This window comes from Strongylocentrotus purpuratus, unplaced genomic scaffold, assembly GCF_000002235.5.
Source record: "Strongylocentrotus purpuratus isolate Spur 01 unplaced genomic scaffold, Spur_5.0 spur5_scaffold_21, whole genome shotgun sequence".
Classification (NCBI taxonomy): domain Eukaryota; kingdom Metazoa; phylum Echinodermata; class Echinoidea; order Camarodonta; family Strongylocentrotidae; genus Strongylocentrotus; species Strongylocentrotus purpuratus.
In genome coordinates, this window is record NW_022145607.1 from 10,739,627 (window position 1) to 10,869,211 (window position 129,585).

General features: G+C 37.6%; 4 protein-coding genes across 6 annotated transcripts; 3 read left to right on the plus strand and 1 right to left on the minus strand.

Moving 5' to 3' along the window:
* Positions 1–3,945: 3,945 nt before the first annotated feature.
* Positions 3,946–14,429, plus strand: LOC581071 (PAX3- and PAX7-binding protein 1). 2 transcript variants are annotated; one of them, XM_030994921.1, is made up of 13 exons: positions 3,946–4,058; positions 4,667–4,805; positions 5,962–6,221; positions 6,515–6,704; positions 7,806–8,032; positions 8,684–8,799; positions 9,372–9,719; positions 10,611–10,729; positions 11,289–11,365; positions 11,639–11,705; positions 12,173–12,319; positions 12,879–13,030; positions 13,796–14,429. In XM_030994921.1, the coding sequence occupies exons 2-13, from the start codon at positions 4,728–4,730 to the stop codon at positions 13,908–13,910; spliced, it is 1,896 nt and encodes a 631-aa protein (XP_030850781.1). In that variant the 5' UTR covers positions 3,946–4,058; positions 4,667–4,727; the 3' UTR covers positions 13,911–14,429. The 2 variants fall into 2 exon arrangements, with proteins under 2 accessions (XP_030850781.1, XP_030850782.1); XM_030994922.1 differs by having other exon boundaries at positions 4,667–4,769.
* A 4,905-nt stretch (positions 14,430–19,334) lies between these two features.
* On the minus strand, positions 19,335–30,079 carry LOC586295 (histone deacetylase 8). Its single transcript, XM_786082.5, has 11 exons — positions 29,996–30,079; positions 28,225–29,237; positions 27,359–27,548; positions 26,720–26,861; positions 25,259–25,371; positions 24,239–24,316; positions 23,015–23,123; positions 21,828–22,000; positions 21,279–21,373; positions 20,772–20,877; positions 19,335–20,378 (listed from the first exon to the last, which is right to left on the minus strand). The coding sequence occupies exons 2-11, from the start codon at positions 29,158–29,160 to the stop codon at positions 20,356–20,358; spliced, it is 1,965 nt and encodes a 654-aa protein (XP_791175.3). The 5' UTR covers positions 29,161–29,237; positions 29,996–30,079; the 3' UTR covers positions 19,335–20,355.
* LOC575088 (CTP synthase 1) lies at positions 24,227–50,370 on the plus strand. 2 transcript variants are annotated; one of them, XM_030994924.1, is made up of 15 exons: positions 24,227–24,337; positions 35,440–35,745; positions 36,439–36,609; positions 37,242–37,342; positions 37,897–38,094; positions 39,157–39,237; positions 40,354–40,505; positions 41,562–41,697; positions 42,200–42,288; positions 43,283–43,377; positions 44,416–44,522; positions 45,240–45,336; positions 46,020–46,075; positions 46,905–47,001; positions 47,827–50,370. In XM_030994924.1, exons 2-15 carry the CDS (start codon positions 35,580–35,582, stop codon positions 48,066–48,068), a joined length of 1,788 nt encoding a protein of 595 aa, XP_030850784.1. In that variant the 5' UTR covers positions 24,227–24,337; positions 35,440–35,579; the 3' UTR covers positions 48,069–50,370. The 2 variants fall into 2 exon arrangements, with proteins under 2 accessions (XP_030850784.1, XP_030850783.1); XM_030994923.1 differs by lacking the exon at positions 24,227–24,337 and adding an exon at positions 32,415–32,549.
* Positions 50,371–52,844: 2,474 nt separating this feature from the next.
* Positions 52,845–100,841, plus strand: LOC575158 (trissin receptor). Its single transcript, XM_775575.4, has 3 exons — positions 52,845–53,348; positions 56,280–56,454; positions 98,710–100,841. Exons 1-3 carry the CDS (start codon positions 53,160–53,162, stop codon positions 99,498–99,500), a joined length of 1,155 nt encoding a protein of 384 aa, XP_780668.3. The 5' UTR covers positions 52,845–53,159; the 3' UTR covers positions 99,501–100,841.
* The last annotated feature ends 28,744 nt before the right edge of the window (positions 100,842–129,585 follow it).

The following is a 129,585-nucleotide window of genomic DNA, read 5'->3' on the forward strand; positions in this document are numbered from 1 at the left end:
ATGCAGCGATGGATAACCACAAATTTACAACTTATTGGGATGACAACACTAATTAGTTAGTCCGTGCATGCAGCTCCCTATCATTCATTATTTCGGTTTCCATTCCTTCTTTTTTTTTTCTTTATATACTTTCTTTTCTTTTAGTTTCTTTACTTTTCTTTCCTTTTCTTTCTTTCTTTAATTTCATTCTTTCTTTTTTTGAAAAGAACAATTATCAGCGGCCTCGTACATTTCTTCCGTTTAGTGAATCATGATTCAGTCGCGAAGTAAAAGATGCATGATACAAAGCGTACTCAATGTAATTTAGCAGATAATTCAAAAGATGATTGATTAATTATAGATAAATAAAACATGCTCTCTTAACACTGTACAATATACCCTCGGCTCGAGAATCCGCGATACGCTTCTGCAACCCCCGGTCGTTAAGCATTTTCAATGACTAATACACAGGAGGAAACGTTCTTTTCGAAGGGGTAACAGGATATTTATGAATCACCTCCATCATTGGTATTTTCTATATGAATGGCAGGCCCGTACAAACTAGGGGTGGGAGGGGGGGGGGGGGGGGGGGGTAGCGCGAACCCCCCCCCCCCACTTAAAACAAAAATATTATTATTATTATTATTATTTTGGAGGGGGCGCGAGGGGGGGGGGGGGCGTTGATTTAAAAAAAAAAGTTCTACAACCCCCCCCCCGTTTATTCGCCGCTAAATATTCTTTGCTCCCTCGCAATGCCCATTCTCACCTTCAGGCTCAAAGTTGCAACCTAAGAACCCCCACTTAAAAAAGCTTGTACGGGCTTCATGTATCGACCGACTTCTTTCCAACTTTAAGGTAACATTACGACTAATTGTTTTTTATTATTAGATCGTTCCGATCCTGGTGGTGGTGTAAGCACAATCTCATAATTATGGAATGAATAAGACTTTCGATATTAATATATTTGTTATTCAATAAGATAAACTACGAATGCGAGCGAGCGTAGCGAGTAAGTTTGGATGAAATCAGTTGAGAAAACCTTCCCTCAGTCGCTCTCAATTAGGTTCACACATTTGAGTGGCTATGCAAAATCTGCAGTTTTGGGGAGATGAGGGGTGATAACAATATTTTGTTATAGCACGCATTGTAATTATGTCTTATTTGTTCAAAATACATCAATAACATTTGGAAATGTAAATCCAGGTCCCATTGGTCACTACTAGTATTCGTTCATTCATAACCGGAGACGAGGTTGGTTTATCTATGATATTCGCTGCTACCTCCAAGGATTGTCTTCCCATTTCTCGTACTATACATTTAACGGTGCCGAACGATGCAGCGATGGTTGCCTTCAGCGAATTTACATACAAATAACGTGCGACATACGCTATGCAGTTTTTGTACACAAAATCGACTGCTTCTACATTTTCCGGCATGTCGGAATGAGTTAACGAGACCAATGACTTCGATTTCCTTATCTATCTGCCTTTAAAAGCATCAAGATGATGAAAAAGAAACGTAATATTCGTCAGAGGGGCAGGTCTAGTGACAGTGATGAGGAAAAATTAAACCAGTGAGTACCAAAGGAGATCAAATCCCGTTTTTGGAGACCGATTACCACACACAAATCAAACAGCTCGAGAAGGAAAAAACTACGAAGAAAAAAGAAAAGTCAGAGAAGAAGAAACAGGGGTCCAGTCTGCTAACGTTTGCTTATGATGAAGACGATGGTGAAGGTAAGAGCTGCATTACAACTTTGTGGATGTACCTTAAACTAACATTGACAAGAATTTGAGATGTAAATTTTAGTGAACTTGAACAAGTTGAAGTTGAACGGCTCCAGTTGAACATGTTGAAAATGAAAAATTGTTTCTTAGACTTTTGATTTGACTTTGTCTTTGGCATGAATGATGTCAAGGTGTTTGGTTTTCAGTTGATAATCAATCATGTCAGTAAAGCTAGAAAAGAAAATTTGGCTTTATTGTGGTAGCCTAGGCCAAGTAGATAGTGGTACGCATACGGCCCTACGGGCGCTGAATAAGGATCATCTTCGTAAACGCGGACAGATGCGTTCGCAAAAATAAGGATTGTTTTTTTTTTCTGTGACCGAAAACTCTATTAGTACGTAGACTCTATTAACATTGCCATTGAACTTAAGTTGCGCTCAAGCTAGGTAGGCCCTCTCTCACTTAAATTCAAAGCCACTTGAGCGGATCGGCCAATGGGAGCTTGAAAACGCATGCCATGGTACAGTGTGCAAAGTTCTACGTGAGCAGCAGCAAACAAACTTTGCGTGGGCAAAAGAGTCAATGCGCCTTGCGACTTATTTTACAACAGAGCCATCTCGCATTGGTGACTCTAGCCAGCCTGAGAGTGGAGTGGGTGAGTAAGACTAAGTAAGAGGAAACAATGTGTGGGATGAAATTAGCACTACTTTGCGGAGCGCCATATAGTTTCCTCTTTCACGATAATGTCACAAATTTCAATTTAGTCTAATGATTGTTTAATTTCTCTTTTAGGTGCAGAAGTTTTTCAAATCAAGAAGTCAAGTCACAGCCGGAAGCAGGCAAGGAAAGTACGAGAAAGGCAGAAACAATTGAGAGACCAAGGGGACAGGCCTGCAGGGAGCCCAGGTAAGACTTAGAGATTTAGAAAGAAAGCATTATTGAATTCTTTAGTCTTTTCAATTTTACCAAATTGTAAATTCTTATTATTCAAGAGCAAGTGATCAGATTTGCTGAGATATTTAAGGATACTAAATTGATTAGATTAATTAGCATTTCAAGTCGGTCAAGTATTATATCTAAGAAATCAGGGGTTAATAGTGTAAAAAATTACTACAATACATCTCTAGAGCTTTCATTTGTGAAATAGAATTGAAAAAATAAGTTCAAATTACTGATTGTTGCTGTAGTACAACTTTAGAACTTAAGAACTTTGTGTACTAAAATGTGAATAGCACTTTGCTCATTTATTCCTGAAAAAAAAAAATCCTTGCTGATGCATAATTACAGTTTAACATGTTTTAGTGGCCACATGTCTATTGTGATCATGCACTTTGTCCCTCTCTAGAAATAAATGTGTTGTAGAACCTTTCTATAAAGGCCACTTTTTTCTGTTTTTCTTTGGCGGCCTTTTAATAGACAGGTTTGACTGAATGTTACTTCTATTTCTTTACAGATATCGTAGCACATAAGAATGGGGGAGGACTTGGCAGTGATCCCATCATCAAACAAGAGAAGGATGACATCCCCAGGACCATCAAGAAGGAGGAGAGGGAAGAGAAGAGGGATGTGGTGTTGAATGGTATGGATGCAGAAGCAGCAGCTCTAGCCCAGGAAGACCTGGAGGAGATCAGCAAGAAGACAGAGTTTGTAGGTTTTATGCCAGGTTAGTCCCCGGAGTGAAGTGAACCACCTTCTAAATCAGTACATTTCTGATTCTGCATTGCAACTTCACTTTTTTGAAAGGTTGTTTGGTGCGTGAAGCTGGAAAGATGAAGTGATTAGAATTTGGAGTTGTTAATCTATTGCCAAAGGTCACGCATGTCAGTTTACATGATACTTTTTTTGGTTCCGTTGTATGTTTATGAGACAGAATTCTCGCATTTTGTATTTGATGCCTGATGCATCTTTACAAATTCAGAGTCATTTTAATACAGATGAGATGTCAGCATTAGCAAAACTTTGAAAGGTTTTAATCGACTGAGTATACACATGAAGAATGTAGTAGGAGGCATGATGAAGGTCACGTCACATTCATCCAGATTTGGAATGACATGCAGCATATACTAGCCTGCAGTTAATGTAACGTTCAACCTCATTTATACATTCCCCCTTCCACAGGCGTCATACCCAATGCCAATCTGATACATGCGGCCCGCAAGCGGAGACAAGCGGCCCGCGAGAGAGTTGACTTCATTCCTGTGGACGACACCCAGCGTTTCCAGTCGGAGAAGTCCCGTCTGGTTCGTGATGATGATAATGATAATGATGGTAGTGATAGTGATGAGGGTAGAATGGTGTTCAGTGTGAAACATCAGACCAGTCGTCAAAGAGTCCAGGAAGCATTGAACGCAGGTCCGTACATCTCATTAATTAACCTATTCTTGATATCTTTTAAATTAATCCTTTAAATCCAACACGTTCCTCGTATAACATGCTTCTCAATGTGATTCTTTTTTTAATGGCTCGTAGTAAGAAAAAGGATTAAGGGTAAGGTTCTGTTTCATGGCAACTTTCTTCAACTCTTTTTTGGTCATGTCATTCTTTTGCAAGTTACAGTAACTAAGTTGGTGACCCTCAATTCACTCTGTCAACATTTGCTCCCAGCTTTTTATTTTGTCAAAGATATCGGGTGAGGGCTGCGATTAGGCTTTATGTTCGATTTAGGGCCAGGGGTTTAGAGTCGGGTTTAGTGTTGGGTTGAGGGTTTGAAGTTAGAAATTTGATTGACTTTAGAGCATAAAGTTGCCTGATCATGGATCATAGAACTGCCTTGATGACTCAAGAACATGTTTAGAAATGTAAAAATGGAGTCCTAACATGATTCATATTCCATTACAATAAATCCTACATTGACTTGTTGAAAAGCAGTCTTCAATGCTGGATGGAAGTTTCACCATTAATGTAAATTGATTTCACTTGAATATACCAATAATACTTTGACCTGGTTTCCATGGTTACAGGAGGACTTAGCCCAGAGGTCAAGAGCGGGGAACATGAGGATCACAACGAGGAGCTGGAGAGATGGGAGCAGGAGCAGATCAAAAGGGTACCAGCGTACCACAGGTGATGACACAGTACCAATTGTATGTCCAACAAACGGTAGGTGTCCCCATGGCAACACCTCACATGCATGCAAATCACAGAATATGACGTTGGTGTAAGAGAAAGAGAGTCAAACATTGAAATCAAATTGTGCCCTTTGGTAAGGTATTAATCCTCATTACTAGGTCCCTCGGAGAGGACCTAAAGCCGTCGGCCGTCTGGTTGCTTACTTACAAGCATTTATGCTTTCTTAGCAGTCAGGTAAAATAACCACCACCACCATTCAAATTGACCTTATTTAAAGAGTAATGGTAGCGTACCTCTAGTGATGACACAGTACCAAAATGTTTGTCAAACAAATGGTAGGTGTCCCCATGGCAACATCTGGCATCCATTCGGTGACACAACACTTGTCACCCCCTTTTTTTGTGCGTGTGTTTTAAACACGTACAGTGTACCTGCAAGTGGATTGAACTGGTTTGCTGAACCCCAGAAGATGGTAGGGAAATTAGAAACCATCAAATAGAAGTGTGAGGGCCAAATATGGAACACATGCTGGCTCTCATGCTTTGTGTCTTGAATGGTAATGAAGTTATGATTCTAAACAACAGTGGCGGATCCAGGGGGGGGGGGCCCGGGGGAAAAAAATCATGTAAAAACACGTGATTTTTTCCTTTTTTGGGGGGTTTTGGCCCCCCCCCCCCCCCCCCCGGCGCTCAAGAAGGGGGGGGGGGGGTGCCAATTTTTAAATTTTTGAGGAGCAAAATAAAAAAAAATGTTCTCACTCCCCCCCCCCCCCCCCCCCCCCCCCCCCCCCCCCCCCCCCCCCCCACCCACTGAGCGACTTTTCGGCGCGAGTTGGAAATTTTTCGGGAGCAACAAAAAAAAAATAATAATAGTGCTCACTACCCCAACCCCCCCTCCCCCCCACTGACCGACTTTTCGGCCAGCGCAATTTTCAAATTTTCTGCTAAACGACCAGATGGTTATATCATTATAAGATAAGGAATTAATTTCTGATACTGGTATAATAATAGTTTACAGCCTGTAACGGATAAGAGAGGTAGTGGATGTAAAAAAGGTCATAATTTTATTGAATCTGTTTAGAAATGAATTTGTGAATACTAGGAAGTTTGGTATATTAGGTAGTATTGTTTCAATGTATAAGAATCCAACCTTCATTGTGTTAACTGCTCTCTGATCTTACCTTCAGATGCAGCCAAGCGGTCCCAGCACCGGCACCTCGACCCCTGACCCGACTAGCTACTATCCCCAGCAGCAGTATGCTTACTATCCTGCAGAGAGCACGGCCTACCCTGCCGTTGACCAGAGCCTGGTGTATGGCTCGGCCTACGCTACAGGGGTGGAGTCGCCCCAAGAGCAGCCCATGGGCGGGGTCCCCAATGCCCTGTCTCTACCCACGAAGCTACCAGAGATCAATGTAGAGGGAGTGTTGAAGAGGCTGAAGCAAAGGTGAGTTGGGGTTAGGCTTTTTAGGAATCCGCACTTAGTTATTGCTGTTTTGTGGTTATTTGAATGATATTGTGAAAAACGAGGTGTCCCGTTTAAATTCGTAAAGTCATGCCACACTGAGCTAAAGAGTACATTGGATTCTAAAAAACAAATTAAATTCACTTGCTTATATTTGTATTGCAGATGCCTTTTGTTTTAATTCAGAGAGACAGAAATGGTCTCATTTACATTTACAAGATGTCACACAATATTTGGAGATGTCATTAAACTAATGTTTTCATGTTGTCATCTAGACTTGAATCTATACAAGAGATCCACAACGCCCATCTGCGGGAGAGCGACAACAACTCTGAGAGGCTGCAGGACGCTGCCCTCAGCTCCACCAACCTCCGGGACACCCAGGGAGACGTCTCCAGCGAGTACAACTTCTTCCAAGAGATGAGGGGGTATGTCAGAGACCTTGTAGAATGTCTGGATGAAAAGGTGCGTCTTATGTAACAAGGGTGCATCTTCTTACCCCTCTGTTACCTGGAATTTATTCGTAAATTTTTGTGGCTTATTCCTTCAAGCTAAATTTGTATCCTATAAATACATGCATATGTTCATTGTTAAGTACATGCCTTTTTGTGTGTGTGTCATTGATGTTTTAACAGTTTATGATTCACACAATGTGTGTTAGAGTATTGTGTTCTCTAATGTCATTTTTATTTCTCTGTGTGTGTATTGTACTTTGTTTCTAACCATTGACTATTATTTTGTACTTGTATTTGTATATAATATTGTTGTTTTTAATTTTCAGGTAGTGCCTGTTTATACATCTATTTCCTTTTTAAAAAACCTTCCTAATTGAACTTTCAGTTTACCTTTAATCAACATGTTGCATATATCCCTTGTGTTGAGATCTGTTTCTTGCCTGCAAATATTATATTGCTCCCATGTTAATCCTAGCACATACAATTTACCATTTGCAATATGTAATCTACTGAACCACTAATATCAGGTATCTCTGGGCATGCTTGATCAAGTTATCACATTTTCTTTTATTTACTTTGATAGATTGATTGATTTTTATTATAATAATTATTATTGTTATTAATATTATATTATTAATATTATTATTATTTTTTATTTATTTTATTTTTTGTTTTTATTTATTTATTTATTTATTTATTTTTATTTTTATTTTTAATTTTTTTAAATTTTATTTATTTATTTATTTATTTATTTATTTATTTATTTATTTATTATTATTATTATTTTTTTTTTTTTTGGGGGGGGGGTATTAAAACAGGTTAAGGACTGTGTTTTTCCTCATTTGATGTTTGTCAGTTTTTCCAGACTAGTTTTTTACATCTTATTCTTAGATGGTTAGGGGTATGGTTAGTTGGTTACTGCAAATTATGTCAGGATAATTGAAAGAAAAAGTGTTGTGTATTGGCTATATAACAGCAAAATGTACCGGTAGTTCTTTGTTATTATATACAATACTGTTCAAAGTATTTCATAATTAATACAGAATGATTTAAATTTAGTGAATTCAGCTTCCTGGTACTCAACTATTTTCTCTCTCATTGAACCCACCAGCTCCCTCTCATCAACGGTCTTGAGACGGCCGCGCTGACCATCTCCAAGAATCGAGCCAATCAGCTTCTTGAGAGACGGCAGCAGGACATCAAGGACCAGTCCGTAGAGTTCATGGGGATGTCCCACAAGGCAGCAGCAGGGTCAAACATGAATAGGAGCGAGAAGAAGGCAGCGAGGGTTGACGAGGAGGCGAGGCAAAGGAGAGGCGCTGAGAGGGAAGCAAGGAGGTAAGAAAGCCCAGGGATGGATTGTGGTTAAGTAGGTTATTGACTTCATTCTCAATCCTGGCCCCATTTCACAAAACTTGTCATCATTGACAAATGACAGTTTTTGTTATAAGCTAGTGAAATCCCTACTTCTGATTGGGTATCAGTAGATTTGTCACTTATTTTTGTTATTAGTCATTGAAAAAGGCTTTGTGAAATGGGTCCTAGGTTTACTCCTGTTAGATCCTGGTCTACGTCTTTGAGTGAAGCCGGGATATAATTCAGCATGGCCATTTAAAGCTCTGTCATAATACATGTATTTGCCTCATTTAAGGAGGATTTATAAAAGCCCCATAATTTTATAAAATACTTCCACTCGTATGCTTCTAACAGTCTTATGGCAGATTTTAGTCTAAGGATTAACGCCTTACCTAAGGCCACTAGTGCATTTACCTGCTCTTGAACCCTGAACCTCCCATCTATGAGCTACAGCTCATCCATTGAGCCATCTATATACTATATAGTAAGTACCATATCATTTGATATGTAGATTTTCATGTGAGAATATTAAATATTGCAAATGGGTTATTGAAATGAACTCCATTTGTGGACCTTTGGTAAAACAAAAATTATGACATTATTTTATCTATTCATCGATTCCTATCTGTTCAGAGCGAGGAGAAGAAGAGCCAGGAAGACAGAGAACCAATTTCAAGAACACAATCATGGTACTTCCAGCGATGATGAAGTCACAGACAGTATGCTGGTCAAGTTCAAGACAGAAAAAGGTACCTTCAGAACAGTAGTTATCATTAGACAAACTCATGTGTACTTCTACAGTAATTTTCTCTGCTAACACCACTTGGGCAGGCAGGACTAACTGTCACACTCCCTGACTGGTATATCAGAAACTTTGTCAATTCGTGAATTATTGATAAAGGCTTTTTATTTATTTAGATACTTTTACAAATCAATCCTTAAATTATGCAAACCTCGTCCACTTGCGAAATATGCAAAGCTTCTGGTGTTATTGCCTACAACAGTTCTCTGATGCTGTTTGATTTACACATTATGAAGGGTGCACATACAATCCATGAGTTGTGTCAATGTGAAAAAAGGTTTTTAACATACTCCTGTCTCGTACATATCTGAGGGGCATTGAATCTTTAATAGTGACAACATTAATTACAAATAACAATTAGTACCGGTAACCCTAAAATATCAAATTTAGAGCAAAACAGTTGAATATTGGTAAAGAGATGAAACTGATTCCCATGCTATATGTACAATAGAAATGAAAGTTCATTAAAATGTAGACGATTTACATAACATTTATTACTTGATAATTTGTATCATCCAGAATGCATCGTAACCGAGCAAGCCAAAGTATTCGAGGATGTTGAGGAAGAGTTCTGTTCGCTGCCAGCCATCGTAAATAGATTCCAACGCTGGAAGTTCTCCCAAGGGGATTCCTACTCCGATGCCTACATCGGTCTGTGTTTACCCAAACTGTGTGAGCCGTTCGTCCGTCTTGAGCTTCTCTGCTGGAACCCTCTTGAGGCCAATTCTAAGGACATGGAGTCATTCCCGTGGTACGATACGCTCATGTTCTATGGCTTCAGGAATGAAGACGACTACGACCGGGAAGACGATGACATCAAGCTCATCCCTCGCATCATCGAGAAGATTGTCTTACCAAAACTTTCAGGTATGTCGACTGTGATCTTTCTCAAAGTGGTGAAAGGTTGGGGGGATTTTCCCCCATGCCTATCATTTTTGCAGTTTTGCTAAACCCTTGGCAACAATTCTTGGCAACCCATAGCTTTCCCTACAGTTATAATCAAAAATTGCATCACAAAAACAGTCAAACCTGCTGTACCAACCATTATGCGGAAAGACTGCTTCTCTAGAAGGACCTCAATTACATTATTTGTCTCCCCAGGCCATGTTTCATAAAACTTGTTATCAATGACAAGTCAATATAACTGTTCTAAGCTACTGAAATCGTGGCATTTGATTGGCTGAGAGCAAATTTGGCATAGAAATTAAGCAGTGTTATTGATAACAAGTTGTATGAAACAGGGCTTTGAAATAGCATTACTCTCTGAACCGTGTAGGAAAGGGACCTGTTCGTAAAAAGCACCTGTCTATAAAGACAGCTTTTCTTCTCTTATCCTTACTGCTTTATCTGTATAGTAATTATTATAATTATTTTTTATTTGCCAATTTCATACAAATCACACATGCAATAGACATAAAATGAAAACGTAATTATAACAAATTAAAAGAACACAATGAATACTTATTCATTCACAAGGTTGATCCCCCTAGCTACCTGGAAGAGAAAAAGCAATTCAAGATTACTATGACCAGCAGGTCTTCCCTCCTGACTGGGGGGGGGGGGGGGCATTCTTGGGAGCTCTAAATTCATTGTGCCTGCAACATAAAAACATTGAAGTAATTTGCACATAGAACAGTATATTGTTATTATTTTTTGTCATTGGCATGGCAAGTACAAAGCAGAACATTTGGCAGTATTGTTACCATTCTGATTACCGTACTATCATTATCAGCATTTTGACCGTTTGTTTTGACACAGATCTAGTAGAGGAAGTATGGGACCCTATGTCTACATTACAAACCCATCGTCTCATAGACACCTTACATCAACTGGCTCAGGACTATCCTACAATCTCTGCTGATAACAAGAACACACAGGTTGGTGAAGCGCTGCTATTGAAAATAATATGTGTTAAGAAATTAACTTTAATGAGTGAGTGTCGATCTTGTTTGTTGTTGTAGCTGAGGCATTATGTTTTTGGGTTGTCCGTCCGTAGGTCCAGTTCTCGTGATAGCGTTATCTCAAGAACCTATTGATGGATTCCCGCCAAACTTAAGTCATGTATGTACCTTGCAGAGCCAATGAGCTGAATAGATTTTGGGGTCAAATGTCAAAGGTCACAGGGCTCATTATGCATGCAAAAATAGCTTGTGATCGCGTTATCTCAAGAACCGATTGATGGATCACTGCCAAACTTGGGTCATATATGTATCTTGCAGAGCCAATGGACTGATTAGATTTTCAGGTTACAAGGTCAAAAAGTCACAGGGCTCATTATGTATGCAATTAATTTCTTGCTGAAGGACATAAGTGCCGTGTTGACCTTTGCATTTCCAGTCCAGTGCTTTGCATTTCTAGTCAAGTGCTTATAGTATGTGATCGACTATGAAGCCACTTCGATGATAATTACATTACAATTTTTCCCCCCTCATTCAGCTCCTTCTCAAGTCTGTTGTGATGAGAATACGAAGGACCCTAGACGATGACGTCTACATGCCTCTCTTTCCTGCAGAGTAAGTCTTTTCCTAGACATTTTCAAGGACTTTGATAATGGCTGGCAATTGGCCTATAAATAATTGTTCATTTTTGTATGTTCTATCTTACTTTTGATCCTTTATTTATAATGCAGATGCTTTTATGTGATCTCTTTTTTGTTTCTTTGTTTGTTGTTTCACAAGTGCGTCTTGAGCATTTGATGTTAAGTAAATTTGCGCCTTACAAATCTCATATATTATTATTATTAACATTTAATGAACCTTTTCTGTATTCCCTTTCATCTGTTGCAGAATGTTAGACAACAAGGCTTCTGGTGCTAATGGCTTTCTGCAGAGACAGTTTTGGTCATGTTTGAAGGTAAGCAAACATGGCGATGGCGTAGTATTGAGTAATTCTAAAAAGGGCTGAATTTGAATATTCAACTTGGCAGATTGATCATGGGGAATACTTCCTAGATACTAAATTGTTTTGAAGGGAAGCATGCAAAACAGAAGAGTAGTGAAAGCTTTATTTAGGTAGTAAATGAGATATGTTTAAGTTTGGAAAGTTCTAACAATCATCAAACATATTTCTTTTGTGCATATACATGTAAATGCATGAATTAAGACATCATCTCATTCAGTTGAGTTATGTCGCATTTAATGCAACATTTTCTGTTCCTTTAAGTTTTGAAATTGTAAATCTGATGTATTTACAGCAATTAAAATGTATAAACATGTAGATCATAGATGGTCAGCATAATGATCATACTTGCCAAATACTTGTCTATTCTAGGTAATAACATACAAAGTTACAAACCTGCACATTCTTTTGTTTGTTTATAGTTGCTAGGTAACCTGTTGTCATGGCATGGCCTGGTCAACAAGGAACAGCTGTTAGAGCTAGCTATAGATGGTCTTCTTAATCGCTACCTCCTTCTCTCACTCAATAACTCTGATGTGGATGAATCGAGTATAGCCAAGTGCGATAGAGTAAGTATAAACAAACACTACTACTTGTAGATCAGTAGTGCATCCTTGAATTGGCAACTCTCAAGAGTGCAGTTGTTGGAGGAGGAAGTAGCTTTCAAAGATTTGCAAAGTTAAATGGCTTTGTACAGAATTTGAGAAGAATATTGTTGAGATTAATGCACAGGACTGACTTGAATATCCAGTTGCTTTGTTGTTTTCAAATCTTATTTTATTGCACATACTTATTATCATGTGTTTTCAACTTCTCAAACTATTATAATGAAAACCTTTCTCTAAGAGTTAGCAGATGTATACATTTAAAAATATGAAAAATGCAACTGTGCCTATAGTTGGAAAGTAGTATTATTCTCTCAGGGGGTCTCTTTAAAATATTGTTTTCATTTTGTAAGATAAGGTCGTTCAAAACTGCTTTGATTGCATCTATTCCTGGAAACTGATTTGTGAAAACATGTTCCGGGAGCGCCAGGAGTGTCAAGTCTGACAGACATGAGCACTATACAAGAACTCACTATTATTATTATTATTATTATTGTATCTGCTTATTTTCATGATAATGTAGATTGTATCCAGCCTCCCTGTGGCCTGGTTTGAGGAGCTAGAAGGTGACAGCACTCTCAGACAACTAGAACCCCTCTGTAAATATCTCAAGTATGCTGCGGGTCACATACAGAGCCAAGCCAAAGAATCAGATGCAGATAGGAAGAAGAGCAGGTAGGGATGGATAGATAGATGGATATGTGAAGTGGTGGATGAAAGATGGGTGGGTGGTGTTTGTACAGTCAAACCTGCTTTAGTGACCACCTGTCTACAAAGACCACCTGTCCACAAAGACCACATTTGTTGTTTCCCATGAAAATGATTTCTCATTGAAACATTTACTGTAGGCACCCGTCTACAAAGACCATCTGCCTATCAAGACCACTTTTCTTGTCTCCCTTAAGTGGTCTTTATAGACAGGTTTCACTGTGTATGGACAATTTGTTGTTTTGAATATAGCAGTCATCACATCATCTGTTAGAGCCAGAAAGGCATTTAAAAGTGTCTCTGAACAGGCCGTACCGATTTGTGAAATATTATTCCTGTGTTTTATTGGAATCTTCTTGCATTTAAATGAATGTTGATTTCAAAACTAAATAAATGATTCAGACACATAGGCCCGAATTCACAAAGGAGGTTTGTCGACAAACCTCGCGACATGTCGACAAACCTCCTTTTGTTTCGACAAACCTCCTTTTGTTATTTACAAACAGGTTTGTAAAAAACGTCTCAAAACGCGTCATATGACGTACATAAACCTTAGTTTGTCAACAAACCTTCTTTGTGAATTCGGGCCATAAAGGGGTGCTATGTGCTTTTCATACAAAGAATTCAGATAAAAAGTTAATAGATCAGACTTACTTGATTAGTGACATTATTCTCTCTTCTTTAATTTATTTTCTTGATATCTCTTTAATTTTTTTTTTTTTTAAATTTCAGGCTACTTGTGAAGCTTATCATCAAGCAGTTAGTCAACATGAAAGCCATTGACCATGCTCTCAAACTCACCGATGACATCAGTCTCAAAGATATGAAACAGATTGTGACCAGCTGACCGTCTCAAGGATATTCCTCTCGGACACAGCATGATATAAACTATGCCGTGGAAGGTGTCTCGGCATTGAAGATATCAAAGTGATAGTGACTGGTATCAAAGCGATAGTGACTGGTAGACGAGTATGATCATCACCTTACAGTTCTTGAGATCATCCACAATTCTAGCTGCTATCTTTGACCAAGGATCAGTGACCATCAGCCTCAGAGGCATCAAAGAGATAATGACCAGCTAGTGCTGACCATAACCTTGGAGAGAGTGTCTCAACATGTATCACCATCTTAGCTTTAATGCTTGACTGATAACGATAAGCAGCTTCATCGGTGATAACACGATAAAGAGCCGTCAGCCGTTTGCTGCCGTCGTTGTATGACCTGGTGAAGCTCTAGTGACATAAGACCTATGTGAATGCGTCTCATTTATCACATGGTGCTTGCTTGGAAGGTTCGCTGATATCTATAGCTACTAACAGGCAATGACTGATCCTAATCCTAATCTTATTTTTGCTAACTTGAAGAAGGAGATTTTCCTTGTCTGTAAATTTTAAATTACAGAAGTGACCCACCTAGATTACGGCTTTCCAAATTTTTAACACCGGTCTTTTCATTGGAAATGGATCAAACAAATTACCCCACCCCTTTTTCTTTGTTTTAATTCCTTATCTGGACTAATTAGCTATTGCAATGTTGGTCAGGCTATTGGCTGTGGATCATCTTCCAGAGTATAACATAAACAATGTAATTGACATCGGTTGAAAGGGCATTGATGAGAAAGTTTACTACATTAGGTTTACTACATTTACGCACTGATTGTCACCGTAGACAACTATTGGCCTTATTTGATCCCATCAACCAATCCCAAGAGATATTTGTTATTTTGAATTTTGAATTTTGAAATGTAACTTATTTTGGCAAACTAATCAGTATTACATGTAGGAATAAGCTCCAATCAACTTTGTGAAGGTTCTGATTAATGTACCATGTTGGTGTCATAGGTGCATATGTATGTTGACTTTGTATTCACACTTGATTTTATGATCTTGTACAGCTCCAATCGACAAGATGGATTGTTAGTTAACACATCACTGCATTCATAATTTCTTTACACAGAGTATATTAATCTTCCTCCATGCTTGGGTTACATGTTGTAAAGTATGAAAATCAGTTCATGTATGCACAGTCTCTTTCCAAAAATCCATGATGCTTGATATTTATCGCATAATTTGCTGGTCCTTGCAAAGTCACAAATGAATTGTATTGCAGATTCAAGTTTAGTTGATTGTAAACTTTGATGTTAAAGGTACTATGTCCCATTTGCAGGCCCCCCAAAAATGAAAAGGTGAAATTCCAAGACCAACAACATTTGAAAGATTTTACTAATTTAGAACTTCCCTCAAGGCGAAAGGGCTTGAAAATTACTTTTTGTTGGAAAATAATGACCATTCGTTGTCGAATCGACTTCAGTGATTGCAATCACCTAAGTAATATTCTGATTTTCAGACCCTTTTACTGAATGGTCGTACATTTTGAGCTGCACAAAGATTCAATGAATTTAATTAAATCCATTACAAGTAGTGGGTCATTGATGTAGACAAATGCTCATGTATCTGTTACAGCTCATTTTATGTATGTTATTACGAAAGAATAAGGATGTCAGTCAGTCAGTCACTCAATAGTGTCTGACAATGACGTTTAGAAGGTAGACAGGTTTCCTTGCATAATTTGAATAATAGGACACTGCTAATGTTTAAATTTCACAAAAAGGACATACATAACATATTCATGATTCCTGCAAAGCTCTACAGAATTGATGCTGGCTGCAAAAGGGACGTAGTACCTTTAAAAGGACTATAATCAAAGAGTTATTTGTATTTCATAACATAGTACAGTTGTATTGACAAGGAAATTATACCACATGGGCATTAATATATTTTGAACAGCAAGTACTGGTAGAGGTGTTGTGGTCCTACATACAAGTCTTTGTACTGTTTGAATCCCTGCCGCAGCACTAATAATAAATAAATGACATGTGCAAAACATTTTTTGTAGAGAATGTATGGTGGCTGAGTAATGAGCATAGAAAGATAAGGAAATCTAGGTAAGAAGTCACTGTGTGCTTAACATGTGCAAACGGGAGTTGTGGTTTCTATTGAAGCTAATGCCCAGTAAGTTTTTGTGCATTTGTTTTTATTGCACTGGTTCAAACAACCAATCTACTGCAGGATAAACAATCATAGAATAAATCATTCTCTCAAAATATGATTCCCATGCCAGAGCTCAAGATTAGCTTTAAGAGCAGCAGCCCCCCCCCCCCCCCCCGCAACATCACCTCATGTCATTCATTTAGTAGTAATCGAGGGGTCAGTGACACAAAGACGTAACTCTATTTTGAGAAAGAGTGGTTTATTTGTCACTGAGCACTTGGGCCTTAAGGAGTTAAGTCTATGTTTCACTAGCCATGGACTTCAATGGGGTGTTGGGTGGAGTTAAGTCTCTGTGTTTCCTGGAAAGCCCACATTTTCTGAACATTTTGATATCAAATACTCATTTGGGCAAAATATGGAGTTACATCTTTGTGTCACTTAACCCTTATAATGTGGCTTTATATTTTGCTAGTGTGTAGGCATTTACATGTAACATGTGAACAAGACCATGGTATTAAATTTCTCTGGCTGTATACAAAAAAAATGCTGTTATGATTCAAATGAAATATAAGTTCAGACACAATGACATGTCACATGATCATCACACTGTTTATAAAACATTGTTAAAACATTCTTCCCTTTAGCATACACGACAAAATGAAATCCAGAACATGCGCAAATAGTTTAATAAAACTGTGAGATCAATGTTTATTACACGTTACTGTAAACATGAATATGTACATACTGTTTTGTCCATATTGATGACAATAAAATCATGAATATTTGGTAACGATACTGCATTCTTCTTGTCATTTTAATGTCTCTTGGCTTTACACATGAGCTGAACATACATAAGAGTTGATCTTAAAGCAAAGGTACATGTACCCTAAATAACTTTTGAAAATACATGTATATCAAAATATTATGTTAATAGATTATGGGTAGATGTATTATATGGAGGGCAATAATAGTATGGAATTCATTCACTTGCCTTTTAAATATCAATGATTTCATAGTTGTTTGTGCAGCAGTATGAATAGAATTCTCACTATTCTTAGTGACAATGAACATGAATTTTCCCCATCGATTCATTTTCCTGTTCTTTTTTTAAAATATTTTGTTCTTACATTCTAAACAAAACAAACTTCTGCTGTGATAATGTAAGTGTTAAAAAGTACATTTAATCATTATGTACACCATTGAAAGTAAAAATATTTGTCAAATGGACTACTAACTGCGCATTGTATCCTGCATGACATATCACATATGAGAAGTTTCTTCTCATAAATAGGCCTATATTCATTCTTATGCTTAAAATGTATTCTTTGAATGGAGGACCAGATTCCTTTTGTCATGAATATACATGTATGTAAAACTGGTAATGTTTATAAAATATTAATAAAGTTAGGTAAATTAGGAACACTACTTGAAACTAATTTCAACCTTCAAAATACTCTCCAGCACTCCATAGCTCTGATGAAAATCGGTTAAAGTCAAATTCATCTGGATAAGCTAAAAAAGATATTTTTTAGAAAGTTATTACATAACCAATATTACATAACAAAGGCAAGCCTACAGCAGAATATGTAGTATAGAGATTATAAGGATAAGTAAGAATACACACATGACATAGTTTAAGGACATTCACCCCCTTCCCTTCTGATCATTGCTTTTCAATGTTCCACAAAAGTTCAATTCAGTTCCTAAATATTTAGATATTGAAGAAAAGCTATTGATTTGAATACAACATACACAGAATCTTGTTATAGTATGTGCAAAAGTTTGATAAAACATAAATAGACAAAATACTGGCATAAAACATAGTCATATCATTTTCTCTCCAATAATGATTCAATTTCATAAAATTCAAAGAAACTTGGTGTTACACGTAATTATTAACTATCAATACTTGCCTTGAGAAATAAGAAAGTACGGTGCAAAATTGGGAGTTTAGGCATGGTATACAGACTTGACATTGAAACAAGTTGTACGCTAACCCAAATTTAAAAAATGGTTTGCTACAAATGGGCCATTTAGTAAAACATATATTTGCAATCTCTTCATCTTTGCAATGTTGCCTGTCACAAGTTATTCCATTTCAATACCCTGAATGCAAACAGCAAATATACGGTTTGTTGCCGTAACAACAGCAACAACTAATGTCATTCAACAACAATGGTGTGTTGGTCATGAATCTGACCAGTGAAACACTTATCACTGATTTCTTACTGCTTTGATCTTTCCAATGATAGGGTTACTCATGTAAAGTAACAATAATTATATTCAGAATGACATTGAATAAAATAACAATGTCACAAGCCATATATAGTTAAAGTAGATATTCACTGATTTTAAAAACTAACTTTATTTTCATTATTGCAAAGTTGAAACTTTGATTCGACAAGGTTATCAAAATTCAATGCTTGGAAACATTCGAAGTAATGATTATTATAAATTACAAAACGCTTAAATACAGCCCCGGCAAAGCACCTGAAGAGCTCTCCGAACGCTGCTGAGATGTGTGAGATCACAGTATGGACATGATTTGCACAAGCAGACGATGTCCCATGACATCTCACACATTTTCAGTGCCTGTGTTTTCATCTTCTCTTGAGTTCTTTCTCTTACTTCACTACCGTCAGGCTAAATTTATAATCTATTGCCTCACTCTAAACCCCGCGCATGGTTTTATTTTGATGACAAATGCAGCGATACAAAAATAAAGGAATCTGTCGCTTGTAAACAAAATAAGACGCCATTGTATATTCAGCTGCACACACCGGACTATGTTCGGCGTTTCAAGAGGGAACAAATGCCGTCCTTAATATCATTCCGGGGCTTTTCAATTTGAAAGTCTGGTTTCTTTGATTGTTAATTAACCCCTATCCTGTGTATTTACAACCAAAAGATTTTAGTTATCAGAATCGGGTCATATCCCCTTTTGAATGGTTTGGCATGCCATTACATTTATATACACTAAACTCATTATAATTTGAGAAATAATAGCTTTGCAATTATGTTCATTCTCTATGGGATGTCGTCTGCTTGGGCAGTGTTGGTCCATATAGTGACGTCATTAAAACATCGTTATTTTTCCGGCGAATCTCTCGTATATCCCAGCTGTTATGGACGTGGTTGTATTTGTATTTTTTATAAATCACCCGATATGTAGTTGACATAAAACTTGTCCGATGGCCATCTGTTAGCTTACCAGTTTCTAGTGATACATTAGTTGACATATTTGTGATCTTCTTTGAATTTCACCTTTAAAAGGGAAAACAAGAAAATCACAATTTGAAAAAATGAGAGATATTGAATTTAAAAAATCATTTCATCATAGATGACGGCGATATTGCATTTATAAACCGTTAGGAGAGTAAAACTTCACTTTACTTTAAAAATTTAATATCTGTTTTTCCATTTCATTGAACAACCACAGGCCTATAAACAAGTTTTAAAAAGTGAACTAGTGCTAACACTCCTTATAATTCCTTTTTGGGTGCTGTATCATAAAATAAATTGCACAGGAACAGACTAAAATAATATCTCCCCTCGCTCATGGTAAGCAAGTGACATGATTCCATTCTCTAACCGAGTTTCATCTATTCAGCTTCCGTGAGAAAGTGGTAAATTCATCTTAAATCACACCTACACCGTTTTCATTCATAAATCTTACTTGTATAAATAAATGACGTACTAGAATGCCCTTACAACAAAATACTCGCCAAAAGACACTCGTCAAAGTCACAGGTGCTGTGGCGAGTTTTAAAAACTCGCCTTCTTGCCTTCTCGTCTAAAACAAGGTGCCTTGGCGACTTAAACAAGTAGCCTTCTCGCTCCACGTTTAAGCTTTCGTATATTACCCTTGTAACCACTATACCCTTATCAGGGAGGATTCACACTTCATGTTTCTCTCACTAAAGTCCCATAATGCTTAGTGCTAGCAACCCAAGGTGAGGGTAAATGCCCAGGTACAGGTAGCACCGAAGGATCTGGGCCCCATTTCACAGAACTTGTCATCAGTGACAAAATACAGTTTTTTTGTTATAAGCTAGTGAAATCCTAGCTTCTGGTTGGTTATCAGCAGTTTTGTCACTGATTTTTGTCATTTGTCATTGACAAATGGCTTTGTGAAACGGGTCCCTCCACCTCTGCTCATCCAAGATACCAATCTTCCATTGACTACTAGTTATCTATCCATCCATCGATCCATACATATACATCTGAATTATGTCCATACTGACCGTCTCATAGCACATCACTGCCGCTTAGTCTTTGGTTCTTTGGTATACAATCCTGCAATCATCTCACATTCTCTAAATTCTCTGCAAAAACAAACAAAAGAAAGCAAGATTTGACTTCAATTATCCATTACAGTAAGGGAGCAGGCAAAAAACTATAATTCAAATCTGAATTTAAAAAAAAAATAATTCTTTGAAGCGATGACCGCGAGTCTTTGTATCTTCTGCACTCTCTTACTTTCATTCCCTTTATATTCATGATAAATCATTATTTTCTCATTTGAAATTCCCTATTCTCCCACATCTCTAAAACTTACACTCATAATATGTCTGTATGTCCCTCTCTCTGTCTCTTTCTCTTATTTCTTTTTACTCTCCATATTATCTCTCATTTCTCTGTCTGTCTGTCCATATCTCTGTATCTCTGTCTCTCTCTCTTACAACTATTCCCTAGGTTTCACAGTATAGTAGACTTACTCGTGATAGCCTTAGCAACTGTCTCCATGTATTCCACTGTGTTGTAGTTTGTGTAGTGGGCAGGGCACACTTCAAGCTGATAACCTGGTCCATACTCCAAGAAAAACTATGTAACAAAACAAACATACAAATTAATAAAGAAACATACAAACACAAACATAAGGATCTACCGGGCATGCAGAACAACCATTTATAACAAGAAAATGCATCTAGCTGAATAAGCCAATAGTCATCTTTCACCGTTTGGAATCTACCTAGCAAGATAACATACGAGTCTTCAAAAAGATGCATGCAAAGATCCCAGATAGGGGAAAAATAAAAGGTGATGTGTTCTTTTCTATAGTTTCAGGTACCACTTCATGTTGCTTAGCTATCAAATGCACTATAAAAGAACACAAATTCAATATATCTCATCAATGATTGCAATAATAAAGTAGTTTCACATAATAAAGTGCCTCTGTGGATGGGAACTGGGTGGGGGGGGGGGGGGATATTGTTGGGACCTACCTCATGGTCCGGGATCTCTGATGGTAGCTTCTGTCCTAGGACTAGACCTGTTAGGTAGGACCAGCACCTGGCTGTGTTGGCCATGTTATACCCTCCTACATCCACACAGAAATCAGACATAGAAGGGACAAGGGAAAAAAAGAAGTAAAATTATGTATGGGATGTGTTTCATTTTAATAATCCATTTACTTGATTAAACATTCATGATAACTTCAAAGGTAAGGATCTCAATACACAGAATACACTTACTGTAGGGTACATAAATATATATACTTAAACAGCTTAGCCCAGATTTTATCAACCAGCACTATAACCTAAATTGAGTGACCAAGTATAATGGACTTTAAAGGAATCTCTTTTGGGTACATCTGCACATGGTTGATACTAGTTGATATCATACTGAAGCTATCTAAATTAAAAGACTTCCAATAAATTTGTTTTAAATTGCCCAGCGCAATATATTTTGGACCTCATAAACATAGTTTTCAAAAAAAAAAATGCACACTCTATCAACTAATCAAGAGCCCTGAAAGTTGATTGTTGACTCACCCCCACCCAACAGGAGAGTTGGTAGCTTCCATGACAGAACCCTGGACACACACTGCCCCACCCCCAGAGGGGTGAGGTTAAAGGACTGCATGGGGTCAGACGAGAGGGTATCAGCACCACACTGGACCACTACTACGCTGGGTTGGAACTTGACACGCACTTGCTCTATCACCCTACAAAAAAAACAATTGTACAAAAGCAACCAAGAGTTGAGCATGAAATCTTCATGTAGAAACTTGTGAGGACAAAGCAAATCACAATAAATATTTTTAAAACTTGAATATCTCCCTAAATTTAGATTTCATTATTCTATTCCTGATAATAAATAAGCAATTAAATATTGTATAAACTACCAAAATATGCAGAGGGAAAAAAAATCCTCCTTCTAAAGTACATTCAAAATAATTCATGGATAAGATTCCTTGGGATAGCAACCACTCTGTCTGATGCTAGTAACATTAAGACCTGTGTGATGGCAAATAATTGTGTCAGTGAAAGACTACATAGAAGCTGTCCAGTAGTATGATATCTGGGTCTACTCTGAGTTATAAAGATTTATGATTGACTCAAATAGATAAAATAGACATCCATTGCAACCCTATATAAATAGGAAAAAGGACATTATAAATATTTGATCAACTTAAGAACTTTTGATTGGTCAATCGCATCTATGGATAAGACCCTTGATATAACACATGCATTCATAAACAAACGACACAAGACCATGACCAGGGACCTGTAATAATAATAATATTCAGCTTTTATATAGCGCAAATCACAATAAGTCTCTAAGCGCTTCCAAACTTGGATATTATTACCCCGGCTTTAGCTGTGCTGCCATTATAGCGCTCTAGCATTTCAAGGAATAAATTCCTACCAGGTACCCATTTACTTCACCTGGGTGGAGTGTGCCAAATGTAGATCAATATCTTGCCAAAGGACATTAGTGCGGCGGCGGGACTCGAACCGCGGACCTTGTGATCAACAGTCCGGCGACGTATCCACTCGACCACAACACCTCTACACCTCTGTTTCACTAAGCCTTTTTTTTTTTCCAATGACAAATGACAAAGATAAGTGACAAATCTGCTGATAACCAATCAGAAGCAAGGATTTCAGTAGCTTACAACAAAAACTGTCATTTGTCACTGATGACAAGTTTTATGAAATGGGTCCCAGATGGTTACCTGGTGAAGAGGTCCGAGTACTGTTCATCTTTGATCCCATCTTTGAGAGGGACGCTGATGGTGTAGAACTTTCCTCTTCCTCCTCCTACTCTATTCAGACTACCAGTACCTGCAAACAAGGATGCATACATGTACTTTAATCTCTTCTCAAACGAGGTAGAAGTAGTTAAGAACAGGCTTAAACTGACTATGGATGGACTTCGACTGCTTGGAAATGGCAAATTTACCCAATCTGAACTTGAGATGAAATGACTGTGGACGGGGTACAGAAGAGATATTGAGGACTGTTTATGAACGTACTAGGATTGTATTATAGACATTATTTACACGTTCTACCCCGACCACAACCTGTTTTACGATTTTCTGGGGTGGTTCCAGAATGTAGTGAGAACTAGTTTGGTGTGATGGGGGCTTTACCAAGACAACCTGGTGCTGATAGTTTCTTGAAATATCCCATGTCATACAAATTAGCCCTTGTATGTAGCCATCAAGTTCAGTGCAAACATGTATACAAATGTCATGAGTCAATTTCTTACGTATGATAAATATAGACCTGAGTCCACTATGAATATTTTCATTCTGGAAATTAGCACTACTTTGAGTACAGTTGAAAAAAAGAGGTAAAAACCTAAAAATCGATCTGTACACTAATAATAATTCAGACCAATTGCAGTTTTCAAATCTTATTTTTTATTTGTTTAAAGGCAGTGCCATTGAATGTCAAGAGTTAATAAATTAACAAAATGTTGACAGCATTAAATTTGACATCTCCGATCCAGACGGTCTCATTGTATCCAGTCTGTTGACTGGGCAAACATATGTTCATAACATGTTTATCCAATGTCCATGGGATGAACATGTTACTCTCGTTGTATGCAATACCAGCACTTCCTGTCATTGTTTCAATCTTTATTGAATGGATAGCTGAATTCAACCACTTTACCAGACAAGAACATACATGTATGCATCAATCTGACTTGAACTCTTGACCTCTAGGTGATTGTCTGTGCACTTACCGGTAAAGTGTTTCCATTGATCAAGTTGCTAATTATTTCAACCACTGGAGAGCATTTCTGTATTTGCATCTGGGTATCGGTAACATACTTTTACAGCAGGACTCACCCTGGACTTACAATGAGCGTAGTACTCGGCAGGTTAATTTAAGTGTGATATTTGCTGATGAACAAGGTACTATTATGACACAAGATTAATCACATGACTTACCTGGAAAGAAACCTGGAGAGAATTTGTGGAGAGAGACAGTCATCACTTTGGGAGTGAAGATGAAGGCATCATCCACAGCTGTGTAGAGAAACCAAGAGAGTGAGTATGAGTTACATAATAAGAATTCCAGGAGTTACCACAAGAATTGCATCCTAGTTTCATATCTGCCAACCTTACACAGCAAATATGAGGAATCTCTCAATTCAAAATTAGGAATAGTTTAGTTTTAGAAAAATGGGAATCTTGGGTCAAAATTTTAGTTTGAAAGCAAAAAAAAAGAGGAATCATTCCTCCAAAAAACAAGAATGGTTGGCAGCTGTGCAGTTTTAATACTCACACTGGACTCTGTGGATATTCCTCATAAATGCATGTACAAATCTTCACTCTCGCCCACACAAAATCCTGGGATGTCATCCAATCATGCATTACAATGGCATATCACAGACCATGGGGCATATGATGATGAATATCTCTGCAATGGCATATCTTCTAAAGTACCTTATGGTAATGTATGAGAGTGAAGTCAACTTCTGTATCTATAAATCAACAGCATTGGACATTATCATTAATTGTGTTTGGGAGGGGGGGGGGGATACCCAAATGGAGTGAAAGTCCCTGTGAAAATCCAAGATAATCTGACTTTAAACAACTTGCATTGATATCACGGACTGAATAGATAACAAATACAGAAGTTTTCAGAAAAGCAAGAGCAAAACCATCACTCATCAACAAAGTAAGAAAGGGGCAACAAATACAAAACACAAGAAGATTGCTGGAAAGAGAAGCAGGGGGAGCAACCCCTAATATTTCTACATAGCCTGTACACATGGGCAACCAAAAATTAAATGAGCAATACCAGCTTTTGAAAAATAGCAGATCTTAGACAAAAATGGAGGGCCGTGACTGCCGACATCTGTAACAGACCAGGCACTTGATAATGATGATGATGAACTGCCTCTAGATGCCTCCAGATTGCTATTTTTGTAACTGAAAGACAAACTGTGAGTGAATGAATCTTACCATCGCCATGATGGAGATCCAGATCAACATAGAGAACCCGGTTGAAATGCTCCTTGAGTTTTAAGATGGCAAGAACAATGTCATTTACATAGCAGAATCCAGCAGCTTCATCCCTGACGAAATAAAATGAAAAATGGTAGGTCCAAATGAGTTTCAATTGGGACAAATCAATATTAGGTACATGAGGAAGTATCACGTATGTCAGGAAAGATGAAGAGCAAAGAGACAAAGGGAAAGGCAAGAGGAGAGAGAGAAAGAAAGAAAGAGAAGGGAAGAAAGAGAAGGAGAAAGAGAGAGAGAGAAAGAGAAAGAGAAAGAGAGAGAAAGAGAGAGAGAGAGCGAGAGAGAGAGAGAGAGAGAGAGAGAAGACAGAGAGGGAGGAGGGTGAGACAATGCTGTATAAGAAATAGAAATATTGCCTAAAAAGGTGCATGAATAAGAGGCGAGTACAGAAACATATGATAAATCTTACTGAAAATGCCTACCGTATTTGCCGGCGATAAGGCCGCAGCGCCGCATAGGCCGCACCCCAACTTTGACATTTCAAAGAGGGGGGAAAAAAAAAAAAAAAAAAAAAAAAAAAAAGGAAAAAAAACCATCGGACAAAACAAAACAAAATAATCATAATTTTCTCGTAAAACTCTATTTTATTTTTACAAACTGATACCAAATTCATCAATATTCTTATAATTTACCGGAATTTTAGCTCAAAAAGTGATCGCGGGCAGATTTGGTGTCCGATATATACCCCTACCACAATGTACGGTGTAATGCGAAACTGCATGAAATGGAAAACAAAATGGCGACTTCAGATGGATGCTTCGCGGCAGCTCCGTTAAATGGTCCCTTCCTTTACTTTTGCAATGCATTGGCACGAACTTAGATCAAGATCTATCAGCAAATGTTGGTTTAGCAATTTATTTTTGTATTCATGTCAATAATGCAAGATAAAGTTGTCGGTAAGATGTGTTGAAATGTCCTGTACCATAGTGGTATAGTTATTGTACCGTTCGTAGTTCCATACATGTATGTGCAAATTCGGGCTGGTTTTGACTTGATTTTTTTTTTTTTTTAAACTTTTTTGCCTTAAAGGCCGCACCCCGACTTTTTGATATTTTCTCTTCCAAAAATACTGCGGCCTTTACGCCGGCAAATACGGTATTTATACAAGCAATAAGGAGAAAAGTGTGCACATTGAGCAGAACATCTACTGTGTCTATGGATACTGTCTCTACAGTGTTGTCTAGTGCAAGTCCAAGGTTTGTTGTCCTATATGTTACAGACCACATCTACAATTTCAGTGTTACCTATTAGCTGTATCAAACTCAAAGCCATACTAGAGTTTAAATCAGACACGACATCAAAAACATCATAGTTTTAAATCAATTTATGTATTATCATATAATACGATCCAATAACGCTTAGTATCGTATGAGGCATACCTCGGGCATGTTTTCTTACCTCCTTGCATGGTGCCAGCCCCCGTTCCAATTGATTGCAATCCTACATTTCTGTTGAATAAGAGCTTTGGCACAGCTGAGAGAGGCACCTGCCACCAGTCTCACAAAGTCATACACCAGCGGCAGGCTGGGGCAGTCATAACCTAGTAGAAAAATAACAAAACTAGTGTGATATAAATGAAGACATTAAATCTTATCTTTTTTTCATGAATATACAAGTGATTTTTCTAGAAACACATATATTTGTGACTGTTTTCCCCCCCAAAATACTATTTTTTACATTGTTTCATTATAAACACTTTAATATGTAAAACACCTGACCAGATTAAATTAGAGCCTTAGAATTTAATCAAATCTACACATGAAGACATGTAGAAGGATACTGGCAACTCATTTAGAAGTTCCATATCATTATTTTTCAATCAAAATTAGTAATTTTCAAATTTTTTGACAAAGCTCAAACCCAAATACAGATTTACAGTGTATATTGTTTTCAGAGACTTTACATTTTCTTATTAAAATGTAGCATGAAAAGACAGATATTATTGTTTTCAATTTGCAGAACAACAGGTGATCAATTTAGCCCTCAGCAAAATATCTTTCTAGCAAGGTTTAAGCTGAAGAGAGAAATGCAACATACCTAATCCAAACTGTTGTTTGAGTTCCTCATCTTTCTCCGAGTCCTCCTCTAAGTTAACCCTCTCTAAGAACTCAATGTACTCTTGAGAGTGGAAGGTTAGAAGCTCGTCTTTCGTGGCGAACTCAGGAGAGACCGGGGTCACGTGATCCAGAAGGTCATAGGCTTCGATCAAGGTGTGCACCATACTGGCCTGGAGAGCACAAAAATCATAAGAAAAAGTAAACAAAAACAGATCATCTATTGAAAGCCAGAAGGGTGTTAGCGCTGATATGACTTTATGCCCCTCTGGCTCTCATCAGAGGAGACATAGTCGACACTACAGAGAGCTTAGTGTATGTAGAGGCATGAAAAAGCAAAGTAATTTATCAAAGCATCAAATCTGTCCAATTAATAATCACTTCTCATCTACCTTGGATCTATCTACGTTTAGGCAGGTAGCCATGTACATGTACCAGTAATTGAAAATTGGTTCTTGGTGTTTTCCTCCCCCTGGGAAAAAGAGTTGTTAGTCACCTAGATGTATTCCAATTTTTTGAAGTATTTGTTGAACATACAACTGCCTACATGTATATTGTATGCTAATCTTCCCAATATGGTCATTCATTTCCTGTGTAAACTTATTTTGTGGTAACAACTGCACTACTTTAGCCAAGTTTATAACAAATTTCTTTGCATTTTTGTGACTATATTTCACTATGACATGTGATTACAAAAGTTTGGATATTTGTAAACCTCATGAGATAGCCTTCTCACAACCACCAAAAAGGGTCCTGAAGATGGAGGAGTGTGAAATTGAAGCCATACAAGATATAACCAATGTATCCCATAGGTACCCTGTATCACCTTTAAAGATATAGAGGACTTACCCTTTTGGGTATCTTTGGCACCTGGTCACACAGCTGCAGGAGTTTCTGATTGAATACATAATAAATTTCATTATTCTCTGTTTGTTCAGGGGAGTCTTTGGATCCAACAACAGAGTCTTGTCTCACCGACAGTCCGCTGGGACCACTGCCCATGTACTTTGCTTTGGCTTTGGTGGGCTGGTTGGACTCGAGGGTCTTTGACACGGTGGGGTTCAGCGGCTTGAGAGGGGAAAGAGCCGCCCGCTTCCTAGAGGGAGGAGGTGGGACAGCTTCGTCCTCTTCCTCACTGTTACAGTCATAGATGCTGATTTCTGGAGGGACATTCTCTGAAGGTCTTGCTGGCTGAAGCCTTGGAGCATTCTCTGTAGGTTGACCTGACTGTGGTCTTAAAACATTCTCAGAGGGTCGAACTGCCTGCGGCCTTTGTACATTCTCTGAAGGTCTTGCAAGTTGTAGCCTAGGAGCATTCTCTGAAGATCTTGCAACTTGGAGCCGAGTAGAATTCTCTGAAGGTCTTGCAACTAGGAGCCGAGTAGTATTCTCTGAAGGTCTCGCTGACTGGAGCCGAGGAGTATTCTCTGAAGGTCTCGCTGGCTGGAGTCGAGGGGTATTCTCTGAAGTTCTTGCAACTTGGAGTCTAGGAGTATTCTCTGAAGATCTTGCAACTTGGTGCCGAGTCTGAGTATTCTCTGAAGGTCTTGCTGGTTGGAGTCGAGGGGTATTCTCTGAAGATCTTGCGACTTGGAGCCGAGGCGTATTCTCTGAAGATCTTGCTGGCTGTAGCCTTAGGAAATTCTCATAAGGTTGGGCTGGATGAAGCCTTTGTAAATTCCCAGAGGGTCGTGCTGGCTGCAGTCTTGGTGCAGACCCGGTAATGTTATCTTGGGCTCTTGTGTCAAGACTGTTCTCAGAATCTGATGGATCTTCATCATTCATTTTCTTAGCAGGCAGCAGCTCATAAACATCAAGAACGATACAGGAGACTGCTGCTATATGCTATCAACATCAAGAATCTGAAAAAAGTAAATCATAAAAATATCTCAAAACTACAAGGGGTTGGATAATTACCCTTTCACTATCTGTCTTGATGGTACAGCCAAAACTTTTGGCCTTAGGGCTAGGCTTTGGCAAATGCTGATTATAATTTCCTTTTACAATTTCTCTACTTCAAAATTTCCCTTGTATAACCCTGTATAATCAACAATATATTCCCTCAATTTCAATTTGAGAAGACCCCGCAATAGTTTAATTTATCCGGTATTTTGCTTTCTTCTTTTCATTCAAAGTTTACCCCTGTAATTTGTTATTTTGATTTCATTCAATATTTTTTTTTAATGCAAATAATTCTTCAAAATACAATTCTGTTCATCATAACAGTTAATCATAACTTAATTCAATTAACTTATATGCATATAAAATTGTATAGATCTAGATCTAGATCTACATCATATCATTATCAATCATTCCATAAACAATAACACACAGTGCTCTGTCTACAAATACGTTAGCGTGGATGTGTCTGGAAAGGACATTTTGCTGACCAAATCATACAGATACAGATACAGATAAACGCACACAGACACAATTTCCCACATGTGGGACTGTTAACACTTTCAGTTGAAAAAATCGAGGTGTCTAATTACGGTAGATAAATCTTCATAAATCATCATAATTTATCACTTAATTCAAGAAATCATGATTACTTGTACTGCGTACTCATTGAAAATCACAATGCCTCATAAATGAAAGTAATATCGATCTTTACACTTACATTGTTACTGTTACAGACAATCTGCAGACAATATCATTGTTTAGAATCAGAATCATGCAGAGATCATATGTGTAAAGCTATAGCTAGCTAGCTGCCCATTCAGATTATCACGATCGATTTGCTGAGAAAAGTAATGTTTCAAGTAATTATGTTATCTCTTGCGTAAAAATGTGTTTTAATTTCCTAAAAATAGTTTTATGGTAAATAAACGTTAAAAGTTCTTAACAGATATTATATACACTATACATATTTTATTCGAACTAATGATCAAACTGGCAACTCTTTGTTCCCATATAAATTTGGCTGTTAATCATGTTTTGAGTTATATTATATTTGTAATATAATTATCTTCACATTAATCCCCGACTTCATTTATCCCCATCTTTTTTTCTCTCCATATATATATATATATGCAACCCTATAGCTATTATAGCTCTAGCTCTTATTTATTCAATTCGGACAATGGATCCACATCGGTCGGTCGGTCGGAAATCTTTTTCTTCTTTTTTTCCTTCCTCTTTGGGCTGATATTTCTCAGTTTTGAATGATTTAGTATTTTTTTCTTTCTAAAAAACGGTTTAAAAAAAACAAACTTTTTTTTAAAAAGCCTACCGTAGATTTCAAGATTTTGGGGTCGGTCGCAAGGGGCAATACAACTCCTTCTTTGTTTAGGCCTTATTTTGATCATTTTCGATTCACTGCATCCCTGCCTTAAAGGTACTATGTCCCTTTTGCAGCCAACCTCAAATGCTGTAGAACTTTGCAGGAATAATGAATATGTCATGTATGTCCTATCTCTGAAATTTAAACGTTAGCAGTGTCCTCATATTCAAATTATGCAAGGAAAACCGTTTACTTGCTAAATTTCAGACACTATATTGAGTGACTGACTGGCTTTTTTTCTTCTTTGGTAATAACATACATGAAAAGAGTTGTAAAGGGTACATGAGTATTTGTCTACATCAATAACCCACTTCTTGTGATGGCCACTAATTAAACTGATTGAATCTTTGTGCAGTATAAAACGTATGACCATTTGGTACAATTGTCTGAAAATCAAGACTATTACTTTTGGGCTCTATAGCCCTAAAGTCGACAACTAATAGTCATTATTTTCCCACTTGAAGACATTTTCAAGCCCCACCCTTTTTAGGGAAGTTCTAAATTAGTATTATCTTTCAAATGCAGTTGGAATTTAACTTTTTCATTTTTTTGGCCTGCAAATGGGACATAGTCCCTTTAAAGGACTAACCAGCAAACTGTAACTTTAGTCATTCAAATTTGAGAGTTCAAAAGAAAGCTTCTTTTTCCTAGCCCTTAAATTTGACTTCTTCAACTTTTTTTAAATAGTTTTAAAAAAACGCATTACCCCCAAAAAGAGAGAATAAGGTACAACAAGAAAATACTCCATGAATGAAAAAAAAGAAGAAATGTGACAAAGAAGTATATGCGCCCTCATATAATAGTGACTCGAAAGAATATATAGTTTACTGTAAATCTAATTGTCACTGCAAGAGTATCAGGAAAAGTAAACATCCGAGGCCTAATATTGCCTTGGGAGCATTGTAAAAAAAGTATAACTGAGTATATCTAAAATTTGGGAAATACCTTTCAAATCATTCCCCCTATCCTTTTGTATTCAAATGTCCCTTTTTATATCATATGTCTGTATACTTGTTATTTCTCTCACTATGTTAGCTTTCTTATCTAATTTTGTTGTTCCTCAATGTTTGTTATATTACATGTATTTGTTTTTATGTTATTAGCTAATTGCATATCTCTCTTTGTATTACCGGTATACATATCATCAGTCTTTACTTGTGTGTATTAATATTTAATTTAATGTCTAATATTATAATTATGAAGTGTTACAAGTTTTTACCCAGTCTCAGTTAGGTTGACGTGAGTATATCTTTCCTTCTGTTTGTTATATTACATGTATTTGTTTTTATGTTATTAGCTAATTGCATATCTCTCTTTGTATTACCGGTATACATATCATCAGTCTTTACTTGTGTGTATTAATATTTAATTTAATGTCTAATATTATAATTATGAAGTGTTACAAGTTTTTACCCAGTCTCAGTTAGGTTGACGTGAGTATATCTTTCCGTTTCTCTGCGGGCCCCCAGGCCTCCCCCCCCCCCCCTGCCCCGTTAAATCCTGGATGCCCACTCTAGTTTGCATGTAATCCTAGTCCACTTCCTTTATTTATGTAAACAACTTGAAATCTTCATCAATATCATTTGATGAGCACAGCTCTACAGTTTTCTTACAGTCAATCGCTAATATTTCTTAAATTGGTCACACAGAATTAGGTTCACATGTCGACTAATTTTATCTTCCACTTTACGAAGTGCGCGAACAGCGGTTGAATGAATGAGATGTGGCGCGCTATTTCGCATACAGTCAGTACACACACGATATTGGCGGCGGGGCATGTAATAACAAAGTCGCAACCACATTCATTGCAACGCATGTTTCTGTCGTGGAAGAGAGGAACAGGTGGACTTCTTGAAGACTTTTCGCACCTTTACTGTAGTTTTTTTCAGTGGTAAGGAAGTAGACTATTCAGATGATGATGGGAAACTGAAATTCGAAATGTTAACTTGTCTCGTGATTTGTAAATTTTGTAAATGTGATCTGGTGACGGTGTGGTGATGAGTGTTAAAAAGTGATTGATTCATTGAAAATGTGAACAGTTCGAGACAGAAGTTGCTGTGAAGGAAACTTTAAGTTGAATCATGAATTACATTGAATCATTGGATGTAATTTGTATTTTGGTATGAAATTTGAAAATTAAGTCAGGCCAATATTTCATGGCATACTTGGCCTGGTGACTTACTTAATTCAATAATTGGTCGAGGTCAAGGTCATGCAGATATGAAAGAAAATAGGTGACAACACCACCATCTTGATTCTTGTCCTTGGATGGTTATTTCATGAAGTGAATTCAGTCACTGGTCACTAAACTTGCATGCCACTGACCATGCTGACACTGTGCAAAGCGAATTTCTATATTGTTGGTGTTGTAGACTTTTCTATTTCATAATCATATTTGATTAAGTTAGGAAAAGATATGAAGTCTAATTCTAACTAAGTTATTGGGGTGATCTTGGGCCTCGGGAAATAAAGCATTCCCAGTAGATCTAGGTCTAGGCCTACTACATTAGGCCTATAGGTGCGCGGCCGTTTTGGAGTCTTTCTGCCACTAATAATCTCCCATTCTGGAGATTAACAACTATTTGAAAACAAACAAAACAACAAATACCAGGCTCTGTTTCCCCACCCAAAAGTTTGCCATTCCGGGGTCAGCAGCCCATTCTTTTTGTTGCATGTTGATGATTACTGATAGCAAAAAAACTATAATGAAAACAGAAATAAAACTAATGCCCTCAGTGGTCAAAAGTTATTTTTGATGAGGAATCTACTTTAATATCACATTTTGAGCTGAAGTATTCTCTTTGCAGAAAATGTAATCAAAGAAAATTGATCCTGAATAGGTGACTCTCCAAAAGAGTCGACCCAAAATCCAAAACTTGTGACAAAGTCTCCAAAACGTGAAAGAGACTCTCATATTGGCTCTGCGCATCTACTGATAAGGCCCTTATAACTCAACGTTGAGTTTCCCGTCGCCCGCCCGCACTGTGATTTTTTGGCCGCGTTGGCGATCGAAAATCTGAAAATAATTCATTATTTTTGTGTAGGTCTAATTATTTGTTTTAAACTTTTTTTTTTGGTAATATTTTTTTCTTTCCGGTTCGACTTCTGAATTACCGTTGTGAATTGCAAACTGTTATTATTTTATATGGACTTGTTTTTTTGTTGGTGTCTTAAAACATTTCTACCAGCTTCCACTGTATCATAACTCTTTAACAAATCTATCCAAGTGAATTCAGCATAATAATAGTTACTGTTCATCCTTTTTAAAGCATGGAGGAACATTCTTCTGTTTTACAAAAGCCCTGAAATAACAAAATTTGAGGTCAGGAAAGAATAAAGAAATTAAAAAAAAATAAAACAAGCATTTAACACAGAATAAGATGCTTTAAGTAAGTCATGTGTAAATGTTTGCTGTGAATCATGTATATCTTGGAACTAATAGTACATGTTCTTAAAAATATTGTGAATTATGGTAGAAAGGTTTGTCACACTTGTTACTATCAAAGTATTCCTCTATTTGGATTTATAGCATGTGTGTGTGGGTTTTTTAAAAACAATATTTGATGTTTGTATTCATGAAAATAATCAAGATATTAACAATGTGTATGTAATGAGATGCTCATACATGTATTAAGTTAACAGACTGGAAATACACAAGTTGAACCAACAAAAATAAATTAAGTGCTCGCAAAAAGTAAACATAAAGGAATCTTGCAAATAATGAATAATGATATAGTATTAATGACTGCTTTGAGAGAAATAGTTGTTTTTATACGCTCAAGGGAAGGTTAGAATTGTGCTATTACCCGAGGCGTGCCGAGGGGAATAGCCCAATTGTAACCTTCCCGAGAGCGTATAAAAACAACTATTTCTCGAATATTAAAGCAGTCATTAATACTTTTATATGCCGAAAAAAAATAGACTAAAAAATAAAAAATAAAAAATACTTTTGTTTTTTGTCGAAGGTGAGAGTCGAACTCTTGCGTACAATGAGTGATGAATCTTACACCAACGCCTTACACCACTCGGCCATCGCGCGCTGTTCACATGCTTGGCAGTTTTGTACAATATATACATTAAAATGGATTGAAACCGGCTTCGGTGTGATGAATGCTTCGCAAAAGCACCCTTCTTTTACTTTTGCAATGCATATTGGCACGAACTTAGATCAAGATCTATCGGCAGATGTTGTTTTTTTGTTTTTGGAAGTTTATTTTCGTCTTCATGTCAACAATGCAAGATAAAATTGTCGGTAAGATCGATCGAGATTCAATTGTATTGAAATTACCGACCAATCCTTCGCACACATACGGTATCCTCGATCGCTCAAACCATTTTTTAACATGTAAACCTATGGGGTAACCATGGAGGCTGACCTATTTTTTTAATAACCATGGTTATTAAAAATATTAAATGTTTTATGCATGGTTACCGGGAATTTTACAGGAACAGTTGAAGTTTATGAATGCAATTTCGACCAATCAGATGGCTGGATTACTTAAGTGAGGTATATAAATAATGAATAATGAATAATGAATAATGAATAATGAATAATGAATAATGAAATAGTTGCCTCATTATGAGCTGAAAAAAAATGTGACGGGAAACTAAACATCGAGTTGTAAGGGCCTAAGTGGTAACCAGAAGCTACCCACTTTGTTTTCAATCAAAGACTAAACGGCTGCTAAACATGAAACTTATGTCTGCCAATTTATAATATACAGTGCTTTAGGATAGCTCTTTTCAATATTTATCTTGGTTCTTTCTTTTATTTTAAACAGATCATTGACGAGCTGCTGAAATCTGAGAGAGAACAATCAACACACGGATCATTGGTAGTTCCTACATTTTTCAACAAATTAAATCACTGACTTAGTAGAATCAGACATTTCATCAAAGAGGAAGAACAACCATCATCATCATGAAGTACATCTTGGTGTCGGGTGGTGTAATAAGTGGCATAGGAAAAGGAGTGATTGCAAGTAGCATCGGGATGCTCCTGAAAGCTTGTGGTCTGAGGGTCACGTCGATAAAGATCGATCCGTATCTCAACATTGATGCTGGAACATTCTCTCCGTATGAACATGGTAAGAAAGAACCTTTGTAAGTTAGTCATGTCAAATGGTTGTAGCTAGATGCAAGTAGCTGCCATGTTTAATATTTTATGCAAATGAATGTGATGGATTATAGGATAATGTTTTGGTACTTGGTTGGGTAATCCCTTTATCAGCTCACTCAGGAGGGTGGTTCAGTGTAAACCTAGATAGTCATTGTTGAAACGTTGTGTAAAATACGTTTTTCTGAAAAGCAGGGCATTTTTTTTTTACAACAAATCAATAAGTGGAAAGACAATTGGGCAATAAAGTTAACATTGGTCGAAGTGCAGGGGCATGCAGGAGAGAAAATGCTGAGGTACTATCTATCAGTCCTGCTGATTGATACAAATATTACAGGTGTATGATGAAAATATCAACATGGAATGTTTTGCTTGTGTGGAATAGTTCATTCTGTTTTAAATGATAATTCTTGTGCCAAATTACAGTAGGGTGTACCTCAAAGTTGTAGGTTTGTTTGTTGTTGTTTAATATGTAATTGTTTATCATTGTATTTTGTTTGTTATAGCGCTTAGAGACTTCAGTGGTAAGCACTTTATAAGCACTGTTTTTATTATTATTAAAACAACCATCTCACATTATTTCTGAAAGAAAAGTGGCTTAGAGAATATTTCTTGGGATTGGTTGTTTTCAAGATGTACTTACTAGTCCTTTCATAATTCACAGGTGAGGTGTTTGTCTTGGACGATGGCGGTGAGGTCGATCTGGATTTAGGAAACTACGAGCGGTTCCTGGATGTTAAGCTTCACCGAGACAACAATATCACAACGGGCAAGATCTACCAGCATGTGATTCAGAAGGAGAGGAAAGGAGACTACCTTGGAAAGACTGTACAAGGTAACATTCAACCTAAACATCAATTAAACAGTGCGTCCCAGATAAAACGAAACCGAGAATTATCAATGTTTTATCATAACTTATTCACATTTATAATTAATAAATGACTTATGTTTGGAAAGCTTAGATCCTCCTCTTTCATTTGATGCCATTTATATGATGCATATTTCATGCATGAGTGATTAAAATGAATTTGAAGAGAGGAAACTAAAAATCATTTGGCGGGCGGTATCTGTATTTCAAAAAAAAAATTACATTTGTAGGAAGTTCATTTTCTGCCCTTTCCTAAGACACCTTAATCAGGAAAAATGAGCCAAGAATAACAAAGTTCTGTTTGTTTAAAGTAATGCTTGCATTTTCATAATTTGATTAAACAAATTCGTTTTCACTGGCTGCCTGCCAAAGCAACAAACAGAGTTGACAAAAGACTTAACTCCGTTTCATTGATGATCAGCCATGCACAAAGAAGACGAAAGACTCGATGCATGCATTTTTCTGGGACGCACTGTACAGGTAGGCTTCATCCAGTTCTCTGATTTAGCAGAGCCCAGTGAGTACTAGGAATTCTGCTGTCATGCCCTTCTCACTGATTGCAATTTCTAATGGCTTGTTTGTAAATCTCCTTTATAAAGTTGTCCCTCACATCACCAACGCTATCCAGGAATGGGTGGAGCGGGTTGCTAGGATACCGGTAGATGGAGACGAGCTGGAACCAGAAGTCTGCATCATTGAGGTAGGAACTGGGTTGTCAAACCAGCGAGGGGAGGGGTACAGTTTGTACATGTATGTAAAGAGCTCTATTCCCTGTCTTGTGTGTATGTCTTAAAGCAAGGCATTTTATTTACAGTTGTCTCTCTCAACTCAGGTGTAAATTAGTATGAATTAAGGCTCGTTCAGATATGACATACACCGCTGCAAAAAAAAACATGCTATTTTTTTTTCTTTTTGTGTAAATGAATGGCTACTGTGCGCAGCAATGGTCCTATACATGTTCACCAAGCTCTGCATTATAAGATACAGAAATGTGAAGTGCATTGGACTTTGTCATTGTTCAGAAAAACGTTTAATCGCTGCATATCTGAATGAGGCTGTATCATCCAAATGCATTTTGCACAAGGATTTAAAGTTAGGGTAATGATTTCCAAGATGTACCAAGATTTTGTCTGTTTGCATCCATAAGGGCTTTAAGTTTGAACAGATGATTTGATGTGTTGTACTATAAGTCCTATACTGCAAACTGCCAAACAATTTATTTGTTTCCATTTTTTTTACTTGTTTTTCTTGCAGCTTGGTGGTACTATTGGAGACATTGAGGGAATGCCCTTCGTGGAAGCGTTCCGTCAGTTCCAGTTCCGGGTCAAACAGGACTTCCTGTCCATCCACGTGAGTCTGATTCCTCAGCCCAAGTCAACAGGGGAGCAGAAGACCAAACCCACACAGGCCAGCATCAGGGAGCTAAGAAGTCTGGGACTATCACCAGATCTGGTAAGGAGGAGGATGGTGGTGATGGTGATGGGGATGATGGTGGTGGTGGTGGGGATGATGGTGGTGGTAGTGGTGATGGTGATAGTGATGATGGTGGTGGTGGTGATAGTGGTAGAGATGATGATGGTGGTGGTGGTGGTGGTGGTGGTGGTGATGATGATGATGATGATGATGATGATGATGAAGATGATGATGATGATGATGATGATGATGATGATGATGATGATGATGATGATGATGATGATGATGATGATGATGATGATGATGATGATGGTGGTGATGATGATGATGATGATGGTGGTGGTGATAGTGGGGGTGATGATGATGATGATGATAGTTGATGATGATGATGATGATGATGGTTGATGATGATGGTTGATGATGATGTTGGTGGTTGTTGTTGAGGTAGTGTGGTTGTGATGATGATTGTAGTATGAGTGATGGTAGTGGTGATGAAGACCATGATGTTGTATTGATGGTGATGATAGTGATGATCATGAAGATGGAGATGGCTTCCACCACTTGAATCACTCCTGAAGAGAAAGTGGTATCCTTTTCGAAAAATCTAGCATAAGTACCTTTCTTTGAAATATAACGAAATGATTCTTCTCAGAACTATTCCGAGCGATAATTCTTTGAACTATTGAATTTCAGGTTTTATTTTACTTTTGAATATAACAAACAAGTTCTTTTCAGAACTATGAACTATTTGAACTTCAGTTCCTTTCATGTGGGAATATAACCAAAAGAATTCTTTTCAGAACTATTCAGTCAGAATAATATAAATCATTGAACTTTTTGAACTTCAGTTTTGTTTGCACTTATTATAACCAACAGGTTCTTTCAGAGCTATCCCGAAAGAATCGTATTATTCATTGAACTATATCAGTTCTTTTCAGAACCAAAATTCATTGAACTTCTTGAGCTTAACTTCTTTCAGAACTGTTTCATCAGAATCATCACCTGTCCTTTTCAGGATTAACTGTAAATCTTCTGTACTATCTTTTCAGTGTGAAAACCTACAAGGAACACTTTGTTTACATCTTGATTATTTGTTTTCAGATCGTTTGCAGAAGTCACAACCCAGTGGATGACGGAATCAAAGAAAAGATCTCTATGTTCTGCCATGTCCCTCCTGAACAAGTAATATTCTTTCTGTTTCTGGTCAAACCTGCTTTAACCCTATTTTAACTGGGCTATTTCAGACCAGGTTTTTACTGGGGGGGGGGGGTCAATTTGACCCCCCCTTAAGATCTCGGCCGTTTGACGGCCGATCGCCGCGAAAATTTGCATATATGTCAAGTGAAGTGTATTGAATACTATGGTAATTTCAATTTTTTGAAAAATTCACTCATTTACATATTTATGGTAATTTATGCAAATAAGGCCATAAAATTCACATTTTTGCCCATAAATCATACATTATTGCTATTTGAGCATTCTTTTTCACTACATATATTTGTTAGACCGTTTGGAATAATAATACAACATAAAAAAATAGAAAAGCCAGGTTATTCCTTATGTTATCTCTTGTTTTGATAATTTCTTATGTATTTCATTGTTTTTTCAACTTATGTATTTTATTGTTTTTGTTGTTTTATTTCATTTATAACTACAATTCAACTATTTTGACCCCAAAACAAACACCCAAACTTTAAACAAGACTAAATAACCAATGTTTTATCTCTTTATAGGAAAAATGACATTTCCATATATTTTGTACACAAATCACAAAAATTAGCGATTTTCGGGCTGACATGCAACAACAAAATGTCACGTGACTCCGTAACTATACGTCCGATTTTCGAAAAAATTGTTTTAAAAGATGCGTAAGACTTGAAAGAAAAAAGTCATGAAAGGAAAATTTTATATCTGCCGCGGTTTCGGAGTAGTCGCGAAATTTCTACAGGGGGGGGGGTCAAATTGACCCCCCCCCAGTTAACGTAGGGTTAATGACCACCTATGTAGAAAGTCCGAGTGTTTGTAAAGACCAATTTTTTGTGTGCTTCGGACTACTACCCATCTACAGTAAGCTCTTTATCTACAGTATGCTCTTTATCTACAGTACGATCTGTGTCAAAATGTATGAAAGGAGCATGTAACCTTACTGTACAGGAACCTTTCAAATATCAGTGAAAACAGAATTACTTGATGGCTTTGATATTGAGCTATTAAATTACTACATCCGAAATGATATTGTACCTGTATATTTTGTACTTTCCTTTAAAAAAAAAATTCTTCATTTGTCCACCTTTCTAGGTAATTTGCGTTCATGACTGCTCTTCCGTTTATCGAGTGCCTCTCCTGCTGGAACAACAGAATCTCATCTCTTTCTTCAAGAACAGACTCACCTTACAATTCAGACAGAGGCCAAGAGCAGTCCTTTCACAGTGGCGGGAACTGGCTCACAGGTAAGTAGTTCCATATTTAATCCTGGGGCCCTTTTCACAAAGCCTTTCACAATGACAAATGACAAAAATCAGTGACATATCTGCTGATAACCAATCAGAAGCAAGGATTTCAGTAGCTTATAACAAAAACTGTCATTTGTCACAGATAACAAGTTTTTTTGAACGCCCCCCTGGATTACAGTAGTAATGAAGGTTCTACAACTCATGCTCCAGGAAGAAATATGTGGTCACTTTTTTGACACTAACCAAATTCATAACTTCAACCTTGGACCCAATACTATAACTAACCCTAAAAATCTAAGCTGAAAGCCATTGCAACCCTAAACCTAAAATTCTATCTTTGACAAGATTTTGGGAGAGCATCTGTACAAAAGGGTACTCTGTAGTAGGCTTTCTGTAGTATTGTCACAAAATGAATTAGGGAGGTCCATTTAAATAGATTTTAGAATTTCAAGATTGTTTTGTTCTTTCAATTTCTCCTTTGATAGCTGCACTCTAACTCGGTATCCTCAATGGTAATCATTTCAGCTGGTTTTATCACTGTATTGATTAGACTTGCTCCCCCCGCCCCCCACATCAAAAAGAGTTTAATTTAAAAAAACCTTTGTGGTGGGTTGCCTCACCTGTAAACGAGAGATAGGTCAGAATGTTCCTGAAGGAATGCATGAATGGTTAATAATAACGTACAATCATGAACTTGGGACACAAACTTTTACAAATTGGAAAGAAAATTCTGTATTGTAAGTACTGGGATTAACTTGTTTCACAGCATGAAATTTAGGCAAATGTGAACCACTTGTGAAATTCCTATTTCAGGTTTTATGCAAGCCATAGTATTTGGTTTTACTTGAGTAGGTGTATACAGACTTACTACTTGTGTTATTATTATTCAATACAAATATTGACCAATGTTTATGTCTATGTTTTTGAAAATCTCTATAAGTTTGTAAACTTATATGTAAAATGTGAGTAAAGCGAAATTCCTTTGGACAATAAATTGAAATTGAATAAACTCATTTCATTAAAAATATTTTTTCCTCTCTTGTCTCTGTTCAGAAATGATTCACCATCATCGAAGCAAGTCACTATCGCTCTGGTCGGCAAGTACACAAAGCTGGCAGATGCGTACATCTCGGTCACAAAGGCACTTAACCATGCTGCACTCCATTGCAAGCACAAACTCAACCTCAAGGTATCCTCATTGTAATTATGTCAACTTTTTTTATGAAAGGAAGTCCTCTTTTTTATCAAGTGAATCTGAATCAAGTTGGAAAATCAGTTACACTTGTTCATGAAAGCTCTAGGGAAATGAAAAAAAAGTTACTTTATTTTGAGTTTTGAATATGTGTGCTGAAATTATAAAAGAATCTGTGATTGCTTTAGGGTCTAATCATGGCAGCTCAGCTACAGCTGGGGTAATAATATGATACGCAGTAGAGTATATTCACATAGTAGCTGTGCTATATAAATGTACCTATTATTATTATTATTGTTAACTCTCACAAGTGCAAGACAAAAAAAAGCTTCAGTACGTCTTCTTTCAATGCTATTCAATCTCGTAGTACCAATCATTATCTCTAGTAAACCATGTAATACAATTACTGAATGAATGCAAGCATTAAGAAGAGTGTTAGTATATTATGTGCTTCATGCCAATTCCTGCATTATCTTTTCTTTTTTATTTTTCATGGTAGTATATTGAAGCTGATGATTTGGAGCCAGAGATCAAGGAAACAAACCCAGTCAGATACCATGAGGCATGGCAGAAGCTTTGCAGTGTTGAGTAAGTAACTCATAGTAACTCATACTCTACTAGCAACTCATACTCTAGCAGACACCTAGTAACTCAAACTCTCGCAGACAGCTAGTAACTCAAAAGCTAGCAGACACCTATTAACTCATACTCTAGCAGACAGCTAGTAACTCATAATTTAGCTGACACCTAGTAATTCATTCTCAAGCAGACACCTAGTAACTCAAACTCAAGCAGACACCTACCGTAATTAACGTTGCATAAACCGCCCTCGTGTATTAACCGCACCCCTCTTTTTCGCCCTTAAAAAAGAAAAGAATTTTTTTTTTTTTTTTAAGTTTTGATTTATGCCCCTCCACCTGGCGCTATGCCTGGCAATGTCTCCCAGCTCAGTAATCGGTGTGTTGACACACCACTAGGAAACTAGAACAACACTCAAATTTGTCTGTCAACTTGGTTTGAAAGTAATCTTTCTTATAGATCTCCATATGTAGTTTATAATAATAATTCCTACACATGGTGTACCACAAGGTTCTATCCTAGGTCCTCTTCTGTTTTTTAATGTACATTACTGATGTTAAATGGAAGGCCTTCCCGCGTGTTTTTTTTTAAAAAGGGACCTGGCTTGCTGCCGACAGAATCAGCAAAAAAAAAAAAAAAAGGGTTTTTTTTTTTTTTGGGGGGGGGGGGGGGGGGGTGTACCGTGTATAAACCGCACCCCCGACTTTGATTTTTTTTTTCGGCGGCAAAAAGGTGCGGTTTATACACCGTTAATTACGGTAGTAACTCAAACTTGAGCAGACACCTAGTTACTCAAACTTTAGCAGACAACTAGTAACTCAGACTCGAGCAGAATGGTGGAGAGTGGGAAATGTAGATTAAACATCTTGCCAAAGGACATTAGTGCCATGGCGGGACTCGAACCTTGTACCTTGTGATCTACAGTTGGGTGACTTATCCACAAGACCGCAACACATATAATTGAGATTGAGATATCTACTGAAATTGATATGTTTCTTTTCAGTGGAATATTGGTACCTGGTGGTTTTGGTAATCGAGGTATTGAAGGCAAGGTGGCAGCAGCACACTGGGCACGCGTCAACAAGAAGCCATATCTTGGTGAGTATTCTGAACACGGTTAGAAAGATTTTCAAGAAATAAACTCATGTGCAATTTCAGTTGCCTCATGCCCCACATATAAAATTCCTTAGCATTATAATGGTGTGTTACATTTTCAATCGGGTGTTAAAATTCCCCTCAAATTGAATATTGAAAGTCTTTGCAGTTATACGAATAACTACACTTCAAGGATAATGAAAAAAGGATTTTAAAAAAGGAGGCGCGATAGCTCAGTCGGTAGAGCAGTGGTTTCGTAATCCGGTGACCCAGGTTCGAAACCAAGTCGATGCGCTAGTACCCTTTGGTAAGGCATTCATCCTCATTATCAGGTCCCTCGGAGAGGACCTAAAGCTGTCGGCCGTCTGGTTGCTTACAAGCATTAATGCTTTCTTAGCAGTCATGTAAAATAACCATCACCAACAATATATAAATACATCTCAAAAGTACTGCATAGCCTTTGCTAATATTGATTCATTTGATAAAAATGAGAAGCTAGATGTAATATACTGTTCGGTTTTGATTGCTGCATTATTATGATTTATGGTTATCGGACCCTTCATATTGAATACCTTTTTACCATTCATGATTAGGATTAGACTTATGGGGCATTGCAATAAAGAAGTGATTGATTGCAAGTTGCAACTGATATTTGCAATTGAGTGCAACTAGATTTTCTTGCAATTGAGTGCAACTAGATTTTCTTGCAACGCCCCACTAGTCTCCTAAATTTCCTAGGATTTTGTTAGGATTAAAGTTTTAATAAGTTAACTAGATCTAGCTTTTATTCTCCCCCCCCCCCCCTCTTTCTCTCTCTCTCTTACTAAAGGGGCGTTGCAAGAAAGTTGAGTTGCGATCAATTGCAAATTTGCAGTTAATTGCAAGACTTCGCTCGATTTTGGGGATTTGCAATTGATTATTGACGCCCCATTAGATGAAATGTAGTGTCAAAAGACATTAGCATTGGATGGATGATTCAAGAGTAGGAATGACTGACATTGTATTGTTATTTTGTATGTTTATTTGTTTGTTTGTTTGTAGGTGTATGTTTGGGTCTTCAGGTCGCTGTCATCGAGTTTGCAAGGAACGTGCTAGGCTGGAAAGATGCACACTCTGAAGAGTTTGACCCCAAGTCCAAGCACACAGTGGTCAGTATCCTAAAGCTTCTCTCTAAAACCATCAAAGAAAATAATTTTGTTTTTGTTATAGTGTTTTTATTCAAAATAAAAACTTAACACACAACAATGTACATGTTAGGTAGCAGATGAATACATATATATCTAAGAAAAAGTGCATCATACAATATATCTGCATATAGTAGCAACTGATCTACAGTGTACTACTAAATACGAATGAAAAAGAAAAAAAGGTTCTGCAAAGTGAATTGGGTTATATGTTGCATTCATCGCAATGGGAGTGGCCTAAATAAGATGTTTGAAACAGGCCATTTAAAAGATGCTATTCGATTTCATGCAATTTACACTCTAATAACCATTGTCTGAGGTTTGTCAGACCTATCGATATCCAGTTCATGTAAAGTGAAGATGGACCCATTGGATACCATGTGGTTTTAGTAAAACACCCATTTACTATAGAATTTAACCAAAGTATGTCGGGGTTGGTTTCAACAGGTTATTAACAACAGGATCAATTTAAAGAGAAGCAAGGTCAGTTTTCTTGTTGTTGTCATGAAAGCAATGCAAAAAAACAAACGAAAACACAGAAATGCATATTGTTTGAGATGAAAATTAGGGGGAGGGGGGATATATTGTGGTCTTATAAACATTACACCCACTATTTTTATGTTGCCTGTTTAACATCTTTGAACTGACCAGTATCTTGAAATGTTGACATTGTTGTTGTAGGTGATTGAGATGCCAGAACACAACACGGGTCAGATGGGTGGTACCATGAGGCTGGGAAAGAGAAAAACACTCTTCAAGACAGATCAGAGCATTATGAGTAAGTTCTACCAATTTCATGGTTATCGCGGTTATATTGGTGGTGGTGGTGGTTATTTTACCTGACTGCTAAGAAAGCATAAATGCTTGTTAGTAAGCAACCAGATGGCCGACGGCTTAAGGTCCTCTCTGAGGGACCTGGTAATGAGGATTAATGCCTTACCAAAGGACACTAGCGCATCGACTTGGTTTCGAACCCGGGTCAACGGATTACGAGACCACTGCTCTGCCGATTGAGATATTGCGCCTCCATATTGTTCAACTTATGTGAAGAATTTCTGAATGAAGATCGCAATCACTTTCTAGAAATTATCTCTATGCAAACTCAGTACCTTCTTATATTGTTGAGAGATTAATAATGTATAGATAAATGAGTAATAAATATCTATAATCTTTACTGCCATTGAATCTGGAATTTAATTGGTCTGTGTTAAATTACTTCACCTGAATTTCTCCCTCGTCTTTTATTTCAAGCTTTCTCTTGTCTCTCCTTTTCATTTTCTTGTTTATTATTTTAGTGTGCAATGATGTGAGCACCCAAATCAGTTACCTAGCAGAGCCAGGATAATATTGGATGTTTTTAGCACCTCGGGTGGTGGATATATGCTCCAAAACAAAAATTGTTATTATTTATTATTGTTATCATTATCATGATTATGTTAATGTCTAATTCTTTCCCTGCAGAAACCCTGTACAACAAAGCTGAGTTCGTAGAAGAGAGGCATAGACACAGATATGAGGTAAAGTTATGGTTTTCATGTTCCTAGAACCTAATAAAAAAATCAAATGTGAAAGGAACGGCTTAGGAATTATTAGGAACGATTGATTATGCGATAACTGCATACTTGAATGAATCTTGCTGAAAAGCACAAACCATGAAAGCACTGCGCAAAGGTTTTGGTATATGAAACTACACACAATGTTATTTCAGAATTCAATTAGAAGTTGCCTTCTTTTCCAGCAATATTTGAAGTATGAGAGCATTTTAAAGGGATCGTTTAACAATGTTAAATCTGAGATACGCGGCCCTACGTGTTATCAGTGTCTGTGATATAGTGTAATATTGAAGCCCCAAAAAAATTCCGCTCCAAAATGATCAAGAAGTGCCTCAAAAAAGTAAAAATCTTTGAGTGACCGGTTTTACCATACTCGTTTTCCCCAATAGACTGTAGTGTTATGAAAACCGTCAGGCGAACGGTTTTCAAAATTTGTAATTCCAATCATGAATATCTTGGTAATCAGACAGGCGATCGGCTTGTAAAAGTCATGGGGTTCCTGGCTGACTTAAAGGTTTATAATTATCATTGTATCATGAGCTAAATCCAGAATTTTGTTTCAGAATCTGAGACAAAGTTACCGGATCCCTTTAAGAGTAATACCTTTCTTGGGATAGTTGCTACTATCATGTTCTTCCCGATTTCAAATAAAATGGATATGAGAAATGTTGTCAAAATCTGTTGTATTCTACGTACATAGAAATGGATCTTAAAATTTTTGTCTGAATTTGTTGCATTACAGGTCTATATATATAAAATTGTAAATTCTTGGTGTTTGCACTTTTTTGTGTAGGTCAACCCTAACGATGTAGCAGACTTTGAGAAGAATGGAATGAAGTTTGTTGGACACAGTGAAGACGGCCAAAGGATGGAAATCATGGAGCTTGATGGTAAGTTTATCATCAGTTTCTATGGCAACCATCAGCCCCAATCCACCAAATTTGTCCCAATATGTTGTTTGTACAGCATGTTTGGTTTTGGTGATGTGATATTTTGTTTTTTACTTGACTGCTAAGAAAGCATGTGTGTGCTTGTAAGTAAGCAACCAGAGGACAGACAGCTGTATGTCCTCTCCAAGGGACTTGGTAATGAGGACTAATGCTGTACCAAAGTGCACTAGCGCATCAACTTGGTTTTGAACCTGGGACTTTTGATCCAGTTACAAGACACCTGCTCTACCACCGTCGATTGCTTAGGAATAATTTCCTGCACTAGCCAAATTTTGTACTTTACCCTAGACCCAAGACAATGGCTTATAAAGGATAATCAACCTGTTGGAAATGTTGAGCCTCTATCTCTCTCTCTCTCTCTCTCCACATTCATGAGCTGGTTCACGAGTCTTTTTCGGGACACGACTCACAATAGAATACCTCGCCAAATTTTCTCTACCTCTTTCCCTACAATACCAAGCCAAAAGAATACCTCTCACTCTCTTTTCTCTCTATCCTCCTCCAAAACCCACCATGCAAAACCTAACTTTGACAGCTCATCTGAATATTCTTAAATAGTATGGTGTTTATATATTGATAATGTATATACAGTCAAACCTGACTATAAAGACCTCCACTTTTTTTTCCCTTGAAAATTGTTTCTCATTTGAACATGTACTAAAGGAACCTGCCTATAAAGACCACTTTTCTTGTCTCCCATTACCAGTCTTTATGTACAGGTTTCACTGTACTATTAAATTTACATGTATCTGTCTCCCTCTATAGATCACCCGTACTTTGTTGCCGTACAGTATCACCCAGAGTACATCTCTCGTCCCATGAAACCCTCTCCTCCGTACCTCGGTCTCATCCTCCAATCCATCAACCGTCTCAACCAGTACGTCTCTCGCGGCTGCCGTCTCTCACCGAGGACCTCCTTCAGCGACAACGAGTCATCCGACACCGAGGAGGAGATGACCCACTTGACTGCCAATGCTGAGAGGATGCATTTGAACTTGACTCCATAGCAACCAAGATGGCCGACATGTCCACTTAGTTAATCCATTACGTTAATATCTGTACTATTTAATCTTCTATCTTTTTGTTGTTCTTTAAGGACTGTTATTCCTCAAGTCTCTTATTATAAAGGTATTTTAGAAAAGGAAGGAATTTCATTCTCCTGATGCATTATGGGGTGACTCCATAGCAACCAAGATGGCTTCCATGTACGTCTAGTTAATACGTTATCTGTACGACTATATCTCTTATCCATTGTTTGTTTCATGGGATGCTAAGAACATTACTAGTATATCGCCCTTGCCTGGGATGTTTTATAAGGACAAAATAAAGATGTGTTGAGAACATAAAAATGTGTACGGGAACGTTAAAGCCATTATTGTTTTGTGATTTGGATGTATCTCAAAAGTTTGAAACTAACATGTATGATTAATAGTTTTATTAACCTTAATCAGAATATTGGCATAGACAACTCTAGATTGAGATATTATTGATTTCGCCTCTATGCAATTATGATGTTTATAGACGATAATGCCTCGGTGTTCCAGACACGGCTTTACATCCAAAGATCTGTACTACCATATATCTCCTAGTTGTGATTTTTTTCCTCCCTTTTTTTCTTCTTCTTTAGAAGGACTTGTATTTCTCTTTTGTAACATCTATGATATGTGATCAATTGGTTTGTTACCCGACAATGTTATTTTCAGTGGAAAGAATGAAAATGTGCTAAAATAGTCAATAAGCTGACGTATAATAAACCCTTATATTAAAATAAACATTTTTTATGCAGCACAAATTGTCAAAGCACAATACATTTTTATGCGCTACATTTCAAGGGTCAGTAGGTGACTCTATCTGATCATAACCCATTGTCTATGGTAATGAGAGAATTCAGTTGACAATTGGTAAATGGTTCAACAGACATGCTGTCTAATTAAGAGATACTGCCACAGCTTTTAGAAATACGAGCACAGCTCAAGTAGGCCTACATTTGCTCGGAAAAACTTTGTTATCTTGTGAAATTGTCATTTTGAATGAGATCGGTGCCGGCAATGTGTGATTTCTTTGTGATAAAGAGTCTGGAGTGCAAGAACCAAACGGCCCTTTTAAGGGCCATCCTCTGGTGTTATGTTACTGTACATTTTCATGCACGGCACTATTTTCTTGTACAGTGTAAATACTTACCATCAAGCAAAGTAGGTTTAGGATAATTTCAATATGCACATAATTCTTTAGTTCTGTTGTTGTTGATATTTGTCGATCCTTATTAAAGGCTTGTTCACATATAATGCAGGAAACCATGGCAGTTTACAGCAGAGCCTTTAAAAAAATCTCTATGTGTTTAGTGAATGGCATGATATAGTGGTTCGTTCACTTGGCTGTCGATACAAGGGTTGAGGGTTCAAATCCCAGCTCGCCACTAACAACCTTTTTTTAAAGATTCAGTTCATTTATTCAAATTGAATGCCAGAACTTATATACCACAAAATAACCATAATTTCTGAAATGTCCCTGTTTTGATGAAATGGTGTAATTATGCCAACATTTTCATGAAGATATGTCATATCGAATTAACTTTACATACTACTGAAGGAGAACATAATTACAGTAATTATCTATTGAGTAATTTATTGACATTATTTAATACAGACATAATCATACAAAATATATCATACGATGGTGAATGGTTGTCTGGCACAATATTTGTGAAATGTTGATTTAGATCGAAAAACATATTTTTGTCTATTAAGATCTAGAAGGGTGTTAATTCTGGGTTAATTTCTTTGAGCTAATACCCTTCTGGCTCCGTAAAATTTTAAAGATTTCATTAGTTCTATTTTTCATTTCTATGAACCAAGGATTCTCAGTTTGTCTTTATTGATATCTTTAAATAATGTGAATTATCGTTTTTCATTTCACTGTGGCTCAGAAAATACGATGTTGAACGAGTCCTGTAAAAATATTTTCCCTTTGAAGTCCTGCATTATTTTTCCACTATACATTGTACTTTAGATTACTGCCGCTTTATTGAAGTAACTCATTTGATTTTGATGTAAGAAGGACTTTATTATGTGTATCACTATTTCATAAGCAGACCACAACGTCTTGGAAGGGCTTTAAATATGTGTTAAAGTCTTTTAGTTAATGCTCTTCTTGCTCCAAACAGATGATTATTGATAAACTTTGTACCCCTCTTATTTTGTCAGTGTTGTAGGCATTTGTTTATCCTCCACCATTTTGATTATAACTTATACATATGGATGCTACATTTTATAGGTTGGATTAATAAATATTCTTGTGTTTTGTACACTATTAGCAAGCTTTCAATAATTTATTTTTCTTCCGTGTACTAGTTTATTTTTATTTTTTTAAATATTTGCTGATTGGTTTTATTTCAAGATACAATTGTATCTGTGCTAATGATACTGGTACAGGTAAAGCTAAATGTCAAACCAAGACATTTGATTGGAGTGAGCTTAAGCTGGACTTGGGTAAATTGCAGATTGGCCTGGATATCAAAGAACACAATTGATATGCTCTAAGAATATCACATTTTCACGTAATCCACCTTAATCTACCCGAACAAAATCATTGATGGGAGCTATTCTTCAACTGTATTTTTGTTTATTAATATGAACATGATGAAAGAGAGTGGAGGAGGGAGAGAGAGAGAAAGAGAGGGGGAAGGGAAAAGGAGGTGGCAAAATGAAAGAGACGAGGAGAGTGGAAGGAGAATGAAAGAGATTGAGTGAAAAGGGAGAAAATAATGGTGGAGTTTGGAATGGAGAAAAAAGTAGCAAAGAAAAGGAAAAAAATGAGAGGGAAGGGAAGGTTAAATAAAGACATGAATGAAAAAGGAAAGGGGGGGGGGGTGGTAGTGAGCACATTGTTTTCTTCTTTTTTCGTGTTGAAAATATTTGGTGGCGACTTGCGACTCGGTCGACCCGCGGAATGAGCGGGGGGGGGGGGGGGGGGGGGGGGGGTAGTGAGCGCTATTTTTTGTACTCAACACCCCCCCCCCCACCCCCACCCCCATTTGATTTCCAACAAAGAAAAGTGAAGAATATCAATATCGTTTCAACAAATCTGATCATGATTATTGTTTGTAGTGCAAATGCACAGAAAATCATTATCAATTATTTTATGATTGTGATTACTCAAAAATATTTTGGAATAAGTATTGAAGTATAGAAGTATTGTTTGTTAATGAAAAAAGAATTACAGTTATAAAATTGTAGGCAGGCAATATGATTATATTAATTCAAAATATGTAGGTTTTAAAAATCTATTAATTAATTTAGCTTCTTATGTTTTATATACGCAAAAAGGAAAATGTAATTTTACAAACATATTCAACAATTTATTTAAAGGAAATATTATGGAGGGCACATGTTGAAAAATGTTGATTATGTTTTTTAGAATGCATGTGTTTTTGTTTGTAAAATCATATCTTACTGGTTTTTAAAACGGTATCATTTTAATCCCAGCAGCAACAACAACAACAAAGCAAAAAAATATTTCATATAAAAACTATAGGCATCATCAACCTTCAACAATGTTACCGGCTCCATTTTAAGTCTATATTGCATACAATATACAAATCCAATGCATTTGTATGTTTGGCTTCAATAGATCTAGAATGAGATAAACAATGAACACAGATAAAACGCGCTCATCAGTTATTAAACTGTTGCTTTTTTCCCCATAAATGTTGCCTCGACCGGAATGATTAGGCGAAGTTGATGAAAGAAGGTATTCGTAAATTATTCAAGACTTTTAGAGTCACCAATCACATTCATCCTAGCGGCCAGAACAGCGGGTTGTGGGTATTTTACATTTAAGTTATATCAATTTTTACAATAACCGTCTTTCCACATTAGTGTTTTAATTCAGATTGAAAAAAGATGTGTTGTATTGGGGAGGGATAGGAGGGCTAAAAAGATGTCCTCTCAAGTGGAATAGAAATGCATGCACTGATTTTTTTTTAAAGGGGGTTAAACAAAATTATATCTTTGAACACTTTTCTTTCCTTTTCTTTCATATTGACAGAATGTTATTTTCAAAGGCGAACAAAAGGAAAAATGTTGTGCCCGTGTTTTTTGTCAGATCATAAATCATTAAACTTTTTTAATTTCCCCTATCATCTGTCAACACAATGAGAGCTTAAAAAAGAAGTAGAGCACAACTTTAGAAAAACATTATCTTAATGTCAAATTCGAACATCCTTTTAAGGGCTGAATATAGAGTAAAAAAGGCGCCATAACATGTTACACTTTTTGTGACGTCATAATATAACGAGTTCGTTGACGTACCGTTTCGGGACGTGATTGGACATCAAACGTTGAATCACAAACTGTCTTGCTTTCTATAAGCTAGCACGGAATTTTTCAATCATTTTGGTTGGACAAACTCCTACGTACACATACGTCCGCGTGACGATTGGTCGACAGATGAATGGACGAAATGCACATTTTCGAATGCGAAGAGTACCGGAGTATGCCTATTCTACAAATCATTTCGAGTACGCGCTGCAGGTGTTAAATTATAAGGACGATTCCAAAGCAGAAATGGCAGAGAAGTCAATTATCTAAGTAAAAATCGATTTTGCAGAATGTTGACTTAGAGTTAGAGGTGGATGTCGAGAGAAATAAGTACTTCGACTGAGGATCGTCGTCCGTTCGGGTTTATTTGTTAGGCTGCATGCTTAGAGCGATCATTGATTGCATTTCTCACTTTCGAAATTTGCAGAGCTGTTCTAACTTCTCGTTGTTGGACTGGAAAAATCCGTGTCATATACTTTTGTTTCCCTGATATCTGATCACATTTTAACGGTGTTATCTTGCCTCAACATAAGGACGACGCATAGTAGCTAGGTCTACAATCAAAAGATGAATAGTTTCTAAATGGACAGCGGAGAAGGAACAGGTGGATTTTTAGGACGTACCAGAACATCATTGCAATATCATGGAACATGAAAATAGGCCTACTTTTATTCAGCATTTGCGACAGAGGATGCTTTCGTGAGATCTTCAGGATTTGATAATCGAGCTGATTTGAGACCAGCCTTCTCCTTCTTAAATTTCTTTTATTCCAACATTAAAATGTCGACTTTCTCGCCAGCTAGTTCTCTTGCGCTCACCATCAGCGAGCTAGCGACTACGGCCGGGGATGTGACGGCCTCGCTTCCCGATGATACCACTGCCATGGAGTCTACGACAATGAGTGTTCTTTCGTCTTCAACAGTTCAACCGAATGATAATTCGGGATGGTCCTCTGGATTTGATGACCAGGTGAGAAACTTTTCGAATTCTGCCGCTTTCATATCTTTATTTCTTCTAATATACTTAGTCAAATTTGATTTTGATAGCGTTGTCCACTTTTAAGTGTCTAATAACAGTCATGAGTAAAGAATTTTACTGTATTCTGTAGTAGAAGTTGTGGATAAATGATTATGCTGGTTCTTTTTGCATTTTTTTTTTGTGGGGGTAAAAGTAAAAGCGGTTAATATTTCTTGTAAAGCGTTGCGATGTAGGGATAAATTCTGTATTTTGTTGTTGTTTCATATCTGTATTTCTTCTATCACTTGGTCAAATATAGATTTTAATAGCGGCGTTGTCACTTTTAAGTCTCTAATATTAATAACATGAACAAAGAATTACATTGTATTATGTAATATAAGCTGGGGATATGCTGGTTCTATTTGCATTTTTTGTGGGGGTGAAAATAATAGTGGTTAACATTTATCTTAACGCGTTTGTATGTTAAGGATATATTATTGCCCTTTCGGTATTTGTTTGTTATTGTTGGTTTTATTTTGTGATTGCATTTTGCAAATATAGGAAAATGCCAAACTCAGAGAGAGAGAGAGAGAGAGAAGAGAGAGAGAGAGAGAGAGAGCTTGACGTAGAGGAGTTTTTTCATTAGTTAATTGACAATTTATGTCACATAACATTAACACCTTGAATGGATATTTCGTCTTGGCCAAAGGAAGATGCTACGACTTAATATTATAGGCCTACACCTGAAAATTGTTTAGTGCAGAATCATGTTGCGTCTTTTTTGTATTCAAATGAGATGGAGACACAACACTGGCGTCATTTTATAAATCTTTTTTAACGAATATAACCATGAATCTCGTACGTCAGGGGCAGTAATAAGGAGGTGGACAAAATTAAAATATTGAACAAAATCTCTGTCAAGCAAAAGTCGGGGGGGGGGGGGGCACGGGCCAGTTTCGCCAGCCAATGCGTTTAGTAATTTTTCTTCTATACATTGATAGAAGTCAGATGAAAAGACCAAACATTACAGGCTCTAGAAGCATCATCCATGGATGTGAATATGAGTAACTAATTATCAAGAAGTCTAGAAAGTCATGCGAATAAAGAGCTGGTATAATATTATAAAATCATGGCGCCAATGGCGCAATATGAGTGAGTGCTGATAAAAATATCACAAACATTCAGTCGTAAATCAAAATGCATTAATTTTTATAGATCATTGACGGATTTGGAAAATTCCCGAAAATAAACTGAATGATAGTCATTCTGATATCGAAATCCATAAACCGATCCACTATTTTTGAAATACAGAACACGTAGTCATGTAATTACTGATAATAATAATAAATAATAATAGTGAGCATTTATAATGCGCCATGTCTGTCAAAAATGACACTCCTGGCGCAGTTGTGTGGAAGTTGTATAATTGTGGGCAAGAATTCAAGAAAGAAAGTAAAATACACATAAGTTACAGTTTAACATACTTCAGGACATAATTTGCAATAATACAATAATACAATACAAAGCATATTACAGTAAATCAAGTTATATAAGGGTAGTACAATGTAAGACATAATTAATTAAACAAACTAATATGTTGAGAACAGAAACGTTTTTAACAAAGACTTAAACTGTGAATAGGAGTTCTCATTACGGAGGTGAGGAGGGAGTGAGTTCCACAGTTCAGGGCCAGAACTTGAAAATGAACGCCTTCCCCAGGAGTGTCGTGAACGTGACATATACATTGAATGATACATGTACACTAAATATACCAATACAATAATTGTTGGGTCAGAACTAAAAGACAATATATTATTTATGGTTTTCTGATGGCTTCACGAGGGAGTCTATACATAAACTCTAATTTTAGTACATCTGATGTATCAGTATGTGTTTAGTTAATCGAGAAAGCTCATAAATATGTTATTTTATGATAACTTTCATGATTAATTGCAATTCTGATTACAAGATATCAATATACGGTGGACGGGAAGTTGATTAATTTATTGTGAAAGGTCATGAAATAACTCTGGAACTATGGAATCGGTCCGTTTATCCTTCTATTACATGGATGACAGTTTATAATGCCTAGCAAAAGAATTATTGCTTTGTGGATTTTTAAATAGAGCAGATAGCCGGCCTTGAAACGTTTAAACATGATTTTATAGATGCCTCCAAAAATAATGTTGGTACGTGACCAATTCAAAACGTTTTCCTTTTTCGTAATGTTAATGAAAAGTCTATAATCTAGACAAATGTAATAATGTGTAATAATACTTTGGAGAGAGGGGAGGGGGGGGGGTCTCAGGCTTTTAAGCTCCAAATGTTTGAGCAGCGAGATGCGGCGAATATTTTTTTTTTAATCTAGTGTATTTTGATGAGGAAATAACATCTTTTAATACCGTTATAAAAAGTGTCATTTTTTGGCTCGCTAGTTGCTCACTCGCAAAATATGGATCGATGGTTGATATTCTTGTAGAGGCGTAACTCCATTGTGATTTTTTCTTATTTTTTTTTATAAGAAAGTTTGTTCTTCTTTTGTAAACTTATTAATATTTTTAAATGATAAAATTAAAGACACAAGACGATTTACGAGGGAATAATTATATCTCCACATTTTGGTTGGTTTTACGTCCATCGAATTCCACTAGGTTCATTAAAGTCACCCCTATCATGTTTATCGCATCTCTACATTAACTCAATGATGATGACGATTAGCTATTGTTTGTGCTTCTCAGGTATGGGTCAAGTTTATATCCCTGAAAATAAAGATCGCAGCTCTTTCGTAAATTAAGTAAGATATATTTGTTCTCTTCTCTCTCTCTCTCTCTCTACAAGCGTAGGTTAATATTTTGTAATACATGGTAATGAAAAGTGATTGCAGCTATATGTAATTATTTATTTTACCCCCATCCCAATGTTTTCCTTTTTGTCTCAATGCAGGTATGGATCAAGTTCTGCTACGGTGTGATCGCAGTTCTAGGAATCTTCGGTAACTTCATGGTGATGTTCACAGTGGCTCGTGTCCGCTCCTTGAGAACACTCACCAACATGTTCATCGTCAGCCTGGCTGCTGCAGACTTCATCACATCCGTCTTTCTTATTCCACTCCATCTTGGTGAGTTCACATTCTGATATTTAGGGAGATGTGAGTTGGTCCAGCGGTTTTAATAATAATAATATTAATAGGCATTTCTATAGCGCCGTCTATCTAGAAATTCTATTCCGAGGCGCATTTTATTATTACCCCGGCTTTAGCCTAGCTGCCATTACAGCTCTATGTCTCTCTGTTGTGTCGTTAAAGGTCCGTCCCCAAACGTAAATAATCATATCTGATTGATACACGTCTGTAAAAACCCAAGTGCACACAAGATGATGCTAAATAAATGATTCATTGATTCATTGGTTATTATAAAGGTTCAAAATTATGATGAATTTCATCACATCGGTCTTTCTTATTCCACTACATCTTGGTGAGTTAACCACCAGATCTTTAGGATGATGCGCAACAATTATTCATTGATTCGTTTTCGCAGTGAGGCAGAGTGGTCTTGTGGATAAGTGATCGCTTTACAATGTTGGTTATTATGGCGGTTCAAATAATGAAGTGCACCACACCGGTATCTCTCATTCTACTAGTAAAAAAGGCTATAGGATGACGATGATAGTTCAGTGGTCGGTGTGTTAACTCACTGACCACTGAACTATCTCATCCCCATAGGATTTAGTACCAGAGCCACCTGGTTCCTGCAAGCAATGGGTTTAGTTATTCTGTCAGGACCATGGGAGACCGATTCTTGAGCGCATTCACCAACATCTTCATCGTCATCCTATAGCCTTTTTTTTATTTCAAGGTGTGTCTGTTTACTCCAAAGTCCTCTAAGAAGCAAAAAATAAAAAATAGATAGAAAGAATAGAAAAGGAGAATAAAATTGTTCATCAAATTTTGGGTGCCCTTTCACTTTAAATATCGTCGATAGCCATTCCCAGGCCCATGCACGCCTTCTGATCTATAAGATACTTCATTGATTCATTGCTTAGAATGCAGAAAATCAACTCCATAGAATTAGTCAGAGTGAACTTCAATTTCGAAATATTGCCAGCGAAAGGATCTCGCTCTCATTTAAGCACGCACCAATTACTCCACGTTGAACAATAATTAATGTAGGATTCGGGATTTATTTTGTCCATGGAAAAAATTATATGAAATGGATGAAAATGATAACCTTTGTGAACATTCATGTTTACGTATAGAAAATGAAACCCCAGTGCAACCATAGCAACGGAATGGAGATTGGTTGACAGAAATCTTCCAGAGAAGAAAACAGAGATGAGAAACGTGAAATAAAGCGAGACGAAAATTAAATTAGGCGGGGAAAAAAGATGATCAGTTTATGAATTAACGCACGCTGAACCTTAGACCAGGAGTAATTCGATTACCATCGATTGGTGATGATGCAAATCAAAGTTCACAATGGAGGTTGGAGACATTCGTAGAGAACATACTTTATTTGTCTAAATTCTGATGCAAACTTTCTTTCTCTCTTTCACCTTTTTTTCTCAATTGTTGCAATATTATTTGGGGACACGTGCCCTCGGGCCCCTGGCTATACGCCATTGCATGTGTCAGTGCACAGTAGAATTTGGAGTTTGTTCTTGTGGGTTATTACAAGTAAATTATGATATTTTAACTCTCCATTTCATTTTAATGTTTATACATACTTTATTTGCATAGTTGTCCTTTTATAGTCCAAATAATATTGAATTTAATGATATTGGGCATCACATAGACCCAAATGATGTTGCTGAGGCATTCAATAAATACTTTACTAATATTGGACAGGATTTAGCTTTCAAAATAATCAATGAAAAGAATGATTTTTTCAAATACTTAAATAATAACGTTAATCAATCCTTATTTTTTAATCCAACAAATATTCAAGAGATTTTAAAAATTGTTCGTTCATTAAAAAGCAGTAAATCTAGTGGCTACGATGAGCTAAGTGTATCTTTATTAAAACAAATAATTCACTTCATAGCTTCTCCGTTATCACATATCTTTAATTTATCTTTTTCCCAAGGGGTTTTTCCCGACCCACTAAAAGTTGCAAAAATAATTCCGATATATAAAAAGGATGATCACTCTAAAGTTTCAAACTACCGACCAATTTCTTTACTACCAAGCATTTCAAAGATATTAGAGAAAATAGTATATAAACGATTATATTCTTTCTTAGATATCAATAACTTTTTAATTCCTAATCAATATGGATTTAGAAAGAACCACTCAACTGATTATGCCATTCTACAATTATGTGACAAAATAACTGATTCCCTTTCTAAAAAAGAACACCCTGTAGGTGTTTTTATGGACTTATCGAAAGCATTCAATACCATGGAACATCGTATATTAATACATAAATTAAAAGCATATGGAGTTAGAGGGATTGTACTTTCTTGGTTTGAAGACTATGCGTAATAGACATCAATATGTTATGTTTAAATCTACAACATCTAATATTTCCACCATAGAATGCAGAGTACCACAAGGCTCCATATTAGGTCCCCTACTGTTTTTAGTATATATGAATGATATTGTTAATGCATCACCACTCCTAACATATGTTCTGTTCGCAGACGATACCAACGTATTTTATTCGCATAAAGACTTTTTTAATTTTTTATTTCTTATTACAACCCTCAATTTAGAACTAAATAAATTATCGTCTTGGTTCAAATCCAATAAACTCTCTTTAAATATTAATAAGACTAATTGTATTCATTTAAAAAACATACACTCTAAACATGTACTTCATTATGATATTTTTATAGATAACATGCCCATAATTGAAAAAGAAGTTACAAAATTCTTAGGTGTAATGATTGATTCAAACCTAACTTGGAATAGTCATATTAACAACATTTGCATGCTAGTCTCGAGAAGCATAGGCATTTTATATAAAATATTATCTATCAAAAAAGTCACTATTTATGCTTTACAATTCCTTCATTTTGTCATACATATCTTATTGTAACATAGTTTGGGGTAATAGTAGTAAGATGAAAATTATGTTAATATATCGTCTCCAAAAGAAAGCACTTCGTCTTTGTACACAGTCACATTATTTAGCCCATACTGATCCAATATTTTGTAAACTAAAAACATTAAAAATCGCTGACATTCACAGTTTTCAAACTGCAATCTTTATGTATAAATGTTGGATAAATACTATACCTTTGGCATTTCGAAATATTTTTGTTTACAATAGTGATATACATTCTTATCCCACACGACACTCATCCGATTTCCACTTAACAAACCCCAAAATTATTATGGCCTATAAATCGATAAGACATCATGGTCCAGACATTTGGAATGCTTTACCTGACAATATTAAACACTCTGCAACTTTTTATTCATTCAAAGCATCGATGAAAAAAATATTTAATATCTACATATTTAAAAACATCATAAGGGTCTCAGAGGTTTTGATTGTTTATTTAAATTAATTTTAGATGACCAGTTCAATAACAATACGAATCGAACACTTACTTCACCTGCACACACCCACTTGCACACACTTGCACATTTTTCTTCTTTTTTTCTTTTATTAATTCCTTTCCACTTTTTATTCAGATACTTTCTGAACAAAATCTTTATATGTGACTCTCTATTCCCCTACATTCTCCTAAAACAGCGCCATGTACCCCCCCCCCCCTTTCCCGGCTGCTATCGACTCAAGCTTCCTTGCTTATGATAGTTGGCCTCTGCATTTATCTTGATTATTTTTACTTACCTCCATACTTTCAAGCTTTCAATTATGCATTTAAAAAAAATAAAAATTTGTGTGTATTAAGTTGTCACTCTTGATGTAAATCAATTATATTATATACTATTATTATTATTTGAATGTTTTATATTTGATTTATCAATAAATGCAGAAACATCTGCTAAAAAAAAAAAATAGTTGAGGAATTTCTTAATATCGATGTGAGCTGCCGTGAAGTTTTCCTCCTAAAGTGAATTATTAAGCGATTACGCTGCATGCCAGTGATGTCAATTTACACATGCAACATAGAAATGTTACACTCTAAGAAAAGAAATGTTGCAAATAGAACCTTTAAAGGTTCTAAGCCTTGTCCCGTAAACCCTAAAGGGGAACTATTGTGACACGGTTTCGTTAACGAAACAACCAGACAACTCTTCTCAATATCAGTGTGCGGCACTCAACAATCAAGTCATATTCGCTTTCATTCTGATGAAATGAATACGAAACAAAATGAGATGTTCTCCCTCCCCCCCCCCCCCCCTCCCCACCAATTATGAAGCTAAACAAGTTAATTTTACCCTCATATGTTATTTTGCATGATGTATTAACTCCATGTTTACCTAATTGGTGGCAAAGGACCCCTTCTCCAAATAAAACGTTATGCCACTAAGAACCTCTTTTTAATGAAAAGTCAATGATACTTACGGAGCCTTCAAAGGGTTTGCATGAGGAGTACGACTCTGTTTACAACCACCGCGCAATTTCAAGAACCCTTTAGAACTCCTTTTTCTCTATACGTGCTATCAGTGTACACCATGGTTTATGATTATTCTGCTTGATCACCGTTCTCAACCCTTTTAAACTCCAGGCCCACTTTGGCTGATAGAAATTTGTTGAGGCCTACCTTACAAATCATGAGATAAACAAACAATTAAACATGACACATGAAAATAGAGAACAAATTGTGTGCTAATATGCAGTGGCCTTTGAAGGTATCATTGTGCCCCCCTCCCTCCGCCCAAATTTAATAACGTACTTTACAAGCGAGTGAGCAAGCGAAGGAGTGATAGATATTTGCCTTTTTTGAACCCCCCGAATCACTCAATTTCGTGTCCATTTTACGGGGAGGGGGGCTGAGGGGTTTTAGCCGAATATCAACCATCCTGTTATAAATTTCGGAGGGAGTGATTAAAAAAGGAGAAGAAATTTTTACGATGGAATGACACATTTATTAAAAAACATTATATTAACAAAATTATTCTTGGCCGATCTCGCGGCCCACCGCTTGAGAAGCAATGTGCTAGATTTTGTTACGGGTTCCACTTTAGGCGGTGATTCATGCTAGGTGGGACGGTTAGGAGGGGGAGGGGCGGAGGGGCGGAATAGTTTAGTGCTCTGTGGTAAATGTGGAAAGGAGAATGCTTTTCTTTCTTGACCCCCCCCCCCCCTCCTTCTCTATATAAATAGAGGCCCTATTGATGTTGAGGAAAACTTTGTGTGACCTGTTTTAATAAGCCAAATGGAAATAGGATAGCGGAAATATATTTGAAATACCCCCTTGCCATGCCAGACTCTCCTATACTTGTAATGAATTCGATTACTGAATCAAACAATAATCATTGGTAATAGGCAACTTTACGGAATTACATACCATTTCCTATTACAATAGAATTCCTAATCAACTTGTGAGACACGTAAAGCTGACAACATTGGTTGATTAAAATCGTCTGTCGTTGGATATTGTCAATATGGACTTAATATCTCGTAGTGCTTTCTCAAACACGTCAAATAAGACCGATTCCTGAGTATACACGCCCACGATGTGACTAATAAGTTATATTGTTAGTTTTTGTAAAATGGATTTGGCTAGACGATGACAGTATTTGTGAAGTCAATGTACACATGACCCATCCTTTGCTTTGCTTATTAAAAGATGTATCGGAATGAATATTACTTTCACCGACAAAAGGGGAACGTATCGTTTCCGGATTGTATGAGAAAGTAATTATTTCATGCTGTTGGAAGGCAAGCGAGGCGTGTGCATGTGAATCAAGCATTTTATTAGATGCTGATTGAACCTGTAATATGATCTTATAGTGTATGCTTTTAGTTTTCCTCGCAAAGTATGACGAAGTGCGGTCGCAAAGACTTTCGAGAAATCAGCCTTAGGCAATTTCAAAAGCCTCGTGGTTCAGCTTCGGAATTGAACAAAACAATAACATCTTGTTTAATCTCAACATGAATTGTATAATCGGCAATACATTAGCTTATTCAAATTGCACTTGACTTGATTTTTTTATAAATTCTGTGCGATCGTGTAACGGGTACGGATGATATTTTGTTGATAATTTCTTCCTTGCGTGCACTCCTAGATGTCCTTTGTTATCAGCATCTTAATAAGAAATGGAATGAAAGTGGTAGTGTTTTTTTTACTATATCTATTCCTGATCTTAGATCTTGGAATGTTAGTTACAATATTTATATTCGTTGATTTGTAACAATGGCTTTGCATGTAAAGCATCTATTCGACAAAATATGAAATAAAGTATGAATAATTCTTTATATTGAGCTACTGGGAGTGTAATGAACTGAAAATTCATTCGCTTTTGAAACAAATTTTGATTAAACAGACGTATTCAGTTATTCCGCACTTTAGAGAGTGTTGGCACTTATACATCAATCTTTCTGGTTTTGAAAGTAAGTGACACGCACGCTTGTATAGTGTCACATTTCCAATAATGCTAAACGTATCGACATTTATATCCAAAGTGTGGGTTTTTCTCCAGAAACAGATCCAACCTGAAGTTCACGATTGCAATATCATTCCTCTCGATTAGATACCAATCGTACTCAATTTGAGAATTACCCAGGGTGAGTTTCAGAGTTGAGAGCTCCGCTATGATGCGCCGAGTCACGAACCGCGTGTTTCTTGGCGCGAACGTGTTTGGATTATAAATTATTACGAAATTGGTCTTGAACGGCAGACGATGATTATATCGATACTGCCCACTTCACTTCGTTATAATGATTCGTATCCTTAAACTAAATCGTCATAGAAAAAAAAGGATGAATGGGGATTAAATCAAGTGATTGGCATGGATATAGATTTTATTTTTTTAATACGAATTTGGTGAAAGTGTTGTTTTCTCAGGTTGGGGTTTGGATTTTATACGATGATTTTTTTTTATTAAAGGGAAACTAAGAATAATTACAAATTGACGAAAATGATTTATGATCCAGTATAGGGTAGGGTATGGTATTAACGATAAGAGACTTCTGCGTATTGGCATAGGCCAATTAGTTGTATAATAAAGATTGCCTCATGCTCTAGAACGGAAACGATTTATATAATGTCATCCTATGTCAAGCCAGAAACTGAAATCTTAGCTGCGGAATCACATAAGATTTTTGTTTCTGAAACCAATATATTCTATAGCAGCATAATTATGATGGCAAGATTAGAGGTGTTATTTAACAATTTCCATTGAAAATGAAAGTGGTGAAATCTTTCTTGAATACTTAATACTATCAATATAATATAATCTGCCCATAACAATAAAAAATAATTAACATATCCTTTCCAACAGAGTTAACAATATACAATTCTCTTTAGAAAAGTGAAATGGTATAATCCATCTTGATTATTTTTAATACCATCAATATATTATACAGTATAATTAATCTGCCTATAGCAACACCAAAAAACACCATCATTTTTAATCATAGTCCTATTCTTTCCAGCAAAGTTAACAATACAGTGTCTAACAACAATGGGAATGAAATGTATACAATTTTTTTTTTATTGAAAAGCGAAATAGTGAAATCCATCTTGCCTTTGATAAGGCAACTAGTTATTGGCGCTTTACAAATTCATGGATTGGATTGGATTACTTAATTGTACCATGAATGTATTATAATATGCCTATGGAAAAAAACATCATTTTTAATCATATGCGTTCCAACAGAGTTAACAATACAGTGTCTACCAGCGATGGGGATCAAAATGTATAAACACTTTTCGATTGAAAAGGGAAGTGGTGAAATCTATCATAAAGTACTTAGCATTATTAACAACATTCTGCTGAGCCTGCATGGGAGCCACAAAGGCGATTGATTCGTATAATTGAACACACGGTAAACACCCTTCTGGGTCTCATCAGCATATCATCGTTGTCGTAAGTTAAAAAAGTGATGATGGCACAGATCAGGAAGGTTTGGAGGAAAACACAAAAATGATGAAATTAAGACATTTCAAATATCTATATGCTACGAAGATGACTGATCACTGAATAGACTTCGGTAGCTTTTTCATAAAAATAGACCGGGGTTTTATTGACGGTAACGTAATTTTGCTTATCTTTTATTTTAATTTTAATCATTTTATAAACTTATCCATAACGCAATAATCTCCATATTTATGAAGAAAAAAAATGATTGAATTGAAAACATATTGTGTATGCGAGACCAGTGGCGGATCCAGGGGGCCGGACCCTTCCCTGCCCCCCTCCCAAAGGGTAACTATAACATTTTTTGAATAAAAAATGGGGGCCCTCTCCCCCTGGCACAAGGGGGGAGTGTTGATTCAGCATTAAATATTTTCTCACAAATTTCGAAAACAAAAAATAGTGCTCCTTACTCCCCCCCCCCCCCACCCCCGCTTTTATGACGGCTGGCTGACTCGCCGCTAAACACTTTCTCACGAATTGGGCCCCCTATTCGGCCCCTTCCCTTGCCGCCGGCTGGATCCGCCCCTGTGCGAGACAGACAAAATGTTCAAATATATCGTGATGTAACAGCGAAAAGGAACGAATTGGTACGTATACGGCAAAAAGAATGGTCAACTTAATATGATACAAAGAATGGAAGGTGCATTATAATTACATTGTTGTAATGATTGCGATGCTCGCTTGAAACTCCAAACCATGAAATGAAACTTTTCAAAAATAGCATTCCGGCACTGTGCCGAGCAAGGACTCAAACAAAGGCTGAAAACGAGCTAGCACCTGATTGTGAAAAGCATTATAATTTAAATCACATCGCGGTTTAAAAAGTTAATGCAATCAAAGCATTTTTTCCTTCAGTCTTTGTCCACTCCAAGGATTGCATCGAACATGGCTGCTCTAAATTCAACTTCACACTTGCCCTTCGCTTACGTATGCAAAAAATGTTGCCATGAAGAAAAAAAATGGCGCAATAATGATAATGGGCTCAACCTGAATGTATGACCAAAACTGTATTATCTTTTAATGTAATTTTTTTTTATCCCAAGGTACTTTTTAATTTTGTTCTTCATACATGTAGTTGCATCACTTTTATGGATAGTACATTTTACGGATGGATAATATAAGTGAATTAGAAAACGGAAAGGATAATGCCTAGGTCACATTTGCCGCGGCGGCCGTGGGGTCTAAAATATCCACGGCCAATAGCAATTATAGGTGCGCTGCTGCATTCCCACGGTCACATACAGTAGCAGGCACATTAGTTAGGGTAGCCGCACAGCGTATTCTGAATTTGTGGAGACAGAAAATCTGCGACTGTCGTACGGCCTTTGAAGTAATGACGCACAGTCACCTAAGGGCTTCCCTGCGGCGGCCGTACAGTTTTTGACAAATACCAAGGCAGACGCAAGGTGGCCTTGCGGTCACCTTACGACCGACGTATGGTCGCCGTGGAACCGCTATACGGCATGGCTATACAAACCTAGAAATGAAAAAGTTTTATAATTCCGCGCTGTAGGCCACGGCGACCCGTACGGCTTGTAATGATAGGGATACACCATATAGGGTAACCCTGAGGCCACCGCAGGTATCTCTCGATTTCAGGAGCCTACGGTCGCCGTATCCTATCCGTTGAGCAAATTGTGACCTAGGCATAAGAGAGAACGATCACGACAAATGAATGGATATCGACAGATAAAATCTGAAATATAAGAATCAAGAAATCCAGATCATCGAAAATATCATTGAGCTATGAGCTGTTAATCGGAATTCATTACATCTTCTTGATCTGGAATTGCATGAACGTTTGAAATACTATTCGAATATGTTTCATATTTCCGCAGAACCGGAATTATTGTTAGAGATTTGATGGTATATGGACAAAGTTTGCAGTGAAAAAGATGTAAATACTTTTAAAAATTCAAGTTTCCAACTCAACATTTGCATTGAAATTAACGAACTTCAAGTTTTCAAGTTAATTTTTTCTACATCTCATTTAAAAAACAACAAGTACATATTACAACATTAAAAATTACACAGTAGAGGAAAAATACATCTAGTTAATTTACATAAAGTGCATAAAATGGGACGATAACTTACATAAAAAACGTTTCAACAAAACTTGCAGCTTATACTTAACCCTTTAGAGCTCAAACGCGGGTTTAAGACAAAGGAGGCAAACTTTTCCTTTCAGTGACTTACTGTATTTTTTTAGCTTGAAATTTTCCATTAGGTCGTGTTTCAAACATTGTAAGATACTGTTATGCACAATAAACCAATCTATATTTTATACCCAAGAGATTCCATAGCTCCTTTGACGTAAAATCTCACAGCTTATATTCCCCCTAAAGGCGCCAAGGATATGTCTTGATATATTAATAGTATTAACTCTCCTTGTTCCCGAGCGTCCCCTTGACCTACCATACATATTTTTTATTTCATTTTCCCTCTTTTGGAAAGTGACCTAAAATAACACAAACCGATGCATTTTTTATCTGATTTATTTTTTCTATTAAAAAAGAAAGAAAGAAGATACACTTTGTATCTAGAAAGCTAAGTGCTTGCAGGTGAACTAGAATCAATTCATATAACACGTTTAAATACCTTTTGGAAAATGATATGAACAATAAAAAAGATCAAGGCTGTGGTCTCAATTTACTCATTGTGTCGCTTTAAAAAGTCCAGAAAAATAATTTACAAGTGGCCGATTCCATTGGGGGGGGGGGGGGGGGTGGTAAACGGAGCAAATTTCAGGTTAATTTTGTCTCATGGCTAGAGCGTATGGTTCTGATTTGCCCCCATCCCTAATAAACGTACATCACTGTATCTCTATTATTAAACCAAAACAATGATGATTATACACGATTTATTATGTATTGTAGTCACACCTGAGCTTATATCAATCAAACATAGATAATACTCTTGTCCTGATATAATATAGAGAAGTTAAATTGTATTTTGTTGACCAAAACGTACCTTCCAATTGGGTTAGATACGGTCATCAGCGAAGCTATTTCAACCAGGGAGGGGGTGGGGGGGGGTGTAGCTCAAGCGACAAATTGCAGTAGAATAATTAGCTCACATCTTCGGATGGATTGTGAAATGTCTTGATAAATCAAACATAGGCTATTCAATCAATTATAAAGGGAAAGGGAGAATTAAGGCAATCGTTCTTCATCTTTCGACTACTAAAATGATGAGAACACATTATAAAAAAGCAGTAAGCAAAGTCTCGATGGCTCAGAGTCTCCTTCCTATAGCATCTAGCGATCGATAATTCCAGTAAACACACAGGATAACATTTATTCTAGACCCACACAATCGATCGCGAAATGGTAAAGAAAATGCATTTGAGCAAACATTTTCATTTCACTCCACCTCATATTTAATCAGTTAAAGTAAACACGACTAATATGCTAATGCACATCATTGATATGCATATATCGATTTTTAAATTCCAATGAAGGTCTTATTCTCCATTAGTTTGAAAGATTTTCACGAGGATTGTTTTTAAATGATCATGGAAACATTGTTGTTGACTCCGTCTGTGATTGACAGGTATCATGTAAGCTTTTAAGTATAAACTCAAAAAATTAGAATGAGATCAGGGACCCGTTTCACAAAGCTTTTAGTCAATGACAAATGACAAAAATCAGTGACAAATCTGTTGATAACCAATCAGAAGCAAGGATTACAGTAGCTTACAACAAAAGCTGTCATTTGTCACTAATAGGGATTGGCACAACGACAACGTGGATTGCTACGATCGACGTCCTTTTAATGCACTGCCTTGAATGGACGTCACACCTATCAGTCCATGCAAATCTAAAAGTCCCAAATGACAAGTTTTGTGAAACACCCCCCTCCCCCAGGACAGGATATTTCATGAGACCGACAGTTGGTGATGTAGCTACAGAGGCCATGCTCTCCCTTCCTCATCGGACTCCAACAAAAATGAAAACATTATTGAGAGACGATAAAGAAAAAAGAAGGAAAAAATGAGAGAAAAGGAAAGGGAGAGGATAAAAGGATGAGAAATAAAGACGATATAGGATCCTTCCCGCACCCCCTCATAATCAATAGCCTTGTAGATCTATACATTTGAATTTTCAAAGGGAGATCGAAGCCCCTTCAATCATACCAGTTCCCTCTCGATGACTGGACCCTAGCAACGTCACTGCGGACAGCCCCGAGACCAACGGCCCACCAACCGACAGGCCTTGAGACCGACAATGTCCGTCCGTCTAATGAACATTCAGAAAAATTGGCAGAATGTGATTTATCTCTTCCGTCCTCTTATTTCTCTTTATTCTTTACTTCACCTTTCTCTCTCCTTTTTTCCCCCTTCTCTCTCTCTCTCTCTCTCTCATATTATCTCTCTCTCTCTCTCTCTCTTTCTCTTTCTCCCTTTCTCTTTCTTTATATCGTCCTCCCCTATCTCTCCCTCGCTTTTAATAATAATAAAAAAAATCATTTCTATAACTGAGCATCATTTGCAATCTGTATCAACTTAAGAAAGCAATCAACATCTGAAAACAAGATGGATTCCATCAAATCATCTAAAATCCATGCTGAACTCTTCCCCCAGGGTTTAACAAACCATTCTTGTCGACGAAAAGCGAGGAAGAAATAAAAAATTACTCATCTATGACCTTAATTAAGAACTATGAGAAGATAAAGGAGTTTCTAAGTACTATGGAATTAAATATGTGGTACCTAGCATCTTGATTAATGATTTGATATGTCATTCAAGCATTCGCGTGCAGTCATGTGTTCAAGACATACATCTTAAGGGGGATCAATAACAATTTTCGGCAAAAATGTATTTCCAGGCTTCAAACGGCAAATGGACCTATTACAGATTCCAAAGATATTCTCGAGGAAGAAAGGTTGTTTTATCTTAATCTATATGCATCTAGTGTTAAAGAAGATTTTCCTTGTGAATTCATTAAAAAAGTTGTTTTACCTAATCTGGATATCAAAGACGACGATTTTTCTTTAGGTGATCTCATTTCAGAGAAAGACTGCTATGAAACTATTACAACTTTTAAAAGTGACAAGTCACCGGGATCAGATGGACTTCCCATAGAGTTTTACAAAACGTTCTGGTCTGACATCAAACACTTGTTGGCCCGAATTCACAAAGCAAGGTTTGAGCTCAAACCTCCTTTTGTTTCGCCAAACCTCCTTTTGTTCTCTACAAACCAGGTTTGTAAAAAACGCGTAAAACGCGTCATTTGACGTACGAAAACCAAGGTTTGTCGACAAACCTCCTTTGTGAATTCAGGCCATAATGTTCCGTTTACAATTCCTCTTTGCTTGATAACATTCTTCCTTTATCTATGCGAACAAGTATTATTACTTTGTTGCCAAAAAAAGGAAGAGATTTATTACTTCTCAAAAATTGGCGACCAATATCACTTCTTAACAGTGATTATAAGATTTTATCCACAATTCTCTCATTACGAATGAAAAAGGTTTTAGGGCTTTTGATAAGGAATGACCAATAATATGGTTTTATTAAAGGACGTTTTAATGGAGAGAACATACGATTATTTTATTGATATACAAAGCATTTGTAAAATAGAAAATATTGACGGTTTAGCTTTGAGTATTGACTTTGAGAAAGCTTTTGATATGATTGACTGAAATTTTATGTACGACGCACTTCGTGTATTTGGATTTGATCAGTATTTTATTAATTGGGTGAAATTACTGTATACAGATATACAAGGACGAGTTATTAATAATGGGTTTGCGTCAGATTCTTTTGAGATAAAGCGTGGTGTAAGACAGGGGTGTTCTTTGTCTCCATATCTTTTTATTATTGCAGTTGAAGTACTTGGCTGTTTCGTGAGACAAAATAAAGATATTCGTGGGTTAACAGTATTAAATGAAGAGGTAAAGATTAGTCAATATGCAGATGACACGGTTATTTTTCTTGAACCTGATGAATCGAATATTCGTAGATGTGTTAAAGTCTTGAATGATTTCGAAGAAGCTTCTGGTTTGAAAATTAATTTAAAAAAATGTAATATGATTAGACTGGGAAATTGTAAAGTTACTATGCCTATGTGTCAAGACATTCCATTTATTTGGCCGTCAAATTATTTTACATACTTAGGTATCAAAATTCCTTTGAATGGTAATTTGAGTTTTCATGATCTTAATTTCAAATCAAAATTTGAGGAAATTAAGACAACGTTGAATATATGGAATCGTAGGTCTTTAACCTTGTATGGAAAAGTGACCATTATTAGATCTCTAGTTATACCAAAATTGATTGATTTACTTTGTATTCTTCCTGATCCCCCTTTATCATTCTTTTTAGAACTTCAGAGAGTACTCTTCAAATTTGTATGGAGTAATAAGAAGGACAAAATTAGACGCCCTTTGCTTTTAATGAATATAAAGAAGGAGGCCTTAAAATGCCTCATTTATTATCTTTTAACCGTGCAATGAAAGTTACTTGGATTAACAGATACTTTGATGAAGAAAACAAAAGTAAATGGAAAATGTTTTTTGCACATTCTCTGAGACGTATGGGAGGTGATATTTTTTTTAGCGGTAATCTCCGCTCGGATCATTTAATGTTCAATAAATACGCAGATCCTTCCTGGAATGATATATTGATTGCATGGAGTCACTACAAGTACTACAACCCAGTTAAATTCAAATACAGTATTTCCCAATCCCTTTGCCTGAATTCTCATAGGAAAACCTCTCAATATTAATATACGTTTTAATTCTGATATGATATATGTTAAGGATATTTTGCGCATTGATGGTTCATTTATGTCTTTTGATCAAATCCAACGCCAAATGAATTTTCTGTCTGGTTCATTTATGTTATATTATTCAGTTATTTTCGCATTACCTAGTAGTTGGAAACGTATTCTAAAACAGGAAAACTTTGAAATGGAAAATGCTTCTCTAAATTGTGTTAACAATTTATTGAACGAATTCCGTAAACCAAAAAAGATATCAAAACTTACGTACAATATTTTCTTAAACAAATTTTCAGCAAATATCTCAGAAACAAATCAACAGGATAAATGGCAAAGGGATCTACAAAATAATTTAAATGATTCACTAATTTGGAAATCCCGTTTTACATTACTTTATAGGTCATCCATAGATAATAAAATGAGAAATTTCCAATTTAAAATTTCCAATTTAAACTCTGAGACGTATGGCAGGTGATATTTTTTTTAGCGGTAATCTCCGCTCGGATCATTTAATGTTCAATAAATACGCAGATCCTTTCTGGAATGATATATTGATTGCATGGAGTCACTACAAGTACTACAACCCAGTTAAATTCAAATACAGTATTTCCCAATCCCTTTGCCTGAATTCTCATAGGAAAACCTCTCAATATTAATATACGTTTTAATTCTGATATGATATATGTTAAGGATATTTTGCGCATTGATGGTTCATTTATGTCTTTTGATCAAATCCAACGCCAAATGAATTTTCTGTCTGGTTCATTTATGTTATATTATTCAGTTATTTTCGCATTACCTAGTAGTTGGAAACGTATTCTAAAACAGGAAAACTTTGAAATGGAAAATGCTTCTCTAAATTGTGTTAACAATTTATTGAACGAATTCCGTAAACCAAAAAAGATATCAAAACTTACGTACAATATTTTCTTAAACAAATTTTCAGCAAATATCTCAGAAACAAATCAACAGGATAAATGGCAAAGGGATCTACAAAATAATTTAAATGATTCACTAATTTGGAAATCCCGTTTTACATTACTTTATAGGTCATCCATAGATAATAAAATGAGAAATTTCCAATTTAAACTTATTCATAGAAAAATTGCAACACAAAGTTTTCTTCATAAGATAGGAATAAGTACTTCTTCATCGTGTACTTTCTGTGAAAATCATGAACAGACGTTGTCTCATTTATTTGTAAATTGTGAAAAAGTACGATCTTTCTGGAATGTTATATGTGCATGGTTAAAAGAAAAGAACATACGAAATATTTTGTTCACAGATGAAGAATATTTTTTGGTACTCTTATAATCAATAATTTTTATTTCGTCAATACAGTTATTATTTTTGCAAAATGTTTTATTTTCACTTGTAAAATGCAAAACGTTATTCCACTATTTCCTTCTTTTCAACGAGCTCTCAAACATTTAGAAAATATGGAACGTATAATTGCTTTCAAGAAAAATCGTCTCGATCTTCATATTAAGAAATGGCAGATATTTTGTTAACTTTTTTTGTATTGCTGATGAGTTAACAATTACACTATATTTTTATTATACATATTCTATATCTATACGAACATGTTATTATTACTATTATTATTATCATGTACTGTTATTATTATGAATGAGATTTGTTTTCAATAAATATTTTGAAAAAAAAAATGATGAGAACACATTATAAAAAAGCAGTAAGCAAAGTCTCGATGGCTCAGAGTCTCCTGACTCTAGCATCTAGCGATCGATAAGTCCAGTAAACACACAGGATAACATTTATTCTAGACCCACACAATCGATCGCGAAATGGTAAAGAAAATGCATTTAAGCAAACATTTTCACTCCACCTCATATTTAATCAGTTAAAGTAAACACGACGAATATGCTAATGCACATTATCGCTATGCATATATCGATTTTTACATTCCAATGAAGGTCTTATTCTCCATTAGTTTGAAAGACTTTCACGAGGATTTTTTTTTAAATGATCATGGAAACGGTGTTGTTGACTCCGTCTTTGATTGACAGGTATCATGTAAGCTTTTAAGTATAAACTCAAACAAATTAGAATGAGATCAGGGGGGGGGGGGGGGGGTTTCAATGACAAACGACAAAATCAGTGACAAAACTGCTGATAACCAATCAGAAGCAAGGATTTCAGTAGCTTACAACAAAAGCTGTCATTTGTCACTAATAGGGATTGGCACAACGACAACGTGGATTGCTACGATCGACGTCCTTTTAATGCATGGATCCTAATCCTTTTAATGAATGGACGTCACACGTATCAGTCCATGCAAATCTAAAAGTCCCTAATGACAAGTTTTGCGAAACGCCCCTCCCCCCCCCCCCAGGACAGGATATTTCATGAGACCGACAGTTGGTGATGTAGATACAGGGGCCACGCTCTCCCCTCCTCATCGGACGCCAACAAAAATGAAAACAATTGAGAGACGATAAAGAAAAAAGAAGAGAAAAAATGAGAGAAAAGGAAAGGGAGAGGATGAAAGGATGAGAAATAAAGACGATATAGGATCCTTCCCGCACCCCCTCATAATCAATAGCCTTGTAGATCTATACGTTTGAATTTTCAAAGTGAGACCGAAGCCCCTTCAATCATACCAGTGCCCCCTCGATGGCTGGACCCTAGCTACGTCACTGCGGACAGCCCACGAGACCAACTGCTCACAAACCAACAGGCCATGAGACCGAAATGGCCGTCCGTCTAATGGACATTCAGCAAAATTGGTAGAATGTGATTTATCTCTTGGGTCCTCTACTTTCAATTTATTCTTTACTTCAACTTTCTCTCTCCTTGTTTCCCCCCCCCCTCTCTCTCTCTCTCTCTCTCTCTCTCTCTCTCTCTTTCTCTCTCTCATATTCTCTCTCTCTCTCCCCCTCTCTCTCTCTTTCTCTTTCTCCCTTTCTCTTTCTTTATATCGTCCTCCCCTATCTCTCCCTCGCTTCTAATAAAAAAAAAAAAAATCGTTTCTATAACTGAGCATCATTTGCAATCTGTATCAACTTAAGAAAGCAATCAACATCTAAAAACAAGATGGTTTCATCAAATCATCTAAGATCCCAGCTGAACCCTTCCCCCAGGGAAACCATTCTTGTCGAAAAAAAAGCGAGGAAGAAATTCAAAATTACTGATCTATGACCTTAATTAAGCAACGTATGAGGAGATAAATGGAATTAAATATGTGGTACCTAGCATCTTGATTAATGATTTGATATGTCATTCAAGCATTCGCGTGCAGTCATGTGTCTTAAGGGGGATCAATAACAACTGGAAAAAAGATATGTGATAAAACGAAATGACTTCTAATCAACTTAGAATCCTTGATTTGAAGTATTAAGCGACATGGTTCTGACTTTGTCCACTGTCTAGGGAAGAATTTCTCCTAATTTGATTACACACCTGAATGAAGATGAATTTGGGGGTTTCCGCCTTTCCGTCTATTTGATTCTTCCCTTATACATGCAGTTTCAACGCTAGTGCATAATTATGGCAATACTTAATTATCTACTTAATTTTTACTCTTAATCCCTCTATTTTCTCTCCCTCCGTCATCGTCTACCTATCTCTTCTCAAGCTAAGATATATTCTGCTGTGATTATACTCTTGCTAGAAGGGACATACGCTTCTACATGTAAGTGTTTGCATGGTAGCTTGCCCTTGACACGTTTTATATTACCTCCCAGCCCAATAATTGGAGTTTGAATGTCATCGTAAGAAAATGTACAACATTGCACATGAGAAATAATTCTATTACATTACAAAATCATCTAGATCGAAAGAAAAATTCGTACGGTAAAGTAATGATTGATGTAATGCTATACAAAATTACAGAAAGAGATGAACCGACAAAATTATATCACGAGCTTTGGAGTTTCTTTCACCTTTCTTTATTTACTACTTTGTTTACTTTATTTCAACCAAATAAAAATATATTAAATATCCCCCTAACCCCTTGAGATATCAAGTTTAAATTGGTGAGAAGATAATTGTCTAGATTTTGTTGATGGATAGCGCTGAAAATGACATTCGGGGAAATTTATTTAGTTCGGTCTGTTGTCGGTCTCGTGTCAATCCTCAACGAAAATCGATTCAACTGACAGACTCTTAGACATTCTGGGTAATGAAATATTCAGTTCGGCATGTTGTCGGTCTGTTGTCGGTCTGTTGTCGGTCTGTGGTCGGTCTGTGGTCGGTCTGTTGTCGGTTTGTTGTCGGTCTGTTGTCGGTTTGTTGTCGGTCTGTTGTCGGTCTGTTGGCGGTCTGTTGTCGGTCTGTTGTCGGTCTGTCGTCGGTCTGTCGTCGGTCTGTTTTCGGTCTGTTGTCGGTCTGTCGTCGGTCTGTTGTCGGTTTGTTGTCGGTCTGTTGTCGGTCTGTTGTCGGTCTGTTGTCGGTCTGTTGTCGGTCTGTTGTCGGTCTGTTGTCGGTCTGTCGTCGGTCTATTGTTAGTCTAGTTTGTGTGACCGGGGTATATGCGCCTACTTTTCCAAAGAAAAGGAGGTCACTTTCTTGCCCTAATTGATAGGTCGGAGTCATTCAAGTTTGCTAACAAGAGATCGAACACGACGGACACTTGACCATGATTGCCAGGCCATTAACGGCTCCATTAGCATAGATGCATTCCGGTATACATGGTGGTAGTATCGGAGAGGTATGGAGGATGGGGAAGAAGGGGGTGGGGGGGGGGTAGGGGTGGGGGTTGGCATTGGATGCCAGTATTAGTCAGTGTCGTCCTAGTTTCTCTTAGACGTGGTAGAATTATTGAATCTATTTTTGTTCTAACAAAATCGCATGCACAATTAAAGGTGCCTTCTCATGTAGTAAATGATCATTTAGAAGCGTCGCAAGAGAGAGAGATAGTGAGTGAGTGTAGAGAGAGATATAGAGAGAGAAAGAGATATAGAGAAAGAGAGAGAGAGAGAGTGAGAGAGAAGGGAGGGGAGCAGTTAGGGGGTCGCTTGCACTGCTCATCTCCATTTTATGTTCGCAAAACTACAACAAAAATGTAAGGACGTGCAGAATGTTTTTTCTTAAAAACTTTTATCAATAGGAAAAGACAAATGCAAAGATGAAATATCATTGAAAAAGACTGTAGCAAAATCCCAAGAGGATTGTTCTTGAGTAGGGGAGGGGGAGGGGGGGGGGGTATCTTTTTACTGTCTGCACAGTGATGCTTTGATTGAATTGTGCAGAGATCTGTATCGAAAAAAAATATATGCATCTGCTGCACATACAAAACTAATGATTCAAATACGACAAATTCACATCGGAAACTGTTAAACCAAAATCATTGGAATTTGTGGGATTTCAGTCTACAAAATCTTTTTTTTGAATGTCAAATTACACTGTCACTGTATGATCTGCCCAAAAAACGTATTTTTAAAAACCGATTACGTCATTACACCTGAGTGAATGATATGATGATTATTATACAGTAGGCTTGCGGATGCACCATGTAAGAGAGAGAGAGAGAGAGAGAGAGAGAGAGCGAAAGAGTGAGAGAGGGTTGAGGAGTCCTGAAAAGGACTCTGACTCGGTAATCTTTCTTGGGGGTGTGTATTCCTGAAAAGGACTGTTTGTTGATTATTGTAGAGCACTTTGTTGGTATGATATGGTTTCTATGACGATATCTCATTAAAATCATTTGGAGCAACAACAAAATCCTCCATTTTCCTTCAAAACAACATATTGGGCCTAAGAGCGTTTACTAACTGGGTTAATCATCATTCATTATTTTCTTTTACAAAATGAATAAAATATAAACGAATTGATAGGCATGTAAACCGTGTTTCCTTCTGCTCCATACAGCCGTTTGACTCTTCTAAAATTTATAAGCTTTGTTGTTATGAAAGCCTGTTACGTATATTTAGAAAATAATAATGAACAATGAAGAACTGACGCATTTGAAATGTTTTGATCGTGGCGATAGGTTGACTTTATCATCCCACTTTTTTTCTTCTTCTGAGACGGCACTTGAGACATATCACTGAAACGAGAGTGCTTGAGCTCTTCGATAGAACGTGAGATGAATAATTTATGAGTGTCAATAAATAAAGTCTGAGCAAGTTATATCAGACTTGTTTTTACTGACTGTTTAACTCTCTTATTATTATTATTATTATTATTTTAAAGTATTATTAGTAGTAGTAGTATACATATATATATATATACATACATCACCACCATCACTTTCAAACACCTCTGCCACTACCACCATTAGTCTCCACCATCATCACCACCACCACCATTATCTATACACCCACCACCATCGCACCATCACCACTATCACCACCATCACCACCACTACCACCACCACCACCACCACCACCACCACCACCACCATCAGTAGCATCATCACCATCATCACCACCACCTTCACCACCAATACCACCACCACCACTATCACATCCATCACCGCAGTCGCTACCACTAACGCCACCACCACCACCACTACTACCACCACTACTACCACAACCTTCAATCATCTTTAAGTATCACGAACTCATTGCTGTCCTTCACATTTTCACGCCACATAGATGCGCCAATCACTCTCGCTTCAACCGTACCCCTCCTCCTCCTCATCTCATTAAATCCTCCAGGTTAGCGTGCCATGTTTGCAAGTTTCCGCTTTAGCTTTCATGGCAAACGAGTTATTGTTTGATGGAGCGTTTACGTAACTGAAGCCCCGGTATCCCCCTCTCAAATATAGTATAATTAGGTTTGTCTGCGCACAATCGGATGTTAGAGACCTTTATCCTTCTTTGAGGAAAATATGATTTCTCTTGAGATATGAAGGAAGCATTAGCATTCCTCCAACCCTGGTATAACATAATTAACATTTCCATGTTGCCGTTGAAACACCTGACAATTTTCGCAAGATAGAGAATGTGATGTATAATTAACGACAGTTCGAATCAAGAAAGAAAAAGAATGACGCATTTTTTGTTGTTTGCATTTGCAGGTGACTGATAAATGAATTATATCTTTATTTTTGAAGAAGAAAAAAAATCTATCATCCGAGATCTGAGAGAATCGATCTAGGTTAATGGACTATCCATAATGTGAATGGAGGTGGATGATTTTTAATGGGGCCCTATAAATATTTGACACTACGGCCGAGCGGTTTCAGGTGCTTGAATTTCTGTGTCGGAAGGTCGTTCGTAACTGGCCCCTGAATAATTCACCTTCCATAAAAGGAAAAGGAAAATAACCGACAGAATACAAGTGCTGGTGATTAAAACAATTCAAATTTGTCTTTGTCATTTATCGTTTTAAATTCGGTCAGTGATTAGATACCATCAAAGGTGAACCGTAGAACTGTAATAATGCAACTCTTGTCTAAACATTGTAGCTTAATGCCTATAAATACCCCCATCCTTTCTGTCAGATTTTATAATTTTTAAATATAGAAATATCGTTTAAAAAATTGATTATAACAGTTCATTTCACCTGAAGTGCAATCTTTTATGGGAAATAATTTAAGATGACTAACCTCTTTCGTTATAAAATTTCTTTTTGAAAATATCATTGTGTTTGTATTTCTCTCTCTCTCTCTCTCTCTCTCTCTCTTTGTTTTTCATATCAATTTATAGATGAATTTATCACTTGCTATGCCTAAAAATCTACCTTTAACCAATGATATCAAAAACTAAAATGTGATACCCATTGACACCCGCGTTCACCCAAGCCTAAAAAAAATGTGTACGATATTATTAGCTATAATTAAGCCGATGCGACAATAGTGTGAAAATATCTTTATTAAAAAACTTTAAATTGTTATAATGTGCATGATATAATTCAAATTAATGATTCATCTTAATATTGCTTGCCTATATATCTACCGTACTGTTAGTATCATATTTGTTTAGAAGAAATGTTGTTTTTAGTATGCAGCATTCAGGGTGTGGCGTCAATTAGAACCATACTCGGAGAAGGTTTAGAAATTTTCCTAATTAAGACGAAATTATATGAAGGTTGATTAAACTTTGCATTACACTCGTTTACTAGTAATGTAATAAGAAGGACGATGTTGTTGTTAACTTGTTATTGTTGGCAGCGACAATAGCTATTACAATGTTTGAGAAATTGAACGGCTCCAGCCCACGCGCACGATGTAAGGCTCGCCACAACTCGAGAAACGTTAATTATCCCGCCGCGATAAGAAATAGAACTCGCTCACCATTCCTAAGGCTGTACAATGTAAAGGGATGAATATCAGAGAGTGCGTACCTTCGAAAAAGAACACAAATTTAATTTCATGTATTGGCATGATGCAACCTCATGATTACAATAGGCGATGAGATGGAATGCTCTAGATTTTATATTGTATTCAAAAGAATGGAAGTAATTCATAGATAGCTCGATCTCAGTTATGTAAATCTAGATTAAAGTGATTAATCGTGACGTACGAATCGATTGCGAACGGGAAGCATAATTGTTTATAACCGGGAGACAATTAATGATCGGAAGCGCCATCATACTTTAAAATCTCTATAATTTCTCTTGCAAATCGCAAATTGATTTATAATCTTTGCTAATTGGGTAAACGATTAAAGAGGCTTAGGATAATATCGAAACCAATTTGAGAAATATAGGTATGTTTATAGAATATACACAGAAAATTGATTTTCGACGGAAGTGGGGAGAGATTGTCCACTTTTTGTAATACTACACAATTTTCGATCTAGATGAGGGCCCTGCAATTATTATTACCCTATCAACTGCCAGGTACCCATTTACATCTCGCCGGAGAGTGGCAAATGTAAATTAACTTCTTGCCAAAGGACGTTAGTACCGGGCTGAGATTCGAACCCATAACCCATGGATTGAGAGTCAAGTGAATGAACCACTATGCTATACGACACCTCCACTTCACCAAGCATTGTTCAAAATTCCTCAGAACCCCTTTAACAAACTTTTAGAAGCATGGCAAATATTGATTAATGGCGAGATTTTTTCGACCCTAAGTTGCCCAATTTCATGGATTGTTGACATTTATAATAATAATAATAATAATGTAACTTATATCGCGCCAAATCCACTCTGTGGAGTGCTCAAGGCGCGTGTAAACAGGAAAAAAGATCAAGACTTGAAAAGAAATGTTTTGAGATGAGTTTTGAAAGAATCAGAGGATAAACATTTTTTGATGTCTTCAGGAAGGCCATTCATGTCTTTGAATCACTTCAATTTGGTCATTCAGGTTGAATACTGTTAAATCGATTGATTCTAACACTGTGTGCAGCATCGAAGGATGTCGTCAAATCTGACCTTGAAAGGGTGGGCCCTTTTTGCTCTCGCGCTATTCGTCAAACCTAGAGCTTTCGAGAAAAACAACCCTCTACCCAAGTGTTTACGTTTAACGATGAATCCATGCGAATAGAAACATCAATTCTCAATGGCAGTGGAAGATTTGTTAGTTCGATCGGCCACTGGTAATTTTTTTTTTTTTTGGGGGGGGGGGGCACAACAGTCTCGTACCCCTTCGTAAAATCAATTTGGCATTCCTGAAGTACACAAATTATAGGCCTCCCTTTCAAATTTTTGATTAAATAGGCACGTGACAAATAAGATGAAGGGTGTTTTTCTTCGTCAGAAATTTTTGGAATCGTGCACCCCCCTGCCTCTTCACTAAAACTTTGAGCACTGTATCCAAGGAAGAAATAGAATGGAAAATGTATATTAATTCCTTGAATGTTACTGAATCAGATATTATTGAATAAAAATGAGAGAATCGCTAAAGATCAATTGAAACAGAAGGTGGAGAAATTTTACCAAACAAGTCTTGTTTTTAAAAGTATCCTTTTATGAGCTACAGCTAAAAGGGGGAAACCCGGACAAGTAGTATATACAAATAACGTTTTTTGTTTTTTTTACCAAGGGAAACCTCATCAGCATAATTTGTGTTTTTTCTGAGGGCCCTGCAATTACCACCCCATCAATCGCTAGGTACCCATTTACACCCGGGTGAAGAGTGGCAAATGTGGATTATCGTCATGCCAAAACGGGACGTTAGTGCCGGGCTGAGATTCGAAACCTCATCTCTTGGATTGAGAGTCAAGTGAGTGAACCACTATACCACGACACCGTCACGTAACATGTAACAACGAATAGTTCACGAATAGTTGCAGCTGATAAATCATGATAAATCATGAACAATCTAACAAACACCAATTAGCCTGAATGCGTATCATGTAAACTCGTGGAATGATAAAGATATCAGACATTAATGTTCGGATAAAGCTATTTTAGAAAGAAAAGAAAAACATACAGGGACTTGTCAATTATGTCAAAAACAATACTGTAACCTTTTCACAGGATGTACCAATTGTCATTAGCTCCACTTCTTTATAGTGCTTTTAACCTTCATATTGTTTATCCAATTAGTGAACCAATAATTGACATTTTTTATTTTGATTTTTTATCGTAACCCAATTTTGGCCTTTTGATGTAATGATTTGCGAATGACAAAATGCCTCTGCCTTTGTTTGTAACTGGGACTAGATAATTAACTTGCTTAACTCCCATATTCTGTATTTTCTTAGAGACAATGAATTTGGAACATTGGCCCATATATTTTATGTACAATGGCTTCCGTCATAAGATGAATGCTTATATATGTAATAATAATAATATTCGGTGAATATATATTTCAGGGCAAATCACAAAATATTTAATGTTTACATTCCTTTATCAACAGAGAAAGAACGAGGAGAAATAGAGGGAGAGAGAGAAAGAGCAAGAGAGAGATGGGGAGAGAGATAGAGAGAGGAAAGTAGAGAGAGAGAGAGAGAGAGAGAGAGAGGGAAGGTGGAGGGAGGGAGGGAGGAATTATTGAGAATTATTTTCATCATATAGACGCTTGTATTGAATAAAGGATGTTTTTAGTTGGTTAACACAACAACAGACGAATATCTAAAACCCAGTTTCTCTCTTAAAACAGTGGTGGACATGTATTCATAAAGATAAGATTGAACGTGAATTTCCCGTGCAAACCTGACCTTGTTGTCTGTACATGCTCATGTTAAGGCATTCCTTTTCCATATTTCCATGTCGTATATATCTGGAACTAGATGATGCAAGCTTCATCAAAATCATCAAGATATGATTATTTTGAAACAACTGGAGGAGTGCCGGTTTCGATTATTAAATTTGTTGCTATTTTTGTAGTTATGCTATCCAGATTAGATGTGGAAACAGCGGTGTATACAATTTACATTCACATGACATTGGTGATGAAAAAAATTATGTTAATTCGTAACAATTTTAATGGGCTATCGTGGGCGAACTATGGTCTACTTGTGAAGACATGAGACTCCCGGATGAGACTCTCATACGAGACATCCTGGATTCGAATCCTTGCTCGGTGCTTTCATATGTTGACAAGGTGCTTCCTTTCTCGACCCAGGTATAAAGGTACCTTGGAGTAATAAAATTATTAATGTCAGGGCCCTCAGGAATTAAGAACAGTATTAATTCTGATGGAGATACCCTTTCAAATCATTAGAAAAAAGGTTTTTGTGACGCCCCTGTCTAACATAATCAAGCGGCGTAGCCAGTAATTGATGAACACAAAAAGGGGGGGGGGGGTGGTTGAGGGTTGAGGCTGAAATGATCTCGGCAGCTCCTTGTGATGAAGATACACTGCAGACATGGTAGTATTGGTAATATTGTGTACAACCCCCCCCCCCCACCCCCGCCAAGACTTCAAACGGGAGGGGGGCATACGCTAGCTCCACCCTGCGATGTATACGCCATCAATGTCAATCAAATTAGAATACTCATGCTCAATCATGTACTGATTACCAGAGACCAAACGGGTTCTATAAGTGTTCCCCGTCCTCAATCTCATGATCTAATTCGACAAATAGGTGTTGATTGTTTGAGTGCTGTAATTCAAGTCCATGAAACATATATAATTAATGGATGATTAACCATGATGAGATCATGGACATGTCACCCAATGCCTGGGCACGCGCTACGCCACTTGCTAGACACAAAGCAGAATATCATTAGAAAGGTTTCTTATATTGAGGTAGCTTTTTATAAACGCTGTTAGCAAATCGCTTCAGGAAATGTCTAGCGGATGCAATTAAGTTAGCCTACTCACGTCATTCATTGTTATCATTAGGGACTTTTAGATTTGCACACCGGAGAACGTGGACTGCCCTTTTAAGGCAATGTGACGCCCTTTGAAGGCACTGGCAGTGACGTCACATTGCCTTAAAAGGGCAGTCCATGTTCTCCGTCGTGCAAATCTAAAAGTCCCTATTAGTCAGCTATGTCGACGGTGTCGGTGACGGAATTTTACATAATTGCATTGACGTTCTTCGTCATTTTTGTTGTTAATGTTGTTGCCGTTAATGACTTGATTGACTTTTAAGCTATCATTAAAATAGCTAAAAAAATGCAGGGATATTAATCATACCGTCATCAATCCTTGCAGATTCTCCTACACATCTCCCCCCCCCCTACAGCAGCAAATACAGTCTTCATTTTCACACTTTATACTGTCAATCTGTGTTGTCACGTTGGATATTAAAGCATTCAGATAATCTTTCTCGTTAATCTCTATTTCCGTAAAAGCCTGCTCATAATGATATCTGCCTTTCACCTTGGATAGATGTGATGTGGTAATAAATTTCCCTCTCTATTCTCAATTTAAAATAACTCTAGATTGCTTTTGAGAGGGATATACAATGGAAATAATGATCATCGGTCTGTGAGTGAATTGATTTTTTTATCATAGATTAAATTGGCTGAACCGGCAGATGTTAATCTGTTAAGTAGCGCAAGCAAACCAAGGTTGCAAGTCAGAAAAACAGGTGAGCCCTATTATATGGAATTAGCGTCATCCAGAATAATACAAATTAAGAATCGTTTTCAAGGATTGAGAGATACGACACTCGTTAACATTGAAACCTGTCAATTTCAGAAATGGTCACGTGTGGAGAGGAGATTGAGACAGGAAAAGAAGACCCTCAATGGTAATTGCATTTGATATTTCGGATCAAAGGTTGAGAGTTTTATTCTGAAGGAAGTAAGTAAATGACATAGGTTCAACCAGCTATAGAGGCGTTGGGGAGGTGCATACAACATTTAGGTAGATGGACTGAGAAATAAAACGATATTATCAAATTAGACGGAAGAAAAAGAAGAAGAAGAAGAAGAAGAAGAAGAAGAAAAAAAAAGAGGACAAAAAGAAGAAGAGGAGGGGGAGAAGGAAGAAAAGGGAGAAGATGAAGAAGAAGAAAAATAAGAAGAAAACTAAAGGAGAAAAAAACAAAAATGAATTTCTTTATCCGGTATCCTTTGTAAAAAGGATATTTTATGTAAAGGGTATAGACTTTATATTTACAAAGGATTCCGATCCTCTTTGCTTCAGATTATAAACTAAATCCTGGATTTAGCTCATGCTGCAATCATAATCATAAACCTTTAGGTCAGTCAGGAATCCCATGACTTTTACAAGCCGATCGCCTGTCTGATTATCGAGATATTTATGATTGGAATTAGAAATTTCAAAAACCGTTTTCCCAACGATTTTTATAACATTATAGCAGTCTATTGGGGGAAATGAGTATGGTAAAACCGGTCACTCATGGTCATTTTGAAGCACAATTTGTTTAGGGCTACAATATCACACCATATCACAGACACTGATAACACATAGGGCCAAACATCCCAGATTTGTAAAACAATGTCTTCAAAAGGGCTTTATATGACGAAAACATTATGACATGAATACAAGTGACCTACGTTTTTTTCTTTTGCTAAAAGAATGGATTTCACGTCCGACTCATTATAGTCGAAGAAAGTGGCTTTAATTATATATGAGATCGTGTGGTCGCCATGGCAGCGTTAAACGTTTTCTTTTTTACACGACGTGATTATTTCGTGTACGCAATTAATTTCGAACCGTCTGCTTTTTTAACCAAAATAAAATGCAAAAGAAGAGATAAAACGCTCGTCGTGATGTCAGTTACCAAGTAACGGTCATTTTTAGACTTCGCCAATTGCTTTGATCATCCAATTAAAAGTCTTCTTATAAAACATTGTTATATTAATGATGAAATCGACTATGGTCTCCTTGCGAAATAACGGTTTACCACGGCGCGGGCGTGTCCTCTCCGAGCTAAATTGGGAGTTCCTATGCGCGTTACGTCAGAGTTCGCTCACAAGGGAACTTATGCCTGCTAGCACACGAGGCGTTATTTTGGCTGACGTAGTAATGCGTTTGCGACTTGCGCAGTCTTTAATGTGCCATTTTGAGGGGTGAAGTCGTCTAGAAAACCCTCCGCTGCTGGTGTGATTTTTAACAAATTAAAGCCAATCATATTCAATCCACGAAATCTTTGGTTTTCCCCTGATTACTCGCAGTTAGAAATTGCACCGAATGGTCGTACGTTTTGTGCTGCGCAAATATTCAATCAGTTTAATTTTGGCCATTACAAGAAGTGGGTTTTGGAAGTTAACAATTGCTCATGTACCCTTTACAGCTCATTTTATGTATGTTATTACCAAAGAAAAAAAGAATTCAGTCAGTCACCCAATAGTGTCTGACAGTGAAGTCTAGAAAATAAATGGGTTTCCTTGCAAGATTTTAATACTAGGACACGGCTAACGTTTACATTTCACAGATAGGACATACGTAAAATATTCATGATTCCTGCAAAGTTCTACAGAATATGATGTTGGCACAAGGGATACATTACCTACAACATCCATCCGAGAAATAAAGAAAACTATGACCCTGAATGATTAAATATGTTTGTGGCTGCTAACGGTGGTTAGTAGGTTATCGTGCTAGGCATATCTTTAATGAGATATCTTAATGCCAGTAATGAAGCTAAGATGTCCAAAAGAAGAAAATAAATGAGCCTGTTAGTCTAGGATTCATTAGCCAACACGAGAATTGAGTCTGTCAGTGACGAGCATGAATGACGAAGGAAGAATATGTGTGTGTGTGTGTGGGGGGGGGGGGGGGGTGGGGGAGCTACGCCATACTTTGGCGTTTTTGCATGACCCCTGAACATGGTCATGTGGTTTGTACTTTCAGTGAGTTGGGAAAACTCCTTGCAGGTTCAGAACTTGAAAGGGTATCGACTTTTGATGGGGGGGGGGGGGGCATGCCGGTCATTGAGACTGTCTCCCTATAAACCAGGCCAATATACAGAGGTTCGATGGGGCGTAGAGTCTTCTTTTAAAACACCCAGGAATTTCAGCGAGAGCAAACCGGAGCAAACTACATCTTGATATTCTTTTTCTCATAAATTTTGCTTATCAATAGCTGGTTAAAATTCAGTGCATTGACAACATCTAAAGAATTCCACCACACAGTTATTTTTATCCATTTAAAACCTTGATCGCGCTGCATGAGGCTGAATGAATACAAATCTAAATCGAAGTTCGTTTTTCTGTTAAGAAGAAAGGAAAAGTTCGTGCCGAATCGGATTTGCCTCGAATATTAAATCCAATATTGATACAATTCCAACCTATCAGGTTCAATTCACACGCAATCAAAGCGAAAAACTGGCCTCTCCATGAAAAGATTCATATAGGCAGACGAATGTTATTAAATCTCCTATACGACCGACCGTGCCTAATTTTTCGACATCGCTTTGCGTGTATTGTTAATAAACAACTGAGAGAGAATGCATGCCTTCCCTGTGATTGAAATGGTTTAAAGGTAAAATCGTGATTTGTGTCTGTTAATAAAATATTATAAGCAGTCATCATTTATTTACTGGCTTATTGTGAATAGAATCTTTATTTCCCGTCTCCTTCCATTAATATGAAAATTGACTAATATTCCATTTTCGTAATGAAATCAAATTTAATGCACAAATCTCTGTTCAGTGCCTAGATACAAATCATTTCGTTCACCAGTTACGAATAATCGTATTTCAATAGTCAGAATGCGAATTGCATACATAACGTGGCTAGGTAGGACAAGCCATAATGTTTATCCTACCTAGCAACAGTTAATATAAGCAATTCGCATCGCATTTTGACTATTGATATAGGCCACAAGTACTCGTAAGAGGTGAATTAAATAATTTGTAACGAGGCAATTACAAGGATTTGTGCTTTAAATTTGATTACGTTATGAAAATTGTCTATGGCGTACTGGATGTCAATTGTGAACATCATTAAAAGGGGTGATTACACTAAGAAAGCTGCGTCTATAAGTGTGATTTGTTGCTTTATATAGCTTCGTATGACCATGATGACAGTCAATTTCATTTACTTCCAGTCATTATCCTTATGTATATTTACAAGTAATGAAATAATGATTATTATGGACACATAATAATACCAAGAAAGCTGGGTACAGGGAAGGAAGTAATAATAATAATAATAATAATGATACTAATTAATAACAAAGATAATAATGATAATAATAATAATAGTAATAATAATAACAATAATAATACCAATAATGATAATAGTAATACAAATGGTTGTAATGATAATAATAATAACAATAATAATGATAATAATGATAATAATAATAATGATAATAATAAAAATAATAATAATAATAGTAATAATAACCGAAACGATAACAATAATGATAATGAAAGTAATAACAATAATGATAATAATAATAATAATTGTAATATTGTAGATTTTGATAGTGCTAGCTGCTCTAGGCGCTCCAATTACCCCGGCTCTGCTAAGCTATCGTTTTCGGTGCTCACAGCTTTCAAGGAATTTGTTCCTACCGGTACCAATTTAATACCTTCGTGGAGAGAGCCAAATGTAGATTAAAGTTTTTCCATAGGACATTAGTGCCACGGCGGGACTCGAACCGCGAACCATGTGATCCACAGTTCGACGACTCATCCATTAGATTTGTTTTCTTTATGCAAACAGAAATGCGATCTGTAAGCATCGTGATCCATTACCATTAAGTACGATTATAATCATCTTCCGGTCATGTATTTTATCAAATTTGATTATTAGATATAATTTGATTTGCACAGAATATTATCTGCGAATAAATCATACAACATGTACCTTTAACTCTCCCCTCTGTATGTTTCATCGATTGGTAGTCGCTCATCGAGAAATGAAACCATTAACTAGAAACCCTCGCCCTTTCTAGAAGAGGTTTTCTTCGGTCTTAATTATTTACAATAGTGGCATAATTATTTTCCTCTCTTTTCTTCTCTTTCCATCGATCCGTCACTCTCAGTCTAGCCATCCATTGCACATACACACACGCACGCACACGCACGCACGTACACACACACACACACACCCACACCCTCTCTCTCTCTATTCTCTCTCTCTCTCTCTCTCCCCCTCTCTCTCTTTTTCTCTCTCTTTCTCTCCGCTTTTCAACATATCCATGTGTTGTCCTCTCTCTCCTCCTTACTCTCTTTATCTACATCTGGATTTCATTCTCTCGCCTCTTTTTCTGTTCCCCTGCTGTATACTTTGTACATTCATCCTTAATCAATCGCAATTTCCCTAGTTTTCTCTCTTGTTCTTTCTTCGTTTCTATCCATCACTATCGTTTGATCTCACCCCGTCTCCTTCCCGTCTTACCCCTCTCTTTTTGAAATTATCTCCTCTTCTTCCCCTATCCCCCTCCTTTCTCTCTTCATCTCCCCTCATGCCTAATATACGTACAAGTCAATTCTCCTCTCCTTGTCGCATGCTTTCTCTCTCTCTCTCTCTCTCTCCCTCTCTCTCACTCTCTCTCTCCCCCTCTCTCTCATTCTCTCTCTCTCTCTCTCTCTCTCTGTATTTAAACATTATCAAGATACCTCTACAATGCCCTTTTCGCCTACTCCTATTCACTCTCTCTCTCTCTCGTCGTCCATTGAAGCTAGGCCTGAATAATATTAATAGGTTTCAACCACCGTATCTTTGACCAGCACGACCTAATTGCTTTCCACAATACCGCTTCATCTTGGACACGAACATTTTTCTTATTCCATTCAGACTTGGGCGAGCGCAATTTCAAAGCATACAAAATACACAATTTTATCAAATTGTATAATTATTTGACGTTTATTACATCGTAAGAGCTTGGCTAGTGCCTTAATTAAAGGAAATGCGTTCAGTGTTATTTTGACAAACTAGAATTCCAGGAGCGATGTAGAGACATGTAATGCATGTCTTGAAATGAAAGGTATTGCGTCTTATTTACCTGGTAAAATCAGGCATGACAAAAAAGAAGATGCACAGGAAACTGCTTTTCAAACGTAATTAAGTTATGATAAACTATAAGCACGTGCTCTCAATCATCATCATCATCATCATCATTATTATAATCATCCTTACCATCATCATTATCATCTTCAGCACTATCATCATTATTATCATCACTATCACCATCATCCTTATCATCTTTATCATTATCATCATTATTTCCATCATCACCACCACCACCACCACCACCACCACCACCACCATCATCATCATCATCATCATCATAAGCTCCAAACCGAAACCACCATAGAGGGAGACTGCTTATGAATTAAGAGTGACTGCTACGCCATGCAAAAAAATATCTTAAAGATAAAGACCAGTTATGGTCATGCGATTGCATTGTGAAAGAAACGTTGTGGAATCGATCATAAAAGGTTGATCATCTAGCATCTAGCATCTGCAAGGTTCTGGAATCATTAAAATGATAAGAAATTTGGTCCATTCTTCGTAAAGTTACAAGCACTATACACAGAAAGATGTATATGGGACTACCCTATATCTCTCACAGACCATGAGAGAAACAAATTTACCAAATATATGAATTAGTAGGCGGTTTCCCGGCAAATTTTTTATCATCATGTATTAGTCAAAACATATTCTTTCACATGATTGGTAATGAGAGCTTCCATCTCATTTTTTGAAATTGGGGCGTTTCCAATACTGGTCTTTACCTTTAAGGTGTAATACTCTGTCACAGTTTCGTCACCACCAGTCTTTTAAAACATCGCACTAAACTTGCATTTCTCACCCAGCTCATCGATTAGTACGCTCTTTCTATGTTAGCTCTCTGAAGCAAATATTTGACTGTGAAGGAGTTGAATCAACAACTCTCGCTTGTTGCTCACTCTTGACCTTGAAAGTGGCCACTGAATTATGTCCTCAATCACCAGGAATTGCATTTGACGAGCTAAGAATTATTGTTTGATACGTCATAAAAACAAGACCGGCAAACGAATTGGAAAAGTACGTTTATATTGTGGTTTGTTTGAATAATGATATTGAAATCATCCTGATGACCGATACTTTGGTATAATCAGTCTACTAGATAACCTATCATACGGTTATAATTGGCATATATTTTCAGTGGCGGATCCAGGGGGCACCACCCCCCCCCCCTTCAAAGAGAGGGAAATGAGGAAGAAGAAACACGGCATGACAAACTTGTGTTGTGTGTCAGATATATTTGTCGGACTTGTGCCCCCCTCCGAGACAATCCTGGATCTGAGAGAGAAAGAGAGAAATCAATTAGGTCGGTGTATATAAAGGAGGGCGGGATAACTGCTTTTTTTTTAATCACGCACGGCATAATTGGTAACCTTGAGTGCAGTAAAAGCAAATTGCACCGTTACCATCTTCTGCAAATATAATCTAATTTTGAGTCGGTGAGGAGAATGATTCCTTGACACCACATCGGTTGTTTCCTGACAACTGATAAGCCTGGATGAAACCAAACGAGCATCGATCAATGTTCAGATATATTAACATCTTCTCTTTTCGGTCTTTGAAGAGCGACAATTATCTGAGGAAACAGCTAGGAAGAGTCACAGGGGTAAAACGATTCCCTAGTATATTGGTTTCGACGGGAGATCCAAATCATACCGTTGCATTTGTTTTCTTTTCTCGATTTGACTATTATTTTATATGAAATATATTTATATGAAAAGTCAAAATACTGAAATCAGGTGTTCATACCATCGAACGGTTTATACAAGGGTAATAGAAATAGTATGTGGGCCGTGGTATATTCTCCACTCTACTTCGATTCACCACTTCTCACTCTCCACTTCTAACACGCCCTCTTTCTCTCTCTCTCTCTCTCTCTCTCTATGTCCGTGCCAAACCAAACTTTTCTTTCTTATTTATTATTTGACACTCTTATGCTTATGATATCATAAGATTCATTCTACGTAAATTAGTGTTAATCTCGCCCAATCTTTGTCTCAGTATTTGATCTTATAAGCTTGACAAAATCTACCATGACTAATTTTGAAAGACTTTGTCTAAAGGATTGCTCTTTTTGCAACCATCCGAACTGTAATTATCAAGCAAACATTGTAACTTGTAACAAGGAGCCTGCTAGCTATATAATATGTCAGGAAATTAACGTGACTCGTTGGTGTAGGGGAATTCCCTGGGTCAATGCATTATCTCATATTTAATCACCTGGCATAAGCTATGAAGCATGTCTCAGTATCTGATCTTATCAGCTTGGCAAAATCTACCATGACTAATTTTAAAAGACCTTGTCTATAAAAGGATTACTTTTTTCAACCATCCGAACTGTAATTATCAAGCAAACATTGCAGCTTGTATATATCAAGGAGCCTGCTATATCTGTCCGGAAATTAACGTGACAGACTCGCTGGGGGTATAGGGAAATTCCCTCAGTCAATTAATTAATAATCTCATATTCAATCACCTGGCATAAGCTATGAAGCATGTCGAGCAGACCTCACAACGTGTACGGAGTTTTGTCAAAGGAAAGGAAATATAATCAATTTTGATCAATCTCAAGTCTTTTTAGACGGGGGCCGGCCGGCCCAACCGTCATCATGAATTTGGTATCTTGTTTGTTTGCACAAATAATTTTAGTTACTCAAGTGACAAAATTCGCTGAAGCTATTTTGTGACTTTTACAAGATAAATGTCAACAGTAGTATTTTCAAAAGGGCAACACGTTTACAGCTTAAAACATTTCTTTAAAAAAAAGGACAAAAATACATACAATTTAAATGAACAGGATATTATTTCGGACTTTATACTCCATTATCAGCCTAAATTTTTCAACGGAATTCAACTTTATAATGTACAAAGAATGTTAAATCATCAGATTGATTGAAAATTGGGTTTTTGACCAGTTAAATCGCCAACTAGCGAAGAGCTACTTGACTAATATAAATCAAGTCCCCCCCCCACCCCTGGCTTTAAGATATCTCATTATTTCATATTTTTGGGGTCAAATTTCAAAGCATTACAAATCCTTATATTCATTCTTTTTAAGATTGATGGAGTACATTATTAGTGCTAGGAGTTCGATGTAGGCCGGGTAAGCCGATATGGCCTTGAGTTGAAATCGCCAATTCATTTCGATATCAAATTGCTATCAAAATTAGAAAACAAATTAAATTTTTACATTGAGATAGCGTACACCTACCAGGGTGACTTGCGAATAATTTCCTAATTTGTTATCCTGAAGAAGGAATTATATAGACATTCTTCTGCTGCCCTCAAGAAAGCCGTTAATGCAATGAACAATACAAGGTTGTTAAGGCCTTCATGCCCGGCGAAATTTGCATGGTGGATCTTACACGCTTTTGAGAAGGGGAAAAAAACGCAATCAACCAAGGAAATAAAACGATAAACATCTATCAGCAGGATTGATCCATATACCCTAACCTTTTACCGATGCTTATTTTGATCGCATACGAAATGCTTCTACTTTCCGTTTTTAATGGACAACAAGTGAGTGGTATATTGCACAGAGTAATTAATCCAGTCCCATCTATTCAAATCGACGTTATGACCTTTGGGCATGGTTCTCACTTAATATGGATACGCCATTAAAAAGGAACACGTGGCTCATTTATTCATCTGGAAGTCCACATCTAACCAAGATCGCCCACATTCCTGCCGCATCCCTTATGGTGTAATTTGATTAAACGGTTCGCGATCACATACCACTTCTCTTTGGGTTATTTCCCACGAGGCTAGAAGCTCTACCTGATCGTCCGTATTTCTGTTTCTTGGATATCATTTTGTCAGTGCCAGCTGGCTATGTTTGTTAGTCTTTCTGTTTGTTGTACCTTGATACAAGTACAAACAGTTCATCTCTCATCAGATATCATGGACAATATTTTGAGATTCTGAAAAAGTAAATAAACATTATCGCAACTACTTTAAAAAAATCAAACCAAGTGCAATTTCAATGCCCTATTGTATGTCCCATAGAAATTATGTTCGAATGTCATTGAAATGTTCGCACATTTCCACAAATTGACGTGGAAGGCCATTGCAATTGCCCTACGTTGATTTCCCGAAGGTGGATTGGATCCATACCATTATACAATTACAAATATACAAATAAATCTAAAACTTGTATTTCCTTTTCTTAGATATCTTAATTCTATTTGAGTTGCTGCATCGGTCTATACCCTCGTTAATTGGCTTGTACCCCCTACAAAGCACAAGGTACATGTACAAGGCACCAATAGTCTTTATTTTCTTATGGTATATACAATCTTTGTCTAAATTTGCCCTTGGATTGAAAGAGAGTAAATATATTTTCCATAATTACAATAATCTATAGAAACCTGTCTGTCATGCTTTCATTCAATCCAATACAATTTTAATTTCCACGAGGGGCTGTCCATAACCTAATAATGTTTGGAATGTGTACGTGTTTACAGTTTGTTCGATAATTATATTTTACTTTACTTAATTCCATCTGATATTTCGATGGGTGTACTGAATGAAAAAGAGACCCTAGTCTATACAGTGGCCTAGCTACGTGGGAGGATGTGTGACGTGCCCCTTATCTAATTAAAATAGTAAACACATCATTCATATCAACATGATTATAATTGTTTTTGCTAAGAAATGTGGGCTTCTCTAGAAAGAAATTGATAAAAAGAAAAGTATATATCAATCAGAAAGGGGCAGGGAGAGAAAGAGAGAGAGAGAGAGAGGGGGGGGGGGGAGGGGAATGGGGAGGGGGACGTGAAAGGATGATACGACCGTCTCCCACCACAGCACACTCTCTTATCACTTAATGGCATTGTTCCTTTTCATTTCATCCACCTAGTATATAGGGACTTTTAGATTATTTTGCACGTCGACATAGTGGACTGCTACGTGTGACATCCCTTTAAGGCACTGCACCAGTGTCTTAAATGGACGTCACACGTAACAGTCCACTATGTCGACGTGCACATCTAAAAGTCCCTATAGTAAAGACCGATGCAGCCCCGCTCCCGACAGTGCACCAGTGCCTACCCCTTCCCACCCCTCCCGCCTCCTCCAACGCTTCTGATATTGTTTTAGTATGTCATTTTTACCTGCGCTCCGCCCGCCAGTTGATTGATTTTTCCGATGATGATGACCATGTCCTTTCTGGAGCTCAGCACCCGCTCAATAAAAAACACCTCTACAGGGCCAGGGCCACACACTTGGTTCCATGACCCAATTCTAATAAAAAGATAAACCTATCAATAATTACTCTTACGATGCTAGGAAGCCATCATGTCATTATAACCATAGACCACGAGTCCCCGGTGTTGTTTTTACAAAACGTAATCAATATCGCGTTTGGAAAAATATCCATCAAGAATTGATCGAACCAACATGTCCCAATGCCATTTTACATCAAAAAGTGACCATGCTGCCAAAATAAAGACAGTGATGTTTTATATGTAGCCCATAAATGGGATGAGCGACCGTTGATTTGAATTTTGTCGATTTTTTCCTAGTACGTTCTTGAACCGTTCAACTTTCGCTGTGCAAGACGCATTCATGGTGTGCATAAAATTATGTGTACCGGGGTATTGATATTCGCATGTTTATTAACAACAGTTAAGCAGACGTGCGAATAAAACTTTGCAAGTTTTAAGGTTTTTGTTAACGCTTTGGTATACTTATTTACTAATTATTAATTTATCGTCATTCTTTTTCGACCAAATACACGGCACTTTGTAGGACCGCTTGATAGGAATGACGTAACGGGCGACACCCATGGCTTCCTACTGGGTTACAAAAGACATATATAAAAAACGTACTTTATTAGTAAGAACTATTCCAGTAAGCTTTACTTAACAGTAACATAGCAGTATTAGTCTAGTGTTCCTTTTTTTAGGTCTTCAATTTCACCTTCATTATAGGTTGTGCTGTTCTGAAATGACGTCAGTTTGAAATATGATTGTGTAAAGAGAAAGAGGAGAGATAAAAAGAGGGAGAGATGGAGAGAGACGGAGAAGAAAAGGTGAGAGAGATAACAAAAAAAAAGAAGAAATAAAAATGAGGGAATGAGAGAGAGAGAGAGAGAGGGAGAGTGAGAAAAAGCGCGTCATAGGGAACGAGAAAGGTAGAGAGAGGGAAAGAGAGAGAGTGAGATAGAGGGGGGGGGGGGGGGTGAGAGAGAGAGATTAAATATCCAGAGCTGTCTGCATGGAGATATGTGATTTCCTTGTGATATAACCATGTCCACTGTGTCCACTTCTACTTGAAATAACCCGCTGACCGCCACTAATAAAAGTCGACCAATTTACCTTCTCGGTTAGCCCTTAGTGCATGGACACGTTGACAATACCTACCTAGAAAAGCAGTAAAACCTTTTAAATCTTCCGCGTGCAAATTTATTGTTATAGTTCATGTATCACAGAAGCGGGAGTTTAAGAGCGTTTTCCTCGCCTCGAATCATTTGATGAACCTTCCATAGAAACAGACGAGGTGGGTGTTATAAAGAGATAATGAATTCCCCAGCGACGACCAATATTCAACATACATGGCACTTGACCAGGCCTGTACTTGACTAAGATACGAAACTGGTTTAAAGGGGAAACGAGCTGTGCTTGATTATAATGATTTTACTTTTATTTTATACCACTTTTTTTTTTCCTATTCATTTTTTTAATTAAAAAAAAAAAAAACTGTTGCAGAGATTAATTCATGAAATGTATGACGTTGCAATGTATGGGTTTGCGACAATTTAATGTTCCATACGGAATTTTCCTAAATTCATTTTTTAACTTTGATCTTTTTAATACTAAACCATATCTCACTTTTACCTCAAACCTGACATAAAAGTTACATGAAAAAAATAACCCTATATAAGCCTATATTTCCAGAAAGATTTTCTAGAAAGAGAGAGAGAGAGGAAGGAAGGGAGGGGGGGGGGGGAGAGAGAAAGAGAGAGAGAGAGAGAGAGAGAGGGAGAGTATTACCTAAAGTCGGAAAGGTATCTTCGGATGGTATTTCTATTTACAGTTGATGAATCATCAAAACACTGAAATGATGATATTCGAATTCTATAATCACTTATTTGCTTTGTCGTATCGAATATCAGTTGATTATATAGAAGTCTGTCATTATTTTAGAGCTCAATAATACCCTCAGTACATGGTCTCCAGTTCCGCAACGACTTGATCATAACAAACCACCTTTTAAAATGCATATTATCAAGTAACCCCGTACCAGTTAGCCTACTGACGTAATCAGAAAAAAGAGGATTTATATAAGAGTCTTTGCAGTAATTTTGCCGCTAGTCACGAACAGATGCAAACACATTAAAATTATTATTATTATTATTGATTATTGATTAGTTCTACTATAAATACCCATACTGGGTGAAATATAACTTTAGAATGTAATATAAACGCGTGAAAACCAATAAATATCATATAAAAATCTATCGATTTTGATGGTGTGTCCGAACATCGTGACACGATTTTATAATTCACGCTCTAAAGAAAAATGAAGAAGGAAATGTTGGTTTCTTAGGTGCCACACAGTGTGTCGAAATAAATTGGATTGTATACTTTCAAGAACATGTTTCAGAAGCAAGGCTTGTAGACCATGAACATGATGAAGTTTAATAAAGATCAAAGATTTATATGAAATGATTCGAGTGACATTGGCAACTCTATGAAGGGATTCAAATTTCTTTCCTACTCGAGATTAAAAAAATTCTCCCAGACGTCTGATATTGATCACAATGCGTTCTTAAGAATAAACATTGTATTCAACAATTTTATATGTGACGAATTTTTCATGGTTCATTAGTTTGAATCACCGCGAACTTGAACATCGGCTGTGTAGATCATTTTCTATCCGAATAATATAACACCAGGATCATGTTAATTATCTTCTAGCTAGACTGAAGAGTCATATCCCCCTGGCCTGTTAGAAAAAAATTGACTTTCAAGAAATATTGAGGGCAATATACTGCCTTGACAAGTTATGTTTATTACGTAATAATGTATTGTCATGTTTGCACATTTCAAAAAGCAACACGCAGTGCTATTGGAATTGTCGTTGCGATAGTGTTGAAAGAACCTTCTCCTGTAAAACTCATCCCACAATAATTTAACCCCAAAACCCCGCCAAAACAGCGCGTGATTTGAAATTCTGAAAATGAATTGTGCAATCCTCCCTCTGTTTATGGATATGACAAATATTTTGTAATTGGATCTGGTTTGAGCTGTACAGCTAGTAAATGAAATACCAATGGCAATTGGCAATAAGAGAAAATAATTGAAGACATAGACATGGGTTTAGATATGTGTTTACACTGGCCTGTACTTGAGGGTCATTCCCCGTAGTTTCCCGTAAGATCATGATCATAATAAATTATTACGAACGTTTCTTGTTTATTGAGTTTAACATGGATTAAGTGAGATACAGTTTATAAAAGAGTTATAACGTTATCTTTTTCTTAGATATGCATCTTATCTGGAATGGATTTTATTTTAAAGGAATCAGATCCTTTCATAATGTGTTAGAGTTGAATATGAAATAAGATAAAATCGGGTTTATCAGAATCTAATGTTCGAGCACAACCAATAGACTAAAACTCAAGATCGTTTATGATGTTTACATCAGTAGGTACGATCCACAGTTCTTATTATAACTTCACTGCTGCATACAAAATCATATCAGATCATATCGTTTGTTTATCATTAATTTGTCTACGAATCAGATTTTTACATTTCGACGTACCCCAAGCATTTCTAACCCGAAGTCAAGCTTGACTACGTGCTTCTAGCCCTGTCATCACAGTAGAAATAACTTAGTAACCGGACCTCGGCGTGTGTACTTAGATTTATGTTCGTGTTTGTGAAATCTCCCCTTTCTGCTACCTCTAGTTAGATCTTCAGTCTTGTCGTACCAGCAGCGTATTTGCCTCGTTCTACTTTTTCTTCTTGATTACCTTTCTGAGGTGATTTTTTTTCCACAGCTGATTTGGAATATTTGCCTACATTCTATCAACAGTTTTCACAGAATGTGTTTGTTTTTTCTAACTTCTATTTCTCTGTCCAGGTATTGAACATCCCGGTGCCCGAAGGAGCAGGAAGAGACACCCTACATGTATAGCTCTTTCGTCTTTTCCTATCCAGGTTACCTCTGTGGCAGTTAAGCGTTCTTGCGATTGTTCCCCAGCTGATTCAAAATATTTGCCTATACACATTTCATCAACATTTTTTTTGACAGAACATGTTTGTTTTTCTGTTTCTCTTCTGTCAGGGTATTAAACATCCAGGTTCCCGAAGGCGCAGGAGAAGACACATTCTGTCGTCTGCTCCTGTCCAAGTTTCCTCTGGTTTATGACTTTTTGCAATTTTCCACAACTATGTGCAATATTTACATACGCTCCTTCAACAGTTTTTTTAAAACATTTTGTCTTGTTTTCTTTTTCTCTGCCCAGGTATCAACATCCCGGTGCCCGACGGCGCAGGAGGGAACACTCTCTGTCGCCTTCTCCTGTCCAAGTTTCCACTGTGGACGGCCTTCACGGCGTCGGTGCTCAACTTGACCTGTGTGACCTTGGAGCGATATTTCAGCATCGTCCACCCTCTTCATTACGATGCCATCTTTACGGCCAGAAAGGCAGGTATGATGATTTTCAGTGTCTGGGTGTTCGGGTTCGTCATGAACAGCTACATGCTATATGTCTTCTACAATGATGGAGGGACCTGTATGCTCAGATGGCCGAACGTCGGTTACCAGACCTTCGTAGGCGTGGCCAATTTTTGCGTCATCTACGTCATCCCAATCACAGTCATGGGCATCTCCTATTGGTTGATCATGTCAAACCTCCAGGCCAGTGCACGTAGGCTGCGTCAGGAGACACGAGAAGGCAAGTCTGGACCGATGGCTCTGGAACTCTTGAGCGCCAGGAAGAAGGTCGTGAAGATGCTCGCTATTGTCGTAGTGACCTTCGCCATCTGCTGGGCGCCCAACCAATTCGTCTTTTTCGCGTACAACTGTGGCTGGAACCTGGACTTTGACCAGTGGTATTACCATCTCACCGTCTTGGTCGCCTTCTGCAATAGCTGTATGAATCCTTTCATCTATGCCTTCAAGAGCAAGCAGTACCGGAAGGCACTTCGGGCTGCTGTGTGTAGTAGGAAATGGACAACTACTGTCAGTAGCTTCGAAGGTACCAACCCCAGTGCGATTGTTTCATCGGTCGGAAAAGGAAATAACAAGCAATAAACATAAACAATGAAGCACTTAAGAGCAGACTTTTAGAGGTGTCTATTGTGTACAGTTTTGAAAGATAAGATATCATGAATTATATATAAAGTTTACAAAGGAAAGAATAAGATATTAATTTTGTCTATCCAGTTTTGTCGTTGCATGCAAAGTTACCCACTGTAAACAAAGCCCCAAACCTCAGGTGTTTTGTATATTGTTCAAAATGTTTAGTTAGCTTATTGATATTGTCTTATATTGGCATCTTGGTGAAGAAATGCTTTTCATTAATTTGTATAACCTTTTAAAACACTTTTTTTTGGAAAATTCATATATATAATCTCTCTAAGCGCTTTACAGATATTTTGTGTGCTATACCCATTCCCATTCAAACTGTTCATAGTTAGCCACGGAATATTAATGCAATATTTTGAACGGTTATACTTTGTCAGGTTAACGATAGTGTAGAGGCGAATCTTCATGCATTTTTGCCTTGAATTGTTGACCTATAGTTATGTCATATGCGGTATAGGATCGCAATTATATACCATATATAATATTGCGCGCGCACTTCGGTGTTGTTTACATTTTCCAGCGTTGTTTTTAACCAATACCTGCAACGACGTTTTAATATCAAATACACCCGAGTCTCGACATTAATTTTTATTTCAATGCAATAGTCGAAGGTCACCCAAACAGGATATTGCGTTTATTCACCTATTTGTACTGTATACTGTACATCCTTTCTTTAACATAGTAGAAGACATCGTTCCAAAATCTCCGTAGCCATTTTTTATAACAAGTAAAATTATTATGCTGTTCGCGTCATTTCATCTGTTGTATATACAATTTTGATAGTAAACTTCTTTCCAAAAACTATGTATCTATTTCAATGACTGAAGTGATATTTGGATAAATTGTATAAATTATTGTATGAGCTCTTGACTTGGTTCTTGGTTGGTTGGTCCTCCAAAATACTCGTCTGAGTTTTAACTGGAGGTGTTATATTGACGTGTGATATATTGATGATATTGATAGAATTTGTTAAAGAGAGGCTATATAATTATATAAGTGGTATATAGGGATTTCGAGTTACATGCTTCCTAGAGTATACTATTTATAGCTTGAAAGAAAAATGTTTTGAAGATTTATGATAATTAGCTATGATTGTTTTTGAGTTTGAGGGAAAGTTTGTAGTTTGTTGGAGAATATTTGTAAGCCACGTACACTCACAAAAAGTAAAGTGACAATGTGCAATTTGAACAACCTTTGTCTGTACTTATCTTTTGTACAGCCCTATAATTATTCACTATCTTTTTTTCTTCCATCATACACTCATGCTCTCTCTCTCTCTCTCTTTTCTCTCTTTCTCTCTCACACACACACACTCTCTTTCTCTCTCTCTCTCTGACACACACACACACACACTCTCTCTCTCTCTTTCTCTCTCTCACTCCCTCTCTTTCCGTTTTTTCCCCTCTCTCTCATTTTACGCATAAGTTTTTCTTCTTAGATATATTTTTTCCCTTGTCATTTCCCCCTTCGTAATCTACCCAATGTCATTAGGGTCCTACCATTATATTCTTTCTCTCCCGTCCACGTTCATACGTGTCTCTGAAGTTAGGGGTAGGCCTACTCAGATTTGATTTGGACCGGGGTTTGCCGCTGAAGCCTTGAAACCCCTACCCATTTTTAGGGTCGTTTAGGGGGATTTTTCTCGAAGTAAAGCCCATTTTCCGCATTCTTAAAATTTTTGAAAATTTTGGAAAACCGACCCTTGTTTAGGATTATTTTTGTTAAAAATTGGACTCATGTTTATGGCTTTTGTGTGAAAAAATGACCCATTAGAGTGGCACACCCCGTTTGTCTTACTATGTGAGTAACTGAGTACCCCACCCCGGGTCTCAAACACCATGAAGGTCCTACGCAGGCGCGTAAGGGGGGGGGGGTTGAACCCCCCTTTAATTTTTTATGTGTATGTTTTGGATGACTCCCCCCCCCTTTGGTATTAAATAATAATAATAATAATAATAATAATTAAAAAAAATAAAATCTGACCTTACCCCCCCCCAACGGAACGAAATATCGATCGTTCAAATTTGCAAACTTTGGCCCACCAAAAAAAAATGTGCTCCCCCCCCCTTGCAAAAATCCTGCGTACGTGCCTGGTCCCACGGCATAATCTACTTGTATACTTAATCTACATTTATGCTTTGCCAGTTGTGCATCTATACAGTAATTAATAAAATTGATATGAAGTCTGATTTGTGTTTGACTTTAATTTTGTGCGTTACATTTTTTGTTAACGAAGTGTTTCACGGTGTATCATTATTGGCGTGCCATGTCGTTTGCTTAGGTTGTGTAAGACTGCGAGAGTGCGAGATCAGAAAGAGCCTTTGACTTTAGGTTGGTCATTCATTAAAGCTTATATATCCACACTAGTTTGGCCAGAACTTGGTCACTGGCAGGTGGTTATCTCATCCAATCAGCTCTCAATTAACATAAGAAAAAGGGGACCATGGGGGGGGGGGGGGGGGTGTCAACGGGTACCGCTTAGGCATTGTTGGATGTAGTAGAGGGCGCAAGTAGCTACAAGTAGCCCAGTCCCGCTTTAAAATACGCATAGCAATGGGAGTGAATATTATTAAACTTTTCACAGTGAAATTATCAATTTTTGTATTGAAATTAGTTTTGTTGGGGGTTATGCTACATTTTCATTGATTTAAAGACGGCAGTTCTCCCTTTGCGTTCAACATCTACATACAATGTAAAGTTATTGGTATCATTTTTGTTAAGAAATGTGGCTGGAAGTTGTAGGAAATTATGACTAAGAGACAATACAGATGGACAGAGCATGCGGAGACGTGTGGACCGTGAAGATTAAATGACACTGAAAATGTAAGGGGATAGATAAAAAAAAAAAAAAATGTGTGGAAGTATTCCGAAAGAAAGAACAAGTGACTGAGGTAGGTAGGAAAGAGAGTGATCACAGAGATGAGAGAGAGGTGGGAGAGGTGAAATGAGGGAGAGTAGTGAGAATGAGAGAGGGGGAAGTGGGGGGGGGGGGGGGAGAGAAAGAGAGAGAGAGAGAGAGGGGGGAGGGGGAGGGGGGGGGGAGATATTGAAGTTGAGAGGAATGATAAATATGCTTATTATCAGCATCTGTTAATTTTACTAGCGGAAACAACTTAAATAAGGATTGGTGGAGAAATGGTGGGGGGGGGGGGGGGGGGGGGCTAAACCGCCAGATATACTTTGAAAGGGGAGTGTACCCTGCGTCCCTGGATCCGCCAGTTACAGAGTCCGAAAACTATGCATGCTTCTCTAAAACCTTGGTGGCTATTTTTTTTTTTAATTTTGAAGTAATTTGTTTAAAGATGAAGTTGAGTTCTGGTCATGCGATTGCATTGTGAAAGAAACGGTATGGAATCGACCAGAAAAGGTTGATCATCTAGCATATAAGAATGTGTGTGTATTGCAAGGTTCTGGAATCATCAAAATGATAAGAAATGTGGCCAAGTCTTGGTAAAGTTACAAACACCTGCACAGAAAGATGTATATGGGACTACATGAACACGTGGCGTAAAAAGCCGGCCCCCGATTTTTACGATGTTACATGCATATTTAGAATATGAAGGCATTTGAAGAGCCATGCTTTTCAGGGAAGATGTCTTAACTGATGTTCTTCCACACTTGAATAATAAAAATGAGTAATGCTCAAAAAAAAATTCACCTCTTCCCAGAACTCAACCTTCTCTTTAAAGATGAATGTTTAAAACAGTGGTAGGATAATTATGATAACAAACTTACATCTTAATTAAATTTTGAAACATATGTGATTGCTAGACAGGGGCTTATCTGATGTCAATCTGTTTGATGTGATCTGCAATCGTAGTGGAAGACTGCGTAAAACTAGGAAGAGGGCGCCATTTGTCTTGCCACAAAAGGCACTTTGGGAAAAGAGGCATATGGCGAATGAGAAAACCTTATCATAATGTTCATTGACATCACAAAGTTTTTTTGTTTCTATTTTTAAAATAATTTTTAGGAACAAATTATTGTTGCGATTGAGGTCCATTGTTAAAAAAAATAAAAATAAAATTGTAGGTAATAGGGCTATTATCAGCAAGAATATAAATTTATCTACTAATTCTACATGTACTTGCGGAAACAACTTAATTCAAGAATTTTCTTCTACCTACCTAGGTCTATGGAGATTTTTTCTTTTTCGGGAACCTTGATGATAGATCTTCCTTCTCCTTATAAAACTCACTTTCAAAGCTCTTTGCCAACACAATAGTACATGTACACTGTCTGTTTTCCGGAGATGAGGTTGTGAAGTGTTTTCATTGCGTAATCCGGTGTGACCGCTTAGAATGTAACCCGCACCGATCGTCCGACTATAAGAGATCGATCGAGAGCGGACGATCGGTGCGGATTTTATCCGCGCAGAATGTCCGTGTCGGACATTCCGTGCGCGCCTTAAATGTCTGACGGACAATCTGTGCTGAAGAGGTCTCGCACCAATAGTCCTCCTGCCGCACCGAATGTCCGTACGCTAGTCCACACGTATACATAGTCAAAACAAACAGGGATGTACTCTCATATCCCTGATACAAGTATAATTATACTTAATGAATGAAACGACTGGATAACCCACATTCAGCTTAACCAGCTAGCTAGGGATGAAACTACAGGCAGTGGCGGATCTAGTAGGGGGATGGGGGGGGGGGTGGGTGGTCCAAATTGTTAAAATTTCGAGGGCCAAAAAAAAAAAGGTGCTCACTACCCCCCCCCCCCCAAGATCGCGGAGAAAGGCCTTTGCCTCTGCCCCCCAGACCAACCCCCCCCCCCTTCTCGCCAAAAAAAAAGAGAGAAAGGAAATTAGGGAAAGAGGAGAGCTAAAATGGAACACAAAAGAGGTAGAAAAAAGAAAAGGGTGAAAAAAAGCAGAGATCAGTTGCCATTAATCCCATCAACATCGTGTGGATCGGGGGAGGGGGCGAAAGGCCCCTGCCTTCCTTAACAAACTTAAATGAGAGAGGGTGAGAGAAGTATGGGGGGGGGGAGAGGAAGAAGTAAGGTAGGGGAGATCAGTTACAATTTTTCTTTAAAGCAAAAAAGCCAGATATTAAAAGTTAATCATTTTTTCCAATTTTGGTGTGATAAAATAATTATTGTTGGTGTTGTTGATGTATTGGAAAGGGTTCCAAAGCACAATATGTCAATGGATTCCTCAAAAAAAGGGGAAAAAGGGCCTAGAGTGAGGGAGAGCAGTGTACGAAAAAAACTGTTAGGGAGCCCCTTTGGGGGGCCCCAGGCGCAGATCTAGGATTTGTTAGGGGGGCCCAATTTGAAATTATTCTAGCCAAATATTGGTACGTAATGTTGACACCGGCAGTGGCGAAATGAGCAAAAACGTTGGGGGGGGGGGGGGGGGGTAGAAAAAAACCGCACCACCCACTTTTTATCCAGGCCTCGCTGAACGTTTCTCTAAGTAGGTTGGGGGAGTGGTATTTACGATAAGGCAGAGCGTAGCGTTTATTGGCGTGGGGTCTAGGGCCTTTTGGCCCCTCTGAACTACAACTTGTTGGCGGCAAAAATGCAACTGATATCCCGCTTCTTTTCTTTTCTTCTTCCGTTTTTACCTCCCTTTATCTCTTCTTTTCCTTCTTCTTTCCCTTTTCATCATTCTCTCTTATTTTGTAATGGGGGGGGGGGGGGGGTGACAGCTGGGATCCAAGACCCTTTCGGCCCTTGATCTGCTTCTTCCCCCTTTTTTTCCTTCTTCTTCCTCTTCCTCTTCTTTCTTTCCCTTTCTCTCCTCTTTCCCTTTCCCTTCTTTTCCTTTTCTCTCTCTCTTTTTTTTTTTGGGGGGGGGGGGGAGGGGGGGGGGGGCAAGGCCCTCCCGGCGCCCTGGATCCGCGTCTGCCTTTAGGGGGTATAGCTGCGCCTGCCCTCAGCTAGCTGAAAGTGTTAACAAATAAAAGCACAGTGTTAAGAACTAAAAGTGAACCAGGTAATCGCAGTGAGGCAAAGTGGTCTCGTGGATAAGCAACCGCCTAGTAAGTGGAAGGTATCGGGTTCGATCCCCAGCTAGTGTATTTTGTTTTAAAGCAAAAAAACCAGATATAAAAAGTTAATCATTTTTCCAATTTTGGTGTAATAAAATAATTATTGTTGGTGTTGTTGATTGTTGATGTATGGGAAAGGGTTCCAATGCACAATATGTCAATGGATTCCTCAAAAAAAATTAAAAAAAGGGCCTTTGGTGAGGGGGAGCAGCTGAGTGTAGGAAAAACTGTAAAGGAGCCCCTTTGGGGGTCTTTTTTTTGGGGGGGGGGGGGGGTCTTTTTTTTTAAGCTGGCGGTCGTCAGCGTAGCCGGCGGTCGTCAGCTAGCTGGCTGTCGTCAGCGTAGCCGGCGGCCGGTAGCGTTAGCCCCAAAGCCATGTCCAATTTTTGAACTACATTCAAGAGTCCCTTATTGCCAGGTTAAACAAGTTTTTTACATTTTCAGTACTACTTTCTTCCTTTTATTCACTCTGTACACTCCCATGCTATCCTTTTCCAGTCTGTAAACAACTTTACAACATGAATTCAATGATGGGCAAGGTTTTACTTCTCATATGAAAGCGCCCAGACTTCGCGAGGTGAAACAAAGGGTCTTTCAATTCAAGTCTATTCAAGCCCAATATGGGCTAACAACTGGCCTGCATACCCGAGCAGAATCATTTTGTGCTCGACAAAGACACACAGCCTTGGGTAAAGAGGTCCAATATTATTAATTTTGTTTAGTTATATTTTTTCATTGACAGTATACTATTAAATATCAGGAATATTGGATGCTCTGTTCAAATACAGTCCAGATTGCCGCGCAATGAATTATCTCATGCTTCTTGTCCAAAAACCATATCTAACTGGTTTTTAAAACGGTATCATTTTAATTTCCATTTCCCAGCATTATTTTGAACTGTCCCGAAATCGCTTTCCTTTTTTAAATGAGACTACAGCCCCATTCTATCCTTTTTCTATGCGGATATTCAAAGTGCGTGTCCTCCATGCAGACAAGGAGAAAGACCTTCTCAGTACCTTTATGGACAATACATCAACATAATGCGGTCATTGTTGCAATGTCAGGAATGCTATTATTACCTCTTATGTAATCCTCGCAATTGACAAAAATATTCCGTCAATGAAGGGAGGGTCGGGTTTTTTTCTTCAATTCATTAATTGATGCTGCAGGTGCAAGCTATTGAACACAGAATCGAATAGCCAAGCTTCCCTATTCATTGGTGCCCTGTTACAGAATTCGTAGCATATCCTAAATTGAATAGATCCGTATTCTGTTCATTATGCTATGTCAGGGCAGTGGCCTATTGTCATATCACTTGAAGTTTAAGTCAGCAGATTGCAAAATAAATGAAAATAACATAAAACCTCACTATTATATCAGAAATATCAGTAACTGAAAGAAAACATTTACGGGCAATCTTGACAACATCGGACTGCAAAAATATGAATAATTATGCATCCCGAAATCGTTAAATCAGTAAATCAACATATTAAAGTCGTTAACATGCAGAAAGTGCTATAAGATCAAGAAGTGAACCAGTTAGTAGCAGTGAGGCAAAGTGGTCTTGTGGATAAGACTGATCGCTTCACAACGCAATGTATGTATGGACTCGGGTTCGACTCCAAGCTTCTTCTTTATACCTCATGTTATTTTTAATATTTTTTCTTTACCCCATGATATTGACGTGTCCATCTCGTTTTTTTAAAGGGGACACCCCCCCCACCTCCTCAAGAAAGGAGAAAATAACATTTGATACTCTTTCTTTAACAAGCGACTCTCTGAATTAGTTAGAATACGTCTTTTGCTACATCTACAACAATAAGTATCAATATAAAAAAATACATGAAGATTACCAGTGTGACACATTAGTCTAGTGGATAGGCAAACGCCTGGCAACTGGAAGGTATCGGGTTCGACTCCCAGCTAGTGCTTTTTTTTATTTTTATAAATCTTTGAAAAAGAAAAAACTGATGTTAGAACCCATTTTCATCTCACTCAAAGTTTGGTGTGATAAAATAATTATTGTTGGTGTTGTTGATGTATGGGAAAGGGTTCCAAATCACAATATGTCAATGGATTCCTCAAAAAAAACTTGAAAAAGGACCTATGGTGAGGGTGAGCAGCTGAGTGTAGGAAAAAACTGTACTGGAGCCCCTTGGGGGGGGGGGTCTTTTATTAGGGGGGGGGTCTTTTCTTTGGGGGTGGTCTTTTTTTTTTTGGGGGGGGGTCTTTTTTTTTTGGGGGGGGTTTTTTTGGGGGGGGTCTTTTTTGGGGGGGGGGGGGGGTTTTGCTAGCTGGCGGTCGTCAGCTAGCTGGCGGTCGGTGGCCGGTAGCGTTAGCCCCAAAGCCATGTCCAATTTTTGAACTACATTCAAGAGTCCCTTATTGCCAGGTTAAACAAGTTTTTACATTTTCAGTACTACTTTCTTCCTTTTATTCACTCTGTACACTCCCATGCTATCCTTTTCCAGTCTGTAAACAACTTTACAACATGAATTCAATGATGGGCAAGGTTTTACTTCTCATATGAAAGCGCCCAAACTTCGCGAGGTGAAACAAAGGGTCTTTCAATTCAAGTCTATTCAAGCCCACTATGGGCTAACAACTGGCCTGCATACCCGACCAGAATCATTTTGTGCTCGACAAAGACACACAGCCTTGGGTAAAGAGGTCCAATATTATTATTTTTTTTAGTTATATTTTTTCATTGACAGTATACTATTAAATATCAGGAATATTTGATGCTCTGTTTCAAATACAGTCCAGATTGCCGCGCAATGAATTATCTCATGCTTCTTGTCCAAAAGCCATATCTAACTGGTTTTTAAAACGGTATCATTTTAATTTCCATTTCCCAGCATTATTTTGAACTGTCTTGAACTGAAGTTGTTTTCCTTTCTTATATTTCGATACCATTACGTCATCAAAATAATGCGGTCATTATTGCCATGTCAGGGATGCTATTATTACCTCTTATGTATAATCCTCGCAATTGACAAAAATATTCCGTCAATGAAGGGAGGGTCGGGTTTTTTTTCTTCAATTCATTAATTGATGCCATATGTCAGAAAGAGCTGAATAATGTGTTACATAACTATTCAAACATTGCAGGTGCAAGCTATTGAACACGGAATCGAATAGCCAAGCTTCCCTATTCATTGGTGCCCTGTTATAGAATTCGTAGCATATCCTAAATGGAATAGATCCGTGTACTGTTCATTATGCTATGTCAGGGCAGTGGCCTATTGTCATATCACTTGAAGTTTAAGTCAGCAGTTTGCAAAATAAATGAAAATAACATAAAACCTCACTATCATATCAGAAATATCAGTAACTGAAAGAAAACATTTACGGGCAATCTTGACAACATCGGACTGCAAAAATGTGAACAATTATGCATCCCGAAATCGTTAAATCAGTAAATCAGCATATTAAAGTCATTAACATGCAGAAAGTGCTATAAGACCAAGAAGCGAACCAGTTAGTAGCAGTGAGGCAAAGTGGCCTTGTGGATAAGACTGATCGCTTCACAATGCAATGTGTGTATGTACTCGGGTTCGACTCCCAGCTTCTTCTTTATACCTCATGTTATTTTTTCTTTTTTTTTTCTTTACCCCATGATATTGACGTGTCCATCTCCTTTTTTAAAGGGGACACCCCCCCCTACCTCCGCAACAAAGGAGAAAATAATATTTGATACTCTTTCTTTAACAGGCGACTCTCTGAATTAGTTAGAATACCTCTTTTGCTACATCTACAACAATAAGTATCAATATGAAGAAAAAAAAGGAGATTACCAGTGTGACACATTGGTCTAGTGGATAGGCAAACGCCTGGCAACTGGAAGGTATCGGGTTCGACTCCCAGCTAGTGCTTTTTTTTATTTTTTTTATAAATTTTTGAAAAATAAAAACTGATGTTGAACCCATTTTATCTCACTAAAAGAGTGATAAAATAATTATTGTTGGTCATGTTGATGTATGGGAAAGGGTTCCAAATCTCAATATGTCAATGGATTCCTCAAAAAAAATTGAAAAAAAGGGCCTATGGTGAGGGGGGAGCAGCTAAGTGTAGGAAAACTGTAAGGGAGCCCCTTTGGGGGTCTTTTTTTGGGGGGGGGGGTTTTTTTTTTTTTTTTGACGCGGTCGACAGCTAGCTGGCAATCGACAGCTAGCTGGCTGGCAATCGACAGCTAGCTGGCAATCGACAGCGTAGCCTGGCGGCGGTAGCGGGTAGCCCCAAAGCCATGTCCATTTAAAAACTGCATTCAAGAGCCTCTTATTGCTAGGTTTACAACGTTGTTTTACATTTGCAATTATAATTTCCTAGTTTTATTCACTCTCTACAGTCCCGTACTATCCCTTTTTCAGTCTGTAAACAACTTTGCAACACGAAAACAATGATGAACAGGGTTTTACTTGGCAATCGACAGCTAGCTGGCAATCGACAGCTAGCTGGCAATCGACAGCTAGCTGGCAATCGACAGCTAGCTGGCAATCGACAGCTAGCTGGCAATCGACAGCTAGCTGGCACTAGCTGGCAATCGACAGCTAGCTGGCAATCGACAGCTAGCTGGCACTAGCTGGCAATCGACAGCTAGCTGGCAATCGACAGCTAGCTGGCAATCGACAGCTAGCTGGCAATCGACAGCTAGCTGGCAATCGACAGCTAGCTGGCAATCGACAGCTAGCTGGCAATCGACAGCTAGCTGGCAATCGACAGCTAGCTGGCAATCGACAGCTAGCTGGCAATCGACAGCTAGCTGGCAATCGACAGCTAGCTGGCAATCGACAGCTAGCTGGCAATCGACAGCTAGCTGGCAATCGACAGCGTAGCCTGGCGGCGGTAGCGGGTAGCCCCAAAGCCATGTCCATTTAAAAACTGCATTCAAGAGCCTCTTATGCTAGGTTTACAACGTTGTTTTACATTTGCAATTATAATTTCCTAGTTTTATTCACTCTCTACAGTCCCGTACTATCCCTTTTTCAGTCTGTAAACAACTTTGCAACACGAAAACAATGATGAACAGGGTTTTACTTCTCGTATAAATTTATTAGAAGCGCCCTATGTCATTTTTATTCACTCTGTACACTCCCATGCTATCCTTTTCCAGTCTGTAAACAACTTTACAACATGAATTCAATGATGGGCAAGGTTTTACTTCTCATATGAAAGCGCCCAAACTTCGCGAGGTGAAACAAAGGGTCTTTCAATTCAAGTCTATTCAAGCCCACTATGGGCTAACAACTGGCCTGCATACCCGACCAGAATCATTTTGTGCTCGACAAAGACACACAGCCTTGGGTAAAGAGGTCCAATATTATTATTTTTTTTAGTTATATTTTTCATTGACAGTATACTATTAAATATCAGGAATATTTGATGCTCTGTTTCAAATACAGTCCAGATTGCCGCGCAATGAATTATCTCATGCTTCTTGTCCAAAAGCCATATCTAACTGGTTTTTAAAACGGTATCATTTTAATTTCCATTTCCCAGCATTATTTTGAACTGTCTTGAACTGAAGTTGTTTTCCTTTCTTATATTTCGATACCATTACGTCATCAAAATAATGCGGTCATTATTGCCATGTCAGGGATGCTATTATTACCTCTTATGTATAATCCTCGCAATTGACAAAAATATTCCGTCAATGAAGGGAGGGTCGGGTTTTTTTTTTCAATTCATTAATTGATGCCATATGTCAGAAAGAGCTGAATAATGTGTTACATAACTATTCAAACATTGCAGGTGCAAGCTATTGAACACGGAATCGAATAGCCAAGCTTCCCTATTCATTGGTGCCCTGTTATAGAATTCGTAGCATATCCTAAATGGAATAGATCCGTGTTCTGTTCATTATGCTATGTCAGGGCAGTGGCCTATTGTCATATCACTTGAAGTTTAAGTCAGCAGTTTGCAAAATAAATGAAAATAACATAAAACCTCACTATCATATCAGAAATATCAGTAACTGAAAGAAAACATTTACGGGCAATCTTGACAACATCGGACTGCAAAAATGTGAACAATTATGCATCCCGAAATCGTTAAATCAGTAAATCAGCATATTAAAGTCATTAACATGCAGAAAGTGCTATAAGACCAAGAAGCGAACCAGTTAGTAGCAGTGAGGCAAAGTGGCCTTGTGGATAAGACTGATCGCTTCACAATGCAATGTGTGTATGTACTCGGGTTCGACTCCCAGCTTCTTCTTTATACCTCATGTTATTTTTTTCTTTTTTTTTTCTTTACCCCATGATATTGACGTGTCCATCTCCTTTTTTAAAGGGGACACCCCCCCCCTACCTCCGCAACAAAGGAGAAAATAATATTTGATACTCTTTCTTTAACAAGCGACTCTCTGAATTAGTTAGAATACCTCTTTTGCTACATCTACAACAATAAGTATCAATATGAAGAAAAAAAAGGAGATTACCAGTGTGACACATTGGTCTAGTGGATAGGCAAACGCCTGGCAACTGGAAGGTATCGGGTTCGACTCCCAGCTAGTGCTTTTTTTTTTTTTTTATAAATCTTTGAAAAATAAAAACTGATGTTGAACCCATTTTTATCTCACTAAAAGAGTGATAAAATAATTATTGTTGGTCATGTTGATGTATGGGAAAGGGTTCCAAATCTCAATATGTCAATGGATTCCTCAAAAAAAATTGAAAAAAGGGCCTATGGTGAGGGGGGAGCAGCTAAGTGTAGGAAAACTGTAAGGGAGCCCCTTTGGGGGTCTTTTTTTGGGGGGGGGGGGTCTTTTTTTTTTTTTTTTTGACGCGGTCGACAGCTAGCTGGCAATCGACAGCTAGCTGGCAATCGACAGCTAGCTGGCAATCGACAGCTAGCTGGCAATCGACAGCTAGCTGGCAATCGACAGCTAGCTGGCAATCGACAGCTAGCTGGCAATCGACAGCTAGCTGGCAATCGACAGCTAGCTGGCAATCGACAGCTAGCTGGCAATCGACAGCTAGCTGGCAATCGACAGCGTAGCTGGCGGCGGGTAGCGGGTAGCCCCAAAGCCATGTCCATTTAAAAACTGCATTCAAGAGCCTCTTATTGCTAGGTTTACAACGTTGTTTTACATTTGCAATTATAATTTCCTAGTTTATTCACTCTCTACAGTCCCGTACTATCCCTTTTTCAGTCTGTAAACAACTTTGCAACACGAAAACAATGATGAACAGGGTTTTACTTCTCGTATAAATTTATTAGAAGCGCCCTATGTCATTTTTATTCACTCTGTACACTCCCATGCTATCCTTTTCCAGTCTGTAAACAACTTTACAACATGAATTCAATGATGGGCAAGGTTTTACTTCTCATATGAAAGCGCCCAAACTTCGCGAGGTGAAACAAAGGGTCTTTCAATTCAAGTCTATTCAAGCCCACTATGGGCTAACAACTGGCCTGCATACCCGACCAGAATCATTTTGTGCTCGACAAAGACACACAGCCTTGGGTAAAGAGGTCCAATATTATTATTTTTTTTAGTTATATTTTTTCATTGACAGTATACTATTAAATATCAGGAATATTTGATGCTCTGTTTCAAATACAGTCCAGATTGCCGCGCAATGAATTATCTCATGCTTCTTGTCCAAAAGCCATATCTAACTGGTTTTTAAAACGGTATCATTTTAATTTCCATTTCCCAGCATTATTTTGAACTGTCTTGAACTGAAGTTGTTTTCCTTTCTTATATTTCGATACCATTACGTCATCAAAATAATGCGGTCATTATTGCCATGTCAGGGATGCTATTATTACCTCTTATGTATAATCCTCGCAATTGACAAAAATATTCCGTCAATGAAGGGAGGGTCGGGTTTTTTTTTTCAATTCATTAATTGATGCCATATGTCAGAAAGAGCTGAATAATGTGTTACATAACTATTCAAACATTGCAGGTGCAAGCTATTGAACACGGAATCGAATAGCCAAGCTTCCCTATTCATTGGTGCCCTGTTATAGAATTCGTAGCATATCCTAAATGGAATAGATCCGTGTTCTGTTCATTATGCTATGTCAGGGCAGTGGCCTATTGTCATATCACTTGAAGTTTAAGTCAGCAGTTTGCAAAATAAATGAAAATAACATAAAACCTCACTATCATATCAGAAATATCAGTAACTGAAAGAAAACATTTACGGGCAATCTTGACAACATCGGACTGCAAAAATGTGAACAATTATGCATCCCGAAATCGTTAAATCAGTAAATCAGCATATTAAAGTCATTAACATGCAGAAAGTGCTATAAGACCAAGAAGCGAACCAGTTAGTAGCAGTGAGGCAAAGTGGCCTTGTGGATAAGACTGATCGCTTCACAATGCAATGTGTGTATGTACTCGGGTTCGACTCCCAGCTTCTTCTTTATACCTCATGTTATTTTTTTTCTTTTTTTTTTCTTTACCCCATGATATTGACGTGTCCATCTCCTTTTTTAAAGGGGACACCCCCCCCCTACCTCCGCAACAAAGGAGAAAATAATATTTGATACTCTTTCTTTAACAAGCGACTCTCTGAATTAGTTAGAATACCTCTTTTGCTACATCTACAACAATAAGTATCAATATGAAGAAAAAAAAGGAGATTACCAGTGTGACACATTGGTCTAGTGGATAGGCAAACGCCTGGCAACTGGAAGGTATCGGGTTCGACTCCCAGCTAGTGCTTTTTTTTTTTTTTTTTATAAATCTTTGAAAAATAAAAACTGATGTTGAACCCATTTTTATCTCACTAAAAGAGTGATAAAATAATTATTGTTGGTCATGTTGATGTATGGGAAAGGGTTCCAAATCTCAATATGTCAATGGATTCCTCAAAAAAAATTGAAAAAAGGGCCTATGGTGAGGGGGGAGCAGCTAAGTGTAGGAAAACTGTAAGGGAGCCCCTTTGGGGGTCTTTTTTTTGGGGGGGGGGGTCTTTTTTTTTTTTTTTGACGCGGTCGACAGCTAGCTGGCAATCGACAGCTAGCTGGCAATCGACAGCTAGCTGGCAATCGACAGCTAGCTGGCAATCGACAGCTAGCTGGCAATCGACAGCTAGCTGGCAATCGACAGCTAGCTGGCAATCGACAGCTAGCTGGCAATCGACAGCTAGCTGGCAATCGACAGCTAGCTGGCAATCGACAGCTAGCTGGCAATCGACAGCTAGCTGGCAATCGACAGCTAGCTGGCAATCGACAGCTAGCTGGCAATCGACAGCTAGCTGGCAATCGACAGCTAGCTGGCAATCGACAGCTAGCTGGCAATCGACAGCTAGCTGGCAATCGACAGCTAGCTGGCAATCGACAGCGTAGCCTGGCGGCGGTAGCGGGTAGCCCCAAAGCCATGTCCATTTAAAAACTGCATTCAAGAGCCTCTTATTGCTAGGTTTACAACGTTGTTTTACATTTGCAATTATAATTCCTAGTTTTATTCACTCTCTACAGTCCCGTACTATCCCTTTTTCAGTCTGTAAACAACTTTGCAACACGAAAACAATGATGAACAGGGTTTTACTTCTCGTATAAATTTATTAGAAGCGCCCTATGTCATTTTTATTCACTCTGTACACTCCCATGCTATCCTTTTCCAGTCTGTAAACAACTTTACAACATGAATTCAATGATGGGCAAGGTTTTACTTCTCATATGAAAGCGCCCAAACTTCGCGAGGTGAAACAAAGGGTCTTTCAATTCAAGTCTATTCAAGCCCACTATGGGCTAACAACTGGCCTGCATACCCGACCAGAATCATTTTGTGCTCGACAAAGACACACAGCCTTGGGTAAAGAGGTCCAATATTATTATTTTTTTTAGTTATATTTTTTCATTGACAGTATACTATTAAATATCAGGAATATTTGATGCTCTGTTTCAAATACAGTCCAGATTGCCGCGCAATGAATTATCTCATGCTTCTTGTCCAAAAGCCATATCTAACTGGTTTTTAAAACGGTATCATTTTAATTTCCATTTCCCAGCATTATTTTGAACTGTCTTGAACTGAAGTTGTTTTTTCTTATATTTCGATACCATTACGTCATCAAAATAATGCGGTCATTATTGCCATGTCAGGGATGCTATTATTACCTCTTATGTATAATCCTCGCAATTGACAAAAATATTCCGTCAATGAAGGGAGGGTCGGGTTTTTTTTCTTCAATTCATTAATTGATGCCATATGTCAGAAAGAGCTGAATAATGTGTTACATAACTATTCAAACATTGCAGGTGCAAGCTATTGAACACGGAATCGAATAGCCAAGCTTCCCTATTCATTGGTGCCCTGTTATAGAATTCGTAGCATATCCTAAATGGAATAGATCCGTGTTCTGTTCATTATGCTATGTCAGGGCAGTGGCCTATTGTCATATCACTTGAAGTTTAAGTCAGCAGTTTGCAAAATAAATGAAAATAACATAAAACCTCACTATCATATCAGAAATATCAGTAACTGAAAGAAAACATTTACGGGCAATCTTGACAACATCGGACTGCAAAAATGTGAACAATTATGCATCCCGAAATCGTTAAATCAGTAAATCAGCATATTAAAGTCATTAACATGCAGAAAGTGCTATAAGACCAAGAAGCGAACCAGTTAGTAGCAGTGAGGCAAAGTGGCCTTGTGGATAAGACTGATCGCTTCACAATGCAATGTGTGTATGTACTCGGGTTCGACTCCCAGCTTCTTCTTTATACCTCATGTTATTTTTTTTTTTTTTTTTTCTTTACCCCATGATATTGACGTGTCCATCTCCTTTTTTAAAGGGGACACCCCCCCCTACCTCCACAACAAAGGAGAAAATAATATTTGATACTCTTTCTTTAACAAGCGACTCTCTGAATTAGTTAGAATACCTCTTTTGCTACATCTACAACAATAAGTATCAATATGAAGAAAAAAAAGGAGATTACCAGTGTGACACATTGGTCTAGTGGATAGGCAAACGCCTGGCAACTGGAAGGTATCGGGTTCGACTCCCAGCTAGTGCTTTTTTTTATTTTTTATAAATCTTTGAAAAATAAAAACTGATGTTGAACCCATTTTTATCTCACTAAAAGAGTGATAAAATAATTATTGTTGGTCATGTTGATGTATGGGAAAGGGTTCCAAATCTCAATATGTCAATGGATTCCTCAAAAAAAATTGAAAAAAGGGCCTATGGTGAGGGGGGAGCAGCTAAGTGTAGGAAAACTGTAAGGGAGCCCCTTTGGGGGTTTTTTTTTTTTGGGGGGGGGGGGGTCTTTTTTTTTTTTTTTTTGACGCGGTCGACAGCTAGCTGGCAATCGACAGCTAGCTGGCAATCGACAGCTAGCTGGCAATCCCAAAGCCATGTCCATTAAAAACTGCATTCAAGAGCCTCTTATTGCTAGTTTACAACGTTGTTTTACATTTGCAATTATAATTTCCTAGTTTTATTCACTCTCTACAGTCCCGTACTATCCCTTTTTCAGTCTGTAAAAAACTTTGCAACACGAAAACAATGATGAACAGGGTTTTACTTCTCGTATAAATTTATTAGAAGCGCCCTATGTCATTTTTATTCACTCTGTACACTCCCATGCTATCCTTTTCCAGTCTGTAAACAACTTTACAACATGAATTCAATGATGGGCAAGGTTTTACTTCTCATATGAAAGCGCCCAAACTTCGCGAGGTGAAACAAAGGGTCTTTCAATTCAAGTCTATTCAAGCCCACTATGGGCTAACAACTGGCCTGCATACCCGACCAGAATCATTTTGTGCTCGACAAAGACACACAGCCTTGGGTAAAGAGGTCCAATATTATTATTTTTTTTAGTTATATTTTTTCATTGACAGTATACTATTAAATATCAGGAATATTTGATGCTCTGTTTCAAATACAGTCCAGATTGCCGCGCAATGAATTATCTCATGCTTCTTGTCCAAAAGCCATATCTAACTGGTTTTTAAAACGGTATCATTTTAATTTCCATTTCCCAGCATTATTTTGAACTGTCTTGAACTGAAGTTGTTTTCCTTTCTTATATTTCGATACCATTACGTCATCAAAATAATGCGGTCATTATTGCCATGTCAGGGATGCTATTATTACCTCTTATGTATAATCCTCGCAATTGACAAAAATATTCCGTCAATGAAGGGAGGGTCGGGTTTTTTTCTTCAATTCATTAATTGATGCCATATGTCAGAAAGAGCTGAATAATGTGTTACATAACTATTCAAACATTGCAGGTGCAAGCTATTGAACACGGAATCGAATAGCCAAGCTTCCCTATTCATTGGTGCCCTGTTATAGAATTCGTAGCATATCCTAAATGGAATAGATCCGTGTTCTGTTCATTATGCTATGTCAGGGCAGTGGCCTATTGTCATATCACTTGAAGTTTAAGTCAGCAGTTTGCAAAATAAATGAAAATAACATAAAACCTCACTATCATATCAGAAATATCAGTAACTGAAAGAAAACATTTACGGGCAATCTTGACAACATCGGACTGCAAAAATGTGAACAATTATGCATCCCGAAATCGTTAAATCAGTAAATCAGCATATTAAAGTCATTAACATGCAGAAAGTGCTATAAGACCAAGAAGCGAACCAGTTAGTAGCAGTGAGGCAAAGTGGCCTTGTGGATAAGACTGATCGCTTCACAATGCAATGTGTGTATGTACTCGGGTTCGACTCCCAGCTTCTTCTTATACCTCATGTTATTTTTTTTCTTTTTTTTTTCTTACCCCATGATATTGACGTGTCCATCTCCTTTTTAAAGGGGACACCCCCCCCCCTACCTCCGCAACAAAGGAGAAAATAATATTTGATACTCTTTCTTTAACAAGCGACTCTCTGAATTAGTTAGAATACCTCTTTTGCTACATCTACAACAATAAGTATCAATATGAAGAAAAAAAAGGAGATTACCAGTGTGACACATTGGTCTAGTGGATAGGCAAACGCCTGGCAACTGGAAGGTATCGGGTTCGACTCCCAGCTAGTGCTTTTTTTTTTTTTTTTATAAATCTTTGAAAAATAAAAACTGATGTTGAACCCATTTTTATCTCACTAAAAGAGTGATAAAATAATTATTGTTGGTCATGTTGATGTATGGGAAAGGGTTCCAAATCTCAATATGTCAATGGATTCCTCAAAAAAAATTGAAAAAAGGGCCTATGGTGAGGGGGGAGCAGCTAAGTGTAGGAAAACTGTAAGGGAGCCCCTTTGGGGGTCTTTTTTTTTTGGGGGGGGGGTCTTTTTTTTTTTTTTTTTGACGCAATCGACAGCTAGCTGGCAATCGACAGCTAGCTGGCAATCGACAGCTAGCTGGCAATCGACAGCTAGCTGGCAATCGACAGCTAGCTGGCAATCGACAGCTAGCTGGCAATCGACAGCTAGCTGGCAATCGACAGCTAGCTGGCAATCGACAGCTAGCTGGCAATCGACAGCTAGCTGGCAATCGACAGCTAGCTGGCAATCGACAGCTAGCTGGCAATCGACAGCTAGCTGGCAATCGACAGCTAGCTGGCAATCGACAGCTAGCTGGCAATCGACAGCTAGCTGGCAATCGACAGCTAGTGGCAATCGACAGCTAGCTGGCAATCGACAGCTAGCTGGCAATCGACAGCTAGCTGGCAATCGACAGCTAGCTGGCAATCGACAGCTAGCTGGCAATCGACAGCGTAGCCTGGCGGCGGTAGCGGGTAGCCCCAAAGCCATGTCCATTTAAAAACTGCATTCAAGAGCCTCTTATTGCTAGGTTTACAACGTTGTTTTACATTTGCAATTATAATTTCCTAGTTTTATTCACTCTCTACAGTCCCGTACTATCCCTTTTTCAGTCTGTAAACAACTTTGCAACACGAAAACAATGATGAACAGGGTTTTACTTCTCGTATAAATTTATTAGAAGCGCCCTATGTCATTTTTATTCACTCTGTACACTCCCATGCTATCCTTTTCCAGTCTGTAAACAACTTTACAACATGAATTCAATGATGGGCAAGGTTTTACTTCTCATATGAAAGCGCCCAAACTTCGCGAGGTGAAACAAAGGGTCTTTCAATTCAAGTCTATTCAAGCCCACTATGGGCTAACAACTGGCCTGCATACCCGACCAGAATCATTTTGTGCTCGACAAAGACACACAGCCTTGGGTAAAGAGGTCCAATATTATTATTTTTTTTAGTTATATTTTTTCATTGACAGTATACTATTAAATATCAGGAATATTTGATGCTCTGTTTCAAATACAGTCCAGATTGCCGCGCAATGAATTATCTCATGCTTCTTGTCCAAAAGCCATATCTAACTGGTTTTTAAAACGGTATCATTTTAATTCCATTTCCCAGCATTATTTTGAACTGTCTTGAACTGAAGTTGTTTTCCTTTCTTATATTTCGATACCATTACGTCATCAAAATAATGCGGTCATTATTGCCATGTCAGGGATGCTATTATTACCTCTTATGTATAATCCTCGCAATTGACAAAAATATTCCGTCAATGAAGGGAGGGTCGGGTTTTTTTTTCAATTCATTAATTGATGCCATATGTCAGAAAGAGCTGAATAATGTGTTACATAACTATTCAAACATTGCAGGTGCAAGCTATTGAACACGGAATCGAATAGCCAAGCTTCCCTATTCATTGGTGCCCTGTTATAGAATTCGTAGCATATCCTAAATGGAATAGATCCGTGTTCTGTTCATTATGCTATGTCAGGGCAGTGGCCTATTGTCATATCACTTGAAGTTTAAGTCAGCAGTTTGCAAAATAAATGAAAATAACATAAAACCTCACTATCATATCAGAAATATCAGTAACTGAAAGAAAACATTTACGGGCAATCTTGACAACATCGGACTGCAAAAATGTGAACAATTATGCATCCCGAAATCGTTAAATCAGTAAATCAGCATATTAAAGTCATTAACATGCAGAAAGTGCTATAAGACCAAGAAGCGAACCAGTTAGTAGCAGTGAGGCAAAGTGGCCTTGTGGATAAGACTGATCGCTTCACAATGCAATGTGTGTATGTACTCGGGTTCGACTCCCAGCTTCTTCTTTATACCTCATGTTATTTTTTTTTTTTTTTTTTCTTTACCCCATGATATTGACGTGTCCATCTCCTTTTTTAAAGGGGACACCCCCCCCCCTACCTCCGCAACAAAGGAGAAAATAATATTTGATACTCTTTCTTTAACAAGCGACTCTCTGAATTAGTTAGAATACCTCTTTTGCTACATCTACAACAATAAGTATCAATATGAAGAAAAAAAAGGAGATTACCAGTGTGACACATTGGTCTAGTGGATAGGCAAACGCCTGGCAACTGGAAGGTATCGGGTTCGACTCCCAGCTAGTGCTTTTTTTTTTTTTTTTTAAATCTTTGAAAAATAAAAACTGATGTTGAACCCATTTTTATCTCACTAAAAGAGTGATAAAATAATTATTGTTGGTCATGTTGATGTATGGGAAAGGGTTCCAAATCTCAATATGTCAATGGATTCCTCAAAAAAAATTGAAAAAAGGGCCTATGGTGAGGGGGGAGCAGCTAAGTGTAGGAAAACTGTAAGGGAGCCCCTTTGGGGGTCTTTTTTTTGGGGGGGGGGTCTTTTTTTTTTTTTTTTGACGCGGTCGACAGCTAGCTGGCAATCGACAGCTAGCTGGCAATCGACAGCTAGCTGGCAATCGACAGCTAGCTGGCAATCGACAGCTAGCTGGCAATCGACAGCTAGCTGGCAATCGACAGCTAGCTGGCAATCGACAGCTAGCTGGCAATCGACAGCTAGCTGGCAATCGACAGCTAGCTGGCAATCGACAGCTAGCTGGCAATCGACAGCTAGCTGGCAATCGACAGCTAGCTGGCAATCGACAGCTAGCTGGCAATCGACAGCTAGCTGGCAATCGACAGCTAGCTGGCAATCGACAGCTAGCTGGCAATCGACAGCGTAGCCTGGCGGCGGTAGCGGGTAGCCCCAAAGCCATGTCCATTTAAAAACTGCATTCAAGAGCCTCTTATTGCTAGGTTTACAACGTTGTTTTACATTTGCAATTATAATTTCCTAGTTTTATTCACTCTCTACAGTCCCGTACTATCCCTTTTTCAGTCTGTAAACAACTTTGCAACACGAAAACAATGATGAACAGGGTTTTACTTCTCGTATAAATTTATTAGAAGCGCCCTATGTCATTTTTATTCACTCTGTACACTCCCATGCTATCCTTTTCCAGTCTGTAAACAACTTTTCAACATGAATTCAATGATGGGCAAGGTTTTACTTCTCATATGAAAGCGCCCAAACTTCGCGAGGTGAAACAAAGGGTCTTTCAATTCAAGTCTATTCAAGCCCACTATGGGCTAACAACTGGCCTGCATACCCGACCAGAATCATTTTGTGCTCGACAAAGACACACAGCCTTGGGTAAAGAGGTCCAATATTATTATTTTTTTAGTTATATTTTTTCATTGACAGTATACTATTAAATATCAGGAATATTTGATGCTCTGTTTCAAATACAGTCCAGATTGCCGCGCAATGAATTATCTCATGCTTCTTGTCCAAAAGCCATATCTAACTGGTTTTTAAAACGGTATCATTTTAATTTCCATTTCCCAGCATTATTTTGAACTGTCTTGAACTGAAGTTGTTTCCTTTCTTATATTTCGATACCATTACGTCATCAAAATAATGCGGTCATTATTGCCATGTCAGGGATGCTATTATTACCTCTTATGTATAATCCTCGCAATTGACAAAAATATTCCGTCAATGAAGGGAGGGTCGGGTTTTTTTTTTTTCAATTCATTAATTGATGCCATATGTCAGAAAGAGCTGAATAATGTGTTACATAACTATTCAAACATTGCAGGTGCAAGCTATTGAACACGGAATCGAATAGCCAAGCTTCCCTATTCATTGGTGCCCTGTTATAGAATTCGTAGCATATCCTAAATGGAATAGATCCGTGTTCTGTTCATTATGCTATGTCAGGGCAGTGGCCTATTGTCATATCACTTGAAGTTTAAGTCAGCAGTTTGCAAAATAAATGAAAATAACATAAAACCTCACTATCATATCAGAAATATCAGTAACTGAAAGAAAACATTTACGGGCAATCTTGACAACATCGGACTGCAAAAATGTGAACAATTATGCATCCCGAAATCGTTAAATCAGTAAATCAGCATATTAAAGTCATTAACATGCAGAAAGTGCTATAAGACCAAGAAGCGAACCAGTTAGTAGCAGTGAGGCAAAGTGGCCTTGTGGATAAGACTGATCGCTTCACAATGCAATGTGTGTATGTACTCGGGTTCGACTCCCAGCTTCTTCTTTATACCTCATGTTATTTTTTTTCTTTTTTTTTCTTTACCCCATGATATTGACGTGTCCATCTCCTTTTTTAAAGGGGACACCCCCCCCCCCTACCTCCGCAACAAAGGAGAAAATAATATTTGATACTCTTTCTTTAACAAGCGACTCTCTGAATTAGTTAGAATACCTCTTTTGCTACATCTACAACAATAAGTATCAATATGAAGAAAAAAAAGGAGATTACCAGTGTGACACATTGGTCTAGTGGATAGGCAAACGCCTGGCAACTGGAAGGTATCGGGTTCGACTCCCAGCTAGTGCTTTTTTTTTTTTTTTTTTAAATCTTTGAAAATAAAAACTGATGTTGAACCCATTTTTATCTCACTAAAAGAGTGATAAAATAATTATTGTTGGTCATGTTGATGTATGGGAAAGGGTTCCAAATCTCAATATGTCAATGGATTCCTCAAAAAAATTGAAAAAAAGGGCCTATGGTGAGGGGGGAGCAGCTAAGTGTAGGAAAACTGTAAGGGAGCCCCTTTGGGGGTCTTTTTTTTGGGGGGGGGGGTCTTTTTTTTTTTTTTTGACGCGGTCGACAGCTAGCTGGCAATCGACAGCTAGCTGGCAATCGACAGCTAGCTGGCAATCGACAGCTAGCTGGCAATCGACAGCTAGCTGGCAATCGACAGCTAGCTGGCAATCGACAGCTAGCTGGCAATCGACAGCTAGCTGGCAATCGACAGCTAGCTGGCAATCGACAGCTAGCTGGCAATCGACAGCTAGCTGGCAATCGACAGCTAGCTGGCAATCGACAGCTAGCTGGCAATCGACAGCTAGCTGGCAATCGACAGCTAGCTGGCAATCGACAGCTAGCTGGCAATCGACAGCGTAGCCTGGCGGCGGTAGCGGGTAGCCCCAAAGCCATGTCCATTTAAAAACTGCATTCAAGAGCCTCTTATTGCTAGGTTTACAACGTTGTTTTACATTTGCAATTATAATTTCCTAGTTTTATTCACTCTCTACAGTCCCGTACTATCCCTTTTTCAGTCTGTAAACAACTTTGCAACACGAAAACAATGATGAACAGGGTTTTACTTCTCGTATAAATTTATTAGAAGCGCCCTATGTCATTTTTATTCACTCTGTACACTCCCATGCTATCCTTTTCCAGTCTGTAAACAACTTTTCAACATGAATTCAATGATGGGCAAGGTTTTACTTCTCATATGAAAGCGCCCAAACTTCGCGAGGTGAAACAAAGGGTCTTTCAATTCAAGTCTATTCAAGCCCACTATGGGCTAACAACTGGCCTGCATACCCGACCAGAATCATTTTGTGCTCGACAAAGACACACAGCCTTGGGTAAAGAGGTCCAATATATTATTTTTTTTAGTTATATTTTTTCATTGACAGTATACTATTAAATATCAGGAATATTTGATGCTCTGTTTCAAATACAGTCCAGATTGCCGCGCAATGAATTATCTCATGCTTCTTGTCCAAAAGCCATATCTAACTGGTTTTTAAAACGGTATCATTTTAATTTCCATTTCCCAGCATTATTTTGAACTGTCTTGAACTGAAGTTGTTTTCCTTTCTTATATTTCGATACCATTACGTCATCAAAATAATGCGGTCATTATTGCCATGTCAGGGATGCTATATTACCTCTTATGTATAATCCTCGCAATTGACAAAAATATTCCGTCAATGAAGGGAGGGTCGGGTTTTTTTTTTCAATTCATTAATTGATGCCATATGTCAGAAAGAGCTGAATAATGTGTTACATAACTATTCAAACATTGCAGGTGCAAGCTATTGAACACGGAATCGAATAGCCAAGCTTCCTATTCATTGGTGCCCTGTTATAGAATTCGTAGCATATCCTAAATGGAATAGATCCGTGTTCTGTTCATTATGCTATGTCAGGGCAGTGGCCTATTGTCATATCACTTGAAGTTTAAGTCAGCAGTTTGCAAAATAAATGAAAATAACATAAAACCTCACTATCATATCAGAAATATCAGTAACTGAAAGAAAACATTTACGGGCAATCTTGACAACATCGGACTGCAAAAATGTGAACAATTATGCATCCCGAAATCGTTAAATCAGTAAATCAGCATATTAAAGTCATTAACATGCAGAAAGTGCTATAAGACCAAGAAGCGAACCAGTTAGTAGCAGTGAGGCAAAGTGGCCTTGTGGATAAGACTGATCGCTTCACAATGCAATGTGTGTATGTACTCGGGTTCGACTCCCAGCTTCTTCTTTATACCTCATGTTTTTTTTTTTTTTTTTTTCTTTACCCCATGATATTGACGTGTCCATCTCCTTTTTTAAAGGGGACACCCCCCCCCCTACCTCCGCAACAAAGGAGAAAATAATATTTGATACTCTTTCTTTAACAAGCGACTCTCTGAATTAGTTAGAATACCTCTTTTGCTACATCTACAACAATAAGTATCAATATGAAGAAAAAAAAAGGAGATTACCAGTGTGACACATTGGTCTAGTGGATAGGCAAACGCCTGGCAACTGGAAGGTATCGGGTTCGACTCCCAGCTAGTGCTTTTTTTTTTTTTTTTATAAATCTTTGAAAAATAAAAACTGATGTTGAACCCATTTTTATCTCACTAAAAGAGTGATAAAATAATTATTGTTGGTCATGTGATGTATGGGAAAGGGTCCCAATCTCAATATGTCAATGGATTCCTCAAAAAAAATTGAAAAAAGGGCCTATGGTGAGGGGGGAGCAGCTAAGTGTAGGAAAACTGTAAGGGAGCCCCTTTGGGGGTCTTTTTTTTTTGGGGGGGGGTCTTTTTTTTTTTTTTTTGACGCGGTCGACAGCTAGCTGGCAATCGACAGCTAGCTGGCAATCGACAGCTAGCTGGCAATCGACAGCTAGCTGGCAATCGACAGCTAGCTGGCAATCGACAGCTAGCTGGCAATCGACAGCTAGCTGGCAATCGACAGCTAGCTGGCAATCGACAGCTAGCTGGCAATCGACAGCTAGCTGGCAATCGACAGCTAGCTGGCAATCGACAGCTAGCTGGCAATCGACAGCTAGCTGGCAATCGACAGCTAGCTGGCAATCGACAGCTAGCTGGCAATCGACAGCTAGCTGGCAATCGACAGCTAGCTGGCAATCGACAGCGTAGCCTGGCGGCGGTAGCGGGTAGCCCCAAAGCCATGTCCATTTAAAAACTGCATTCAAGAGCCTCTTATTGCTAGGTTTACAACGTTGTTTTACATTTGCAATTATAATTTCCTAGTTTTATTCACTCTCTACAGTCCGTACTATCCCTTTTTCAGTCTGTAAACAACTTTGCAACACGAAAACAATGATGAACAGGTTTTACTTCTCGTATAAATTTATTAGAAGCGCCCTATGTCATTTTTATTCACTCTGTACACTCCCATGCTATCCTTTTCCAGTCTGTAAACAACTTTACAACATGAATTCAATGATGGGCAAGGTTTTACTTCTCATATGAAAGCGCCCAAACTTCGCGAGGTGAAACAAAGGGTCTTTCAATTCAAGTCTATTCAAGCCCACTATGGGCTAACAACTGGCCTGCATACCCGACCAGAATCATTTTGTGCTCGACAAAGACACACAGCCTTGGGTAAAGAGGTCCAATATTATTATTTTTTTAGTTATATTTTTTCATTGACAGTATACTATTAAATATCAGGAATATTTGATGCTCTGTTTCAAATACAGTCCAGATTGCCGCGCAATGAATTATCTCATGCTTCTTGTCCAAAAGCCATATCTAACTGGTTTTTAAAACGGTATCATTTTAATTTCCATTTCCCAGCATTATTTTGAACTGTCTTGAACTGAAGTTGTTTCCTTTCTTATATTTCGATACCATTACGTCATCAAAATAATGCGGTCATTATTGCCATGTCAGGGATGCTATTATTACCTCTTATGTATAATCCTCGCAATTGACAAAAATATTCCGTCAATGAAGGAGGGTCGGGTTTTTTTTTTCAATTCATTAATTGATGCCATATGTCAGAAAGAGCTGAATAAATGTGTACATAACTATTCAAACATTGCAGGTGCAAGCTATGAACACGGAATCGAATAGCCAAGCTTCCCTATTCATTGGTGCCCTGTTATAGAATTCGTAGCATATCCTAAATGGAATAGATCCGTGTTCTGTTCATTATGCTATGTCAGGGCAGGGGCCTATTGTCATATCACTTGAAGTTTAAGTCAGCAGTTTGCAAAATAAATGAAAATAACATAAAACCTCACTATCATATCAGAAATATCAGTAACTGAAAGAAAACATTTACGGGCAATCTTGACAACATCGGACTGCAAAAATGTGAACAATTATGCATCCCGAAATCGTTTAAATCAGTAATCAGCATATTAAAGTCATTACATGCAGAAAGTGCTATAAGACCAAGAAGCGAACCAGTTAGTAGCAGTGAGGCAAAGTGGCCTTGTGGATAAGACTGATCGCTTCACAATGCAATGTGTGTATGTACTCGGGTTCGACTCCCAGCTTCTTCTTTATACCTCATGTTTATTTTTTTCTTTTTTTTTTCTTTACCCATGATATTGACGTGTCCATCTCCTTTTTTTAAAGGGGACACCCCCCCCCCCCCCTACCTCCGCAACAAAGGAGAAAATAATATTTGATACTCTTTCTTTAACAAGCGACTCTCTGAATTAGTTAGAATACCTCTTTTGCTACATCTACAACAATAAGTATCAATATGAAGAAAAAAAAGGAGATTACCAGTGTGACACATTGGTCTAGTGGATAGGCAAACGCTGGCAACTGGAAGGTATCGGGTTCGACTCCCAGCTAGTGCTTTTTTTTTTTTTTATAAATCTTGAAAAATAAAAACTGATGTTGTGAACCCATTTTTATCTCACTAAAAGAGTGATAAAATAATATTGTTGGTCCTGTTGATGTATGGGAAAGGGTTCCAAATCTCAATATGTCAATGGATTCCTCAAAAAAAATGAAAAAAGGGCCTATGGTGAGGGGGGAGCAGCTAAGTGTAGGAAAACTGTAAGGGAGAGCCCTTTGGGGGTCCTTTTTTTGGGGGGGGGGGGGTCTTTTTTTTTTTTTTTTGACGCGGTCGACAGCTAGCTGGCAATCGACAGCTAGCTGGCAATCGACAGCTAGCTGGCAATCGACAGCTAGCTGGCAATCGACAGCTAGCTGCAATCGACAGCAGATGGCAATCGACAGCTAGCTGGCAATCGACAGCTAGCGGGCACATAAAATCGACAGCTAGCTGGCAATCGACAGCTAGCTGGCAATCGACAGCTAGCTGGCAATCGACAGCTAGCTGGCAATCGACAGCTAGCTGGCAATCGACAGCGTAGCCTGGCGGCGGTAGCGGGTAGCCCCAAAGCCATGTCCATTAAAAAACTGCATTCAAGAGCCTCTTATTGCTGGGTTTACAACGTTGTTTTTACATTGCAATTATAATTTCTAGTTTTATTCACTCTACAGTCCCTACTATCCCTTTTTCAGTCTGTAAACAACTTTGCAACACGAAAACAATGATGAACAGGGTTTTACTTCTCGTATAAATTTATTAGAAGCGCCTATGTCATTTTTATCACTCTGTACACTCCCATGCTATCCTTTTCCGTCTGTAAACAACTTTACAACATGAATTCAATGATGGGCAAGTTTTACTTCTCATATGAAAGCGCCCAAACTTCGCGAGGTGAAACAAAGGGTCTTCAATTCAAGTCTATTCAAGCCCACTATGGGCTAACAACTGGCCTGCATACCGACCAGAATCATTTTGTGCTCGACAAAGACACACAGCCTTGGGTAAAGAGGTCCATATTATTATTTTTTTAGTTTATTTTTTTCATTGACAGTATACTATTAAATATCAGGAATATTTGATGCTCTGTTTCAAATACAGTCCAGATTGCCGCGCATGAATTATCTCATGCTTCTTGTAAAAAGCCATATCTAACTGGTTTTTAAAACGGTATCATTTTAATTTCATTTCCCGCATTATTTTGAACTGTCTTGAACTGAAGTTGTTTTCCTTTCTTATATTTCGATACCATTACGTCATCAAAATAATGCGGTCATTATTGCCATGTCAGGGATGCTATTATTACCTCTTATGTATAATCCTCGCAATTGACAAAAATATTCCGTCAATGAAGGGAGGGTCGGGTTTTTTTTTTCAATTCATTAATTGATGCCATATGTCAGAAAGAGCTGAATAATGTGTTACATAAACTATTCAAACATTGCAGGTGCAAGCTATTGAACACGGAATCGAATAGCCAAGCTTCCCTATTCATTGGTTGCCCTGTTATAGAATTCGTAGGCATATCCTAAATGGAATAGATCCGTGTTCTGTTCATTATGCTATGTCAGGGCAGTGGCCTATTGTCATATCACTGAAGTTTAAGTCAGCAGTTTTGCAAAATAAATGAAAATAACATAAAACCTCACTATCATATCAGAAATATCAGTAACTGAAAGAAAACATTTACGGGAATCTTGACAACATCGGACTGAAAAATGTGCACAATATGCATCCCGAAATCGTTAAATCAGTAAATCAGCATATTAAAGTCATAACATGCAGAAAGTGCTATAAGACCAAGAAGCGAACCCGTTAGTAGCAGTGAGGCAAAGTGGCCTTGTGGATAAGACTGATCGCTCTTCACAATGCAATGTGTGTATGTACTCGGGTTCGACTCCCAGCTTCTTCTTTAT

Excerpts from the sequence above, each read along its gene's own strand:
- LOC575158 (XM_775575.4), top strand. The coding sequence starts at position 53,160 with ATGTCGACTTTCTCGCCAGCTAGTTCTCTTGCGCTCACCATCAGCGAG. Across the intron at positions 53,349-56,279 it reads CCTCTGGATTTGATGACCAG|GTATGGATCAAGTTCTGCTA; the intron begins GTGAGAAACTTT and ends GTCTCAATGCAG. Across the intron at positions 56,455-98,709 it reads TCTTATTCCACTCCATCTTG|GTATCAACATCCCGGTGCCC; the intron begins GTGAGTTCACAT and ends TTCTCTGCCCAG.
- LOC586295 (XM_786082.5), bottom strand. The coding sequence starts at position 29,160 with ATGAATGATGAAGATCCATCAGATTCTGAGAACAGTCTTGACACAAGA. Across the intron at positions 21,374-21,827 it reads AACTCTCCTGTTGGGTGGGG|GAGGGTATAACATGGCCAAC; the intron begins GTGAGTCAACAA and ends GTGTGGATGTAG. Across the intron at positions 20,379-20,771 it reads AGTTGCTAAGGCTATCACGA|AGAATTTAGAGAATGTGAGA; the intron begins GTAAGTCTACTA and ends TTGTTTTTGCAG.
- LOC581071 (XM_030994921.1), top strand. The coding sequence starts at position 4,728 with ATGGGAGCAGGAGCAGATCAAAAGGGTACCAGCGTACCACAGGTGATG. Across the intron at positions 4,806-5,961 it reads AATTGTATGTCCAACAAACG|ATGCAGCCAAGCGGTCCCAG; the intron begins GTAGGTGTCCCC and ends TCTTACCTTCAG. Across the intron at positions 9,720-10,610 it reads TGTCTTACCAAAACTTTCAG|ATCTAGTAGAGGAAGTATGG; the intron begins GTATGTCGACTG and ends GTTTTGACACAG.
- LOC575088 (XM_030994924.1), top strand. The coding sequence starts at position 35,580 with ATGAAGTACATCTTGGTGTCGGGTGGTGTAATAAGTGGCATAGGAAAA. Across the intron at positions 36,610-37,241 it reads CCTTGGAAAGACTGTACAAG|TTGTCCCTCACATCACCAAC; the intron begins GTAACATTCAAC and ends TCCTTTATAAAG. Across the intron at positions 44,523-45,239 it reads CCAAGTCCAAGCACACAGTG|GTGATTGAGATGCCAGAACA; the intron begins GTCAGTATCCTA and ends TTGTTGTTGTAG.